This window comes from Pseudopodoces humilis, chromosome 14 (assembly GCF_049639895.1).
Source record: "Pseudopodoces humilis isolate 2021_Gansu_Grassland_sample_001 chromosome 14, ASM4963989v1, whole genome shotgun sequence".
Classification (NCBI taxonomy): Eukaryota; Metazoa; Chordata; class Aves; order Passeriformes; family Paridae; genus Pseudopodoces; species Pseudopodoces humilis.
This window is the reverse complement of record NC_142213.1, coordinates 4,291,848-4,434,984: the sequence shown is the minus strand read 5'-3', so window position 1 is coordinate 4,434,984 and position 143,137 is coordinate 4,291,848. Positions and strand designations below refer to the sequence as shown.

The 143,137-nt window shown below is 41.8% G+C and overlaps 3 protein-coding genes across 7 annotated transcripts; 2 read left to right on the top strand and 1 right to left on the bottom strand.

Moving 5' to 3' along the window:
- The first annotated feature begins 26,030 nt into the window (after nt 1-26,030).
- Nucleotides 26,031-82,607, top strand: PLCG2 (phospholipase C gamma 2). 4 transcript variants are annotated; one of them, XM_088062139.1, is made up of 34 exons: nt 26,037-26,111; nt 27,312-27,401; nt 29,686-29,919; nt 42,118-42,258; nt 44,892-44,985; nt 46,129-46,176; nt 48,563-48,647; nt 49,397-49,480; nt 50,831-50,874; nt 51,633-51,705; nt 52,563-52,664; nt 52,822-52,940; nt 53,826-53,911; nt 54,810-54,930; nt 55,983-56,151; nt 57,950-58,054; nt 58,281-58,370; nt 58,890-59,068; nt 59,459-59,659; nt 60,927-61,046; nt 62,134-62,314; nt 63,563-63,631; nt 64,787-64,896; nt 65,690-65,786; nt 66,447-66,513; nt 66,765-66,922; nt 69,568-69,670; nt 70,622-70,831; nt 71,418-71,563; nt 72,581-72,695; nt 73,889-74,056; nt 74,272-74,360; nt 77,746-77,930; nt 78,710-82,607. In XM_088062139.1, exons 3-34 carry the CDS (start codon nt 29,724-29,726, stop codon nt 78,750-78,752), a joined length of 3,798 nt encoding a protein of 1,265 aa, XP_087918265.1. In that variant the 5' UTR covers nt 26,037-26,111; nt 27,312-27,401; nt 29,686-29,723; the 3' UTR covers nt 78,753-82,607. The 4 variants fall into 4 exon arrangements, with proteins under 4 accessions (XP_014112619.1, XP_087918265.1, XP_087918264.1 ...); XM_088062138.1 differs by having other exon boundaries at nt 26,059-26,159; XM_014257144.2 differs by lacking the exon at nt 27,312-27,401 and having other exon boundaries at nt 26,031-26,111.
- An 11-nt stretch (nt 82,608-82,618) lies between these two features.
- On the bottom strand, nt 82,619-88,282 carry SDR42E1 (short chain dehydrogenase/reductase family 42E, member 1). 2 transcript variants are annotated; one of them, XM_005528178.3, is made up of 3 exons: nt 88,171-88,282; nt 87,976-88,077; nt 82,619-86,725 (listed from the first exon to the last, which is right to left on the bottom strand). In XM_005528178.3, exons 2-3 carry the CDS (start codon nt 88,041-88,043, stop codon nt 85,618-85,620), a joined length of 1,176 nt encoding a protein of 391 aa, XP_005528235.1. In that variant the 5' UTR covers nt 88,044-88,077; nt 88,171-88,282; the 3' UTR covers nt 82,619-85,617. The 2 variants fall into 2 exon arrangements, with proteins under 2 accessions (XP_005528235.1, XP_087918267.1); XM_088062141.1 differs by having other exon boundaries at nt 88,158-88,219.
- An 18,566-nt stretch (nt 88,283-106,848) lies between these two features.
- Nucleotides 106,849-118,390, top strand: HSD17B2 (hydroxysteroid 17-beta dehydrogenase 2). The gene is made up of 5 exons (XM_005528177.3): nt 106,849-107,148; nt 111,533-111,745; nt 112,043-112,228; nt 114,806-114,943; nt 116,384-118,390. The coding sequence occupies exons 1-5, from the start codon at nt 106,878-106,880 to the stop codon at nt 116,740-116,742; spliced, it is 1,167 nt and encodes a 388-aa protein (XP_005528234.2). The 5' UTR covers nt 106,849-106,877; the 3' UTR covers nt 116,743-118,390.
- Nucleotides 118,391-143,137: the final 24,747 nt, after the last annotated feature.

The following is a 143,137-nucleotide window of genomic DNA, read 5'->3' as shown; positions in this document are numbered from 1 at the left end:
TTTTAAAAAGAGAAGTTTGCTTTGAATATGAGGTCAGAAACCCACTGACTGTCTTACTTTAGAAGAAGTGTTGCTGCTGTCTTTGGTATGCACCTTCTTATATTGAAATACTGAAACCTTAGCTTAGGGACACTTTTCTTTCTATATTTTACCTATTATGATGACATCAAGGCTCATTAATGTTAGTGACTCATTTACCAGGTGCTTTATGATCTTGGGGCTAGGTTTGGTTATTTACTGCTGCAGAGGGGCAGAGTGTGATCCCTGAAGGTTGCAAAAACACATTCATCAGGAACACTTCAAATTTCAGTTTGGGCCATAATGTTAGAAACACACAATCTGTGGTTGATTGTTGTTTATGAAAGAGGAAAGGTATTGTAAACCTGTCTATTGACTAGAGTTCTATGTTGTTCTGATTCTGTTTTACCAGCTGTCTCCCTTCCTTGTGGTTCTCTCCAGTCCTGACAGAGGGGATGAGCAGTGGCAGGGCTGGGGGAGCATCCCTGTGCCCCCATGCCGGGGCGGGCCCATCAAGATCCCCTTCACGGTAAGGAAAAGAGATTCTTCTCTGCCTGATGTAGGAGCAGGATTTGTCCATTGTAGCAAAAAAAACCAACAACTCAGACCTTTACAAAAACCACAGTTACAGCTGAAACAAATCTCCCTGTGGCTCGGGGGAAGGGCTGTGTGAGGGGCAGCAGGGACAGCTAAGCTCAGACACAGCATTGCCCTCACTGAGGTGAAATTCTTGTTTTAACATTGCAGTGAACTCGGTAGAGTATTTTTGGATGGAACAGTCTGACCCAGACTTCTGCAACAGTCCACTATTAACTGATAAGTTAAAGGAGGCTCTGGGGGAATCGTGGATGCGGCTAACGGGATGAAATCCTTCCCTGGAACTGAGGCTGGCAGAGGGCTGAGTCTCCTTGCTCAAGCCTGGTAAAGATGCCAGGTCCTCCTCCTTCACAACTCTTCAGAAAATGTACTGGTTGTCATTGTCAGAGGGATTTTTGATTTAGGGCTTGGGGGAACCTCCCCTGAGCACTGAGGGGAAAGCTCCACTGCACAGCCAGAGACATGCTGTGTCCATTGGATGCTCACTCAGGATGACATCCTTCATGGAGATGTGGAATTCCCTCTTTGGGGGTCTGTCTGCCTCCTCCTGACAGGAGAGTGAGTGCTGGTGGCTCTGCCATAGTGCCTGTGACAGAGAGCTTGTGTTCCTGCACAGTGAGAGCTGCAGGACCCCAGAGTGCCAAGCCTCTGCCCAGGTCACCTTCTTCATATTTTGGGAGCTTCCAAACCACCTTTCTTGGAAATGCAGTTGATTTATGAGGGCAGGGAAAACAGGTCAGTGCACAGAGGGCAGAGCACGGTCCTGATGGGTGTTTCCAAAATGCAGCCCCATCCCACTGCTCCCCAGTACCCCCAGTGACATGAGGAGGGTCTGGGCTGGTGAACATCCCTGGATGTTTTGGCAGGCCCAGCCCCAGGGTCATCTTCTGAGAAACTCTCAAATAAATAAATAAAAACCCCAAACCAGGGGGGGAAGAAAAAGAGAAAAAAGTTGCAGTTGAGGTTGAGGCTGCTGCAGAGCCGATGACATCAATGTTTCCATGGTGACAAAATCTTCACTTAGGTATGGTGAGTGCCCTGAGCTTGCGGCTGCCAAGGAAACCCGCCTGAGCTCCAGCACCAGCCACTGCGGGCCTGGGCCTTCCTCCTCCTCCTCCACCACCTCCTCCTCCTCCTCCTCCTCCCTCCTCCTCCTCCCTCCTCCTCCTCCTCCCTCCTCCACCACCTCCTCCTCCTCCTCCTCCTCCCCCTCCTCCCTCCTCCACCACCTCCTCCTCCTCCTCCTCCTCCTCCCCCCTCCTCCCTCCTCCACCACCTCCTCCTCCTCCTCCTCCCTCCTCCTCCCTCCTCCTCCTTCTCCTTCTCCTCCTTCTCCTCCTCCTCCTTCTCCTCCTCCTCCCTCCTCCTCCCTCCTTCTCCTCCCCCTCTTCCTGCCCTGCTGCCCAGGGGCTCTGAGCTGCACCCTGCTCCCTGTCCCATGTAGAAGTTAGTTGGTGAAATTGTCCTTTTTTTGTCCCCACTGCCATGCCAGCTCATCCTGGGAATGATGAGGGAGAACTGCCATCAGCAGGGACATGGGGACATGGTGGCTCTGTGACTGTTCATTGCCACACCATGAGTCACCTGCTGTCCATTGATGGGCTCCAACATCTTCATGGAGGCCAAACAGAGCTCTTGGCTTCCTTCAGCTCATGAGTGAAGTTGCTTTGGGTTTTGGGGTCTGATTTGGGCTGACACCGTGCTCAGGGAGCCCAGCCTGGTGTGGGGACCCTTCCTTTCCTGGGATGTGGTGTGGCCTCAAGGCAGCAAGTGGCTGAGGGGGTGACTGTGGAGGAGCAGGTGGGCGGGATATTTTCCATTCCTCCGTGTCTTAAAATGCAACACGAAACAACCCCATCTGTGGCCACTCCTTTGCTGGGAGGTTGTACCAGCGCAGCATGGGTTGGCTCTGCGTAATTTTTTTTCTCCTATGATTCAGGTTAAAATCCTTTGAGTACCCACAGCGTCAGAGACCACCCCCAAGGAGAATTAGGAAAATTCATGAGATGACAACAGTGTTTATCCTCCCCCACCATCACGTTTTCCCTCCTCTTCATTAGTACAAATGGGAAGCTTCTCCTGAAGTTTGGTTATTCTCTAGAAATGCACTGAATTCAGACAAGAGCAGTCATTAGTCACCAGGGTGAACCCAGGGCTAACGAGCAGTGAGTGAAGTGATGAAAAATAATTGGCAAGAGGTTTGGGTTGAATAAAGTCCTGATTTCAATGCTGTGCTCAGCTGAAGCTATGCCATAGCTGGCCAAGCGTGAGCACCCTGACCAGTGCTCCCACAGCAGTCCTGACAGCCCAGAAGGACCCCACAGGCCGCTCCACGTGGTGGCTGGTGGCCAAGGGCTCTGTCCTGCCATGAATTCATCTCCAGTGAAAAAGTACAATCCAAATCCCACGGAAGTTGATGGAAAATGTTATTTTCTAGCTCATTTTAAGGCAGACCCCAGTGATTAAACAGCAGTCTGGTAATCTTTGTTTGGTTTTGTAAGTGGATATTGAGTACAGACTAAAAGGCTCCAGTGATGGATTGTGTCACATGATGCCACTGCATCGCTCTAGCTTTGATTATAGAAGTTGGGGGTTTGGGGCTTGGTCAAGCTGTGTTGTTATTTCAGAAAAGGAAAAAGAAAAGCAAAAAAGCAGCACTGTGTCTAAAAGAGAAACATCTGGCATGTGAGGCACTGCTGGCGCTCAGGCTCCGGGGTCTGTGATCCATCAGGCTCCGAGTCGCGGCGTGGCTGAGCCGAGCCAGTTGCTGGGAAGGAAAGGGAGGGAAAAGCTCAGCAGTGGCACAGCAGAGCTGCCAAATCCCAATGGCACGAGGGAGCCAGCCTGCTGCTTCCTCCCACAGCAGTAGAACAGGTGACCAGGGCTAACAATCACCTCATGCCACTTTTATTTTGGGGGGAAAAGACACAAATTACCAGGAGGCAGAACTATGGTACAAGGAAGGCCCAACCTGCTGCTTGGGGCTTTAAAGGAAGTCCAACAGTTTTTCAGTAAAATGGCTTAATTTTATCCCACAGCTGTGGTAGGAGCAAAGGCGATTAACTAACAGCAAATCTCTTGAGAAAATGAAGGATTTTTTTAGGCCTGGATTTTTGAGAATAATTATCAATTTATTGACATCCCTTCAAAATAATTATGAATTTTACACAGTACCAGACCTCCACTACCCGATTTCTGGTCACAAGAGAAGAGTGTAGTCAAAGGGAAATGACTCACAGCTGCCTGTGGTTGAAATTAATGAGATATTTATCTGGAAATATTCTTGTCAGTGGCTTTTCCTTGTGTTTTGAGTCAGGACAGCAGCATGGAAAACATCGACAGGACGGTGTCCTCACTGTGGTGGCTGCAGGGACAGGAGGATCAGCTCAGGTAAGTGGACAGTCAGAGGAGTGATGGGGTTTAAGGCCAAGAAACCCCTGTCTGAGTGTTCCAGCTGACTTGCTGCAGGAAGCAGCCCGGGATAACCTCACAGGGTATGTCATGAGGACAGAAGGGAGAAAGGATATGATGGGGAAAACCAGAAATTAGCTGTGAGACCTTGGGATGGGACTTGTTCTTTTTTAAGATTTTTCTTTGCCCATCCCTAGAAAGCCCTTTCACATCCTGCATTTTCATTCCTGTAAGCAGCAGCTCTTCCAGCAGATTTAAATAGATGTGGAAGAGAAATCCTTCCCCTGCCTGCGCCCGGGGTTACCCCGCACGTCATTTTCCCGGAGAGAAGCAGCAGTGGCCGTGCGAGCAGAGAGCTGAGATTTCTGGATTGCTTCAAAGCCCTGCTCTGCCAACCAGATTATTGATCAAGAGGAAACGTCGGCGTTTCAGAAGCTTCCCCAAAAAGGCACGGAGCCTACTCGGCTCCTGTGCGTCACTGGGGATTTTTTTATCCGCGGATTTTCCGGCGTGTTTAACACAGCCGGGTCGTCCAGGAGGGACCCTGGCAGAATCTCCCTGCCGAGTGACTCACACTCGCACATCATGGGAATATGGGTTGACTTCAACATACTGCACTTTTCAACTCTGATTCATGCCACCCCAGGAGAGTAAATAAGGCAACTCCACACACATCTCGGCCCTGACGAGCTGCCTTCCCACTGAAAAGGTGTCAGGACGAATGACACTGCCAGGGAATGGGGTCACCTATAGCTTAGCCAGCAATTTCCCAAATGGGACAAAGGGTCTCCTTGCATGTGCAGCACAGGTCCCCTTGCAGCCCGGAGTAGCTGCCCTCTTGCATTTTGCAGGAGGTCTTTACTAAATCAAAGATGCTGCACTAAGTCCAGCGAGTTTTTGGCAGGTTTGCTAAAGCCTGGGGACATTTATTAGCAATCTGGGGTTGTCACTTTTCAGGCAGATTGTTTCTCTGCAGATCACTTCAGAAGGGTGACTCAAAAAAGTGGAGAGCCTCACTCTTCTGGATGGTTCCCAAATTCAGGGTAAGCCAGGTCACTGCTACAGAAGGCGTTACGTGATGTGTTTAGCACCATAGAGACAAAAATCAGGAGCATATTTTTTTAACACGATCTAAATGAATTATGTATTTGAAATGAGTTGTTTGGGGAAAAACTCCAACTGTCATTACTGGTACCTGAATGGTGGTGAGTCACCAAATTACATCCTTGGGTTGGGGAAACAGGGAGCTGAATAAGTGGATGTCTAGTTGCCTGTTAAGCCAGTGAAACAATCCAGCTAAAGCATCTCCTATACCAGTCAGATGATTTCTTCAGTACAATTTCACAATTTCACTCCAATCCCGGCTTGCAGCTTTGCCAGGAAAGCCCAAGGAAAGTGCCCAAGTGCTCCTTACAGCTCCTGTTCAGCCTCTGCAGGCAGCAGCAGCCCCTGCCCTGGGCCAGCTCTGGCAGCTCCCTCCAGCACATGGCTCTACAAACCCAGTGACTCAGCAGGAATATCTTGGCAGAAGTCATCAAAGGAAGGAAGCCTTAGACATCTCCTGATAGCAAATTGTGGGTCTGTGCTTTTTATTTAGCCTGATCTGTCACTGAAACCGTGTAGCTATCTGTCTGTGCCTGGAGGGAGTGGGATTACAGGTGATTTTTCTGATTGCAGGTTGCTGATGTGAAGAAGTGAATGTGTTCTTAGCCAGGTTAGCCAAATGGAGGGGCAGAAGCTATTGAATAAGCATTAAGTGAATTGGGGACTTAATTCGTGGTGAATGCCAGCTCCTCCAGTTCTTTTCTCCCTTAGGCTTTAATAAAAATCTCAGTCTTATCCTGAAACCTGCAAGAGAGAGAAATATCCCCAGCAGCACAATTAGGGCATGCTATGCCACCTCTTACAGTGCTGTAATATTGTCTTTCTTTCAAAGCAAATAAAGAAAGAAAGAACCCCCCTCAACTGATTACATGTTCTGTTCTTTCCTCCAGCCTTGTCAACGTGAAGCACAGAGATTGCCTAATCTGCTCTCGTTATTTAATTACGTGACTGTGCTGGCTTCTGGCCGTAACCCATCACGACTGGCTCCACACTCCTGCCCAGCCTCCAGGCACCTCCAGCCCCGGTGGGTATGGGAAGTGTGTCCTCACATTCTCTGCCTGTTGGGTGTGTGAGTGGGCAGCAGCTCCGGAGTAAGGACATGGCTTGGATTCAGCTGAGGACAGAAGCTCTGGGTCCCCAGCATTGGGGCCTGTGGTCCCCAGGGGACACCAGCCAAGCCCTTGAGGAGGAGGCAAGTGGAGGCATTGGGTGTCCACACCCTTCCTGGCATGCCCACTCCCTGGGAGTGCCAGTGGGATTTGTGTGCTGGTGTCCTCCCTGCGGTCCCAGGGTGTGCCAAGGCTCGGTCCAGCTGCGGGGCGCTGGCAGCTCCTGGTGGGAGCTGAGCCCCAGCCCTGGCACAAGCCCTCCTCTGGCCAGCCAATCTCTCCTGCCCTCAGGGGACAGCTGCAGCCTGCTTGTGTCTGGGGATGGTGTCGTAATCCAGCTACTTAAAAAACCCAATAACAGAGTCCTTCTGCTAAAATGCTGCTCTAGGGAGAGCAGAGGAGCCCAGCTGCATGGCTCAACAGCACAGATGAGAGTTGAGCTTCAGTGATGTTATATGAGATTAATTTATCCTCTCAGCCTTAGTCAAACTGTCTGCATACCTGTTCCCTAAATCACTGTTTTCATTGTCTTATTATTTATCTCTCTCCCTCACAGAGCTATTAAAATCCTGGGATTATGAACATAAAATGTGTCTCCAAGACAGAGTCCATGCCCTCTGCTGTTGGCAGTTTCCCCACGTGAGGCCCTCAGCAGTGTAGCTGTGTAGGCCAGAGAAGGAAATAGGGAGAACTTGGTCCCCCCAGCTTGATCCTTGAGGCACATGGTGCTTCTCTTCCTCTGCCACTCGCAGGGAAATCTGTCACCATTAGGATGGCATCTTCTGTGTGAGGTTGGCATAGCTCTGGGAGATGGACCCTGGCAGAGTGATGGAGGTTTGATGGCACTGAGAAAGAGCCACTTCCATCAATAGCTTTGCACAAGCACTTTGGTTCTTTACAGTTTTCATTAGGTGAGCAGCTGCAGAGGCATGGGGTGACGGATTTTTCCACCAAGTCAGTCCCCTTTGCCTGTGTCTGAGCAGCTTTGCCTTGGGGGATGGACCTCATGGGGCTCCTGCACCAAGGCCAAATTCTTCCAGCACCAGGATGGTATGTGGGAGACCTATGGAAAAAAAAGGATTTCAACTGAAATTTGGTGCTGGTGTTTCTTAGGCTTTGAGCATCCTCACCTAAATTCACAGGGTGCTGAAGGACGAGGTGCCTGTTTTCCTCTGTTCTCATTTTGTTTCCTTTGTTTGGTCCCCATCATAGCAGCTCTTGGGCCCAGGCCCAGCACTTAGCAGCAGTAGCACAGGAATTGATTTCAGCAGAAGCAGACAATTTCCTAAATTATTAATGTTAATAGTGGACAAACCACAGGACACAAGCAAAAATATACAGAACAAAGAGCTGAAGAAAAGCAAGAGGATGGCAGCCGGAATCATCAGGGTGATGAGAAACAGAGCAGGGATAGGCAGAGATATGTCCTGCATAACTGGGACCAAGATGCCGCACACACAGAGAAGGTTTTGGGAAAATCCAAAAGCAAAGCAGTGCACCCCTTGGAGAGATTCCCAATTGCTATGGATACATGCACTGTTATTATCAGGGTTTTATAACAAGCAGCTCACACGCAGAAATTTCTGCATGATGAAAGATCTGTGCCCCATGCCTGTATTAGGAACCTGCTGGGGGGCAGGGGACACTCCTGCATCCCCAGCCTGTGCCCTACCTCAGGGGTGGTCCCTGAGGTTGCCCAGTCCCTGTGACACAGGGTAGCTCGTTGCCAGCCTGCCTGGCGCGTCCTAGTTGTGTTTCTCAGAACCCCTCCGTGTTTTCAGCTGATTTGCTTTGACATCAGCAGCCGGCAAGAAGTTCTCTGTGTCAGGGTGCGTGGGAGTGCTATGTGACACCTTAATCATGCTAAACAGGAACACACATTCAGATTTCCTCGGCATTTCAAAGAAATGTGATTTCCTTTGTGCTGCAAAGAAAGAGTTGACTTGATTGCGACTCTCTGTGGAGATCAGCTCTGGTGCCTGTGAATTAGGGTGCCAGGATCTCATTCTGGGAGAAAAGGGAGATAAAATACACCAGACTTTTGAGCTGCAACTGTTAGGGTTAAGGCTCTTGCTGGTAACTGGGATTCATTTTGAGGAGACCTATTTAATTTGACAATGTATCAAGAAATCAGATTTTGTTAGAAAATTAAAATTTGTATACAGTCAAAGTACCATATCATGCTGAAATATATATACTGAAATATCATACTGAATCCCAACTTTGGAAACAGTTATTAGTCATTTAGCACAGGCATGGGAAACTAATGCGAAGTCTAAATGAGTGATTAGCTTGTTAACTTCTTTCTCCTCCCCATATGGGTGACAAATATTGAAAATCTCAGTGAAGACCCAGCTAGGGATGAATACAAATGATTACAGATATAAGTGAGCATTTCCTGACACAGATGAAATGAAACAATGGTAGGGAGGAATCATGAGACACCTGCTAGCACAGGGCCCAGTGAAGAGTGATGGTGACGTAGGGTGGGATTTTCTAGCTGGTGTTATTTGTGCTGTGTGGCAAGGCCATTGGGAAAGCTGGACGTTCATCCTGCTGACAGCCTCACTTGCTCAGCTTTCCTCATCCAGATGCACTGGACTGCTTGGATGCTCAACATGAACATGCTTTTGATTTTTTGTGATTTAAGAGACAACCTTAAAAACAGTACGTTTGGTAAGCTACCACTCATGGTAATAAGCAAAACTCCTATTGGATCTGATAAATGAATTTGAATGATTATGCTCAATTTAGCAAAGGACTGTGTTTCTGCTTGATATGTTCCCAAAGCACAGGACTGAAATGTGGTACTGCCCAGGAACCCCTGTCAGGGGCGCTGAGGTTTGCCGAGGCAGCCACCAGACATGTAATTGTTGCTGCCCAACTGTTTCAGTTTTCAGCACCAAATTAACTGTTGCCTAACCCTATTCACATAGCGTGCAGAAAAAGTAGGTCACTCAAGGCAGCAGGTATTGCTCGGCTTGGAAATCCACTTCTGCACGTTCACAGTTCAGCAGCTCCTCTAGAGGAAGGATCACATCTGCTGTCACCAGGCTCCTACCTGAGCTGCTGCCTCAAAAGTGCAGTGACATGTATTCCTCTCCCTAGTGTAATGTGAGGGTGATTTTCCTTCCCCAGGTGGGCTGCTCCAAGATAGGGAATGTCCCCTTCCATCTTCAGTGGCAATGATCTTCCTGTTTTAGTTGAGAGCTAATAATAATCTTACCTTGCTCTCTGAATCGGGGTCTGGATTTTCAGTCTCAGACTGGGAAATGACATCTCTGCTCAAGGGGAAGCTGGAAGGAGGATGAATTTCTCTTCCTGTGCCTTGGTCTCCTGTTCCTCTGTGATGTTGCAAAAGCCAGGTGCTGTCCAGGATCAGGACAAGCCCTGCTCCCTGTGGCTGCCAAGGGCTGCTGGGCTGCACGGTGGTGTCCAGGGACAGCAGGGGAGTCCCCATGGAGGCAGCCCAGGAGCTGGCTGCTGGTGGAGCAGCACTGCCCCAGAAAGCAGGACAGAACAGAGTGGCAGAAGCAGGGTGGGCTTGTCCTGTGAGTCTCTAGAGAGGAGTTCAGCATTGGATTGACAACACTGGATGTTTGTCCACAATGAGCTGCTCTTTCCCACGGTGCTCAGGCATTTTCCTCAGGGGCTTAAGGCAGTTTGCATGATCAGTTCTTGGCACCCAACCCCTAATACTTTGTGTTCTGAATCCTGCCTGCTGGGCTGGGGTTACCTGCCCTGGTCATCTGCAGGAAAGCAGACCCAGGCAGAACCTTTCTGCAGCTCACTCACTGCATTGCCACACAGTCCCACACCCCAACAGGTTTCTCTCACCTCGTGCTCTTGCTGTATTAGGTCTCCACATTTTGTGCCTGGCTGCTGGCCTGGATGGCTGGGGCAGACCTGTGATGGCACTTGCAAACAGCAAAGATTTCTCAGTCTCTCAGTTAAAACACATCCACTTGCAACGTGGTACGGGTTGGAAGGCAGCCACTGCTCCTTCTCCCTGGGTGGAGCAAGGGGCTCTCCCCCATCCATTTGTCAAGTCAGTGTTTAGAGCTGGGGTTAAACAGTCACATAGAATTACCTGTGTAAAATACAGTGCAGGGAATGCTAGCTAAGCTTCACTTAGATCACTGCAGATGTGTTATTTTGGGACACATTCATACTATGCAGTCCTTATTCAGACGAAACTGCAACTGACGTAATTTTTTCCATAATGTTGCTTTTATTTGAAATCATATCTATACATCTTGTACAAATCAAGCTAATAATAAGCATTTCCATGTCAGACTCTACTTATGGATTAATTTTGGAATTTAGTTTATGGACACAATTTGACTTCAGTGGGATTTATGTCCCTAAAAGGCCTGCAGCAACAGGGGACAAATGCTAGAAAGTAGCTTTTTGTCTATAATTCAACGTATTTGTTTGTGGAACCCTGAACAGTGTTCTAATCTTCCATCTGAAAACTGCCTTGTCACCTCTTGATTTACAGCATTTTCCTTTGCCTTGCCTCTCTACGACTTGGTATTTCTTACAAGGCAGGTATTGTCAAATCTCTTTCTTGAAACATATAATAACCACCTTTTGTATTGAACAGGCATATAAATTACTCAGCTTATATGACAGAACAGAAAATAAAGAGTTGAATATCTGGCAGAGATGCTGAAGACTGATGTTTTTATAACTTTACTGTGAAAGATTTGCCAGCAGAAAGTTACATATCAGTGAGGTAATCAATGACAATATTCCCTTTATTACACCAAATACCAGAACAGATTATTGTAGGATATATATTTCCAGCCAAATCTCTTATTGGGATGTTCAGTAGCCATCCTTGTGCATCACAGATGGGATTCAGAGCTTAAATAGACCCCAGGCAATGAAAGACACATGATCACAGGGGTTGCCTGTCAGTGTTACAGATGTATTATTCAGATCTTCTTGGGAATTTTCCCAAGATATTTGTTTTTAAGTGGGAAATAACGCTCCTGCAAAATCAATATCTAACAGATTTTCAAATTTTCCTTCATGAAAATTACACCAGGAATGGAGCAGCTATTTCAATGCAGAATGGTCCAGAGGCAACCAAATCACAGTGCTTGGCTTGGAGCAGTTTCAAACAGCCACCCATCCTTGCCTGAGCTGCTGACAGATGTATGGGATTTATGTTTGGATGCTCTGTCCCTCCGGTTCCTGCAAACAGCCTTGGCTCATCTTCTGGCTGCAGAAGGGCATCCACCCTGGCAGCCAGCAAACACCACGTCCCTGGGCAAAGAGGTGCAAGGAAGCAGAATGTACCCTTGTAAGAAGAGGTGAAGATTTCCAGGAAGGTGAAGATTTTGACAGTGGAAAAGATTATGGGATCGAGAGGCAGCTTAGAGAAAAGCATCTGTATCAGCCTCTCCAAGCCCTGTGTCTGACTCAGACTGCGCGGCCCTCTTGAAGCCTCCGAACCAAGTGGCCTGTGCAAGGGTAATCAGGGCAGCCCTACACAGACACGGAACAGAATCCCAAAGCATTGTCTCACCAGCTCCGTCCTTGGTGCCTGACTGTATTCCGAAGCAACCCTTTTCCCCAGGGGATGGTGGGGAAACATCACCTGCAGCACCCGATCAATAGCGAGCAGCATTACTGTCAGCACTTTCTGCTTGATTTATCGCTGCTTGTAAACATCAGCTGACTTTGGATGGAGCCTGAGGATGAGCCTGGCTGAAGTGGAAGAATAAAGAGCTGAAAGCCCTTGCTCGCCCTATTCGCGGCTGGGATTTGGTGCACGGCTCCACCTCTTGGCGACTGCACGATAGAGCTGTGGAGGGAATGACAGCGTTTCCTTCGCTGAGTGTCACCAAATCAGACTTAGCTGAGACTCTGGAAATCATTCAGGTGCAGCCGGGATCTCGGAGTTGAGCTTTTTCTGCTCAAGGTGTGAAAGTCGCTCACAGGCTTTGGCTGCTCTGTATCCTTTCCTCTCTCTGCATTGTAGGTGGGTGAGTATCCTGCAATCAGGTTGGAAAAGCCCTCTGAGATCCTCGAGTCCAAACATGAGCCCAGCACTGCCAAGCCCACCACTGAACCACATCCCCAAGGGCGCATCTACACGTCTTGTAAATCCCTCCAGGAACGATGACTCCATCGCAAAAGTTTAAAAATGTTACGACCTCAAGAGAGACTTATTTATCGTCTGATTCCCCGGGCACAGGTTCCTGTCGGGCTCCGCATCCCGCGGGGTGTCCCGCAGCGCTGGCAGGGTCAGGGTGGCCGGGACACCCGGCTGTCCCCGCAGAGCCCGGCTCCCGTTCCGCAATCTCTGCTGCCCTCGCATGGCACGGCCAGGAAAGGAAACGAGCCGGGTTTGGGCACGTTCAGCTTCGGGCAGGACATGTGCCATCAGTGGCCGCCACTGCGGGATCGAGGGCAGTTTGGCAAGTGCTGATGGTCATGACCCTTTCCGCGGTAATAACACTGAAAATTGATCGCCGCTGGACTTTGTCACATTCAGCGCTGTGTTCAATAATAAATCTGAGCTTCTCTAGGAACGGGCTTGCAGTACAGACCTAAGAAGCCAACCTATCAATCTGCATGTGTCCAGGCAGGGAGTCCTTGTCTCTCTTTGGTAAGTGGGTTTTTTTTCTGTAAAATGTCATTTTGTTCCTCACTAATGCTCTCCATCCAAGGTTATCAGGAAGCTAATCAGCTAGACTTCCCAAGAACAAATCATTACCTAGCAAAATATTACTCATCCTGAAGACCAAACACAGCCTCGAGCCCTGCCTTGAATAGGTATTAAAGAAGGCTGTTCCAACCTGATGGTAAAAATAAAAATTCTTTTTGCATTAGGGCCTTCTTACTGCTGTTACTAGTAATCAATGTATTTTATAAAAGTATCAAATTACAGCTCCAGCTGTTATGAAAGTCCGAATAGACTCCGCTTCTCAGCTATGAGAAACTCTGGTGCTCTGAGTTTCTCATACTCAATACCATTTCTAGCTATAAATCTGTAGACCATTGCTTTCATTTTATTTAAACCTAATTTTACTACAAGGCTGTTGTTACTGCTCACTCCCTGTGGGTAATTCCCATGGTGGTGTCTGTGTGTGGTGCACACCTGTGTGCCTGCTCTCGTAGCAGTTACCAAACCCCAAGCAAGCTCGTTGTATGAGGGGCAGTACAGCACTCAAAGGACTAAAGGTGCTGTCCCGTGGGATGTGTGCCACATGCAAATATGGGTCACATGTGTGAGGAGCAGATTTGAGAAGATAAGCTGCTAAACTGGCCTGTCTCTGGGAGAAAGTCAGGCTGGCAGACTGAAACGCCTGAGCTAACAGCTAAACTGATCTTTAATCCATCTTTGCTGTAAACTATCTAAAAAGAGATTACTAGGCAGTAAGTAGCCTGCGTGGATGAGGTAAATTGTAAAACCTGAGACAAATCATTTGGAAACTGGGAAAGTCATAATTCTGAAACGTCAAAACTACTGGAATTGTATGATTGTATCCAGCGCAAGGCATGTATCTGTTGCCATGTGACTTTGCTGATGCAGTTAGGTTAATTGCTCACTTCTGAGTCCCCTTTGAAAGACACCAGCTGAAAAGACCCAGTGGGTGTGTAGCATGAAGAGACGCTTAGGAGCCAAGCCAGAAACTTGTACAATTCCACTGAGCAACATTTCTAAATGAATCCTGAGCAGAAAGTCTGCTAATACTGGATGTAGACAGTGAGTGGCATTGTGGTATCACAGAAGAAGCAGCAGAGCAACAAACTAAGAGGATTAGACACAGCAAAGGGACAAATAAGAGGCTGAGGAGGGAATTCTCAGGATGGGGATCCTACCTGTGTTTAGTGCTCTGTTCATATGCCCACACGTAAGTTTTTTACACTGCAGCTTATGGAAATTAGTACCATTGAGCAGTGAACCTTATGCTGCTCCTTCATGTCTGCCCTGCAGCTCCCAGGGATGAGGAAAGCAGGCATCTCTTCTCTCTCCCTGTGGACTGATGTGCCTCCTGCATGGCTTGTAGAAATGTACTGCACAAGCAACAGATCTTAGTGACAGAAACAACCTGGTATGTTTGGATTCACTGAACCATCACTAGTTTGTCATTAAAAGGGAGGATGACAAAAATGGTCCTAGAAGAATGCACACAAATCCTGGTATGAATAAAAAAGCAAGTGCCAGAGTAGCATGGATGGTATTTTAATGTCCCAGGAAAGGAGAATTTTAGGAATCTGAAACATGCAAAGATGCTTGTTGGTGTTCCTGGGTCACTAGGTTGAAACCACAGCCAGGAGCTCCTGGGAGGTTTGCTGAGGGCTTCAGGCAGGAGGAGTGGAATTGGAACTGCAGCAAGTTTCCTGACTGAGACTCAGAGTCCGCACACCACAGCCTTCCAGCTTCAGGAAGTGTAGTAGAAGGGACATAGAAATGTAATATGACATATATAAATTGGAATATTTCTTTGGCAGTTTCCTCCCTTGTTATATTCTCAGTGGCAGCACCTCTAAGTCATAAATTCTATTATCTGTAAGTACAGGATAGGGCCAGTATTGTTTTAAAATTCAGTTTATCATGCTAATTCCAAACCTCAGTGCTGTAATACAGGCTTTCTTTTTATTACATAATCCTTTGCCTTTGGGAAAAGAGTATGGAAGGTGTTAAAGTTGCCATCAATAACTGCTGCTTTAAAATATATTTCTTTTTTACCAGCATGATTGTATCATATGGTAGCTGAAAACATAGAGGTAAAAATAAATATGGTTATCATATTGGCCTCAGAATTACAAATAGTTTTTTTCAGTGCTACACTCATGCAGATTTAGTTTTTAAGTACAGCAAGATAACTTTTGATAGCACAGATTCCATCTGGAGTAAAACAATAGCAATGTTTGTTGTAATGACAACACTGCATTGGTGGTGGAGCCTTGTTGATAAATAGTGTACCACAAACACTGCCTCCTGTATTCCTGACCCAAAATCTCAGCAAAGTGAATGTCCTCTTCTCCATTTTGCAGCTGGGGAAGGTGAGGCACAGAGTGAGTTGCCTGAAGTCCTCAAGGAGCAGTTGCAGGGTTGGGGAGATCAGAGTGCAGCTGCCACCCCAGCAGGAAGGACGTCCTGCCATGCAAATCCTGGGCCGTGCAGACCAGCTGCTCTCATGCAGGGACTCTGGTGAGGGATTGGGAAGCTCCCATTGCAATGAGGTGTTCTGATCCCTTGAAAAAGGCTCAGTCTTTTGGAGTGCTGCTGCTTTTGGGATGCCTGTGCTTTCTGCAGAAAGTTGTCCCTGTCCCCTTTGCGACATCAGCCTCCACCATATTTGCAGTCCAAACAACCTGAGGGCAAATAAGGAAGGAAAACAAACAGCCAGCTGCTTTCCATTGAGTTCACGGGTTTCTCCTGGATATTTTGCAAGAGTTTTGTTTAGCCCAACTCTGGCTTCCACCCTCAGTGATGTGAAGAAGCGAAGGAGCCATGACTGCTCTCGTGTGAGTGGCCCAGCCGTGGTGACACAGCAGCAGCAGCTCAGGTGCTGGGGTTTGAGATGTGACCTGGTGCTACAAAACCACAGCACAGCCTCACTGATGTCCTTTAGTTTATTATTCTGCTCTTTGTTCTCAAGGACCTGCAACAAACTCCACAGAAGTAAAGAGGATCTGTTTTCTGTGTTTGGGATTTTAGGGTATTTTTTTGAACAAATCATTGCAAATCAGCTGCTAAAAATGTGTATGTAATTTCTTTAAAAATGCATTTCCTGTAAAATCAGCTGGGATTGTCACTCTCCCTGGCCTCTCTTCTCCTCTGCAGTAACCCAGCACTTTGGTACAAGAACCCTATGGCCATTTCTTCCTTGTTTTTTCTCAACTAAAACATATCCAGAAGGACTGCTGGTTTCCTTCAGTCAGAGGGAAGACTAATTAAAAAACATCTTTATTATGCTGGTAGGACCAGCCTATCCCTCAAACATTCATCTTTCCTTTAAACAGTAAGAATGAAAAGAAGGTAGTGTTAAACCAGCATGGTGCAGGGACTCCACACACAGGAGCAACTGCAGCTTTTTTTCTCTTCAGCTGATCCAAATTTTTCTGCAGAGCCTGATTTTTGATAGAGTGATTAAAAAACATTTTTGAACAAGCCTCAGAAGGCAGCAAATTTGTTCTCAGCGCACACATAAATAACACCATGATGTCTGAAGGTCTAAAAAATATCTGTAAAACATATGTCAGCAAGAAATAGCATTTCCAAGGCAGCTCTGCTCTCAACTTTTCTGCTTGAATATTTCAACAGAAATTATTAGTGCGGATTTTATTTTAATCATCATGGAGGTTTTCAAAAAGCTCCTGCTTGGTGATTCTTTTCCTCTTTGCAAAATGCCTTTTTTTCTTTAAGTGAATCATTGACAAATTTCTTACTCAATTTTCTTTTTTTTTTTTTTTTGTCACATCAACTGAGATATATCTTAATGCATTTTAAGTTGTCCGTAGGTGTCTTGGCACAACAGATTTTTCCTTTTCTCTTTGACAACACAAGAATCAGTTGTTTGCTGGCTGGTTGGATTTTCATTAACGAATTTCAAAACACACAGTGCTTGGCTTAATTACAGAGTCTCTATTTTCAGCTTCCTCATCTGAGGTAGATGTAACAGTGTAACATGCAGATTGAATTCCAGGTATTTCAGCCAACTGTGCTGTTCAAGGACTACTCTTGTGAGCTTCTGAGTGGTTCTGTTGCATTAATTTTCCATACCCATTCACAGCAGTAAAGGTTATCAGCTTGTTTACTGCTAAGTAACAACCATGAAAGGCCAAATTAAAATCAATTTTGTAACTTAAAGAGATATATCTCCAGCTGATCTTCTTTTTTCCATTACCTGCAATATTCATGGTGCTAGTTTTGGATTTGCGTTTTCAGATTTCTTTCTTATCTATGTGGGCCGAGCTGAAGCAGAGATAGCAAGAGGCAGACGAGGTCTTTTTCCACAGTAAGTGCTGGATGAAGATGTGTGTGAAACTTCAGCTTGAAACCAATTATGCCTCAGCTCTTCACCTGTGGGAATAGAGTTAATAATCTCTCATTGTCTTCCTGTGCTCCTTCTTCTATTACCTGTGCTGCAATCCAAAGGAGCACTGATTTTAGCTATTTAGCATTTCTGTAATAACTGCAGCCACAGATGCAAAGTATTCTGCTTAAAGTGACATTCTTCAGAGTGAAACATGATGTTGACACCTCAGTACCTCAGCTAGCTCTAGGTGAGCTCGAAGTTTGCATTTTTTAGCAAAAAAAACAGTTTTCTTGTACGCTTTTTCTCTCTGAGAGAACCACAAAAGAAAAATGCCTGTCTTTTAAATTCTCAGCCCCACACTTCCTGACTGACCCAATATGAACCACTGCTGCTCTGCACACATTATTTCCTCTCTTTGAAAAAAATAAAGAAAAAGAAATAGCCACAGTCTGGCAATACCTTGCATTTCCATTGACCTTATCTCTCATCTTTTGGGGGTAGCAAGCTGCTCTTCACAAGAAGGGAGCTAAAAGCAGAGCAGGGCAGAGGCGGACACGGGGCTGGAGACATCACCTTCTCCAGCCCCGTCCTTTCTGATCGTGCTGACTGATCTCCTCCCTGACATCAAAGCACCTCACTGGTGTCCACTGGTAGTCAGAGGCTGGAAACACTTTGTTATATTCTTTCTGTAGTATCAAGGATGTTCTTTTGCTGCCTTTTTTGTCTGGCAATTTTCTTATCAAAACCCCTCCTTGCCGCAGTGCTGTTGCTATTGCACTGCCCGGTGCTAAAGCCTGGCTGTTGTCATGCTACAAAAATCATCAAGAAACAACTTCAGCTCTTGTCTTTGCTGTGTAACTGAGGATTTCCTGCCACAGCAGTGGCCAAGGTCTTCTCAGCCCGCTGAAGATGTCTGTCATCACGTCAGCAGCTCGGTGTGTTCCCTCCATCTGTGCTGCCAGACCAGGGGAAAGCTGCTGACTGGCACTTACTGGGAGCAGGATTTTCTTACTTTTCCCTACAGGTCCTATATGGAGCCTCTTCTCCAGCTGTACTTCTGCGTGGCTTTTAATTTTTAGTTTTCTGTGTTTTCTTTTTCATCAGTGTCACATTTCGTGTTGTTTTCATAAAATATCTCAAAAAATGAACTCTGTTTTGCCATATTCAAACTCTGTTTTGCCATATTCAAGCTCTGTTTTGATACATTTGTATTGCATTTCAATCTGTTAAAATAATATTTATTTCTAAATAGATTTATCCACAGATCTAATTATAAATTCTGATTATTATTTGCATATAATTCAATTGAAAACTGGTGTAATTCAGCTTCAATGTATTCACTATTTTTAAAATAAAAAAATAAAGTGAGTGCCAAGTATCAGTTGTTAACAAAATGAATATTCTCTAATCTATTTCCCTCCAGGGTAACAAACCAGGTGTTCTTTTCTGGTCTAACTTTTAAATTCTAGGTTCCATGCTTAAACCATTTTCTCCTGACAGAACACAAGCTGAATGTTTGCATAGAAATTATAAATGCATGTCACAAAACAGATGTGATTTTTTTTTAATTCTCAGGTTTTGATTTTTTTTATTCCTAAGGATTAAAGATATCTGATGTTTTCCCAGAAGTCCAATGAGCAGAGTTCCTGAGACTCTTAGTGTTTGTAAAAAAAAGTAAATTATAAACCCCCTGGATGCGGAAAAAACTTAGAAAGAAAGGGCGTCTCAAAAGTTTAGAAACCAGAAGGCAAAGAATTTAAAATTTGCCTAAGACAACCAAAAGCTGTTAGAATTGATGATCTCAGGTGGAGCCATCATTAACACATAGCCAGGTTATTAACACATGGTGTGAGTGTGAAAAGGGCTCAGTCTGTGCAGGTGCTACAAGAGGAGAGAGTCCTGCTGGCTGGAAGGGACATATTTCAGAATTTGTGTTTCACTTTTTTCTCAGAACAACTTTTTTTGTTTAAATTTTTTTTTCCCCCTTCCAGCAGCAGCCATAACAAAATCTGTCCTTGTGAAGAAGTGAGTGTCATCAAAGGTGACTTTTTTTTCTTTTAAATTTTAAATTAGCTAAAAGGCCCAGGCTGTTGAAAACTTGATTAGAGATTTTGTATGCTTAAGGGGTCTTAACAGTGTGCTTTTAGCCAGGTGGAGTCAGAGTACAAAGAGGAAGGAACCTCCATTTGACACTGCTTCACTAATCTCAGCAGTGTATCACTCATTATTCTGCACAGGATTAAAGGTAAGCTCTGTATTGCTGCCTTTGAGGCTCAGCAGGGCAGTTATCCTTTGCAAAAATGGGGTTAAATAATTCCCCACGTGAGACAGAAAGGTTCTGGAGAGAACACAGTTGGGTTTAAATTACCTGGCAGAGCATTCAGTGTTCCAGCCTTTGTCTTCTCTCCTGCAACATATTCTGTAGCTTAGCTCCAGGATAAAAGGACTTTCTTAATAATAAAGGAAATTTAAAAAGCATTTTTTTGAAAGAGAGGTGGTATTTGAAAACTACTAGTCCAGTCTAATAAGGAAAGAGGAAACAATTTTTGTGCGTGTGACATTTTTATGATCATTACAAGCACACACAAGTCCTCAGCTGATGCTCAGCTGAAGTTAAGCAAGATATTTTTAATCGGAGATCAGGCCAAATAAGCACTTGTAAATTCACATTTCTGTGTTCTTTATTCTAGACATTGTCTCCTGTTAAATGAGGAGCATGTTAAATTTTCCATGGAAAGAAAGTTGGTTGTTTTTTGTTGTTTTTTTCTCTGTAGAGTTCAAATCTTGTGTTTATTTTTAAATCATCTCATAGAGTGTCTAAGTTCAGATATTCAGTCAAATGTTAGTGATTTAGAGGTGGTGTAGCTAGTGTTTACAAACATATTGTGTAGTTTCTGAATTTTGCACAAATATAATCTGTTTGGAGATGTGAAAGGATTTTTTTAATGTGATAAGTGAAATAATAGGATTCTACCTATATTCATTTTTATACACACACACACACACACACACGTATTTGAGATCAGCAGCCATAAGGGGTTGTTGATACCTGCCTGCATTTCTGAAAAATGGTCCTTTGCTCTTCTAAACCGAGGCTCTTCTGAAGCTACAAAGGTAAGTTTTCTCCTCAGGATGCTCAGAAGTCTCTTACTACAGATCATGGCTGTAGATCACCCCAAACCAGCTCCTACCTCGATCTGTTGGCACACAGGATCTCTAACACTGCATGTTGAAAAGATGCTTATCACAAAAAGTAGAACAGAAGGTTTTGACCCTTTAACATGACTCACTCAGTTATGACTACAGTGCAGAAAGATAACAGCAGTTGCAAGAGCGATTTGCATTCTATTCAAATATGCTGATCCTGGAGATATAACCAGATGGATGCTTTTCCAAGGCACAGGCATCTGGAAGGCGTATCCCTGTTGAGTATCTCTCATTCTTTCTCTATTCAGAAATTATCATTCAAGGATATCATTAATTTTTCAATCATATTTTGATTTTTGTGAGATTTTGACATGTGTTTTTACATGACTACATGCTTATCTGCATTAGGACCAGCGTGCTCTCGCCATCCCCAGAGAATTCTTGTGCTTTGATGAACTAAAGGCTTTTCTAAACTTTTCTGATGTAGCATGTGTCAGATTAAAGCTGATCTATGCATGAGTGAGCACAGATGCAAGGAACTTCTCCTCCCTTCCTGTGTGCCCTGAGGGAAGGCCTTGCACAGTAATAAATCCCTGCAATCAGCCACCTAGAAAGTAGAGAAAGACCTGGGCTATCTCTGTTTTATGATCCCAGAAAAGCTTCCACCAGCAGTAGCAAAATCAGTGTTAAGAAGAGTTCAGTAGAATGGGAGGAAAAGGGAAAACGACCATGGAGAGAAGGCTTGGTGTGTGTTCTTCTCACACTGAGCCCCCTGGGGCTCCATGGGACGAGCTTAGGCTGAAGGCTGAGCTCAGCCCCACTCATTGTGCCCAGGCTGCCTGAAGATCCCTTTCCTAAACCTCTCTGCAGGCTTACAGGGATAATGAGTGAGAGCAGGAGGCTAAAGCAGATGGTAACAGAGCCTTTTCTCTCCTCAGCTCACCCGTGGTGCTACTCTGTAGTGGGAAAGAAATGAAAAGCTGAAAGTTGCCTAGGGGGGAGAGCTGGACTGTTTTTTGCTGAGTTGCAACTCACTTAATTTGAAACTATTGTCAAATGCTGTTTTTTCCAGTCCTTCCCACTCAAAATAACATTATTTTTATGAAAGATTTTTATATACTTGGCTTAAAAAGCATGGGAAAAAATTTTCCGCTGGTTCCCTGCAGAATCTTCTGCATTTTTGCTTTTCTGCTGAGGCCTTGTAACATTGTTATCAATGCACTGTTGATGGTACTGGTAATGATCTGCTGGCATTTTATTACTGTGGATGTAGTGAATGTAATATTTAACTCTTCATCTGAGGGTGGGATTGAAGGCCCTTTAAACACACCGATGTTTTCTGTGGTCAAAGCTGGCTCAAGATGCTGAGTAAATAACTTATTAGTGTGTGTGTAAAAAAATGCACTTTTATACTTATTTCAAGTATTTTCACATGTATTTTTAAAGGGTTTTTATTGAGCATCCCAAACCACATGGCAGAGTTTTCACTCAAGTGAAACTTTTGAAAATACAGTTCTGATAAATGAAAAGGTTTCTTCTGGCACAGTGAGCTTTGCTATAAGGAAATGCCATTCCAAAGTCATGACATTAGGATAAAACCTGGAAGCAATGTTCTGCCCAAGGCATGTAACTGCTGTGAGATCTTTGGCAAACCTCCTCACCTTCTAGGCCTGATGCCTTTGAAAATGTGATATAATGATTGCCATTATTTTGACATCTACAAATGCAAATTATTACAGAAATTGTAAGGATTTTGTGTATGGATTTTGTGTATGAAGCCAGTGGGCAGTAACTCCTCAGAAGATTTTTTAAATACAGATCTTGCAAATACCATGAGAAGGGTGACTGAACTGAGGAGCAGCTCAGTTTGAGGACTCAGACAAACATTTCAGCAGGCAACAGGCCAGCCACTTACAAGTACCACCTCCCTTCCTTCATGTCAGCTTTTCTGCTAGTGACCATAGTAGTTTACTTTAAGTCAATATTTACTTTAAATATTATGATTAAGTGACAATAATTTACCAAGATTAAAATGCAACTCTGATAAGAATGGAGCCACGTACACACTGGAACACTTTCTACAAGAGATTCTCTTCAAGGAGCCTGAGCTTTGTTATGCTGAAAAGATGTGCCGGGGGTGTTGGACATGTCACACTCTGTGATGGTCTTGAAGGTGGATCTCCTGTAAAATTCATTACTTGAATTGTGCTGCAACAGCTGGACATTGCTCTCAAAGGTCAGCTTCATGCTTCAAAGGCCCTTTGAGCACTAAAGATGATCGCTAACATCAGATTGAGGCTTCCCAGAGTAGCTGAAGCTATTGCCATGAGGAGCTGGGGTGGCACAGGACTGCTCTGCCACTGACAACAGTCACTGGGAGGGACATCCTTCCCCTCTTCTCTCCAGACTGCAGCAGCTGTTGCTACCTCAACTCTAAGTATGCCAGTTCTCTTGACAGCTTTAAAATCAGCTTGAGTCCTGCAGATGAAAAGTTCATAAAAGCAAACCTTGAAAATTAAGTTTTCTTTATGAAACATCTGGTTATAAGTTTTGCGTCTCTAACCAGAAAATCTAGCTGAGCTAACATACATCCTGCTAAGGAGTGCAGGTACTGTGGTGGTTAGTAAATCCTTTGGCTAGAAAATGTCTGTGACAGTCTCTAAAATATTTGTTCCTCCTGCCTAATCACTCTTTAACATTTTTTACAATAGATGGGGCAAATATTTTCAACTTCTGTCTTCTACACAGAAGCTGTTTTTTCATTGTAGCTCCTGTGAGGAAGAGGTACCAGTTTTGTGGCCATTATTTATTATATCCACGAGGCTGCCTAGCCAGTCATGTGCTTCTCTTTCATGCCTTGCTTTATTCTCCAGGGGAAGCAATCAACACTTCATTACCAAGTATAAAACAAGGTTGAACTTTTCAATGCTGTAATTAAGAGAGTGTTAGCGTGAGCACTATAAATTCCCTTTCTGAGGGATTTATTACCAAAATGTAAAACTATACTCCTAGCTGAAAAACTCACTTTTCAGATCTTATCATATAAATTGTGATATTTTAACAATTCAAGAAGTCTTTAAAAATTACAAGAAGGATATTAAACTGAAAAGAAAAAAGAAAAAAGGAAGATTTTATTCTAGTGTCTAACCTTCGTTTTAAACACACAGGCTTTGCTGGGGCAGATTCTTCAACTTAGAGAACTAATTTTCCCACACCTCTCCTCAACACATATCTACAGGCTTTCTTTCTACAGAAAAGGACTGGAGATGTCACCTGACAGTGACATCTGTGACTATGAGATCCATAATCCTTACAGGAAATTATGTTGTCTGCCTGGAAGCTCTCACTTTTGAGGTTTGGTTGTTGGATGGCAGGGCTGCTGATTCTGATAATGACTTAAATCTGTTGGGATTGTCAGGAAGTCAGAGTACTCTTATTTCAGGTCTAGTGAATGTGCTGAGTAACAACTGGTATTTCTAAGAGTTACTCTTTCATTGGTTTGGTTTTAAGGATTGCTTACTCCATCTGAGATTTTGTTACATCCAGCAATTTTCAGGATTCATTGTTATGATCCCCACAGCAGCTACAACTCTCTCCAACATACGTATTTTCTCTGGCTATATAATGACTCCTCGGCTTTAAGAGCATTTCATCAGGTAAGTCTAAGGTCATGCAAGAAATGCTCGGAACCGGTAGGTTTAATTTGTCCTTCCAAAGCACCAATGAGGCACAACCACAAGTAGGTCTAGAGCAAAGATTTTCTTTGCAGCAGTGTTTTAACTACTGCAGCACAGCTCCAAATACCATAAAGATGAGCAGCTCTGTGCTTGTGTGGCTTCTGAGTTGTTCAAGTGTGGTTCCTGTGCTGAAGCTGTGCCATATGACTGCTGAGGAGACTGTTGGTACCTGGCCAAGTGAAGCAGAACCAGGAGGAGCTGCTGGGGCTGGTATTTGCTGGAACTTGGATTCACTGTCAACTGACTCGGATGACTTCTGGATCTGACAGCTGACATTAAGTGAATACTGCCATCTCCTGCTTGTAAAATGCCCAGGATCACCTGCACCCTTCAGCTCTCTGTGGCGTGAATGGATGTTTGGGCATTAGCTTCTGCAGCTGGGGAAATTGGCTGCTTGTCTCTTGCTTTTGACACTGTTCACATAATTTCAAAAGCAGTTTCAACATGAAACATTGAAGACCTTAAAGATGAAGAGCTAAAAATAATGTATGGTAGAGATACCATGGTGTGATCAATAAACATTCTACTATTCTCATTCACTTGCTACCATGGCTCCTGTTAGATGTTGTTCTGTGAATTTGTAACTGAGTCACACGTTATAAAGGGAGAAACTTTTCCTAGGTTAGATATCTGGAAAAATGTGAAAAGCCTTCACAAAACAGCAAACTCTGATAAGATTGCAATGATCATCTTTTTGTTTTGCATTTTAAATGAACCACACCTTTCCCAGGTATAGGGATTCAGGCTTTTCTTCCTTTTGTGGTGGTATATTTTGAATGTGTTCTTCAGTTCTTTTCTGATAGGTCATACTGATTTGAAACCCCTTTGATACTTTTGACCCTGATAAAGTCTTGTTAGTTTGCCTTTGGGAAGAGTTTCCCAAATTGCTCCTACAGAATACCTGGACACAATTGACATTTTCGTCTCCTGTGTAGCTAGGGAGTACCTTTGGTGGCATTTGGTGGTGCAGAACCCCATTGCAGGTATAATTTTGTTTCAGTATTTTCTGCACATATAGGGTGAAATTCAATTAATGTTTGTTCAACCATTTATATTGCTGACTGAAATTATGGAAAACGATTTTTCCTCTCAATAGAGTAGATCACTGTTAAAAGACCTCTGCTTTTCATCCCCTTGTGCCAACCACCAGTATTGGAAGGAGAGGAGATAATTCTTTATCTCCATTTGGGAATCAGCATTTGGAATACAGGACCTGCCATTGTAACACGGCACAGCCCTTGCAGAAATGGACAAAATCTTCCCTGCAAATACTGTGGCACCCCTAGCTTTGGTTTCTGGGCATTTGTTTCGGTATCTGCTGAACTGGCATGACTTGTTCCCTGTGATGACCTTGCCATCCTGCCTATGGGTGTAGGAATTTTCCCTAGATTTATCAAATTGGTCTGGGGCAAGACTGATACATCAAGTTGAATGTCTGTACCAGGGCTTGATCTGCAAGCAGGATATCGTCCTACCACAATTCTTCGGAATCCCAATCTGGGAAACACTTTTAGCATTGCCACTCCTAAACCGCGATACAATTGCAGCAGATCATTTGGAGTCAGCTTTAACTTGACAAGGTAACTCCAGCGACACTGAAGTTGTACAGCCCTTTCCTAAGGCTCACCCACCCTCCCCAGACGAGCAGAACATCAGCTCCGAGCGGCGGGACAGCCGGCCCTGGCACAGGGGACACCGCGCCTCAGGGGGCGGCTGTGGGCCCGGGGCCCTGCGGGGACAGCGCCAGCCGGGAGCTCTTCCCGACAGCAGCCCCGGGGCTCGGAATCCCCAGGAGTCCCGGTCCCGCTCCGGCGCTGCGGGGGCGCGGCAGGGCAGGGGCGGTGTCCCGGGGCTGAGGGGTGGCCGCGGGGTCAGCTGGCGCCGCCCCTTCCCGGTGACGGCAGAAGCAGAGCCCCGAGAGGCGCCGCGGGAGCAGCGGCAGCCCCGGCACTGTCCCGCCGCCGCCCGGAGCCGCCGCGCAGGTGAGGGCGGCCCGGCAGCAGCAGCAGCAGCAGCAGCAGCAGCAGCAGGTGCCGCGGGGCTGGGGCGGGGCGGCGAGTCCGGTGTGAGGGAGGCTCTGGGGAGGGCAGGCGGGGGATGCGCGGGGTCGGGGGTCGGGCCGGGGTGCAGCGAAGGGTGAGGGGCCGTCGTGCCAGGGGGCCGCGAGCACTTGGGCTGGAGGGGATGAAGGAGTCCAGGGGTTCCCTGAGGTGGCCCTGCCACACCGCACCTTGTGTCCGGCCGGGCCCAGCCTCAGCCCAGCCTGACGGAGAAGAAGGAAGGAAACCTTGGCAGTGTGGCAGTGCCTGACAGCGCCATGGCCCTGCCCGGGCTGAGGGCCCTGCCTGGCTGGGGCAGGTGGGCACCGTCTTGCCGTGGTTCCGCTCCCCTGCTCGCCCCGCCCGGCCCAGGACTCTGCGGGCAGCAGCTGCATCGCAAGGGCCGTGCATCAGTTGTTATTCATTATTAGTGCTGTGGTACTGCCCTAGTGTCACTGGTGGGTATCCATCTGGTGAGGTGATGTCCTAAATCCAAAGGCACAGCTCAGGGCAGAGGATGCAACAAACCTTTTGCAATGCCCAGAGCACATGGAAAAATTTAGAAATTGGCTGGTGGCAAACTTTGGACTGCACTTCTTGGTTAACTTTCTGTGTCTGGAAAGCACCTGCTGTGTCATATGAGTGAAATTATAACAGACTATGGATTCATCAGTGATTATCTGAGATATTCTTCACTAGCTGATACATTTATAACTTGACTTTTCTAGTTTTTCCTTTCTGTGTTATCACGAAGAGAGTTACAAGCTGTACACTGATCTGCTAAGAAGGGTTTGTTTGTTAAAGTCTGAAGTAGATGAAGTAAAACTGAGTAGACAGTTTTTGGATTTGGTTGTTTTTTTTTATGTCCATGTTCACTTAGTCACTTGCAGGGTGTATTTTAGACTTTTTAGTACATATCAGGCTTTTCAATTAAAACCTATCAAAACAAGTCTTACACAAACATTAACAAGTGATCTAGGTTTTTCATATGGTACAGGACGCCTTCAAAATTTAGCTCCTGTAATTCCTACAGTCAAAGGGAAAGAGTCATGTCTGTGTCTGAGCTAGATCTTGTGGCATGTTTTGATGATTATTAACTCTCTTTCTGAGTCCTGTAAGTGATGCTGGATCTTTCCAATGCAGGCTTAAGTAACTTCTCAGCAGAAGAGCGGTGATGCTTCTGTTACACACAGCATCTTGTATTTCACACTCTGCTGGGCTAGAGGCATCCAGGTAATGGGGTGGTGAAGGTCATCACAGAATTCTGCTGCATGAATGGGTAGAAAGATTGTTAATTCAAACAGTTGTGCAGTGATGGGTGCAAGGAAGGCTGAGGGGCACCTGTGGGTAAGACAGCTCCTGATGTTTGAAGTTCTAATGCCAAGGGCTTCTGTTAGTTCTTTTACTATTAGGCAGCTCTCTGTGATGCTACTCTTAAACTGGAGCAGGTAGCCAAAACAGTGGTCAGTTAGGTTGATCAAATATTGCAATATTCTTTCCACCTTAAGTCAAAAACTTGGCTTAAAACTTAACTTGAAGTTAGATTAAATCCACTGTTTTCTCTAGTTTCAGGAGAAAGAGCTCCTTTAAAAGGGGAAGTCCAGTATATTATATTCAACAGAAACTGTTTAAGAAGCCACCTCTGAGAGGCAGTTCCTTTGTACTAAAGGAGTTATCTCTCAAAAAACCTGCTGCATTGCCCTTCATTAAATAGCTGAATTTAGAAACTTCTTCTCTTGTTTTTCTAAATCACATTTCCTGTAACAGCTATACCTTGTACTGTAAAAGGCGGAGTTGATGTATATTTTTTTATCATCTCTTGAAAAACTATACTCGTTTAAAAGTTCAGTTTTTTATTATTCAGTGTAATGTTGCACAAATGCTTAAACGTTGTCCCAGATCACAGCATATATGTTTTATTATGATTTTTAATGAAAAGAGCAAAGTGAGAAGACAGGGTTCCTTTTTTTTTTTGTCAGAAAACAGACACTGTTTGAAGATTTTAATTTAATTTTTTATTTTTTCCTCCTTTGATTTCATATTTTAACAAATCATTGTAGCAAGATGACTGTCTTTTTGGTTCAGGCCTGTCATAATTTAAATGATTATCTGATTATTTTCAGGTAGTCTAAAAGGATCATCAAGGATTATGGCCAAAAAATAATAAATCTGCTGTTGCTTACAATACTTCAAAGTTGTTCACTCCCTCCCAGTTGTAGGATTGGGGAACATAATTTTTTTCAGTAGTATAAGGAAAGAACACTCCATTTTCTTTATTACTGTAACAAGCCAATATAGAACACTAAATAATGTATATAATATTTTGCAAACCACGGAGTTGTTCCTGCTGCAGGGCACTTCAAACTCATGGTTGGCAGTGTAGAGGTAAGAAGGGACTCTTGTGGCTTCTCTGTTAACTTTCGAAAAAAACAAAAAGTGTTTATTGAAGTGGTAGAATTCAAAAAGAGATTTGAAGGATTGCACCGGACAGCTTCAGAGTCAGAGAGATCGCTCCTAAAGCAGCTGGTGACATGATGTTCAAAGGCAATTGAGTGCTGTTAATGAGAGGGAGCAGCGAAGAGCAGTCAGGAGACAGTGACACGGGCTGAGGGGGTGAGGGCTGGCAGAAGTTAGGAAAGGGAAGCGAGAAGTGCCACGGTCAAATTAGCCATGAACACAGAAACTGAAACTGCTTGTGATGGAGAGCAGTGGTCTGAGGAGAGAGGAAGAGAAGCAGAGGAGACGCCTTGGCTGGTGGCTGCATGCACAGAGCTTCTTTAAACCTGTCCTGCTCAGGGATGGGGTTAAGGGGGATGGCTGGGAGCTGTGTCACAGCAGCCCCTGCGACTTGTGTGATGATGATACTCATCCATGGGTGAAAGAGCTGGTTTCAGGCCATTGTCTTTGTAAATAATCTCACTGAGGAGTAGGCAAGCTTGTAATTAGCTGTTTGATGCTAATGTGGGATGTGGGAGACCGGAGAGCACAGAAACTTGCTATCATTTGTGAGATATGTTCTGTACACATCCCTCCTTTGGCTGTTTTGTGCCAAGATGTGTCCCAAGTGCATGCACACAAATACCTGTCACCCAACATGTGGGTAAGGAAAGGCAGACTGTGTAGGAGAAACAGAACCATGAAGTTTTAAAAGTGCAAAATTGATGTTTAGATGTTGCCAGCGCCTCAGTGTTTGTATTACTCATGTTTTCCCTTCAATACAGTTCTCAAAATTTACCTGCTTTACAGTCTCATGTAGGTCTCATCCAGGTTTAAATTCTAATACAGTGCAAGAGTTTACACAAGCTGGTGTTGCTGGAACTGCCCTCAGTGAAGGCTGTTTGTGCCTCCTTTCAGGATAAACCAGCAAGGGTTAATGTTGGCCATGTACCTGCCTTGCATTTGCATGGGCAGGAGTCTCTGTTAGGCATCTAGCTACATAAATGTGTTCTTTAAAGAAATGAAAATGCTCTTTTAAATATTGATTTTTCTCCCTTCCTTATATTTTTTTTCTCTTTAGGACATTGAAGACCATAAAAGTTTGATTAAGAAGAAAAAATGCCCAGAAAGAACGTAGACTATGGAGTGCTGCCTGAGTATGAGAAGAGCCAGATTAAAAGGACCTTGGAACTGGGAACTGTTATGACAATATTCAGTCTTAAGAAGGGTAGCCCAGAAAGGAGGACTATTCAAGTCATAATGGAAACCAGGCAGGTAGCATGGAGCAAGACAGCTGACAAGATTGAAGGTTTCTGTGAGTATTTATAATGTGTACCTGAACTTGGAGTTACTAATAAATTGATGTACTTGTCAAATAGTAACTTAACAAGCCTTTTTTTAACATGATGAAGATTTTGGCTGAAAGAGTTTGGAAATTTGCTGAGATACTTTGAATTGTTGTAATGTAGATGAAGAAACTACTTAAATATGATTAACATGCTTTTATCCTTAGTCTTGTTCTCAAAGTTTCATCTTTGAATATGACAGACTGTTTTCCATCATTATGTCTTACAAATTCAAATGAGTAATTATTCTTTACTACTTCTCTCCAAAAAAAAAAAGAACTAACCAAACACCTTCAAATACAAGGAAACTGAATTCACACTTTGGTTTTTTTGGGGCAATTTGCTGTCTCAGGATGGAAGTCATTATTTAGGACCATTACTGTAAAGTACCAATGACTTAGGAGGATGAAGCTGTGAGATATGAAGTGGTTTCAAGGCCCTGAGTTGGTATTGTCTCTTGAGTTGATATGGAAACTGACTAAACCCACTATTTATAACAAGGTTGGGGAATAGAAGGGGAATGTAAGGCTAGATAGGGCTGCAAAAACTAGAATAGAAGAATAAAGTCAGACTAGTCCTCAGTTCTTATGAACACAACTGATGCCAGGAAAGCTCAGCCTGGGCTTTCTGTGATTTGTCTTGCTCAATGCAATTGCAGTGCTTGCATATGATTATATAGTAACTTTTAAAAAAATATTGTGAGCATGATTTTACTCTACAGCTGCTAAGTAGTGTTTGTCCTCAATAAAGGAATTGAATAGTATGTCTGAAATCCCAGAATCAGTTATTGGTCTGTTGAGGTGTGGATTTTTAGAAGATTTTGATTTTTTTTGGTAAATGCATTAATCTTATATTAGTCTGTAAGATTGCAAAGAGAGGCACGGAGAATTTGCATGATTTTGGGATTGTCTGAGCAGTTTTTCATCATGCTCCTGACATAAAAGTGTTAAATCTCTGCTACTGTTTCTATTGATTCCTGTCTCATTCCTTGTGGAGACTGGACCTGCAACTGGATATGTGGAAATATTTCTACTGGATAGTGGAAATAAAGTCTGGTTGTCTGGGAGGATTTTTTTTATCACTAGTGGTGAAAATATGGTTTTATTCAATATTCTGGGGAAAAGCAAACAGATCTGGACACTCAGTTAACAGGCACTCTGGATCACAATCTTTCATTGTCCCAGTTTCTTACATGACAGATGAGGGTAATTATCTTTTCCTATAATGATGTGTATGAATGCAAGTACAAGTGTATTGCTGGTACTGTGCCAAAAAAGTAGTCCTGAGAGGGCATGTAGAATTCAGTTATGAGAGCAGTGCTTGAATATTGTTTAGCAAATAAAGCCTTGGGTTTGCACACAGAGCAATAAGATTAAAACATAGCAGCAAATAACCACTTCAGTGAGGGAAGGAGACCTCAGAGTCTTCCGGCCAATCTCTGACTGTGTGTTGAAGTCTTGTTGTAGCCATTTGCCCAGAGGGGACAAATTTAAAGCTGAACGGACTGTGCATTGCAGATGTTGGGGTCAGCTTTTTCAGTCCTGTCTTGTAATCACCTTTTATCCAAGCTTTCTGGGGGTGGTGTGTGTTTGTGGTAATAAATTAACTCATTTGCTTTATGGAAGGATTTTGATGCTTTTAAAAGAAGGTGAATATTGTAATTTGACTCTTAAACCTGGGTGATCCAGCAGGGTAATGACTTGGCTTCCAGATCCCCAGGTAGCCATTGCTAGAATAGGGAATGTTGCTCCAGGCCTGTGACTTAGCCAAAGGCCATCTGCATCTCCACAAAAATTGTAGTGCTGTAGTAGTTTTTTTAATTGAGCAACGCTTCAGTGATGTGTATAACAATGGGAACTTTAGGTCTGAAAATATGTCCCTAGTCTAAAGCACAAATAAGCAAAATATTGTTTTATTGTCTTAAAAAGCAATGAATCTGCCCCAACAAGCTGTATTTTGCAGGTATTGTTCCAGAATATGATACGAACAGTTGTTCCAACCCACCATGAACCGTATCTGGTGTACTAGAAGTGAAAGTCACTGCAGTTTTAGCTTGCTGACAGTGTTTTTGCTGAAGAGGAAGGAACTATTTTATTTATTTAGTTAGTTATTTGTATGTTGCTTCTTTTGACTGAGACTCAGGCTTTATTTTTGCTTGAAAATTGGAAAAATGATGGAGCTTTCCTATTCGATAATTGAATAGAGCAGCCTCTTGAATATACATGGATATATGAATGACCCCAAATATATGCTGGTGGATTGTGTTGGCTTTGTGACAAATAAAACCCACATATTTTGGTTTTTTTGTTTTTTTTTAAGCAGTTGAGGGTAGAGAATCTCAAATATTATATTAACTTATGCTGTACAAAACCTCATATTCATGAGGTGATCTTAATGGTTGCTATTTGTGTGTGTGTCAGTCCAAAAAGAATTAATATTCAGTACTAGTGCCAAAGTTAAGATGGTTTCCTGTTCCGTGTGTGCTATTTTAACTCAAGTTTGGCAACTGCTTTTTACAGAAGGCAGAAAACTCAATGTTTGCATCTGCTGTGGGTTTGTGTTTCTAAATCAGATAGTGAGGAGAGTTCTTTAACTTTGGGACACAAAAATAGGCTGCTAATAGTGAAGATGGAGTCCAACTTTTGTACTTTATTTTAATAGTCTCCCTTTGGAGAGCAGGCAAAAACTATTTTTTTTCTCTCCTGAACTGCCCTGTGTAGTGTTGGGAATTTTGGATGTCATAGTGCTGGTTTTCTTGCTGATGGACTGTAAATGTTTGAAGAACACTCAAATTCCTTTAAACCAGAGTTGGTTATAATTACTACAATAATCTTTATCAAATTTGGTTGATATTATTTTGGGAGTGATTTAAGTTAAGTCTCACAATAACAAAAAGGTAGCTATTCTTATTCTGGAATAAATTGACCAGGGCAAGGGAGAGATGTAGGATTAGCTATACTTCAATAAATATTTACACAACCCCATGGGCCCAAAAGTGGCACTGCTGTGTATTTTAAATTGGATCTCTCATGAAAAGGCCCCTTTTGTTGGAAACCTGCCAGCATATCTGTTTAGAATAGAGTGAAAGAGTTGCTAAAATTAAGGCTCGTTCCTGCTCAGTGCAGATGTGTTTCTTTGGATGAGAAACTTCAGAAAACTCTTACTACATCCAGGTCTTTGGTGTGGTAAGAAGTGAGGATTTACAAAGAGTAGGAAATCCAGTTTAAACAATCTTTGTCTTTATTGTGTGGACCAGATCACACAGTGTCCAAGTACTGGAGATTTTACATTGACCTTTTGAGAGACTGGAGTTGCCATATACAAAAGGAATTTCTAACAGAAAGGACCTGGACAGAAACCTCTGTATTTCCCCCTAAATGAAAGAACACAGGTTGGTTGCATCCTTTAGAGAAGGATATGCTATTTCAACAGTAGATCAAGAGGCACTGTATTTCTGATTGTGCATGACATAAGTTTGAGGTGATGTCTTCACTGCCCAGTGTTAAGCAGTTAAATTCCAAGGTTAGTCTCACCTGTCTACCCAGACAGGCATTTGAGAGAATGAACTTATTTTTGCTAGACAGAGGGAAAGTTTGGTTTCCTTGTACAGAGGAATTTCTTGTTTTATCTGTAATGAACCCTTTTCTTGCAGAAATGAATCCCTGATTGGGTGGGTAACTGAAGCTGTGACTTACCAGCATGGTCTGTTGCAGTGTGTTGCCTCCTTTTGGTTCTGCTGGGTATTTTTGTTGTGGGTTTAACCTTTACAACTGTGTTTGTGCCTGGATGGGTGCCCTTGGGTCACACACACCGGGAGCTGGTTCTCCCCACCTCAGACTGTCCCAGGCTGGCCACACTGGAGGGGTGTTGTGCACACTGGGACAACAGTGACAGGCAGAGGGGAAGGGAGAGGTGGCCAAGGGAGGGCAGGATTTGCCAGGACTCTGCTAAGACATGGCTGTGTCACCTGGGGTTTGCTGTCTGAGAGGACATTCCAGAACTCCCAAATGAGGCCTCCCAAATTGTGGTACAGCATTTATATGCACATGAATAAATTAGGGCCCAAAGTTATGATATTTAAGCTTGTAGAGCAAGCAGGTGGTGAGGTGTAAATATCCAGGAAGCTGATCCGTTATGGATATTCCATTCTTTGTCAGATGCAAAGTGCTTTCAGGACAGTTATTAAGGGAAAGCTCACAGTCACTAGAGTTGGATTAGTCACTGGAAAATGTGTGAGTTTCTGCATATTCTTCCAAGAATCCCTTGAGTGAAGGGATGAGTCACAGCCAGGAGAATTTATACTGTCAGAAATCTGTAGTGCCATCCTTGAATGTGCAAGTGTGTGATTCTCTGTAATACAAGCATGCTCATTTCAAGGAAGATTCTATTTGAGGACAGAAGATGATTTTTCTGTTTTTGAATACCTAGGATTTTTTTTTTTTTTGCGTGAAGAGGTGACCTGCTTTTGTAAAATGATATAAATCATATTTTAATCCCTTAATTTTTGGACAAGAAAGATCCCCTTTATTTTTCATGTTCTTTATTTATTGCAAAAGACTCCATAATAAAAATATCTAATGACAATTTAATTGTGCAAGCTCATAACAAGGAATAGTTTTAAAGTGTCAGAGAGCCATATTTAGAAAAAGTTATATATCAGCTGTGAAACTGCTCCTTCTGTATGCAGGGTGAGAGGTCAGGGTGTAGGTAAGGGTGAAAGAGAAAAGGGAAGAGAAATGTTAGTATTAATTTATTCTGAAAACTTTCTCAGAGGATGAAGTGCCTGGATTGGGGAATGGCAGAGATGCAGACATCATGTCGATGTAATTGCAAAATTGTGAAGCAGAGGAATAAAGGCTGTACTTAAACTGAAGCTTTTGATGCTCATGACACACCACAGTACAATAGTAGCCATTTCTATTTTTTGCAGCCCAGACCTTTATTAGTGCAATAGGACTATCTTGTATCTTTTTTTTCATTTATAACAGAAGCCTATGTTTGACAGTGCATAACATGTTATTTGAGAATTAATGTGCACTGCTCATTTCACATTGTCTCACTGCTCTAGTTTTATGTGTAATATTTTCCCAGAATTTATTGGAAAAAATGACCACTTCTAAAATAAATTTGCCATCTAAAAGTAATTTAGCATTACTGATTTTTCATTTAACCTACAGAAAACATCAAGTGTTAAGTTCACCTGAGATTTTCTTCCCTGCTGAAAAGGGGAGATTTTACAGAATTTGTTCTCTAGAACATGATTAAAAAAACTCAAGCATAAAATGAAATTGAATTTTCATGTTTCACAGGTAAAGGGAGTATGGAAACTAAAAACAGGCTTAGTAAATTCATGTTACAAATAGAATTAGAACCTGTGGGAGCTGCTCTGTTTTTTCTCAATCTGTAAGATTATACTGTGCTTTGTTACACTGCGAAGCAGGAATCACTAGTTTTGACCAAATGTTGCACCTGGATATTTATTGGTCAAAGCTCATTATAGAAGCAGTGCATCTGTAATAGGGCTGCACAGATAACAGCACCAGGTCAGGCCACATTCAATTGACAGGGTGAGGGGAAATGCAGGGATCTCTAGTTTAATTTAGTGGCAACCTACTGTGTGTTGCCACAAGCAGTGCTGTTCTACCTAACAAGGACTAGGATTTCTTGTCTTCATTGTTTGATTTTGTGAATTTTATCTAGCGGCGTCTTTGCCTTTAAATTAAATTTTGATAATGTGGCTTTTAAGATCTTTGCTAAAATGACTGCCAAAGAGAACAAATTTTGATGCTGTGTATCCTTTTGGATGTCAGTTGAAGTTGGGGAACTTCAAAAACTAACACCTAAGAGAGTGTTCATGCATGTGGCTCACATTCTTAAGCATTGATTTTTTTTCTACATGTTAAACAGCTGAGTCATTTATTTAGTAGAATTGTTAATATCAATATAAATTCTATGTGGTGGAAAACTTTTCTATTTTTTTTCCTCATTGGAGAAGGTGATATAAACATTTACAGATCTAAATGATGATATAAGCATATACAGATCCACTGCTCTGGGAGAAGTGATGAGCATCTCTGTATTCTGGTGAGGGGTGTAAAATAAATGCTTAATTTGGCTTGAATACTGGACTTGATCTTGCTGATTTCTAGTAGGGACCTTTGTTTTCCTTACTGTTAGAAGAATTTTTGTCTGAATTTCCTTACTGTTTCAGACTTAAAGTAATAAATAAACTTAACTCAGGTTTAAAACCCTGTGTCTCTGCTCTGTCATTTGCTTTCTGTATACTGACTCCTATTAAAGAACAATATGTCATTGTAAAGTGAATCCACTTCTTGATCTTTATGGAGTAAAGGAACATTAAAATTCACCTTTTTTTGGTGTGTTTTGAAATGGCTGTATTTCAGTTATTAGCCGGGGGATCTTTATGTAAGTCTTCAGCTGAGTACATGAAGCTTGGTTTCTGTGGTCAAATGAAAAAATGAACGTGTGTAGCCTCTAGCTCTTTTCAAATTATGTCTTCCCTTTAGCAGCTCAGTTCTGCAATGTCTGATGCTTACAACGACCAGACTTCCTGTCATGGCCAGGCAGCAAAACAGGGATGGAAGGAAGTACACAACCCCAGCACCCCTGAATTGGTTGATGAAAGTGAGTGTGAGATGTAGGTGCTCCATCTTTTTCCCAAAGTCAGGTTTATATGCCAACATTTTTGTTTTGTTTTGTTGCATGGAGCAGAATGTAAACTTTTACGAGCACATACATACATTTTACCCTATTCTTATGCCATTTTGTGGAGGTGTCCTTTAATTTTTAATATGAAAACAGTAGCCGGGTGTACAGCCCCTTGAATTCAGAGCTCAAACTGGGAAGCACTTTAACAGTGCTGTACTGAGCAATCCAGTGAGAAGTTATGAATTTAGTAGTAATTTGTTGTTACTGTACATGCCTGTGTGATCTGATTATGTAAAACCTTGTGGGTTTAAAAAGGTGCACTTCTCTAAACCTTATGTCAGTCACTCAGCTAAATCCCCAGAGGACCCCTTGGAAAAGTACTCACGGGTACTTTCTCAAGGTGCACCACACTGTCTCTCATGTTTCATCCTTGCAACTGTGTTTTCAGAAGTTTTGTGGCTTATCTGTAATGACTTCCTTGGGCTGCTGAATGTCTCAGTAAACATCTCTGTTTATATGAGCTGAATTTCTTTCCCTGCCAAATCTGGACTGCCATGCTGCAGGACATTTCTGCTTTCTGGGAGGAGCCTCACCTGTTCCCTCTAGAGTCACATACGATTTGTATTTCCTTGCTGCTCAGAAAAAAAGAGGCTGTTAAAACACACCTTGGGTAGTTAATATTTAATTCTGCAGAAGTGAGAGCAGAGCTGTGAATGTACACCATGAAGTACATTTGCAAAAGGATACTAAAGGCTTTCTTCATTCACTGGCCACTCATTTGCACACAGCCTCTGTTGCAGTGGGCAGTTTCTGCCTTTCTAAAATGAAACCTACTTTGGAATATTTTGTAATGCAAATTTTTGGAAAAAAAATCTATTTCTGAGTGCAGAATGTTGCTATACATGTATACATATGAAAATGCAATTATATTCATAGAGAGAATGGCCCATGTCTTGGTGCACACTGCTTGGGTGGTCAGAGTCCCTTATTTTCTTCAAAACATTGCCAGTAGTTTCCCTTAAGCCATCTTGAAACTTACTAAAATAATGCTCACAGCATGATTTCTCACTCTGTAAGCTTCCTCTGAATCTCTCTGTAGGCTTTTTCTTTTCCTTCATTAAGTACATGACTGAGCTCTGATCCGAGCACCATTTGTGGCCACAGATACTGAAAGACTCCTGGGGAATCTGGGCTTTGAATCAGGAATGTTATCTTACAGAACTCTGTAGTCCATAGTGGCAGATTTAGGTAAACTTTTACTGTTAATGTAGACTTTTCTATCAAGGGTACCTTGATGGGTTGGCAGCCCATGCATTTATATACAATCAGCCTGATGTTCCAACCTAACATTACCTGACTTGACCAAAGGTGTTGCAAACTTGCCTTCCTCCAGTGAATTTAGATGGACACTTCTAGCTCACAGAAGCTGCTCTGCTGGCAGCACTGTCTGGTTTTCAGCAGGGTCTGTTCCCTAACCCACCTGTCTGTTCAGGTGCTGGATGGTTGTGTTCCCACCCAGAGGTGGCTGGTGGGTCACCATCGTGGCAGACAGAGCCAGAACTTCTCTCTCTTTGAACAGCCCTGCTGGTTCCCTCCTGCAATGAGGAGCACTGTGTTGTGCATAACAATGTAATGTTTTTTTGTAGTTCTCCTCTTGACACAGTTTTCTACCTTTGGCTATCTTGTATCATGTCTTCCCCTTAGCCTGCACAGCACCTGCTGTATTGAAATTCAGGGTCTGTTTTACCATTTACCTCCGAGTGTGACTGAAGGAAATGTAATAGGAATTTGGACCTGCAAGCGTGTGACTGAACATGATCACTGCTGCACAGTTATTTGAAAGGAGATCAGTGGAGATGTTGAGGATCAAAAGTTAATTGTTAAGTTCATGGCAGTAAAGAGCTCTGTCAGGTGCCCTGGAAGGCACTGAGCAATTAATCTGTGCAGTATTAGGAAAGAATGTATGTAGTAGTGTAATGATCCATTGAATTCACTGATTTGCTAAACAATAACACAGCAGCAGGGGCTGAAGTTTGGCAGCTTCAGGCTCTGAACTGCCTTGAATACATGTCCAGATCAGAGCCTGAGTCAGTTTGGTAATTGAAGGTGCCTTGGAGTCTGGTCTCCTTCAAGAGCCACTTGAGGGAGTTGTCAGAATCAATCTGTGACTTATGAGGCTGCTAAGGAGATCCTTTCAACCTGGGGAAATAGTCACCTAAAGGAATGGATGAAATGTAAACTAATTGTGGGTTTTAGAGTGGCAGTAGACTTGTATAAACTCATTGGCTGGGGACTGGCTGTGCTGGAGGTGTGCTATCCTTGTCTTGCTCAGTGTGAGTCAATTTCTCTACAGAGCATACTTTGACTCATGTTTTCTTAGGGAATGTTTTAATCTTCTTTCACCTTTCTTGTGGAAATTACACCTGCAAGTGTATTGGATTTGATTTGACTCTGCAAGATGTATCTGTCCAGGTCTGTTTTTTGGGTGTATCAGGCCCCAGGAATATGTGTCTGTGAAGCCAGGGCAGGATATGGCTCTGCAATTTCCATGTGGGATTGAGAAGGAGGAAAGCTCCAGTACTTCAAGGCAGTACAAAGATAGCGTGTCTGAAGTGCTGTGTCTGCAGATCTGGCATGGGTATGAAATTACATTTTAATTGTTCAGCGACAGATTGTGCTGCAAAAAGTTCACAGTAACTGCGTAACAACTAAGTTGGTACAGTTGATTTACTAATTTGAGTCTGAAACATGTTGCAGTTTTTTCTGGTCTGCTCCTTTCTTGATATAGTTGACATAGTTGAATGGTAACAGCCATTCTGGAGTTACTGGGCTTCATGTGGAGGTGACTCCAGACCACCTGTGGAGAAGGCAGAGCTTAGTGCAAGACCAGAATTAATGCTTGGTGTTCATATTTCTCTTTTCTCCCTTAGATTCTCTACATTGGCTTTTCTTTCAGTAATGTAGAGTAATACATCCTAACCAACACTTTGAGATGTAATTAAAATACATACAGGTAGTTTATATTCATTTTCTGACACTATAATGTGTATTATGTCTTTATTTCTGTAAAAAGCTAAAGAATGTTTAATAAAACTTGTGTTTTGTACCTGTTTCATTTATTTTCTAAGGAAACATAATGATATATTGCCCAGATTTTGTAGGATGTATAGAATATGTTGCCTGAAAATAATAGGGATGTTAAATTTTGAATTTGAGTTTTTTAATATAAATATTTCTTTCTCCTCCATTTCACCCAATTTTCTTCTCTTGCTGAACCATTCCTCTATTTACTGAATGTTTAGCAATTAGGGTACACGCTAAACTCTTTCTGAAAAACCAGTTGGAGAAGCAATAACATGTCTGTGCATACAAAAATTGTTGTGCCACTATGTATATAGATAGGTTGGTGCAGAAGGGGATGGTGGTGTTGAAAGGCTGTAATGCAAGGAGAAGGACTGTAGTGAGTGTGTGTAACTGAGAGGAGACATTGAGTAAATTTGTGTGCTTATTTCAGAGGTCAGTGTGAGGTAAGAGCCCTGGAAATGACAACAGCAATGCAGGTTGTGAAATCTCTTTTATCACTGCTTCTAATTTGTACTTTGAGAGGGCCTTTTGTTGTGTTGTTTGTGTGTGTGGATTTAAAGGAGTCTGAAAGGAAAGGTGTGATTCACTTCCAAGTTAAAACTGTGTTTTTCAGCAGGGATTTGTTGAGTGAAGGGAAAGCAGAAGAGGTGACTGGGGTTGCAATGGTTAGAATAAGCCAGCCTGGTGTGCAGTCCCATGCCATTTACTGCAGCCATGTAACCTCCTCCCCTCTCCATTTGGGTACTTTCTGTGTCTGTGTTCTGATTCCTCTCTGTTGTTATTAATGTAAATTTGTGGCTTAAAATCTACTTTTTTAGATGGTGACATTTAGGATGGTAATTTGGATGCATCTTAAGGGATCTGAGTGAGACTCTGAATGGTAAGGGGATCAGAGTCATTAGGAGCTTTTGGTTCCTGGTCATTCACTTATAGGCATAATGCGAATTTATTTTAGAAGTTTGCATCTAAATTTAGGGGTCTTGGCCAATCAGATATGCAGATCTTAGGAGATGTTTTTGTGGTTTGAGAGGGAGGCTGAGGCATTAAAACCTCTACCTTGAGAATAATGATGCTTGGAAAAATTCATTTAAGAAAGATGCTTATATCCTATGATTAGTTCAGGTTAACCTTTGAGGTCTCATTTTTACAATGTAAGTTGTTTAATGACTGTGAGGAGTGTCTGGTAGAAGTTTGGCCTGGGATACTTTGCAGAAAATAAGAAGTTCCAAGATGAATTAATGTTTCATTCTCAGGATTTTTTTTATTAACTTCTTTGCTTGTCTGTCCATGTTGGCATCATAGAAATGAGCATTACACAGGTGGAAGCTTTACCATTGTTCAGCTCACCCTCATCTGGCAATAGAGCTGCTGTTTCATTATGTTGTTAATGGTGTTCTTTTATTGATGAGTGAGGTGCTCATTTGAAATAGGAGGTTTATATTGTGGTATTCTTAAATGCATGGACAAAAACCCTCAGCTGTTTTCCTTGGATCTTGCTAGGTCTGATAAACACATTTCAAGAGCAGCCATGAAATGTTTTTCTTCACTCTTTGTCCTGTAGCTCATAAGTCAAGACTGTCCAGAAGTGGAAAGAGCTGTTTATTTCTCTGGTCCACAGGCAGAGCAAAACCACTTCCTCAGTTTTCTAATAAGTATCTTATCTTGAGAGCACACATATTTCTATTTCAGTGCTGTCTCACTCCTGTTCTGCAGGCCCTTTATCAAGGGTTTGAAAAAAGGGAGCTGGCTTAGGAAAGTGTGTGCTTGTGCAGGGTTCCCATTCTGCCATGCTCCAGTGCTTCTCTGGAGAGCTGCGAGGTGAAAGTGATACAACAGGTTATGTTAAATAACACAGATCTCTCTGGAGCTGGTCATGAGGAAACTCACAAACATTTTAATTATTAAGCTTGATTTTCTCTTTATATTCCTACTTCAGATATTTTTCTTGAAAGTAGCAGTTACTGTACTAGCTGGCAAGGTTAGCTGGCTAAGATATATGTGGGTGGTTTAGGTGGGTAAGGTAGAATTGTATATTTTCTTTTTAGTTTCTGATGAACAGTTGTCATGGCAATTGGAAAATTACTTGCTTAGAGTTAATGCCATTTGTGAAATCACATTTTCTATGACCCAAAGGGCCAAGTGTCTGCATCTTGTCCATGGAAAATCAGTGATAGTGAAATAATAAAAATAAGACAGGTTTTTTTTCTTTTTCTGGTCCTGTTCTACTATCATCTGTTACTATTTATTTGTGGATTTATGGTTTGCAAACTGGCAGAATTTGCATTTCTTCTCCAATACATATCTGCGTTTTTATATATATGACTTTTATTTTATATATGTATAGATACTTTGAGTTATCCATCCTACCATTTCAAGCTCTGCAGTTGTACTGATTGAATGTTGTTTCCTTTCAGTGGATCTGATGGAAATAAAAGAAATTCGCCCAGGAAAGAATTCAAAGGACTTTGAACGTTGCAAAGCAAGGCACAGAGAAGAACACTGCTTTACTGTTTTTTATGGTACCCAGTTTGTCCTCAACACCTTAAGTTTAGCAGGTACTTTTATCTTCTTTCCTTCTTCTTTAAAGCTACCGATTGAACAAGTCAAAGATATTGATGGAACAGGAATGCACAGAATACTGTGGTTTTAACTTCTGCAGTTCAGGAGTGCACCAGATGCTTAAAATCTGGAGCCAGACCTTTTACTCAGCCCTTCTTTTCTGTGACCTGCTGCATTTGGAATGTTTCACTTTCAAGTGGTGTGTTGTGTGAGTGTCATTTCTGCTTTTTTCTAGCAAGGTAGACTTTGCTGGTTAAATAACTCTAGTAAGGTTTTCAGCACTGAATAGCAGAGGTAACATTGCCCTCTTTAAAGACAGCTTTTCAGCATGGCCAGAATATTGTCCTAATATTTTCAGTTTGGCCAAAATGATTTTGGATATAAAAGCCATAAAAAGTTACACTGCAGCTGTATCACAGAAATTTTCCTATTGTCTATGAGCAATTGCAGATTAATTTGGAAAAATTAAGTTTTAGTTTGGGTTGTGTTTTGTTATTTGTTATTTTCTTTTTTTTTTTTTAGTTTCGTTATTTGTGTGCATGTCACCTGATAATACTAAACCCCTTCTAAATAAGTATTAGGGAACCATAAATAAAATTGGAAAGTGATAAATTTAAAATTAAGAGATTTGTGTGAAACAAAATGAATTTTTACCCTATATCTATAGAAAGAGTTGGAGCACTTTTTATTACAGGCAAGATTATCCAGGGTCACAAACCCAAAGATTTGGAAATGAAAAGAGGTATAAATTTTTACAGTACAGACTGAATAAAATTTCTAAGTAGTGGAATTTACAAAGAGATTTCTAAAAAGTTTATAATGGGTCATTGGTTTAGAACCATACAGATAATTCATTTGGAGTCATAGTTCTCTCTGTCCTGAGCAGGAACGTGCTTTACCCATTTAAATTTAACTTAATTGGAAAATCTTAATGTGAGAAAAGGGGAATGCTTTGTAAGTGTTTAAATACTGACAGCTTTTATTTTATTATTAGTTATGGGATTAATTTCTTATAGATTGCAGTATTAGAAGACAAATTTTTTACAGTCAGATGCTTTTGAAATGAAAGACTGCTTGTGATCCATTCTTAGAGGTTTTTAACTTTAAACAACTTTACCCATTACCGTTAATAACTTTAAATAAGTTTTACCATTGTTGACTGAAGTTTGTGAAAATTTTGAGTAAGTGGCTGTGCTTACGTGCAGCTGTGCCAGGGACTTCAGCTTGATTTCCTCTGACAGTCCTTCCCCCATGGCAGTTCTCAAAACAGGACTCTGCCAATACTTTGAAAACACTTGGTACCATGAGCTGTTGCTGTAATGCAGAACAACATGATATAACTTTCAGTTAAGGGGGAAATCCTTTTCCTTGTTGAAGGGCTTTGTCGTGGTTTCTTAAAACAATATAAAAGAATTGTTCCTTGAAGGGAATGGTAGTTATCATAAAGGGCAGAATTGTCTTGGGAGAAGAATTGGTTTGGCAGTGGTAGTGGATGTTCTTTCCAAATTTGTAACTAATTGAAAAACATTCCCATGGGGAGCTGAGGCTGGGCTCCAGCTTCATCCTCAGGGGATAAAACATTGTTTGAAAGTATGTTTAAATAAAATGTAATCTTCACCTTTTGAGAAACTGGTTTGCTTTGAAGGCTGATAAAAGATTTCAGCTCCTGTGTGAAAATAATTTTTCAGAGCTGGTTTAATTGAAGCATGCCTTCATGCAATTTGAGAGGCAGCTAAATCAAATGGACTTCTCCCAGCTGAGGGCTGTAAAGATTGCATCTCATGCAAGGTTCTTTCAGCTTAGCTGGTGTTTCCTAGGGAAACCTGTGCCCAGCACAGTTCCTCATCTTGCTTCTGCTGGGTTGAAGAATTACCAAATGCAATCATGATAAATGATGGGAAGGACTCTTCAGGTTTGGGAAATGGAAAGGCAAACTCAATTTTAAACAAAACAAAGCAGTGATATACTAATTTGCAGGGTTGGTAGGAAGATGTACCTGGCTTCTAGCTAGGACACGTAAGGAATTTTAGACCTTCTTTTGACTTGTATTAAAATGTTTTATATACACTACACCAGTTCTGTACATTGCTCACTTTCTGTTTGTCTTGCTAAAATTTAGGCTGGAACAATCTGTGTTGAGAGGCATGGTTAAGATAAATAGAAGGTGATTATGTCAAAAGGCAGTGTATTGCAATTTTGTTGTAGGCTGCTGGGAATATAATGAACCAGCTTTATGCTACAACAGTACTGAGTTCTTTTGCCTATGCCCTTCAAGTTGCTCTTGAAGGTCCTGGGCTTTTGCCACTTTGGAGACAGAAGATAAGAAAATTAATTTAGATTGTGTTACCACAGGAGCTCATCAGTAGTTTTATAGTGTTTTTTCTGAAATATTGAAACTATTCTACTCTAAGAAACAGTCTTCTAAAAGCAGATAGTTTCTGTCAGAACTTACCTACCCCTAAATTTATGCTGTTTTTTATTAGTTTTATTAGTAGCAACATGAAGCTATGTAATGAGATTTATCGAAGAGAAAGGTTAGTCAGCATATTAGGGTTTATTTAAACAAGTTATGTCTTGGTTATGTGTTGATTTTGTTTTGATGTTTACCATAGCATACTATTTTTTTCAGCTGACTCTAAAGATGATACTGATAAATGGTTGTGTGGCTTGAATATCTTGTATCAAGAGGTCATGAGTGCTCCCACACCTGCTATCACAGAGAGGTACGTGGACATATTTTCACTTTGTGAGACTGGGAATTGAAAGAGGAAAATCCGAATGAAATTTTTAAGGTGCAGCAAGTGGTGCTTGCCAATTACACTAAGAACACTTTCAAATTAGTGCATGACACTGAAACCTCATATGGAAATTCTCAATGTCTATTTTGCTACATAGGTGCTGCAGGTGCTCTGGAGTCACACTCTGATTCTTACACTAATGTGAACTTGCAATTCACCTTGTTCTGTGCACCCAAAACAAAATCTCTTCATGAGATCACAAGAGCAGCTGGTGTTTGTGTGTTGGCTTCTTGGAAAATTCAAAAGTCAGCCATTTGAAACTGCACCTTTATCCTTCAGAGGATGTTGTGTGTGAAGCTGCTCAGGCTCAGATTGCCAGTTCTGTGGACAAGGTTTCAGTAATGTTTCCATACCCCATTGCTTTGCATTACTGCTAGCATTTTTGTTTGTGGCCACTGCTGTTAGTGAGAATATGCCCTGCCCTCGCTTGCTCCCTGACCAAATTGTAGCTTTGACACTAGTCTTGTTAAAAAAGAGTAATTCCTGTTAAGGCTGGAGATTAGCTTTGGGGTGCATTCATTTTTTAGATCAAAATTGTGTATGTATTTATTTACTATTGGTGCAACTAAAAGTATTTTACTGTGCATCTAAAACTGACATGCAGTGTAATGAGGATTTTCTTTAACATTCTCTAAACCCTTTCCCTTCTCTCTAGTTTTTAATTTTTATGCATCTAGCAAATATTTGAGCCAGGAGCTCAAAGATAAATCTGTCAAATCATTGACTTTATGGAGTTACTCAGTTTAGATTAGCAGAAGTTTTGGCTCACTTTATTCTTTAACTTTTTCACAGCTTCTGGTTACTCATTCTTTTCTGTTCTGCCCACCCTTCCCCTTCCTGTGTTGTTTATATGACTTTAAAATGCAGAAGAAAAGTACATATTTACAAATGTGGTTAAAAAAACTGGCTGGATCCTTGAATGCTGCACTGGTTTTTTGCTTTGCTAAAAGAGATGAATCTTAAGACTTTTAAGTATTTCTGTTGAGTTTTGTCTATGGATTTTGAAATTTCTTTGGCTGTATATTCTTTATAATTCTTAGATTTATTTTTTTCTCCCTCTTCTACAAGCTGGCTGAGAAAGCAGATCTATTCTGTTGATCAAACTAGAAAAAATAGGTAAGAAGCTCTGTCTTTTTTCAGATGTTTCTAGTGAATTTTTGTTGCAGATGCTAACATGGAATGAAAAGAAATAAAGAATTAATTGTTCCAAATGTGGAGCATTAGGTGCCTGAAAATGGCATTTGCCCTTGCTTTAGCAACTTGAGTTTTGCCTTTTGCTGAATGTGTTCATAGCATTTCCTCAGGTTTATTTACATGGTATAATGAGGAAACAAATTATGACAATAAGTATTTTAAATTTTAACCTAGAATTACTTTCACAGAATGAGCAATGCATTATTGTAGAGATTGAGCTCGCCTGGCAATTGGCCAGGCCACGGGTTTGTCTCTGCCTTGTATTTGAACAGACCAAAGCCAAAGAATCACCTCTGACCTGGTGCTTCTCATGTGAAAGAAGTCCCAGGGGTTCTAGCTCCCAGTGTGATGTGTGGCTTCATGTGTTTGAGTGTCAGTAGGTCCTTTCAGGTCCATCTGTAATGTGGCTTTGTGGCTTTTACACGCAAAGGAGACTTTTTAAAAAAATGAATTCAACTGCACACCTCTCCTTAGGGTTTCCAAAAATTGTGCTACACTGAGAAGAATATTAGCTTTTCCTCCCTTTTGTGGTATTATTTCACCATGATTTTTATCTTTGCCTGGAACATGCATTTTATTCTAAAGTACAAATCAGTGTAGAAAAGCTCATGCTTTTCCTTTCGTGTACACCTTTTCCCAAAAGCAAACTGCAGTGAGGTGTTTAATTGTGTGACTGAGGCTGTGGAGGAAATCACACCCTTGTGCAGACAGCCTATGGCACCATGCAGGGTGAGCTGAGACCCCATTTCAGAGCTCTGTTTCCTCAACTGGCCACAGTCCCATCCTTTACTGGATATTGATTTGTGCCCCCTGATGCATTTTGAGAGCTAACCCTGCAATGGGGTGTGTTGTTGGGGTTCACAAAGCAAAAGTGAATGTTAGGATGGAGCAGCTGTGGCTGACAGTAGGTATCTGCTGAAGAGGTTTCATTTATTGCTATAGGATTGTTTCATTGCAACAAGGCAGCTTGGATGGGACCAAGGAGACTTGCATTGTGAAGAGGGCAGTTTTTCCTTCTCTTCCTAGATGATTCATACTTTTAGAAAAATTCAGGAAAGGAGTTTGGGCTGAGGTCTGTTGTGTTCAGAGCTGTGTTTTTTATGGAGGTTAATTGTAAAGGTTAGGCTACCATGCAAGTCCTGTTCCACAGGTTGAATTTTTTTCCATTGGTAATGAAGTCCCAACTCTTTGTTTTCTCTTGCACTTGTCTGGCCAGAGGAAATTCCGTGTGCTTGGTGTTTAGTGTACAAATGGAGCACTCGTTCTTGCTTCTAATAGTGTTTTTCTCCAGAGGTCTGGCGACGAGGCGGAAAGCCAGGAATTTCCTGAGGTCTAATCTGGCTTGGCCATGGACTTTGGCATAGTTCCTTCTTGCTTTGCCTTTTTCCCTCTTGCACAATAGAGATGAGAATGTCTCACGGGGTAGCTGCTTGCAATGGAGGTGTTACTTTCATCAGCATGCTAATTGGTTTTGTTGTTTTCAAGCAATTCTGTTCTGACTGTGTTTGCAGGGGTTTAATGCCTTCTGAATTGTCGTGTAAGTCAAGGCAGAGTCCCCTCAGTCTTGTTTTGTTAGGTACTGTTGTTATTGCTTTAATACTTTGTGGGCTTTAGCAATAGGACGCACAGGTCTTGTACCTGTGCTCTCTTGACGTGCTGCCTTGCTGTTATCTAGAAAACTTTGGTTTTTGAAGTGTTGCTGGGTTATCACTGGGAATTCTGAAACTGTGAAAAGAATCAGCAGGTCTGTGTAAACAGAACTGGAAGGGAAGACTTGGTTGAGAGAGAGAACTGAGATCATGTTCAGATGTTGCAGAAGGGAAGAGTCTTGCTGCTGCAAATCAGCATTACCAGACTCAATAACAACTGGAGAAAAAGGTTAAAATGGTACAGAAAATTGAGGCTTTTTATTTTCTGTTTGTGCTCATGTTTGGTACAGCCTTTGCATGGTGTTTTCGGTGTCTGTAATTCAGTTTCAGTGGAAGAAAGGCTTCAGTTCATCTGACCGTGTATAAAATCTACATTTGAGCTGATCATCTAGATCTGATTACTTGCTCAGAGAGAAATACATATTTATGCAACATGGTTCTTTTAATTCCAAATTAATTGAAATGCCTGTTTCTCCATGTCTAGCTTGCTTCCCTGTAGGTGTTAAGTTTATATAAGTTTATAGGTATGTGAGATGAGCCCTACCAAAAATGTTTCCATAGTCACATTTTTGTGTTGATAGAAAATATGAGTAGCTGACTAGACACAAAACAACTGTGGTGATTTTGCTATCTTTTTCTTTCTCCTTTTTTCCCCCCAGTATCAGTCTTAGAGAGCTGAAAACTGTCCTTCCCCAAGTAAACTTCAAAGTGAGCAGCATGAAGTACTTAAAGGACAAATTTGCGGTAATTACCTGATTACTTAAATGTGTTTGGTATTATCTGATAAGTGTTGATGTTTCTTTTTAGGACACTTAATTGGTTTTGATTCATATAATCTACAGTTAAATAAATTATATTGATTAATTTGTCAGCTTGGTTTTGCCTATATCTGAGGGTATAAGAAAATGCACACATAAATGTTCTTTCTTTTCATTGTGTGCTTGACCAAAGCCAACATTGGGTTTTGAACTCCAGTACTGAGCAATTAGATAGAAAAGTATTTTATCTTTTTTTTCTTCTACATAAATTTCATATTAATTTTTTTTTCAATATGATCAAATAATAACCTCTTCTCTCTGACTAATGCCAATATTAATAACTTTTGAAGGTCATTCTATTCCTACAGGAACCTTGAATATCCCCACCCTTTCCTGCTTTCCAACTCTCCACCCTTAAAGCATACATTCTTGTTTCTGCTGCCCCAGCTAACAATGAGTAAATGAGGCTCTGCTTCTCTCTGTCATGGAAATGAAGTGCAAAATGCAAGGCCAAAGATGGGGTCTCAGAGCACTATGTCATAAACCAACATCTGTTTTCTTGTTTGTATTCTTAAAAACATAAATAAATTTAAAAATCCAAGTGGTTAGAGACAAATAAAGTTGGAGTAGAACAGAATGCATGAGAGAATGCCAACCAGAGTAAGAGTAACTTGTTCACTGTGCAAGTGCAGTTCAGGGAATTCTAAATTCACTGCATGCTACTTTCTGTTGTAGGAAATAGGCGCTCACAAGGAAGAGCTTACTTTTGAACAATTTCATTTGTTCTACAAGAAAATCATGTTTGAACAACAGAAATTGGTAAGCTTGTCATAGATAGTCTTCATGCTGTTCAACTGCTGCATCAGGGTAGTGAGAGCTGGTTATCTTTTTGTTACTGATTTTCTTTTTTCCTCATTCTTGTACCAGGAAAAGGCTGCAGTGCTGTACTCAATGTGTAGATAACAGTCAGTATCAGCAATTGGCCTAAGGAGATGAACAAGTCATTCATGTTGCTTCTTGTGTGTTGGCAGTAGATATAGGCACAGATACTCATAGGTCTTTAGGAGGAATTATTTTTGTGAGTCTGTTCAGGATGCAGAATGTCTTTTCATTAGATTTGGCTGGTATTTTTTACTGGTAGAAGCAACTCCATATTCCAGATTGCCAGTCCTTTACAGGACATGCATCAGACAGTCCTTGGGAGGCATAAATGCAATGGAATTCCATTTTAGCTAATTTAAGTGAACAACTGCCTGACTACTGTTTCCTTGTATTTGCTGTGCAGATTCATGAAGCTGCTAGAAACTGCATACTTCTAGTGCCTCTGAAAGTTAGGAACCCTTTAAAACTGTGTGAAAACACGTGATTTGAAATTACTTGAATGAATGTCTTTGTTGATGATGAGCTTATTGTGGATTTGACTTTAATTTTGCAGATGCTGACTAGAAGCTTCGATAGTCAAAGTCAATGCTGACTTTCTGGCAATAGGGCTTGTGCTGTTTAAAAGTGATGCTGAAATCATGGTGAAGCGATAAAAAACCTAGATTAACTGAGGATTTTAGTTTTGGCCATGAAAGTCCTGTTAATTAGCTTGAGCAGAAAGCTGAAGAGTAAAACACACAGTAAGGAGCCTATCTGACTTCCTTAAGCTCCTGTTATTGCCCTGTGTGAATCATTGCAAAGAACTTTCTCAATTTGCTTACAAGTCCTTTGGGTCACTTGATAAGTTTCCTGCAATTTCTAATGATGCTGTGCCAAGCTAGAAACAATTTAGGTTTTATATTCACTTGAATAAATGTGATGGATGATACTTAATTCCAGTTTTTCAGGGATATCAAGCACAAAAAGCTCCCCAGAAATCTGACTGTTTGTATAAGACGCTTTATCAAAGCAAGTATTTTGTCTGAGAATTGTGTTCACATTGAAAGGCCTGAAGTGCAGTTGCCAGCCTTGGCAGTATGTTTTTTCTTATTCATTTAATTAAAAATGTGTCTTGCCAACTTGTATGCAACTCTTCTAGAACAGACAGGTGTTTATTTCCCCTTTCCAAAACAATGGACATTATTAGATGGACTTAGATAGAAAATTGGATATTCTGTTATTATTTGTCTTTTTTCCCTTTTTTATGTTTGTTCTTTTTTTGTTTGTTTATTTTTTCTTTGTTTTAAGATTCTTGATGAATTCAAAAAGGATTCCTCTGTTTTCATTCTTGGGTGAGACTCTTCATTTGTATTATTTTACTGCATTTTCATATGGATGTAATGTTGCAGGATTGTTTTTTAATTACCTCACTGTTCTTTTTGTTTTGTTTTATTTTTTTGTTGTTGTTCTTATGTTTTAGTAAGTGAAAAGAAATCATTAATATTTTTGCATTCAGAAAGGTAAACTTACATTGGAAATAAGTCCTGGTGATTTTTACTTTCTGATTACAAAAATGGTATAGACTGAAGTTGCCTGTCCTCTGATTTTATAAAGAGCTGAACAGAGCTATAGAAGGATAATTTGATGCAGAAAGTTTTGTTTCAGTCTGGAGGGTGGTGTGGTGCCTAGGCCTGAGCTGAATGCTGATAGTAATTGTTTCTGCATCTTCCACTTGATGGACTTGAAAGTTTAAGTAAGATGTGTACAGCAGGAAAGTCCCAGGCATTGCTAACCCATTGATTGTGGATTAAACTGCTTTATCTTAGTTTTGAATATGACACTAACAGATTAAAGAAATAACTTTAAAAGTGTTCTCTGAGTACTGAGTATTATCTTAGCTCTGGGTCATGTAATGAGTTAAACTGTGAGGCTGTTTAAAAGCATAGATTTATAAGCACCTTTCTGGTACCATGCTGGTACCTTGTCTCTTGCTGGTGGCAGCACCACCAGCACTGTAAATCCAAGATACAAACCCATGTCATCTTCTGCTTTAACATCTGATTAACCTCTCTTATTTCTTTAGCTTCACTTTCCCTTTCTTTTTTTAAAGAAATACTGACCGTCCAGATGCTTCAGCAGTTCACCTCCATGACTTCCAGAGATTCTTGCTACACGAGCAGCAGGTGGGAAGGTTACAGAAATACTGAACTCTTTTTCTTGGGGTTGTATCACAGAATTCTGTGCTCATTAAAAGAAATGTGAAGACTCATAGAATATGATTGATGCCACTGTAATACTGGGCCTTGGAAAGATTTTTCCTTTGTTTCCATTGACATCCACAAGAACTATTATTTTTCATCTTTATAAAGCCTCTGAAGGTACACCAGAGGACAAGAGGGAGGACAAAGTAAATAAGGTTTTAATAAGCTTCCACTTAGTCATGTAGATAAACAGACAAGGTTAGAAGTAAATGTTGTGTGCAGTCAGAGATGAATGCCTGGCCTGGTCACTGCAGTCACCAGAGGGCCATTGGGGTAATGCCTTGGCCATGGCAGCCAATTTTTGCAGCTCTCACATTGCTGCCTGCCTGCATTCCAGTCAAAGGTAATTTCCTAATGAATGGAGCCAGCTAGATGTCCTGTGCCAGCAAGCAGATAAGGATGAAGGCAGGGATTGGAACTGTGTCTTCATGGATTTCATATAATCCTATTTAGCACAGATTTCATGTGAAAAACTGGTGCAATATTTGCTAGGCACTTTGCAAATGTGATTGAAAAGTGAGACCTACACTTCCTGTGTAAGCTTGCTTTCTTTTTCTCCCGATTTCACTGTTTTCAAAGGATGTTCAGCTTGCACTTAGAAATGAAAGAGATTAGAGTTAAGGCATGTCCAAGGAGGCCAGCTTTTTTCTCCCTGTCAATGCGCATATGTACTTACGTAGCGTGTATCTCTCTGTAGAACTCTCTGTTCCTTGTTTGATTTTTGTACTGAATAACACCACTTCTAAAATTTTTTTTTACTGTATTGCAATTATCTGAAGGAATCTTGGGCACAGGATCTCAGTAAAGTCCGAGAACGAATGACGAAGTTTATTGACGACACTATGAGAGAAACTGCTGAACCTTTCCTCTTTGTTGATGAGGTGAGATAATGGTACTTTGCAGTAATTCTCATAGACTTCTTTCACAGAATTTTCACTGGGTGGCAGGGCCTCTAGGCCCCTCTTGCTGCATTGCTGTGTTTCTTTTATTCTTATCGGGTAAAACTGTTTAAATTCAGTCTCTCTCTTTGTGTTGTAGTTCCTTGCTTACCTATTTGCAAAAGAAAACAGTATTTGGGATGAGAAATATGATTCAATAGATGTGCAGAACATGAATAATCCTTTGTCCCACTACTGGATTTCTTCCTCTCATAACACGTAAGTTACCAAAAGTCCCGTTGTCTATCCCAGTTCAAACAAATGTAGCAATAAATTATGCCAGAAATGTACTGTGTGGATGTGTGAAACCTTCCTACAGTGTGGTATAAATGTGGTAAATAAAGTTTCTGAGACTCTTTTTTCCCTTTCTCATAAGAAAATACAGGTTTTGAGTTATAATTCAGCTCAGCTGCCAGAAAACTCAAGTCCTGTTAAAAAATAAAATGTATTGAGTTGAAACTGTTCTGAAAGCCTCTCTCCTTTCAAAAATTTAAGTTACTGAAGTGGCTTCTTTTTTTTTCAAGCACCGATAGCCTCATTGAGCTCATGTCAGAATTCATTAGTTGTACAAAGTATGTGATGATGAGTTTGAACCGTCTTCAAATGAAGGAGATTTGCTTGTCTAGCATTACAGTGGAATAAAAGGTGTAAAGAGAGGGAGGAGAGATGAACAAATAAAATAAGGCAGGGAATGTAATAAAGTGGATATGGATATAGCATACAGGTGTATTTTGAAGTATAAGGTGTGATATTACTCTAAATACCTTCCACATCCCTCCCACATGCTCATGCCTGAGTATGATGAGGTTTAGGTAGGTTTCAAAGCTCAGGATTTGCTCTCTAGAAGGATGTCAGAGTAGATTGCAGTTTAGATTGAGCCTTTAACCTCCTATAATTTGGTCCATCCAAAAACCTGATAGCATCAGGTTCAGCAAAGTCTTGTTCTTCCATCAGAATTAGAAAAAAACAAAAACCAAAACAAACCACCACCACCACCAAATAAAAAATCATCATTGTCCATGTCAGGAGGAAAAATGTCACCCAGTGAGTGAGTGAGAACTGGTTGAAATTGACTATCTGTAACCATTTCTTTTTACTCCTTAGATACCTGACAGGAGACCAGCTTCGCAGTGAATCCTCCACAGAAGCTTACATCAGGTGCCTCAGGATGGGATGTCGATGTATTGAGTGTGAGTAAAGAGCTTGTGGAGTGGTTTCTGTACAAACAGTTTCCCCTGTTTACCAAAAAGGAAAAAAGAACTGAAATCAAGAACTGTTTGTTTTCTGAATTTGAAGTTAGTCATATAAAAATCACTGATTCCTTAAATTGTTTTTCCTTATGTCTCACCAATGCCTCATTCACTTCCTCTGATTAATGTTCCCAGGCAGTTTTAAGAGAGTCTTCCTAAATTTCCTCTCACATTACACCAAAAATCCAATCCTGCATCTATATGAAAGCTTAGGATTTAAGCTGGAGTACTTGTGTAGCATAGATAGTTTATTTACCTTCATTGTAATACAGACAAGCTTAAGGCACAGAGATTTTTGTGATGTGGTGCCTTTTGTCATCCTGTTTAACTTGCTTGTAAATCAGTTAATGTCTTTGTTCTCCAGCAATTGTGTATGTGTCTTCAGCTCTGTGCTTGTGTTCCTTATTGAGAGTTTTCACTTTAATTTCATGTTGTTTATTTGACTAATGTAAACTGTATCTCAAATTAGAGTTTCAGGGTTGAAATTAACAAAAGACAGAAGCTCTCAGCTTGTCACTTGTTGGAGTGTATTTATCCCTGGAAAATTACTGTAAACTAGTTGATTTACACTGTAGTTGCCTGAATCTCTTATTTCCAGATTCCTACATAATAATGCTTTGTGAACATTTTATAATGTAGTTTATTTGTCTTGCTCTTAGTTAAGTAAACTCAGTTTCTTCTGTGAGAGATATAAATTAATCTGATAGAATGTTTTATTAGAACATTAAGGTCTATGAATCAGTATATAGAACACTGAAGTTTTGGATGTATTCTTCATACCAGATTCATTTAAGGAGCTACCTGGTCTCTCACTTTTTCCATTGTTTGTGTTTCTTAGTGGATTGCTGGGATGGTCCTGACGGGAAACCCATCATTTACCATGGGTGGACACGGACAACAAAGATCAAATTCGATGATGTAGTTCAGGCAATCAAAGACCATGCCTTTGTTACATCTGAGTAAGCTTTGTTTTCCTTCAGCCTGTTTTCATATACTTAGACCTTCCTGAACTTAATTTCTCTGTAATCTAGAGCAAAAAGTAATCAGAGAATAATGGATTCCAGTAGCTTTCACTATTGCCACATGTGGGTCTTTAATTGATGCTGTTTTGAGGAAGAGTCCCAGTGCATAACCATTTGTTGCTAAGGAAGATAGTGACCACCCTAAAGTGGTTCCCGGCTCCTTTTTTGGATCTTCTTTTATTAAGTTGAAAGTGAAACTTCAAGGGCTTAATAGTATGTCTTAAATCTTTAAAAAATTTAACAAAATATTACAATTGACAAATAATATGTCTGTCATGTGGTTTTCCTGTTGTAGGGAAGGTCTTAGCTGAGAAGATACAGAACTCATAGCATGTCTCTTGAACTGGTAACATCAGTTTAGATCTGCATCTCTGCCCTTCTTTAACTTAACTTTAACTTGTCCTTAACATGAAAAATATTACCCAATAACTGGAGAAGAAATCAAGCTGTCAGTGTCCTGTTTTTCCATGTTACCACTTGGACACAGAGAGGCAGTATTTTCCCATGTGGATCAGTGCCTGCAAAGGAACTTTGTGTTAGTGGCAACCATAATATGGGATGCATTATGCTTTCAGACTCTTCTCAGAGTACATGTGATGGAAAACAGACATGATTTTGAGGAGAGGAGAAACAAATTTTAACATAATGGTACCTTAGCAGTGAAACTGTGCCCAAAGAGCTTGGAGGGAATCTTTGTCCTTGCAGATATTCAGATCTTGGCTGGATAAAGTTCTGAACAACATGATCTAATCTAGGAATTGGGCCTTCCCAAAGAAGAGGTTTGGATTAGATCAGCCTTCACAGGTCCCTTCTGACCCTGGCAATTCTGATTGCACATCTGCTATTTATTGTGTCTATATCTTCCTTTTGTCTTGCTTCCTTTAAATATTTTCTCTCTTCTGGGGGCTGAGGGAGGGTATTGTCTTCTTTGCCTTGCCAGCTGTAGCAAAAAGAAATTGTCTTCATTCACCTGGTTTTGTCCCCCAAAGATATCCAGTCATTCTGTCAATTGAAGAGCACTGCAGTGTGGAGCAGCAGCGACACATGGCCAGAGTGTTCAAGGAGGTGTTTGGGGATCAGCTTTTGATGAAGCCTGTTGAAGCCAGTGCAGATCAGCTCCCATCACCAACCCAGCTGAAAGAAAAAATCATCATCAAGGTAAGCTTGCTTTGAGAACAAGAGCAGGAGCCTGAAATACTGTTCCTGACTTCACACATAAGTTTCAAGAAACCCCTTGAATGAAGGGTTTACTGGTTACATTTGGCAGTAATGAACAGTGTTCTGTAAAACTCTGTATTAAAGTGCTTGCTCTTGGTTTCCTTTGCAGTAAGTCTTGGCAGTTCAAGCCAGATCAAAAGTAATTTCTTTTCTAAAGGTCTTCCAGCTCCTGAAATGTCACTGCTAAATTTCAACAAGGGTTCACTGCTGCAGATGTTCATCCCAGATGTTTTACACCATGTGGCCTGCTTAAAAATGATAGAAGTATGTTCTTGAATAGGAAGATAGATCAGTATTAATATTTTTTTTTTCAAAAACTGCCTTTCATTCAAGTGAAACCCAAACTCTTGTGGCTGCACACTGAAGTTGTGAGGATTTCACAAATTGATGAATGTTTGCTAACTCAGTGTGATTTAAATATGCAGTTTAGTGAGCCACTTGTGAAACAGAGGCAGTACTATGAGAAGGCAGTCTCTGTGTTAAACCTTGTGGGCAGTGCACGTGTTTTATGAGCTCTGTTTTGCAGCAACAGCACAACCAAAAGAAGATTTCTCAGATTGAAACTGTGGTAGAACTTTTCAAATGGCAAAATTTGGTGAAGAATCTCAGGGCTGCTCATGATCTCTGTAGTAAAATGATAATTACTTTCATTCATGCTTCTGTTTTCTTGCTCTTGTAGCAGTATTGCATCCTATGTATTAGATATCTGAATGGAGGAAATAAGGGTAGGTAGGTATAAGAATATGCTCTTCAATGTAAGATTGGAAATAACAGAATCCCGCTATAAGGTGGAAAAATTCCGTGCTTAAGTTTTTGGAGATTTTTTTTGTTCTCTCCAGACTGTTTTTTCCATGCAGAGCAGAGAGGGGACTTGCATAGGCACATCATTAGTAACATGACAGATCTGATTTAAAGGGAATTACAAACTATTAAGAGTGTGCACAAGAGAACATCCATATCACTCTGTGCTGTCTAAAAGAGCATTGACGAGTCTTTAAATAGATCAGCACCTGCCAGTGAGCTGGTTGTGTTGTTTGGCTTTTGTTTGGAAAATGTTGTCAGTAAACAGTCAGAGGCAACACCTACTCCACTGGCCTGTGAGATTTTTCAGATAGGCCTCTCAAACTGAAATCAGCCAAGAGTGGGCTGTGCCAAACTGAGTGTGGTTGAGGTCTGATATGAGGCAATCCCATCATTAAGTGCAGTTAAGTAATTGTTATTGCCTGTGGCCCCTTGAGACACTTTTGTGAACACTCTAAAGAAAGTAGAACTTGACACCTTTTTTCATAAAGGATTTTCCTTCTACTCCTTTTTCTCATAAAAGGGTGAACTCCTCATTCATTTTCATTCCTTATCTTTTCCTTTGGTTTTGATTTTTGTTCCTTATGTGCTACTTTCTGCAGAAGGATTCCTGTTTATCCTTGTTTTTTGGTATGTGTCACTTCATGTTTTCTGTTCTCTAAAGAATGGTGAGATCTTATCAAACTATTTGTTTCTTCACTGCTTCAATGATACCTCTACTAGTTTTTTTAACCTTTATTACAGGATCTAATTTTAAAGAAAGAAGTTCCAGCCCTGTTGTTCCTTGTGGAACAGCTGCTGTTATGATAATGAAAGAAGGTGGCTGTGCAATGGAGGGAGATACTTCCAGTAACACTGAATGTGCTGAAACATTATGACCAATTTTGTGTGGGATTCTCTCTAAGTGTATGAATGTTGATTTTTTCTGTTTTTTAAGCACAAAAAACTGGGGCCAAAAGGAGACATTGATGTGAACTTGGAAGAAAAGAAAGAAGAAAAGAAGCAACAAGGAGAACTTTACATGTGGGACACAATAGAACAGGTATTATTTCTATGTCATCTGCTACAGGTTGTTAATCAGTTCTGTAATACTGAAAGCTGACATGAATTTTCTTAATATTTCTAGTATAAGTAATACTATCAGTTGAACAGTTGTGGATGAGGGGAAGAAATTATTTTTTTTTTGTTGCACCCTGTTTTGAGATTGTGGTTGAGAGTGGTTAGTGAGTTTCCCTCTGTTAATGGTTTTAATATCTCCCAACTTTCAGAAATGGACTCGGCACTACTGTGCTATTGCTGATGAAAAACTTTCCTTCAGTGATGATATAGAACAAAGTGCTGATGAAGATTCATCAAAGGTGATGGCTGTGTTTTATTATTTAAGCATTCTCTTTTTGTTATTTCAGATTATTTAAATGTCTACAGATGTATATTTTTTATGCTGATGAAGTTGTAGAGGTTTTGTTTCAGATAACAAGTGTGGGGATAAAAAAAACTATAAAAATGTCTTTGTCAAGGTCAACTTCTGGTAATCTTATTTTTAATAAAATAACTTTTTCCCCTTGGTTAGTGGAGGAGTACAAGGACAATGAAATGTAATTTCAGTACTTCTATGCTAATGCTGGTGTGTGCACTAAGTCTTTTAAGTATTACTGCTATTCTCAAACTAAGTAGAATAAACTAATGTATACTTGGCTATTGTGGATGGTAAAGCAGTGTAATTGCTGCTTGGCAAAGTGATTGGCTGGAGAGCTCAGGCCTAGGAAGAGCTGAAATCCTGAAATAGTAGATTGTTACATATCACCAATAACAAGTACTTAGTTTCAAAGTGATATAATTAGAAATGCACTTAAAAAAATTCTTATTTTCTGGTCTAGGAGGTGAAACGAACTGAACTGCACTTGAAAGAGAGATGGTTCCATGGTAAAATGAAAGGGGGGAGAACAACTGCTGAGAAACTGCTCCAGGAATATTGTGCTGAAATGGGTGGCAAGGATGGGACATTCCTGGTCAGGGAAAGTGAAGCTTTCCCAGACGATTACACCTTGTCATTCTGGTATGGTCATTGTCAAGCAAATTTAATGTGAGATTTGTTTGTCTGGGTTTGGTGTTTTCTTTTTTTTTTTTTTTTTCTGGTTGGAACATTACAAGGAATAGTGTCAGATGGATTTCTGACCCAGAGAGCTGTCAAAGCAAATTTTGCAGAATAAGTTTTTGCCATATTTTAAACTACTGTCAGATGAAAAATACTGGTTTTGGTCCTGTAACCTCCCTTGTCAGGACGTTTGTTGCTTGCTACTTTGGCTGTTTTATGAGATGACACAGATTTCTTGCCTCTTCACAAGCTCACTAAGTAGCTGACCAGGAGTGGGTGGGGAAATACTTAAAAAAGAATAAAATCTGCTACAAACTCTGTATTTCCCTTATGCCCTCTCTACTCCTTCAGGAGGTCAGGCAGAGTCCAGCACTGCCGGATCCGTTCCACCAGTGATGGGGACACTGTGAAATATTACCTGACAGACAACCTCACCTTTGACAGCATCTATGATCTCATCCAACACTACAAGGAGGCCCACCTGCGATGTGCTGAGTTTGAGCTGCGCCTCACCGACGCTGTGCCCAACCCCAGCCCTCATGAGACCAAAGAGTACGTACAGAAGCCAAGCACTGCTCTCATGTCAGTGTCCTTGCCTTACTTTAGGTGGGATTTTTGCATAGAAAATTCCCTGGATTCAGGAGCACACTTCAGTGTTGCTTGTCTGTGGAAGTTTGAGGAATAGGCTTCCTGAAAGATGCTGAGGGAAAACACTGACTTTGTGAGAACTTAGTACAAGAGAGTGGTCACTGGGAAAGCAATTTCCTAGCAGCAACTGAAAGATCAGTGAGAACTGTAATGCTGTGGAAATGTGCCAATTCTTCCTTTGTCTGTGCAGTGTTTTACAACCCCCAGAGGGTCGGGTTGGATGTTTAGTAGTTGGCTGTGGTTTGGCAGCTAAGTGGTTATGGTCTGTGCCATCTGGAAGCTCTCTTACTGGGGCAGTGAGCCCAACAGCTACATTTGCCTAACCCCACCCTCCACCTCACCCTGTCAGAGCTGGTTAGGCTGACTTCAACCCGTGTAACAGGAATTAAGCATGGTGCTTATTTGCAGCTGGTATTTGTCTGCCATAGAGCCTGGGCAGAGCTTGCTCTTGTTTTTTGGCAGAATCCTGTTATCATTGCCCTTTGTTCTGTTTTCTTTGCAGTGGGCAAAAGTAAATCTTTGCATGTAAAATACTAATTTGTGACTTTAAAATTCTTTATTTTTTTGCCCCCCTGGAATCTGGGATTCACTGACTACCCATAGATAACTTTGGAAGCCAGTGAGAGGGGAAGGAGAATTTAAGGGTTAGACTTTCCTGCCTTTCTGCATAAACTGGAATTACACTGCCAGTATAAGTGGCCACAGCTTCACTGAAGGCACATTGGATCCAAGACAAACCCATCGCTATGGTGAAAGATAAAATCAAGCTTTGAATAAAAATTAAAATTGCTGGTGTCTTTCTTTTGTCTGTGTTTAGGCTTTATCTTAAATCTACTGTGTCAGAATGGAATAAATGTTGAAAACCGAATGGCAGGCTAAAAGCAGGATGCAGTGCCTTTGTTTTAGGAATAAATGCAGATTTATGTTTTATGATTTCAGACAGACAAGGTGTTCTGATATATTCTTGATGCTTTCATCCAAAATAAACTGCTGTCTTACAATGTTTTGTAATAAATAGCTGTCATAGGTGCCAAGGTAGGGAAAATCTAATGCATAATATTTCTTAGAATGTTTGAAACTCTGCTGTTAATAACGCTGTCTGTTATTCTCCAAAAATGACATTTGACAAGCCATGTAACGCTTTGCCCATTCTGGCTTTTCACTGTTGCAGTTGGTACTATAACAACTTGAGTCGCGGTGAGGCAGAAGACATGCTCATGCGAATTCCTCGGGATGGAGCCTTTCTCATTAGAAAAAGAGATGAGCCTGATTCTTTTGCCATGACTTTCAGGTAAGAAAATAAGGTTAGGACTACCTTACCTAGCAGCCCAACAATATTCTGGTTTTTCTTTTAAAAAAATAATGGTCTCTTTAGAGTCATGCTATTTTTGCTTTCAAACTTTGAATAATTAGCGTGGTTGATTTGTGCAGCAGGTCCATGTATAAGAGTGTGTGCAAGAGTTAATTTGTGGCTGGCCTGAACCTTTATGCTTTTATAAAGATTGTTTGAGCACCAGCTGTCCCATTCTTCCCATACAGAACTATGAATGGCCCTTCTTTCATTCCCTGACACTCCTTGCTAAAGAGTGTTATTTTGAAGTTTCCTTCAAAACTGCAGTGCACAGGTGCAGGTTCATCAATGATTCTATGTCCTTACCCTCTAGAAATCCTGACCTGTCATAGAACTTTCTTTAAAGAAAGAAGAAAAAGAAACTTTCTTTCATAAAACTGAAATGTCAAAGTGAAATTGTTGGCTCCTCTCACCAGGGGAAATAGTTTTGAACAGTTTTGTGCTTCTTGTAAAAATATTAATGAAATATATAGAATTGTAGTGTTCTGCATCACACCTTCAGATCAAATTGTGTTTCTCTAAAAATGCATAGTTTAGCAACGTATAAAGTTGCTTACTTACATGACATACTGTGTATTGAAGATATCAAAAATTCCCAGTCTCCTGTGTACTTTGGGGTGAAGTTTTCTGCTGTTACCAAGGTGGACATTGAAGTGGCTGGAGCTGCAGCATCTCAATAAAGCCATTTCACACCAGGGAAAAAAGAAGTACCAAAACTTCAGCAGCTTGAAAAGGGTGTAGGGGTCTTTTTGGATGGGATGGTTGTCAATGGATGGTTTTTCTGCATTTATCAATGCAAACACAAACCTTTTGTTCAAGCCCAAGAGATTTTTTTTTTTCTTTAAAAACTGATTTCTGTAGCTATCTAAAAGATTATAATAATCATAATTGAATAAAAGAGGCTTTGTTAGAGAGAGAAGTCATTTCACACGACGAAGGTGCACAAAGCAGTTCTGGTGCAGTTCAGAGCCCTGGTGCTCTCCCTGTGAGCACTGACACCTTTCCCCACTGTGCCCTTGTTCCGCAGAGCGGAGGGGAAGGTGAAGCACTTCCGAATCCAGCAGGAGGGGCGGCACTTTGTGCTGGGAACCTCAGCCTACTTTGAGAGCTTGGTGGAGCTGGTGACCTACTACGAGAAGCACCCGCTGTACAGGAAGATGAAGCTGCGCTACCCTGTGACGGAGGAGCTGCTGGAGCGCTACAGCACGGTACTGGGGTGGACTGGGATGGACTGGGAGGCTGGGCTGAGCTCTGGCTCTGGTATGGGATCTCTGGGAGAGGTTAAGCGGGTCACTTTCTATGAAATTGAGGTGGCTATACTGACTTCTCTCATAAAGGTGTGAAGAACAGCTTCATCTTTGATTAAAAGCCGACTCTTGCATTCCCCATGATTTCATTAGAGAAGCCCCACTGTGTACTGCGGGTCGTTACCCTACTAAAATGAGTTTTTGATAATAACCTTGCCCACAGTTGGCCATGTCTTCTATTGCTGAAGTGGGCATTGATCTTAAATGATCATGCAGATGCCAATTGCTAAGTGCTTCAGAAAAAATGAAATATTCTGCTGTGCCTCTCATTCTGGACATTTCAGGGACAATGTCTCACTGCCTTCTGTGGTAAAAGATACCACAGAAGGATCACTCTGAGATAAGCATGAGGAAATCTCCCCAGGAATATTGTCTCTAGCCATTGACTAAACTAGGAGCCTGGATAATTAGCTGAGGATAAAGGGCTACTTTCTGGATGGATGTGTTTCATTCTGAGGGAGCTTTGCTTTGGAAAGCCCGAGGTGCTGTCTTTACTTTTCAAGTATATGTCTTTTAGAAGCTGTAGGAAAACACATCTGGCAGGTGTGAGGAAATCAAAACTGGGGATTTTGTTTTTTCTGGGAAGTCTAAAAGGGACTAAAAAGATTTTAGACCTCAGGATTTTTTATAATGTTGCCTATAGCAAAGGTTCTGTATCTTAGAACTGGGTTCAAATGGAATCACAAGGAGAGGATAAAATGAAAAATATGACTCTGTATATTGTTGCAGAGTTATCTAGTAGTGAAACCTGTACTGGTACTAAAGTACTGAAACACAGAAATCGTAAGTGTGGGTATTTCTTTTTTGGTTGCACACAGAAGAGTACTCACAATCAAAAAGCTTTTGACTGATTAGGAGATCAGTCAAATACTTTAATGATTCAAATACTTTAATACTTTATATGGTATTGCTGTTTCATTGGGTTTTACTGTTCATTAAACTGAGGCATAGATTGATTAAATAACACACTCATCTTCTGTTATGTTCAGCTATGGAAGTGAGCAAAACAGAGGTGTCTGTTCCTATCTCTTCTGTTGGCCTATGTGCTGTCAAAAAGTTCATTTCAGAAATAAATGTTCTATAATCATAAAGAACTTTTACAACTTTTTGATTCCTGGAACTTGATTATTTTTTCTTTCTTGTTTTTAGGAAAAAGATATTAATTCCCTCTATGAAGTCAAGATGTATGTGGAGCCCAGTGAAATCACCCCCACAGTGGTATGTGTAAAGAAAGATACTCACACTTACTGTAGACTTCTAAAAATTAGACTTCTTGATTTCCTGTTGGCAGTAATAAGAAGAATTGAAAGCATCAATTCACAACAGCCAAGGCTGTTTGGTCTAGGGGGAACTAGACAGTAGAAGTTTAAAGGGTGTGACTTTTTACTAGCCTTTCTTTAAAATTTGTACCCACACATTTTCTCGTGTGCAAATCCTGTAGCGATTCATTCAGACTGGCAATATGGGCATGTTTTGCTCTTGGGTCTGTGGAAGTTTTTTGATTTGGTGGGCCTCCAAAATAAAATGCCTGTGAGAGGATTCTATTTGAGAAGGGCACATCTTCATGGAAAGAAAGTACAACATGAAAATTTCTGAGTCTGTGGGTGTCTGTGCACTCTTGTTCCATTAGCAAACATGTTCTGCATGTACAAGTAAGTGCAGAGTTTATTCACATGCTTTCTATAAAAATTTGGTGCCTTTGGTCTATTAATGAGTTATTAGAGTTTTTATCCTTTATATACTGTTTTAAAAACAAGTGTCCCAGCACACATTACTTACCTGTAATTCTTCCTAGTGCCTGTCTACTTGTAAATTCTCATGAAAATCACCTACTTGTAAATTTTGTGACCATAATTCTTTTTAGTCTTTTTGTCCAGTGAATTTGTGTTGCTTCTGAAGCATTTGAGTAGTAGTAAATTCAAGATAAAGGTTTAGCTTTATCCTGCTAAAACTGTATGTCTTCCTAAAGGAAATGTGACCAGCAGAATAGATGATGTGGTTTTGAAGTGGAGGTTTTGTACATATCTAAGCCTGAAAACTCCAAATGCTTATGCATATGTGTTATAAAAATAGAGGATTTAAATTTCACTTTGGTTTTTTAAATTTTTTTTTAAATTTTTAAATTTTTGGTTTTATGTTTTCTACCTTAATTTTTTTCTTTTTTTTTCCAAGCTTGAATACCAAAGTAGCATCACTTACTTCCACCAATAGATGTCACTCTGGAACTTCAGTATTTTGTTTTCTAAGCTTCATAACAAAAACAACAACAAAAAAATCCAATCCTCCCTATTTTTTTTTGTTTTAAGATTGCATTATTGATTATTTTATGACCTGTCCCCCCCAGATGACCCATATGCTCTGTTTATCTTAAAGCCTCAGAGAACAGTGAAAGCCTTGTATGACTACAGAGCCAAAAGGAGTGATGAACTGAGCTTCTCTCGAGGAGCTTTAATTCATAATGTCACAAAGGAAACTGGAGGCTGGTAAGGGCAAAGATTTCTCCTGAGAGAACTTCTGGTGACTTACTAGATGGAGGAAAAATGAGCTTTGAGTAGTGAGTTTTTAAAACTGCCTGTTTGATTTCTGCTTATTAACTGTGCCCTTATAAATCTTTATGTCAGTGTGTTTAAAAAAACCCACATCCCAAACCCAAAATCCAGTCATCTTCAATTCTCCTTTCATGTTTTTTCTACTTTTCTATCCCACAGCAACAACCTCAGCCTGCAGAACCTCCGTAGCCTGGTATATCCCGTATTTTTCCCATACTGCATCCATCCTTCCTGAACATCTGTGTGTTCTGGGAAGTCATTGCAGTCATTGCTCTACTTCTGTCCTTGCTCTGCTAAGCATTTCTCAGGAATCATACCCACCTCTGTACAGTCTTCTTTCATAACAGGTTTTCTTTTTTAGCTGGCTTGTAAATTGCTTGGAAAGCTTGGGAATCTAATGTTTCCCTATGGTTTCTACAGGGTAATCAACCACATAATAGTATTTTTAGTACTGGAGGGGGAAAAAGCCTCTTAAGTCATTAATTGCAGTTTACAGTAACTGTAATCCCTCTGAAATCATCTGTTACTACAGTTAATGATCACTTTGTTAGAGCTCTTAGCTACTTCATCATTTATATTTTTGGTGATATCCAGCTAGACAATCTATTATGGGGTATTAGTGACCATTTTCTTGGGGATATACCCAAGAAAATTATTGTTTCATGAATGGCCTTTTGAAGATCTTTAACTTTTTTTTCATTCTCTCTACTTTTCTGTTTGAATTCAGGTGGAAGGGGGATTATGGAGAAAAAGTCCAACATTATTTTCCATCTAATTATGTTGAAGATCTGTCATCTGATAACTCTGCTGAGCTTGAAAATCAGGTGAGGGTTACTGTTTGTCTCCTCCATTTCCTTGGCTACCTACTGGAAGTCTGGTTTATACACTCACAATTCCACATGCTATAATCACTGTCTTAAAATTTGCAAATAAGAAAATTGTATGTCCAAACACACCTTACTAGTCATTTTACTCTCCATTATCAAGATTTTATGTATAAGCCAATCCTGTTTGTCAAAATAGTCAAAAAAATCTGGTCCTGTATCTTGGACAAAGAGCTCTTGAACAAAAGAAAACAACTGAACAGTAATACATTTTAACATTTTTGAATTTCAAAATTAAAACATTGAATTCTTTTGTTCTTCTGAAGCACTTCCAATGATTTTCCAGAAGTCTTTGGAAAGAACCACAAGTATTACAATTTCTCCCCCCTGGTTATTGTAACCTTAACAAGACTTGAAAAATGAACAGTTGTGTCAGGAAAGAAGCTACTACAAAGTAGTCTTGTTTTGACTGCTCTCACTGAAGACATTCTTGTGTGGTTTTTTGATATGAAAACAGACTTTCAAACATTATAGTGAGCATGCTTTCAGGAAAGCTGAGATTAGAGAGCTGAGGTTTAATGGTGCACATTTATTATTTGTTAATGTCCTGTGCATGTTCACTCAGGAGACTTAGGGTCAGATTTAACTCATGTTTTTCAGATCATTGAGGACAACCCACTGGGCTCTCTGTGTCGTGGCATCCTGGTGCTCAATACATACAACGTTGGTGTGTATTCTCTAATGCTTGTGTATGGATTTCTGACCTTTCTCTATTGAATAGATTCTTTTATGTTTAGCAGGAGAGATTTAAAAAAAAATAAATCAAACCTCTCAAACACCTACTTGTATTAATATAGACAGCAGAATTAATATGTTGAAACTTCATAATACTAAATGCTGCAATAAATCAACAATGACATCTTAGAAAAAGAGCTGTTGGATTTTAGTATAAATTCTTGCTATGGTATTACCTAACAGTGAAAATGCCACAAGGAAAACACAAAAAGCCTTTTGTCTTCATTCTGGAACCTAAGAATCCAGAAGATCCATGTGTTGAGTTTGCAACTGATAAAGTAGAAGAACTCTTTGAATGGTACCAAAGTATCCGTGAGATCACTTGGAAAACAGCAGAAGAGGTATTGCTGCAAATTTATCTGTTGTTTTAATAATGTACTGCTATAAATTTACAATAGCTTTTGTCTTTAGCTGCCCTATACTGCTAAATGTTGCTCTCACATGGTCCTTCACCCTCTTGCATATTGCTGTTGTCTTTTCATTTTATTGATGCTGTGCTTCTTGTTCCATAATCTCTCTGGGGAATGGTAAATGAATTAGCATTTTATGTAAATTGATGTTAACAGGAGTTTTCCAGCAGAGTACTGTCTGTGTTGTACCCTGTCCCTCAGTGAAGCGTGCTTGGTAGGCCAGAGTGGATACCACTACAATTTTCCATCTGGTCACACTGCTTCATCCCAGTGTTAAGCAGCAGAAGCCCTGACATCAGACTGTTCTTTTCAGATCTGTGAATCCACCAGAGAGGATGTGTGAAATCTGAGCTGCCATTCCCTAAACTCTTCTTATCCTTTTTGCTAACTCTGTTTTCCAGTGAATGCAGTGGTACTGATAGAGGATTGTTTGGCTAATGCTTTATTTGTAACTAATAACCACATTCCGGATTTCCCAGTTCTTCAATGATACTATTTCCAAATACTTACCTGAACATTCAAGGATTCTGCCTAAGATTAGCTTCTATGTCCCTCTATTGCCACTTAAAAGACATTTTTCAGGACTTGCTTTTCCTGTTCTGATCTAGTAATTTACCTCCCTGTAATCTTTTCTAGTATTTAAGAAGTCTCTGAATTGACCAAAAAGTCCTTACTTTGGCTGTGCTTAAGGATACTCTTTTTTTTGTTGCTTTTATTCACCTTTTATTGTTAAGTGGGTGATATGGTTGATGGAAAATGTATCAGTATCATGTTGGCTCATGCTGTCACACAGAGTGGAAGTGCTCTGAGGGTTGTCCTGATCCTATTTCTACCAGACAAGTTGATGTCTCAAGCAGAGGACTGTAAATACAGCAAGGGGAGAAGCACAGGAGCTGTTGACCTATTGTTGGGGGAAGAGAGATAAGAGAGATACAGTTCTTGTGCCAGGCTTTCATTTAGAAGTAAAAATGAGAAAAAGAGAAACATGACCTAAAAGAAGTGTCCCCAAATTGAATGTTTTTTATGCTACAACAATGGCTCTTCAGGAGCCTGGCAGCTTTTTCTCTTTTCGTACAGTTGGAGAAGTATTAAACAGTCTGTGTTCAAAGATGCTTTAAAACTCATTTCTGTCAGCTGGGAGGCTTTTCTCACAGTGTGGCCTCTACAAAGTTCACATGATAGACTGACTGCTGCATGGGGAGGGGATGAAGATGAGGAAAGGCCCTTGTTGCCAGTACAGTTAAGAGGCTGAATTTTGGGGAAGGAAAAAAGCACCGTGAATTAAGACTGTGCTGCAATGTGATACATGGGGATTTTTAAAATGAGTTTGGTTTTGGGCAATGTCTGTTATGCAAAAAAATTAAAACTAAGCTTCATATCTCTTGTAATCTCTGCTCAGTATTGACATTTTCCCTGCTCCATGGGGTGGCTGTTCCTTGCTCTCCTGCTTGGTTATGTCTAGAGGGTTCTGGTTAGAAGTGAGTCCATACCACCAAAAAGTGATCTGCTGCTGCTCAGAGCTCTGGTTACTGTTGAGCAGTGTCTGGGAACTGTGGTTGATCACTAAGTACAATGAGGTTTGTACATATTTTTCCCAAGGTTATTTCCAAGTCTAAACATCATATTCCTCTTTGTTTTTCTTAGACTTCAATGTATAATCTCTGGTTCAATGAGATATTCTGGAAACCATGGCTCCCTAGTTCTGATTTTCATTCCCTTTATGTTTGTCTTGTTGAGGGAATTCATTTGGAAGACTTCCTGATTGCTGCTTCATGATCTTTTGTGCCAAAGCTAATCAGTGTTCGGTATGGGACTCTTCTAACATGTTTTATCCTGTAGCTGCTTCTTATGCCTGAAAATCCTCCAGCCCAAATGTCTCCACTCAGGACACGTCTTGCTGCTTTCAGCAGCTCCCAGTCTCTGCTGGCAGGGAACACTGTTCAGCTTCCACAGAGCAGGTGCTTGCAAACGTGGAAGTAGAGAGAGTGGGTTTGGTACTGGGGATTTCAACAAGATTTTTAGCATGATTTTCCATGCAGAACATGATGGGTTTGATGCACAAATAGAAAACGACATAGGAATGATGCTCAGAGGGTTTGAATTTCACTGTTTGGGAGTTACTAACAAGACTTAAGTTCTGCCAAGGATTATAAATAGATACAGAAACACTTTACTACCCTCTGCATTTTTTTTGCATACATTTGCATTTATATGAGGTATAGGGTTAAGAATGTAACTAAAATTGAGTAGAGCCATATTAAAAGAAAAAAAAAAATGTTGCCAAGATTCTGAGCATGACTGATCAGGGAAGAACTGAAACCCTTGCTTACAAAACAACACCTTTCTCTCTACCAAAAAGACTCCTAAAAGTACATCCCCAACTAAACCTTACCATTTTGTTATTACCTGTTCTCTGAGCTAGGTCTGAAAGTGCATTACATCTGTGCAAGTGTATAAGGTATCAGATAGGAATCTGAACACCAAAGAAGGCATTCAAATAAGGCTCCAGCACCCTGGAGCTCCTGTGCCATAATACTCACTGTTCCTATAATCTAAAACTTTGTTATGTTTTCCAGGAGAACAGGAGGAAATACTGGGAAAAGAATCAGTTAATTGCTATTGAATTATCTGATCTAGTAATCTACTGCAAGCCAACAAGCAAAACCAAGGACAATTTAGGTATTGCCTTTAATCTGATTTTTACCCTTTCTACTTTCTTTACAGATATTAGTTGGGATTTTAGGTCTGAAGATAAAATCTGTCCTGCTGGAAAACAAAGTTCTGCTTCACCCAGGCAGTTTTCAATAGCACTTTGAAATTGTACACCAGGGAACTTGGTGCTATTCATCTATCACAAAAGAACTGTCACAAATTTTAATTAGTTAACTAGAGACACCCTCTCAGATGTATGTTCCATGGGGAAACTTACTAGTTATGTGTCAATTGACTTCTTTGAGATTAAAAACTCTGGCTTAACACTTGTGATTTGCTTGTAAGAAACCTTCATAAATAGGTTTACTGTTCATTTTTTAATTTTTACTGTAAGAACATGTTTGCCAGGACTAAACTGTTGGAATGATGTATGGCTTCATAATATAACTGGGCCTGTGTATGTGCAGCTGTGGATTCTGACACTGAAATATGTACTTTTTACTCCAGTTTTTTGTCATTGGTGCTGGAGAAGCTAGCAAATGTGCCCTTTTTCTTTAAGTTTCTTTGCAAATGTTTTTAATAAGCTGTCACTGCATTTAAGACATTATAATTATAGTTATTTTTTGAGGCATTGGCTAACCCTGGCTCACCCTTTCTTCTCCCCATTTAGACCCAGGAAAAGATGTCTCATTTAAATATGTGTTATAGTGATCAGAAGTACATTATTAGCAATGATGAGATGAGAACATGACTGCAGGCTCTTATCTGCCCTTCTGTAAAGCATGTGGCAGGAAGGCAATTTTAACTTTCAGGCTTGATTTTCAACCTCTTTGCTGTGTCTGCCTGAAAACTGTGCCAATTATTGCATTAAAAGACAAGGCAAAACAAAGCAAAACAAAGTGTTGGTGAAAATATGGTATAAATGTCAACTTCTTTCTTCCTTTGGTACTCACTCTTCTTCCTCCTATCCCTGTGTAGACAATCCTGATTTCAGAGAAATCCGTTCTTTTGTGGAAACCAAGGCAGAGAGCATCGTTAAGCAAAAGCCACTGGAGTTGTTGAAGTACAACCTGAAGGGCCTGACCCGTGTCTATCCCAAAGGACAGAGGGTTGACTCATCCAACTATGACCCATTTCGCCTCTGGTTTTGTGGCTCCCAGATGGTGGCTCTCAACTTCCAAACTCCAGGTAATTTTCCTTTTGGAAAATAATCTAATCCACCTTCTGTTTTACTGTAAATGAGCCCCTTTATGGCCCTTTGGCCCTTCTAATCACCATCCTGATTATTTGAACTCTTCTGCAAGAAGCAGTGTTTGAAGTTTGCTTTTTAATGTGTGGGTTGCCATCCAGAACTGGGCCCCAGAAATCAGTATCCAAAAGCCCTGTCTCTGACCCTAACTGCCCCAAGCCCTAGAAGATTTATTTCATCTTGATCTCTTTGTGGTAAGCAGAGATATTTACAGTGAGTTTCAGATGGATGAATGGTTGTGCAGCCACAGGGAAGGCTGTATTCCACTTCCTGGTGAGGGCCAGCTAGTTTGTGATACACTGCTAGGAAGCTAACTGAGGATGGAGATGGGTTTTTTTGGGATTAGAGTTGATGAAAAATGGCCTGTCAGATTCAGTTACTGAAGGAACCATGTCTCCCACCTTTCCAGCTCTTTCTGATGAAGTGGTGACCAGAAAGAATTACAGGGAAGAGCCCTGTAATCTGGTATTTCCTTAGCTTTATTTCAGAGGATCTTGTGTTGTGACTGTTCAACTCTCTCCCCAGACAAATACATGCAATTGAACCATGCCTTATTTTCCTTGAATGGACGTACTGGCTACGTGCTGCAGCCAGAGAGCATGAGAAATGAGGAGTATGACCCAATGCCAAATGACTCCAAGAGGAAATTGCAGATGATTATGACAGTGAGGGTAAATCTCTTTTGTAAATTATGGTTTTTTACAAGTCATAAATATCTATAAAACTAAAAATAAAACTATTATGTTTCAGAGCAAGTTCTGACAGATTGTCAAAATACTCTTTTCAAATGTCAGTGTGTGTGAGAATAAAACTAACTTCACTGGTTCCTGAAAAGAAATACATGTCTTTATCATGCTAATGAGGAACATGCTATAGGACTGAAAACACAATCCTGGGATGATTTTTTGTAATTGCTAATAAATACATGAAATGAACTAACTTGAATTTCCAATCAAATAAGTTCTTTGTAGAAGGGTCCTATTGGAAATTGATTAGCATCAGACTAACTAGTTGAGTTTTTGATTAGATTTTGAGTGTGAAAGATATTTATAATGAAATACAGAAGCTAAACAGGAAACTTAATAAGCTGATTCCCCCACTTCATATTTAATATACTATAACTTAATCTGAATGTCATTCTCATTTTTCTTCAAGAGATGAGTTTGTCATTGGAAAATGTTGCCATCTTGACTGGGTGCCAAACAGGGTTGAACTTGTTTCTGCTCTCAGTTGCTATGCAGTAAGACAGGTTCTTTAAAACTATGTTTTCTGAGAAAGAAGGAACACGTTAATTACTCTTCACTACAGTTTAAAGGTGAGGTAAACAAGGCTTGTGAATGCAAAGCAGAAATGTCTTGAAATGGGTACGTAATAAACACAGAAGAGATATAACAGAACTTGTGCTACAGGCTGGCCTGGAGCTGCACACTGTGTGTAATGAATGTCAGCTACAATGGCTTTTTTGTTTTGTGTTTTTTCACAGTGAAAATCACTGAATTACCCAGACTATGGGAGGTATTGTTATTGGTGACACAGATAATACATGCAAACATATTCAAGGGATAGAATATGTGCTTTTCCATGTTCTGGATTTTTCCCCCCTCTAGTTCTGTAAGCTACCTTCTGTTCAGCAACAGTGATGCCAAGTTTCCTTTGGAGGTGGTTATAATTTACAGTTGCTTTTGCAGGTTTTAGGTGCTCGTCATCTCCCTAAACCTGGTAGAAGCATCGCCTGTCCCTTTGTAGAGGTTGAAATTTGTGGGGCTGAATATGATAACAACAAATTCAAGACAACAGTTGTGAGTGAGTATCTAAGTTGCAGAGATACCGTTCTACTTCCAGGGTATTAAATAAAGCGAGCAGAGGATGAACATTATGGGGGGGAAGTAAGGTAAATGCAGCTCTGGACTGATGAGTCACAAAGGCTTGTTCTCTTGCTCATCTCGGGGCTCTTTAATTTGAGAAACTTCAATGTATATCAAATTTAGAAAAAATAGTGCTGTTGCCTTTTGGGGAAGAAAAAAGTCCCATTCTGTTGTTATTGCCCATGCATAAGTTTGGGTATTTGTATATTTAAAAAAATTACTGTCTTGAGAGTGCCTCCAACATTGCTAGTCAGTTCCCAAAAGTCTGGCCCAAATGGGGAGCTACTACTGTGAGCTCCAGACTGTGTTTATTTAAACTGAGGTTCTGAGACTGGCACCCCCTTGGAGGCAGCTTGGGTGTATAGGGCTGTATAATAGAATACTTGAAATGCATCAGAAGTTTGATCAAAGCTCAGTGCTGGGGAGTTCTGGCTAAGGAATGTGTTTGTGTGTGCATGAACTGAAGTGTTCTGAAATAGGGCAGTACTTCAGCCACTTCATATTTCACCATTTAGTATTTCTGGATGCAACAGTGCTCCTTTGGTAAAAAGCAGGCTTTGGTTCCAATTATCCAAACTAGTGATACCAATGGAAAATAAACACAGCATCAGGAGCAAAATGTGCATTGTGCCTCCTTGGTACTTCAGAGAAGATGATTATGATTTAAACTTTCTGTGGGAAGAGACCAAGACTTTAGACAGCAAACTTCCTGGCTATGGCACATATACCAAATCTTGGTGTTCTGTACATAACTACAAAAACTGGGCCGAAGTACATGAGTCTCCCTAGTGCTTTTCCTGCTTTCTCTTGGATATGGAGCATGAGGTTTATGAATATGAGAAATTAATTAGCTTTTTCTTTTCTTTACAAATACATGTCCAAGGAGGTTTGATATGTTTGAATATAAATAATAGCTTTTCTTCATGGATTTTCATCTCTGCCAAGTTTCCTCCCACCCCCACCACCAAGTAAACAAATACAAACTTTCTGAAGCAAGGTTACAACATGAGACAGATGGTAAATAGAATTTTTGGGCTTCTGTATCCCTAGAAAATGTACTGGGATACATACCCATATGTGAATGAAGTGAAATTATTGCTTCATACTGCAAATGTTTCCTTTTCATTACAGATGACAATGGCCTTAATCCAATTTGGGCACCTTATGCAGAGCAAGTGAAATTTGAAATTTACGACCCTAATCTGGCATTCCTGCGCTTTGTTGTTTATGAGGAGGATATGTTCAGTGATCCCAACTTCTTAGCACACGCCACTTTTCCCATCAAAGGAATCAAATCAGGTGAGATCAATGGTTATAATGAGGTGCTGTTGAGCATTGTTGTATTGTGCCTTCCTCTGCCATGCCAGATTCCCTCCTGCCTCAGTGAAGCTCCTTCCTCTGGCTTTAGTTTTCAAGAGCATTCAAGGCGTTTCTCAGTTTTGCCAGTCTTGTTTTGCAAATTCCTCCTTGATGGACTCTATAATTGCCCTTTGTTTTCCTTCCCTCTGCCCTAGGTTTTAGGTCAGTTCCTCTCAAGAATGGCTACAGTGAAGATATAGAGCTGGCCTCGCTTCTGGTGCACTGTGAGATGCAGCAAGTTCTGGTGAGAAGCACTGGGGTTTGTTGTGTGCTCTTAGTGTGTCTGTTATCAGTTCTTTGTGGAAACCAGGAACTGAGGATTCAGTTTTCTGTTCTGTGTCTGATGTGCTGTTGTCAGGCATTTCTTCTGCAGGTACTGGGGAAGACAAACAGTGCAAATTGAGTTACTCTCCCTCTGGGTGGACAGATTACATGGTTGTTAAAAGAAATAATGCACAAACAAAGCCTCATTACCTCCAATAGTTTTTGCTGTAACAGCTTGGTCGTTGTCTTTCCTTGTTAACTGACTGATGCCATGCAAAGCTAGCTAAAATCAGCTTTGGCTTCATAGATTAATCTTTTTTTTAAAGGTCCTACATAAAAAGAAATTGCTTCAGCAGTAGAAGATAGTAATTTCTCCCAGTATATCATTAAAATAAACAACCCATCAAGTAGAAGACATATCTGGTTCTTAAAGAACTGCTAATCTGCTCCTTTTAAGTCTCTCTAAACACCTGCTTGAAATAGTAGTATTTTAAAACACATAGGGGAAAAATAATGATGCTCGTGAATCCAGGCATTAAAGCAGCTGATCTGTGAACAGTGTTTGTTGGTGTTCCAAGGGTGCTGCTGTATATGTTGGTTTGTAGGATATTTCTCAGACTCTTTCTCAATAATACATTGTGTGATTTAAATTCACTTGTGATATGATGAAAGTTTAAAGATGCTTCTGGGAAGTGGCTGTTTCAGGGTGATTCCCAGCACCCTTCTGATTCAGAGAAAAAAAAAAAAAGTTCAACTTCTTATTTGTAGTTTATCAACCCTTTCAGGCCCATGCTGTGCTTCACACCAGTTACATTATTACTCTGATTGAAACATCAATTTCTGTGAACTCTAAGTCATTATGTCTCTGGAGGTGTTTGTACCTGCAGTTGCATACACTGAACTGGAAATTTCTGAATTCAGTCACACTGTTCTTCCCAAAGGAGTGGAGGCCTTTTTTAGACATTCTTAATGGAGGTTTTTACGAAGCCACCTTATAACACCTGATGTAAAATGACAGTGTGTGCAATGAAAATGTTTGAAAGCTGTGGTAGGTTCCTGTAAGATCCTTCTGTGGGCCAGCCAAGGGTTCTGAGAGCAGGAGAGGATTAGAAGCTGAGACTAGGGATGTGTGTATGAAGAGAGACCTAAATCCTTTCAAGATAATATTTAAATTGTTCATGTATCATGGACTCTAGTCTCATAGGGGAGGCCTGGTAAACCTCTGGGTTTGGGCTTGCTGCCTTTGAGAAAACTGACAAAGTCACCATTGCCTAATGCTGAACATGGACATCGCTTGTGGATACATTTCAAATCCCTCCTGCCATGGTTTCTCTTCAGGATTCCAGATCATTATTTGCCTGGGGCAGGAGCAGATCTCAAAGTGTTGTTCATAGCAGCAGTCTGTCCTCCAATCTGTCACCACTACTCCTTTGACAGTAGCACATTTCACACTCTAGAATCCCCTTCTGCTTGTTAAGCCAAATGAAGATGCAGCTCAGCTCAGTGTTTTTACACTGCCTGGTGGTAATGCAGTGGCAGGAGAACTTCCCAAACTTCCTTTTGCTTGGTAGCCAGTAACAAACCCAGACTCACCATGGTTGTCAGCTCTAGAATTTTTGCCAGATCATTCAAGAAGCATCAAAAATTATCAAGGCTACCTCTGTTCCTCTGCTTTTTTTTAAAAAAAGTAATGGCCTTCCATAAAATAATGCCATTTAATAACAGGCCTGTTTATGTACAGAACCCATCTGCGTGTGCTTGGAGATGAAATACAAAATTATAATAAGGAATTACAGATGGCTGTGGAGTTTATCAGGAATAGTAAAACAAATATATTGTAGACATAAGCATGCACTTTTGTGAATGATTATGTGGGGCCTTACATAGTTCCTGTAGAACGTAATCAGGTTTTTTGATATCGTAGGAATCGTGCTATACTGAGGTGATTGTTGCATTTATAAGCATGTCTTACTTGCTTGAGAATTGATTTACTTCCTTCAGAAAGTGCATTTTATTTCAGAAAGTGCAAAGTATTTCTTCAGCTTTTTCTGACTACAGTCAGCCCCGGTGGTGTCTGTGTTCTTGACTTAAAGATTGAAGCAGACATCTTAAAATGCAGTTTAAGCTGTACCTTTGTGGATACATTTCTTTACAAGAACTAACAGTGGTACCATATGCATCTTGATGATTACACCTGCAAATTGGTAATTAGTAATCTGCATTTCCTTTGTGATTTGGGAATACAAAATTTCCTACCCCTTTACAAACAAAAATTAAATAAATTGCTCTTTAAATCTTGATCAGTAGCATAACACTGAGGGTGTTTCAGTTGCTTCAACCCATGCCTGCATAGGAATGTGTTTCAGGAGGAAAAAGGATTTAGGAAAGGATATTGTTGCTGTAACTGAAACCCCTTAGGTATTTCGCTAAGCTATCAGTTTTTCTAGATCTGGACTGAATGCAGAAAGAGGCATTCTTATTAGTATGCTGACTCTGAAAATGTTTGGATTTATTACATTTATTGATTGCATGTCATTTCTTGTAGAAGGAGTATCTTGTTTTGCTGCTGATGTGAAAATTAAGACTTCACTCCTGCCAGTCCTATTCCCCACTAGTAACTCTATGAAGAGGCAGCTTTTGCATCCAAAGTTTTGAAGTATTAAAATAATTTGAAGTCGTAAATGGAATCATGATGATTGTTTATGGTTGTGGAATATTTTGAGACCTCCCAGTGTGGACCACAATAGAAATTCAAACCTACTTTGCAAGTACCGAATTGCCTTAGTCACATAGAAATACAGAATCTGTCCTGCTTTCTTGACCATCTGAGTACTTGCTGCTGTAAGGGGTCTTATTTACCAGTCACTATTTTCACTGGTAGTCTACATTTCAATAGAAAATCCCCAGAATTGTCACTTTGTCACATGATAAACAAATATGATGGAAAAGCCAAAACCTAAACATTTAAAATGTATCTTTAATATTATTATAATCTGATACGCCATCATGATATACTATTTTCTGTTCTTTCCTCAACAGACTGACATGCTTTATTAGGGAAAAATAATCCAACAGAAGTGTTTAGTCACACTCATTTTGTGACATGTGGTAGAATGTCCCTGATGCCCCTGATGATGATTCAGAGGGTGTGGCTGGTCATACTGTGGGGCTGAGGGGGTTTCTTTAGTACTTTCAAAGTTAGTTTGTTTCTAGAAACGTCCTATCAAACTAATTTTATAAAAAATTCTATGCAGTTATTAAAATGTGGTTGAGAAAACAAACTAATTCCCCAAACTCTGCTGATTCTGTATCATTTTGGGAGCATGTTTTACAAAATTATCTTGATTTCCAATATTCCTTTGAAGGAAAGCGAAGAGGAGCTTTATTCCTCGTGTCGGCAACTTCGGAAGCGCCAGGAGGAGCTGAATACCCAGCTGTTCCTCTATGACACCCACATGAACCTGAGGAATCCCAACAGGGATGCTATACTGAAAGAATTCAGCGTCAATGAACACAAACTACAGATTTATCAAGAGACTTGCAACCGCAGGTGAGTTGATGATCATTCTCCCTACCAAGGTTGCTCTGTCTAGACAAGATTTATGATAAGGAAACCTCAGACATAGCAGAAGGAGCATCTAAAGAGTGGTGAGGGTAGAATGAGCTCATCTGGAAGGAGGAAGGGCTATAGAGAAGCCAGGCTGGGCCTTAAGCCACTAGAGGCCAGCAGAAGCTGAGGAATGTGTGCTCTGTGAAATCTCAGTTGCAGTGATCACAATGATACTTGTAATCCTGTCAGGTTTTGTATCCCTCTCTGCCGCTTTCCAGGAGGAAAGCCTGAGAGTATATACAGACAAATAAACCTCTTCACTCCTGCTACACTATCAGAGTTATGTCCCTGGAAATGTCATGCACATATGAGATATGTGGGAACAGATATACAAACCACAAAAGATAAAACCAGTATTAAGTTGTAACAGCACAGCATTGTCAGTTCAGTGTCAGTGCATTATCCAGAGCTTAGGGGAAGGTTCCTTCTCCTTTGCTGCCACCTTTGGGCCAAGTGTGAGGGAGATAGAGGGAGGCTTCATGTACCAAGAAGAAATTTTGAGCAGATCTCAAGACTTTAAATAGTCTTGCCCTTTTCTGTGTGTGCTGAACAGCTGCATGAATCACTTGTTTACTCCCATTTATTGGGGGAAAAAAATTGCTGTGCTCGTTGCTGATACATTACTTGCCATTGTTATCCAAGTACATTGAATTTGGTAGGCTGTTTTCCTCTGAGAAATTCCTATTAGGCTTGACTTTTTCCTTTTCTTTTCCCTTAAGATTAAAGGAGAAGAAAGTCAGTAACAGCAAATTCTACTCTTAGAGCCCATCATTCTTTGATGTGTGCTTTATGGTGCAGTTCAGGAAGACATGAATTTACCCTGGTCATCCTACTCAGTGACGGTCTCATCAGATGGAATGACTGGAAGAAGAGCAGGAAGAGGAAATATAGATTTCCTTTATAATTTCTTCTTCAAAGAAAAACTGTTTTAATACCTAATAATTTATATTCTGTACAAAGCAAATCCTCTGTTGCAGGCCAGAACTTCTGTGTATTCAAGATTTTTAAAACTTGAGTATGTGTAGCTGGATGGACCTCACTTCTCATTATCAATACCTGAAGTGCAAATCATCTCCTGTGTGTACACAGGCTGTAGATAAGACAGTCACAACAATTTGCATGCATGGAATCACACCACTTTAACAACCTGGCTCCTCAAGATTAACTAGTAGTGCGTTTTTAATTTATTAAATGCTGTAAAAGCACTTCCACGCCAGCATTGTCACGTCATGTATGTTACAGTCCTCGAGACAGCAGATTGTGCTGCTGATGCTGTATAAAATATTTTGGGCAGCTATTGTCTCTTATTAAAAATTTTCTGTTACATTTTCGAGAACAAGATATGTTAATTTTGTTGAAAGCAAATACCCTCTGGGACTGTAGTTATGTTTTTATTGTTGAACTCTCTTTAAAGGTTTAAGAAAGGAGAGATGTGTGAACCTCTATTCATAGCCCCTGTGAACTTCTGTTCACAGCCTCGAGGCACTGGAAGGAAAAGATATGCAGTAGGAGATATCTGTTTGTTTGCAGAAATGGAAGGTATTTAAAATTCTGAGAAGCACTTACTTTTGTACAGTATCATTTCTGCAAATCCTTTCAGCTGCTAATGTGCTTAGAAATGAATTTTTAAATGAACTGTCAAATTTTAATCTTGCAATCCTGTGTAGACGATAGTCAAATGATAGTGTTCAGTAAATGTAGACCGTTTTCCCAAAATGTAACTAATCCAAGAATGATAGTGTGCACAAATATGGAGGTACATCCTTCTGGTGCCTTTAATCAAATCAAGAACATGAAGCTGCAGATGAGAATACTTGTTAGATTAGCAAGTGTATTTTCCTGCCAGAGCAAAGCTAAAGGCCTTTGATGGAATATTTAACGGCTCTTGTCATAATTTGTGTATGTGTTGGTCCTTTGTGCTAGCTCTGTATTGATACCATCAAATTCCAGGTTGTCTTACCTCTACATGAGATGAGTTTTGCTATCTATATTCCCAACTTTAATGTTCAAATGTGTGCAGAGGAGTTTAGTTTTCAGAGTGACTGCCTGAGGCACAAAACGCTGCTTCCACAGAGCTGTACTTCTGATCACAGAGGACTTGCACGGATTTGGGATTCGTGGCCTGCTGCAGCTGCCTCAGCATTTTCAATTTCTCTTGCTCCCCACGCTGTGACTTCTGTTGTTTCAAGAAGCGCTTAATTGATGCCATTGTGCATTCACAGATGATGGTTTGAGGAACCCCCTTGAGGTTTTAGCTATTCTGCAAAGACAGTCTTGTCTCAGAGATGAAAGTGTTATAATAGTGTATCCCACAATGGGGTGGCTCTGTAAATTTTTTATTATAAAAGAATTAATTACTAATCACCCAACTGAAAATGAGAGAAGTTAATGTCAATTCTCTGCTTTTCATCCTCCTTCCTGAAAACTGTTCAGTACCCAGCTGTGATTGACCTGTTCAAGGATTAGATGGGTGTAAACCCTGCTCAAACAAAGAAAAAAAAAGAAAATCACATCAGCTGTGGATTTGGGAGGTGGAGCTGTAACTTAGCCTGCTGTGTAGAGCTGGTTTTAAATTCATTATCCAGGTCTGGATTGTTCTGCCTGTCAGAATTCTTTTTAAGCTCAGTTCCAGAGCAGATGCAACCAAATTGTCCACTTGTCATGGATTCCTCCACTGGTGTGTGTATTCCTGACACAGCAGAGCCACAGTGAGTCCCTCATGCTGCTCTTGTGCAAATATTTAAGAAATAGTTCATTTTGTAGTCCTTTGAAAGGTCCTGTGCACATTCTTCCTTCATGCAAAATGTCAGGAGTTGTAAGAGGCACTCCATCAGTATTTATGCAAATGCATTTTGTTTTACAGTAAGACTTTTCCCCAGACTATGATGTTAGTGTGCAGAATGAAAATATTGCCCTGAAGTGACTCTTCTGCTGACTTGCACATGGTGGGCAAGGCTATGTTCTAACTCTTCTCTTGTTCCTTGCCTTCTGTGTTTTATCTCCAAGACCTCACCTCCCAGTTCTTCCCTGGGGCAGACTGTGTAGCGACTTTATCACAGTTGCAACTGTTTGAGTATGAAAGTAGGTTTGAATGTGTGTGCTAATTTTGTTAATCCAGGAGGGAAAACATTTATAAATTTTTGAAGTTAACAATTGTTAAATTGTTATATTCTTATAGAAAGTGTTTAAAATCATTGCAATAACTTATTTTAATAAATAATTTTTGATATCTCAAATTGATGTGAATGATGCCAGGTTTGTTTAAGCATCGCTCATTGAATTTTATTACTTTTGCCAGTCATTTGAGGCAGTGAGTTCTTATTGAAAAGTGATCTGCTAGTGTGGTATGGTGTGCTCTGCTAGAGGTTGGAAGAAGGGCATTTCTGTGTTTCTAAGATGAACTGACTTAATGATTGTTTATTTCAGTAGACATGGTTATCACGGCACTTCCTCTGGCTCCAAAACCGAGGCAGAAGGAAAAGGTCAAAGATCGAGTTTAACTTGTGACTCCAAACCAACCTTTTTCAGTAAGAGGCAGATACAAACTCCAGCTCTAGTGAGAATCAGATTTGTATGAGTTTGAACAATAAAATCTGAGCAAGGCAAAGATTAAATTTGTGGTAATTTGAAAGAAGAGTAATATTGACGTTTACAAAAAAATTCTATCAGAACACTTTCTGCCTGTGAGGTTGCATGGGGAGAACTGCTGCTTGGTGAATGCACTCTGTCTTTTTGTGGTGATTTTTTTAATTGTTGGGAGTCTTGGGAACAAAATTTTTCTCATTTTTTGATCAAAATTACATGCTTATTGAACATGAATCCGTATGAGGTGTCTGCAGCCTAATTCTTCTAGAAGGTCATTAATCAGCTAGAGTCTTCATCACCTTAGCGAGAATTGGTATTCATGAGTTCTGAGTCCAAAAAAATGCTACATTTATGTGTTTTGTTTCCTGTTCTCGCTTTTTTTCCACCCCAGCATATCTCTGTATTTCTCTGTTGAAAGCATTTTGTTTTGCAGTTTTTTAACCTTGGAGATGGTGAGATGGTGTGAGCTGTGCATTATCTTTGAATTCTCCAAACCAGTTGGAAAAATATGAAATGTGGTGTGGAAGCTGAAGTACAGTGGTTGAGTTCTGCTACAATCATGTGTCAGCATTTTTAACTGCAGTCCAACTAGCTGGCTTTGTTCCAGACTGAAATTCCCTTTATATCATGAGAAATAGAAGTTAAATATAATGAAAATTAACCTTCAGAATCAGTTCAGAGATGAATTTGTCTTCTGATCGATAACAGGGTTTATAAAGAGTATTTATAAACATGCTATTAGTCTTAAAGGAATTTAAATTAATTAATTATTAATATAATGTTAATTAATTTACTGCTAGTCTACATTTTTAGCTGTTACTCCAGCAAAACTGGGAATTGTGAGCCTGACTAAAGTAAAGCAGTAGTTCCCCCAACACTTGTGTACTCCTGAATTGCAGTTTAATCCCCAGATTCTTTACAATATGTGTAAATTATCAATGTTCAGGACCCTTTTCTCTGAAGAACTCACAGTGAATTATTAAATATGCCACTGTACTTTGGAAAGTATGTGGAAATCAATAATAAATAGAAACAAAGGGGCATTTTGGTTGGGTCCCTTAGGAGAAGGGCCTAGAAAAATCTGGTTTGCTTAAGCATCTATAATAAATATATTTAAATACAAGTTTTCATGTATTTCTGGCAAATTTGTACCTTGAAATACTGTGTCTGAGATTAAGTAGCTGACAAAATATTCTTAAACTATTCACTTTAAACATCAGCATCATTCTTTATAATGAGGCACCTAGCAATTGTTCAGTAATTTTGAGGACTAGGAAAAATTGAATCTGAGCTATATTTTCATTTTGCTCTTTCAGTTTTTAGGTGCATTTCTGGCAATTCAGTTTCTGGAAAACAGGTAATAAATTAAAATCTGAAAAGAGACACAACACTTGAATTAATTACCCTAATTTACCCAGCTATTCATGCACAAGGAGTAATGACAAAAACCAGGAAAAAGGAGAGAGACTTCTCAATTCAAATAAAGCAGCTGTGACAGTCTTTACAGGGATGGAATTTTCAAGCAAATTTAGAGTATCTCAAGCCACAGGCTGCCTGTTTTACTTTTGGAACGAGTAAGTGTAACCTTCACTTCTGCTCTGGTCAGGACTTCGGTTTTTTAACAGATGGAGCTAATTGATGGGGATTAATGAATTTGCAGTGCACTGATGATGGCTCTGGGGTGTGTCCCCACATTAATCCCCTGTGCTGGATCACACCCTTGGGCCATTAGGACAAAACAGTGCCTCCTGCTCTGTTATCAGAGAGTTCTGTCCTTGACTCCAGGCAGATGTAAAGCTTCACGTGTTGAGCCCAGCTTCTGCAGGACTTCTGGTATTTGGGGTTTTGTTGGGCTTTTTTTGTCTTGCCAGGAGCTGCTGCCCTACCTCAAAAGCTGCCCAGGACCTGAACCTCAGCTGGTATTGACAGTGTGGATTTAGGATTCATGCCTTAAGGACCCTTCCTGGATGTTTTTCACTAACCCCACCAGTGAGATAATTATAAATAGCAGTAGCTGAGTTTTGCTAAAAGATTACAAATAGCAGAGAAAATTCCTCTGGGGCACAGAAGTTCAGTTCCGGATGATAAAAACCATTTTTTTACAAGACTTGGCATGAAATACCGATGCTGTTTCTGTGCAACAGGCTTGTGCAATTTCTTCTACATTTTGGTTTTGTCTTCTGCTGGCATTAGAATTTTTAATCTCTTTCTGATAACATTGTGTCAAAGCCAGAGAACTTAAAGGGGAAAAGAACAAAGTGGTTTCTACTTGAAAAAACAGAGCTGTTGGAAAGGAGCATCGGCCCAGCACTTTCATGAGGTCATGAATGTCTTTTTCTGTTTTATTAAAGAGATTTCTTTCTGCAGATGATGTTGTATATTAATGACTCCTGGAGAGTGGCCCTCGTGCCATCAGTGCTCAGTTGGAGGCACATAAGCTCTTTATAACTCCTGCTACACAAACAGCTTATTTGCTGTTAGAGAGGGGGAAAAAAAAAAAAGTGAGTTCTCTCTTGAGCTGTCCCTCAAACTAAGTATTAAATTTAGTTTCTTTCATTCTGTGCTTACTGGTAGGGAAATGAGGGAGAAAATCAGATTTAAAACATAAAAACACAAAAAGTTATCTATAGTGTGGGCTGGGTTTTTTTTAAGGTAAACCTACCAGGAAGAGAGCTCAACAGTCAAAAAATAATGCTGTCTTCAGTCACCATGAGCAATAAAAATCTGCATCTATAATAAAAATCTTCTATGCAGGGGTGGACGAGGATTTCTAGCTTGGTTCCTCTATTTAGGCCCTCTTGTTTTCTGAGAATCCTTTAACAGTTCAATGGAACTGCTCTGCTTCTTATTCATCACTTCTCCATTTCAGTTGCAGCAGAGTTCAACAGAAGTATATGGAAGTTACTATTAATTTGAGATCAGTGTAACTTCAGCAATTAAAAAAGAAATACTAAAGTTTAAAGAGAAGTTTTAAATTCTTGAAGGATTCTGCTTTTATCAAGGGGTACAGGAGCTGCACTGCTGATGAGTTAAGGGAAAACAACTTTGTGTTTAACATTTGAGGTGAAGTTTCTCAGTTTCTATATTAAATTGACAGAGGGAATTGCATGGGACAATGGTGACCTGTACTCATAGTCTTCTAACCTTAAAATTCCACAAAATTATGAGTTTCCTCATAGCAAGTGTTTATCTTCCTATTACAAAGCTGAAATTCTATTCAGATGGTGTCAGGTGTTAAACAAATATTATTAAAGGCTAAAAGTGTTTTATAAATAGTGGAATGTGAATGCAATCACTCACCAAATGTCTTTGATGAATTATTTGTTTAACCATTCAATAATGCTGGGAAAAATCATAGGTTTTATTTATGAATGCACTTTCAGCTGGCTCATTCATTTTAAACAGGCATATTTTACTGTTAGAAAAATCTACAAATCTGTGGTGCTTCAAGCAGTTTGCTGTAATTTAGATTAAGCATGGTGCATTTTCCAGAAATGTCATTAGATATCAGAGTTAGCTCAGGAAAGCATACCAGAATGTACTTATGTAAAAGCCCCATTTGTTTATTGTCTAGCAGTTTATCAGTTAATCTTGGTTAGGCATATATACATCCAAGCTGGGAGGCAGAACTGAGGTTTGGAATGTGATCAAAGAATAAGTTTATTCTCCTCTGGATCATGTAACACAAACTCTTTGGGAATAAAGGGCAGGGATCAGGAGTATAATCCCATCAGGGAGGAAAGTCAGCCTAAGGACATTTGTTCCATTCTCTGTATTGTGTTGTTGTACCCGAGAATAAAATGCCTTTTGCAGTAATACCGAGCTTCATCTTGTTAGTGATCTGATCCATTTTACTTTGAAGAGAAAGTATATATAAAAAATTACACCTTTTTACTCAGCAGTTCCGTTCCTTGGGCATAAAGCTGTTATTTACCTCAATCACATGAATAGGTATTTTTTTTTAAAATCTTTTATTACCTGTCTGTCAAAGTCAAGAGTAAACGGAGAACATAACTAAATTCTGTTCTCAGCATTTAATCTTTCACAGTGAAAATGTCGCTGCAGATGGAAACCAGGAGACCAGCATGGCAATCAGCACCACGAGCAGTCCTCCATCCCTAACCAGGTGCATCATGGTGTAATTTCTTGGCTTTGGTCCACATCCCTGGGATCTAAACCACTCCACCACTTCATCCAGGCTGTACTGCTGGGGCTTATAGCCCAGCTCCTTCCTGGCCTTCTCCATGCTGAAATAATGCGTGACACCAGTTTTGTAAACCTCCGTGCGAGTGAGGAGGGGCTGGAAGTTATAAACGCGCCCTACAAGAAAATGAACTATTTCAGTAAGGAATGCAAAAAAATAGACAAGGGAGAGGGGAAGGCGCCAGGTTGGGAACTTGTAACCCAAACCTTCCACTAGCGGTCGGAAAAATTCAAAGTTATTGACAGGCCTGCCATCAGAAATAAAATAGGCCTGGCCTGCAGCAATGTGCTGCTTGCTGGCTCTGAGGGCCTCAGAGGCAAGGACATGAGCCTGGACCAGGTTGTCCACGTGTACAAACTCTACCAGACTCAGAGGGTCTCCATACACAAATTTAAACAGTCCCTTTTCAATGTAGCTGACTATTCTTGGGAGGTGTCTCTGCTCCCCAGGCCCGTAGATCCCCGCTGGGCGGAGGGCACAGGTCCTTAGGACACCTCTCCCATTTCCCAGCTCAGCACCGTTTGCCTCCAGCACCTTCATTTCAGCTAAAGATTTCGTTCGGGAGTAGTGATCGGGGTGAAGGTGCAGAGGTAGATAAGGCAGAGACTCATCCCCATTTTCTATAATCTGGCCTCCAAATATCACGTTGTAGGTACTTGTATAAACCAGACTCGACACTCCCCTGCTCTTGCAGGCCTGGATGACATTTTCTGTTCCTTTCACGTTAACATCTTCTATAAGTTTTCGGTTCAGCTGCTCCCTGCCAGACATTCCATAGGAGGCGATATGGAATACGCAGATTACATCTCTGAGAGCTTCTTCCACTTCAGACAGGCAACAGATATCCCCCTGCATGAACTTTATTCCCTCTGGCATGGTTTGAAGTGGCTTCACGACATCAAAGAGGATCACATCGACTCCCTTTTGATATATGGCACAACCTAAACTGAAACATGACAGAAACCCTGTGTTAGGATACAGCACCATGGTGTATGAAACATCTCAGCTGGAAGGGAGAGAAAATTATTAACTGTTTTCATGCTGATTATTTTTCTGATGGGAGTCTGTTAAATACTCAGCCCCCTACTACAGGGGAGATTCAGCTGTGATAGTTTAGGTACTGAGCTGATTTCTCACACTCCATCAATACTTGGAGAAAAAAAAGAAAAAAGAGGCAGAACTGCTGTAAATTAAAATTCTGAAGAGAAATAACTGAAGTTCTGTCCCCTTCAGATCAGCAACAGCAACTTTCAGATGTGCAGCTATTGCCAAATAGTAAAAAAAAAAACCAAAACCCCTTTACTTGTTTTATCTTACTGCTGTTGTGCCATCCCAGTTCTGTCAAAACAACAGGTTGGTCTGCGCCGTTGTGTTTGAAATTTATGGAGAAGAGGAGTGGAAGAGATGCTTCTAGGCTGCTATGAATATTTTGCAACATGTCTACGTTTTACTCCAAGTCACAGGTATTGACACAAAGCGTAACTCTTGTGTTTCTCTTCTCCTCTCCTACATTTTTGTGTGTCTTTTGTGCTTTAAGGGCATGAGAGTGAAGGGGAAAGCCAAGCAGAAGTTAGATAGGCATCTGAGATTTTTTTTTCCTTCCCCAAAATTGAAATTTATTTTATTTTATGGTCCTGACTGTGATCTCTCTCCCCTCTGTGAGCAGTTAGTCTTGTGCTCAAAACAGGATTTTTTCTTTACATGGCCTGTAGAGCCAGCGACAGCAAGGGAAAATGGATTTCACTGAAATGTGCACCTTATTAACAACTCTAATTCTAAACCATCACGGTTCATGGAAAAAATATATTCTTGAGCGTTCAGCTGGAGTTGTTAATCTGCAAAGCTAAGCACTCGTGTAACTATTTGCAGGTCAAAAGAAAAATATGTGTACCAGTGAATGCTTGTCCTTCAGAGCAGGCTGACGATGGTGACCATACCCCTCTAGAGAGGTGAGCACACAGGTAAAATTCTGCGAGGCAGCTGATGCCGGACATTTGGAAACGGGACACTAGTGTTACTTACAGCCTCTGGAAACAGAGTGTGTTTAAAACAGAATCCGGATGAACCAGAACACGGGATCACCTGGATCAGGTATCTCAGGCCCACGGTTTCTCCTTTACAGATGGATTTTGCTGCCTCCCCAGCAGCAATCTCTTACATTTATTCCTGTATGTAGTAACTGTTTAAAGCACTAACCGGAAGCCAAAATAACCCCCTCCTCCAGTAATGAGGACTCTTTCCTTGGCAGCGTTTCCTTCTTCCATCCTCTTTCCTTTCGCACTGTGTGCTGGAACTGACCTACAAAACACACGGCAAACACACACACATCAAAACCCATCGGCCTTTCAGCATCCGCGCACATTCCCGGCGTTATTCACCGCTCTCGCTCACGCTTTGATCGCGGCCCTTCGCTTCCCCAGCCGCCGGCGAGCAGGAGGCGATTCAGCGCCGGGATGGCTCCGAAGGGAAGCTGTTCCCGGAGGAAGGAGCTGCGGAGGGGCCGTGTCACCCCCGTGTTCCCCCGAAGCGGCGGTGCCGGCCGTGCCCGCTCCTGCCGAGCTGCCGGGGCGGTGCCGAGCGCGGGGAGCGGAGCGGGCCGGGGCGGGGCGGCCCGAGATGGCGGCGGGGCGGCTGGGCCGTGCTGCCCGTGCTGCCGCCGGCCTGCCGTGCTCATGGGGCTTGCGGGCACGGAGGGGATCCTGCTGCCCTCCCCTCGCAGCCTGGGCGCTCTGAAATGGGGGCAAAGCGGAGCCTTTGCCGGGGTTCGTGCCGCAGGCCTGGGTCGGGGCAGCGCCCGGGATGGATCCCGGCTGGAGCAGCCGTGGGAGGAGAGCTCGGGGTGTTGGGTGAGAGCTGGAGCTGCCCCAGCCCTGAACCCCCGTGCCCTGGGCTGATCCCCCTGGGTGGCAGCAGGGGACGGGCGATCCTGCTCCTCTGCCCCCGTGCTCAGGTGAGACCCCACCTGCAGAGCTGCATCGGCTGACACAGCTGGCATTGTTCATCCTGGAAGACAGAAGGCTCCAGGGTGACCTGTGGCCTTCCAGTACCCGAAAGGAGCTCAAAGGAAGGATGGGGCAAGATTATTTGCAATATACGTCGTGACAGGACAAGGGGGAATGGCTTCAGAAGGAATGAGTAGCGTTAGATCAGATATTAGGAAGTTCTTCCCTCTGAGACTGGTGAGGCCCTAGCACAGGTTGCCCTGAGAAGCTGTGGCTGCCCTGTCCCTGGTCTTGGAGCAACCTGGTCCAGTGGAAGGTGTCCCTGTCCATGGCAGAGGGGTGAAACTACCTGATCCTCAAGGTCCCTTCCAACCCAAACCATCCTGTGATTCCCTCGGGGTGCCTGCAAGTGTCATCCCAGGGTATGAGGCTCTGCAGAGCTCTGAGACACTTGAGAGGGGCTGAGGAGCACTTGACTCTGGGTAATTTGGGTGGACAAGGGAGTTTCTGGGCTTGCTGCTGAACAATTCATCACGGGCAGGGGAGCCCATGCAGTCAAGCATTGGAATGGGCTGTGCAGGGAAGTGCTGGAGTCAGTAACCCTGGAGGTGTTCCAGAAATCACTGGGCATGGCTGTGCTGAGGTTTAGTTCAGGTGGTGTTGGGTCAAAGGTTGGACTTGATGATCCTGAAGGTCTTTTCCAGCTTTAATGAGCCTGTGATTCCCTGGTGCTGTGAAGGTCCCTTTGAGTGTCCCACCATGTCTGGCAGAGCTGTGCCCTCAGCATCTCCCTGGATGCAGGTGGCTGTCCCACATCCTGCTGCATTTGTCGTGAGCCTGAACCGTGGAACACACTCAGGGGGATCTGCTCTGTGCCCCACACAGAGGTTGAGATGTTTTTGGCAGTGGGAAGACCCTGCAGAGCACTGCCTGGCTGCAGCAGAACTGCTCCTGAGTTCAGCATCAGCAGTCAGTGAGAGAGAGCCATGAAAAGGGAAAACAATGAAGAATTACATGATCAAAGTCTGGCCTGTGGTGTATTCCATTTTTCATTTGTAGAACCGAGCCACTTGGGGAATGGCAGAGAGTGGATTCAGTGTCAAAACTACTTAAAACCCCACAAGTTTCTGTTTTGCAGAACCTTGACAGAAGTAGGCACAGTAGGCTCTGTTGTATTTTTGATGGATGGCTGGCAAGAATTGGAACTAAACAGATCCTAAGAATTCTGCAAGTACTAAATATTTATTATTTTTAGCAATGATTTCTTGCTGGTGAACCTCTGGGGCTCTTAAATAGAAATTTCAAGATGGAGCTGGTGCTGTACCTGATTATACAGAGCTGCTGCACCTGTGGGGATGTGTGGAATGTCTGGTGTGGAGGGCATCCCTCAGTCATAGCTGATTTCCCTGTCTCCTATCTGTTTAGCAGGAGAGCGGGTTTGAAACAGCCTTGAGACATTCCCTAAGATACCATCCAAACATATAATCAATGGTGTGTTCACAGAGGTATAAGAATTCTGGCTCGCAAGCAGAAAAAAAACCCTTACATATTCCTAAATACAAAATATAAGGATTCTGTATGGATGCATATGCCTTCAGGATTTATGCATAATCTTGATGAAGGTTTTGAGAATACTTTCCCAAGTGTTTTAGAGTCCTTTGCAAAGTCCAAAAGAGTCCTGAACTTTCCCTGGGATCTGTGGACATAAAGATTTTTTTACCTTTGTGGAGTCTTACTGAGATTAGGGCACTTGGTGGCTCTCTTCTGATCAAAGAAATTGTGTTTGAATGGAATATTGAAGGATCACAGAATATCTGAGGCTGGAAGGATCTCACCCTGTTGAACCCCTGCACAAAGCAATTTCAGCCAGAGGGGTTCAATGGGTTTATGTTGGCATTGAATATTTCCAGGGATGAAAGCTCCATGTTCAGCCACTTTCTGCTCATAACTCACAGCGCTTTGTGCTCTCTGAACAGTGACCTCACACTCCGTGTGGTGTGAGTAAATCCCTCTGTTTGCACAGGCAGCTGTTAACCTCAGGATGACGTTTGTCCCCTGGACTTTGTGATGTGTCTGTGCAGGACAATTTGCAGGACTGAAGGCCCTCTCTGTACTTTCTGCTTATCCTGCTCTCTTCCTGGTATGCCATCTGCAGAGAGTGAATTGTGTCAGGTATCCATCCTAATTATGGATATTGTGACTATAGTGAGGCTGTGGTTTAGATACTGCAAAGATGTTGCTCTTAAGCCACTATCAGTTTTATTTCTCATTATAGTGAGCTGTCCTTTTTGGCTTCAGAGAATAGTGAAGAAACATTCATTCCTTCAAAATGGTGACATCTGTGAAAGCTGTGGGTAAATATCATCCTCATTTTACATTGACAGGCCTGGTGTTAAGACTTGACGCTCTCAGATCTCAGTTTTGCACAACCCATTTATTACTGGTTTTTCATTTCCTATAAGACTCTGCTTTTCCTAAGGTTTTATGGACTTTCTGAATATATCATAAGTTCTGTTTTTCTATCAAATGAATATCCTTCCAGTTTTATTCAATACATAATAGAATGTTAGGCCTGAGATTGTGTCTTTAAAAAAACCCATTTGAACCCTACTTTTCCCTTTAAAGATCCAGGCTTTTTGGAGCATGCCTTGCATGTATCTCAGCATGCAGGGAATGAGATGATGCTACAGCCATTTGAAGAGATTGCTTGAATTGCACATTAGGGCAAGATGTGTCAGGATAGAAGGATTTGCAGTGTAACTGGGAGTTATCTGCAATGAACCTGAAATGGGCTGCAAAAGAATCCTTAAATCAGCTAAATAAGCAGCTGCTGTAAATAGTGCAAGCTAGAAAGAATAAGCAATTAAATAATTAATTATTCTTTCATAGTATGTTAGTTCATCTGGTTCCCTTTGCAATTTAAAATACTTAGCTGTTAAAATTCTTTTTGTCATCAAAATACAAAGTGTGCCAGCAGAACTATTTCAGGAAACAGGGTAATATTTCAACTGGAGAAATAAACCTTAGCTTACTGTTTTCTTACTATTTGATTGATTTCTTTTAGGTATTATTTAATTGTGGTTTTTTTTTTTTTTTCATTGAACAATGCAATGAGAGAAGAGAACAAGATTTAAAACTAAGTAGAACCAATCATGTTTATGGCCTTATTAAAACATATGAAACCAATTGGTTAAAACAGTACTAAAGAGGTGAAAACAGTACATACATTGTGAGGGAAATTAGAATTGTAATGTTCAAAATTAGAAGCAAACATTCAGTCTTGACGAGACTGGAGTGTATTTCAAGAAGGAAGGTGTTATGGATAAAAATGCTAGTTTTAGTTACCAGCCAGGTATCTCACACAACACATGTGCACTGTGTGCCTGGCACAGGGCAGCTTTCCTTCACAGAGCACACAGTTTAGGCTCAGTAGTCATGCCTTAACTAACTTGGATTGCCTGGGTGGGTTGCACTGTGGTCATCCTCAGTACATTAGTTATGAAAAAATCATTACTATGAAAGACACTGAAAATGCTTTGAATTCTGTTGGCAAAGATTCTTAAGGAACAAGCTTGATTCTGAGGTGTCTATTCAGCAGTAGGAAGTGATGCATACATTCTGTGGAGCCATCAGAAATTAACTTCTTTTCCATTCTGCAATGCTTCAAAAAATGTAGATTATCCCATTTCCAAAAGTGGCTCTTATTTATCCTAAAGGGAAGGGAAGAAAGTTTGTGTATTTTGGCATAAGTGAATGGTTGAGCATAGGACTGAGAAAAACCTGTGTTCTCCCTTTTCACTTTGATGACAAGTTGCTGTTTGTGGTCTCTGCTTCTCTCTGTGTACCCTGCAGGGCACATCAATAACCCAGTTTTTAGAATGAGTACATATTAATCTTCATAACCTCCATGGAGCTGAACAGAATCTGCAGGGACTCACCCACTCCTGAGCATTTCAGTCCAAGTGTCTGAAGTCAGTGTTTGCTCCTGTGATATTGATCTTAAGCTCCCTTAAGCCTCATGTGTTTTTTTTAAGTGGTAATTTGACCTGATGTGTTACCTGATGTTCCCAGGTGTTGATATCTGTTTGTTGCACTGATATTAGTCCTAAGCAGTACAAGGTGATGCTATCCAATGTAATTGCAGCACCTTGGAAATAAAAGCCAAATTTTAGCTCATCCTGTCACCTCACTAATAATTTCAGTATTGCACACAGAACTGCAAGGGCTCAATGGTTGACCCTCCTTGTACCTGAAAGGATAATATACTTTAAAAGTTAGTATGTTAAGAAATGTCTTATTGCAAATACTCTCACAGATGTTTTTGCTCTCAGAGTAGGGGAGGACAGCTTTTGGAAGACAGTGCTGAATGTCTTTGATTCTGCTACTTAAAGCAAATCTTCTAAATTCTCAGTAGGAAGCTATTTCAGAAGGTGATTATACACTTACATTTCAGTAATTATCTGATTCAGTTTCAAGTGTGATTGATGTGCATCCAGATGCCCTTATTTACCACACTAATAACAAGGAGAGGCTTCATGTTGAAGTAATTTATAATTTAATTCAGCTATCCATGGGTTTACAGAAATCTTACCCTCCAGCAAAAGCAAGATGAGGTTGGTCTGTTGTGAATTGCTGACACTAATAATTGAACACCCAGTTGATGGTGCTACTTTGATCTTTTGGAAGGATCTAAGGGATCTTTCAGTTTCACAGGCAGCTAATCATATGCTGTAGATACCATATGTAGAACAAACTCAAGGCAAAATGTGTTCATTAATCCATATCTTGTACTGTGCTAATTTTCTCTGTGTGTGTGTAACTGTGTCACTGGTGGTGAGGATATGTGTCAGCAAGAACACCAAGGTCTGAACCTGTTGTAGCATTTCTTTGGGTTTCTCTGTTGAAAATGTACTTGATGAGGGGGAAAGGAAGTGTATTTGCTGAGGAAATGTTTCCTGTCTTCACACTCCTGGTGCTTTCCTATTCTTGGTTCTGTGTTCAAGGTCTAGGCAGTGGTTTCCCATTTCCAGGCACTTCGAACTGCAGGGAAACAGGACACTGGCTTAAAAAATGTTACTACCATTTAGTTCTGTAATGACCTTGAAAACATTCCAAAAATTACATAACTTTGCAGAGGAGAGATTAGGTAAGAGTTTGAAGTAGGGGAAATCAAACTAAAAGAGAGACAAAATCTTGCTTCAGCTGTGCCTGAGTGAGATAACCTCCATAAGGTTTCCTTTATGGCATCTTGGTGTTTGCAAGAGCACCACACTCTTGTGTATCTTTGGTACTGATTTATTCTGTTCCACAAAACTAATGATTGCAGAATTCAGAATTCATAAGCATTTTATCATGGCCTGATGTGTGACTCTATTCTGAGCTATTTCAACACAAGTCTGAGTTTTCCTTTTAAAGGGATTTGTTCAGAACCAAAAATTTTGTAGCTTCAAAGCACTTAGTCAAAACTAAATAAATCAAGTAACTCTAAAATGGGGAAAAATTACTGATGTTACAAAGATGAGACAGTTATAACATGCATTTTTCTTCTGTTCAAAAGCCTTTTTTGGACATGTTTTGTCCTGGAATGATAACATTAAGAAGCTGTTCAAAGTGGGATCTATTCAACTGGAGGTGTGCTATAAGTTACAGTAGTTTATTACAAGTTATTGTTGCTCCTAATTTTTACTCCTTGTGGAAGGAATTGTGGGTGCAGCATCTGGTTATAACAAATTTTGATTTTTTGCATTTTTTGAAGGAGAAGCAAGATCTAAATAACAAGGGAATGGAATATCTGATTTTTTCTTTGATTCTTACTGTAAAACAGTTCTGAAGGAGCTTTGCATTTGAAGTGCTGCTTCAATGTCTTTCAGAGAGTATCTAGCCCATAGAAACAGAATTTTGTGCCAGTAGAAAACACTGGATTAATTCCAGTCATGCATCAGCTTAATTCTTCATTCATCATAGGAACATGGAAGAATCAAACATCAAACACATTATGGACAAACTGCATAAGCTGAAATGTTCTTCTAGATGACTTAGAGGAACAACATGTTCTAGTAATTGGCTTTCTTGTATAATGAAGGTTTCTCAAGTCTGCGTAATCTTCAAGTTACAAAAAGGAAAAAAAAAAAAGAAAAAAAATTGTGCCAAAGAAGGCCTGGTTTAGCAGTTGTTGTTTTAACACTTTCCAAGAGAAAACATTATCTGGTGCAGTTCTTTCTCCAAGTCTTCGACTTTACATTGCCCGAGCTTCTTTCCCCTTATAAAAATTGCTCTGGGAAAGCCTGTGAAAGCAGTTTGTGTGGCCAGTGAGATATTCAGTGCCATATTGTTAAATGGCAAAGCCAGAAGTTTTCACCATTTTTTCCTTATGTGGTTTTGGTCCTGGCTCCTTTCCCTTGTGCCATAAATAAAGGTAGTCTGTGCTAGGAACAGGCATCATCTTAAGCAGGCAGCTAATCACACTTCAACAGCATCAGCATGCACACTTATCAGGCAGAACCATCCCACCTCCCATCATGTTTTATCTGCTTATGAAGAAAATGCCTTTCATAATTGTGATTGAGAAGCCAAAATGACTCAGAGTTTGGAGGTGTCAATAAGAACATATTATGCAGCCAAACTCCCCGTGTCTCGTGTGCAAATGGATCACTCTGCTTTTGCCTTAGAGGCAAAACCCTTGGAGGGTTTTGTTCATGATGGGCTTCTCCTGGTGTCCTGAAGTTTATTAACTTGAAGAGAATTGCAGAGTTGGGATGTCCCTTGTGAGAATAGGCTACAGTCATTCCTCCCATTTTGGTTGGAAACTCCCTCCTTATCTCTGGTACAAAAAGAAGCAGTCCAAGCAGGGCTGAACAAGGAGGCAGGGCTCCATCTCCTCTAGATTACACTTTAATAAGGGGTATCAGTTACCCTCTGCTGCCACCAAATCCAGATTTCCTAGGTAATCTTGGTGCAATATTGCATCATTAATGAGTTCCATAATTCAAACTTCTTCAAATTAGAATTATTTATTATTATTTGGGTTACTGAATTTCTTGAACAAGTTGACTGCTTGGTGCTTCCAGCCATAATAGTTGAAGTGATTATCATCACTGATATTTTGGGGTGAAGGTGTTATATATTACAAACTATTAATTTACTTTCTTCCTTTATGGAATTTATGGAGAAATATTTAGTGTATAAACTAAAGCTAAATTAAGCATATGTATGTGACTACTACAGAGCATTGTTCACATGTAGTAGCTGGAGCTTGTTTTGTGCCTCATGCTGAAGGCTTCACAACAGCACTCTAACAAAGGTTGTCAGAGTCATTTTTTCCCCTCTGGTACCCATGTTCTGTGGCTGCATCTGCAGCCTTTGAGTTATGACTGTTGTATTTCAGCTGCACTCTCTGAACTCTCTGGGTGATGGAGCTGTCCAATTTTGACTCTTTTAGTAGTTGAACTGTTCTCTTGCAGGTGAGGTACCAAATGTAAACCTTTAACACCATTCACCTAAGTCTTCAAGATCCTTTACTGTAAATACTGATTTTATAAAAGCTTTCTGTGTTCTCTGGAATTTTAGAGATTTTAGAGATTACTAAAGGACATATTTATAGCAGCACAAACCCAAGTATGTGACAGCATTCAGAGGAATGGATGAAAATAATTGTTTCCACTTCTCCCCTTTTCATTAGAAGTCTTTGTATTTCTGACTTTATTTTTTGTCTTGCATTATTGTAAACTTGAACTTTTTCTTTCATGGATAATTTGTTGAATGCTTTCCTGTTTGTGCAGGTGTGCACAAAGCTGGATTGTGCTTTACCCTCATGAGGTTGCAGTAGCTGTTTAACACTCTCACAAAATTTCAGAGTATAAAGTTCCAGTTTTAAAGTCTCCAGTGCTACCAATTCCTGTCATGAATCTGATGATCCTAGGGGGTCTTTTCCAACCTAAGTGATTCCATGATTCTTAGCCTTTAAAAATACTCATCTGAGACTCAGGTTTGTACTTTTCCATCTGTGAGGTATCTCCTCTCTGACCTCCATTGGTTAAATCCAGAGCTTTTCATGGAACTTCTGTTCTCTGAAAGGACACAATGGGTGGCAGGGTCCCCCTCAGCTCCTTCCAGCTGGAGTTGGAGTCAAGGAAAATGTGTGAAAGGTGATAGGAGAGGTAAGAGTGGGGTGCAAAGAATCCTCCCACAATTGTGAAACTGAGGCAGTGCTCAGGACTGAACCTGTAGCAATTCTGCAAAACAGCACTCTGGAGGAACCTCACCTGGATTAGCATCTCACTGCTGCTTTGTCCGTAAATTCTAGCTCGATGTGCCTCTGCTGCAATGCAGGTACAGTTCGTGCCTCACTGAAGATCTTGGATTTGAGACTTGTTTTGATGGCAAGTTGGTTCAAGTTTGAACAATCTGTGCCTTCCACAGAAGAGTAGGAAGAGCCTCACCTTCAGAATTTTAAAACTCTTGTCATTTTTAAGATTTAGTTTATTTATCTTCAGTAATTGTGCTTGGATTTATCAATGCTGATATTTTGTTTCTGATAACAGACATGAACCAAGTGAGGATGATAACATCAGATAAAGTAGATAGAAGAGGATTATCTTGTGTGTAGGAAACACTTTGTGAATCACAACACTGAGGCCAGGTGTGTCACAGTTACAATTGGCCATGGGCAAAATCTTCATATAATAACATTTTTATTCATGCTTTTGGCATGATTCCCATGGATTAGTAATATCTTCTTTCCTTGTCTTTCTGTGTGAAAGCAGTTTTTCCCCTACCTGTATCTGCCCATTGACATATGTACATATGTAAACATTTCTTACACTCCTCTCTGATTCAGAGGAATGCTGACACCTTTCTGATGAGCCCTTCCTGTCTCCACTGCCCACTTTGGATTTTCTCAGCTGGGCATCTTCGGGGAGAAAACCTTTTTCTCATTCTCCAGAGAAATCCTGTATCAGCCTCTACAACACAGTTGTCAGCTGTCCTTTGTTGTGATGCCTGTAAAGTGGTATTTGATGGGGTGTAGCCTACGTGTGCTCCAAGAGCACTTCCCATCAGGATGATCCCTGTGTATTTGAGCACAGGACTGAGAGCCACCATCCAGGAGTTCTCAGCTGGGATTTTTCACTAAATAGAGGATGATCTGTCTGCTTCAGTTCACTGATGTGTTCTGTGGCAATGGTATTTACATCTTGGAGCATTTATGACAGATAAATATTCTGGTGGAAAGAAGTGCCATTGAAAGAGAGATTGTGCCAGCAGAATTTTTCTTCAAAATACCTTTCTTCTCTATTTTCTGCTGTAGAGTCTGGTATCTAGAGATACTTAATTCTTTCCCACTTTTCCAAATGTAGTTGGGTGCCTCATTTGCCATTTCCAATGTAACTGTGGGGACAGAAGACTAAGGATGAATCAGTTGCCAGCAGTTAAACATATGAAGGGAAAATTGTACTCCTAAGGATACAAACATATTCCACATAGATTTTCTGATTTCGTTTGAATTTTACTAGTAAAGTTTGATTAGTATCTACTGATTTGCCTCAGTACTTCCCGTGGTCCAGTTCTAATGGCTGCTTGGAAAACCTCCTACCTGTCTCTCTGCTACAGTCACTGAGTGACTTTCTCTGGAACCATCTCTCATTTTTTGGCACATCTCATTTTTGAGTTGCATTATTTTATCAAATGTAATGGTAAGTGACTCTTCTTTGTTTATAATGGTGAGAACTTTTAAACTTTGAACTTTTAAATGACATTGAAATTCTTATTTTACCAGCATGAAGATGTGTTTGATGTGATCTTTTACTTTCTTTAAAAATAAAAACCCAGTTTGAAGGAAGCAAAAATTACTCCTAGGGTCTTTTAAATCCTAGCTTCAGTCCATAAATTTGACTGTAGGCTTAAATTGAAAAAATGTAATATTTAACAGGTAACATAAAATCCTTAGGAATTGGATATGCTCTCTGCTTTAAAATGTTAGAACTCAGAAAAAGGGAATCAAACCCACATATGAGCTCATCGTTAAAAGTAACTGAGAACTAAAAGCCTCCTTGGATACTTGCGTGTATCCTTTTAAAGTTGATAGAAACTGTCTGAGAACTTTCCTGAAAGCATGTGCCTGGAATAGCTCTTAGGCACGAGCTATTTAATGACATTCCAGCCTGTTAGAATAGAACTCCTGTAACCTGGAACACCTTTATGCTGTTTCAGAACACTGTCAATGTGTTTACAGAATTTTTTTGCCCCTCAGTGTGGTTCAGTGGTGAGCAAAATCAGCTCCCTTTGCAGCCCATATTTCAGCTCACTTCCTGGAGACTTTTGTTCACTGCTGAGGTCCTGTCCTGGATTCCATCCCTAACACATAGAGGAAAACTCTACCATGTTGTAGGGAATGGGTTAAGAATTATAAATGGTTATTAATTTTAATAACTGCGTTTGAATCTGCCCATTTATGTAGATATAAATATAAAAATCCCAGAAATCCCAGGGACAAGACACAGAACCTGTCTGCCATCTGACATTTTTGACAAGCTCTCCGGAATTAATATGTCTAGGATCTACAATGCTCAGCTTAATTATGGAAAGGCTGCATCTGTGTTCAAAGCTGTTGAGAGAGAAAGAAGAAAGTAAAAATGTCCACTAGGTTTGATTAACTGCTTTCAGCCTGATGAATAAAGACAGATGGTTACTAGTTATTTTTCCTTAATGGATTTTGGAGCTCCATTTGGTGGATGAATTAATGTTATAGGTCCCAAATCTGCCTTTGAAGCTACGCCTGCCTACCCCTTAGCGATTTCAGCAAAGTTTGCGTGCCTCCAAGAGAGACGTTTGCCCTGAGGCTGTCGTATATATTGTTAAAAACAGTTTTGAAATTAAAAAATAAAAGTGAAGTGATAATTTACAGTATTAATAACAAGTTACGAGCTCTGCAGAGCTCAGGAAGGGATCCCTTACCAGGGGTGATTATTTTGAAGTCCCTCTGCAGAATTATCCCCATCGTATTTGTACCTGTTTGGGAATGAATGACCTCCAGCTGGAGCCTGACAATATTTTAATACTGACTTTAAAACTTGGAGAAGTTAATTTTAAAGCTGCACTTGCTAGTCACCTGGAAAGTAGAAATAAATGGTTTTATGATGTAGGTTCATTTGCATGAATCGATTATCATATCTCAAATCCAGGTGGGGAAAGTCTTTAAGGCAGGCTCTAATTCTGCGGGTGCGCATGTTTAAAAACATGGTTGTGAGTATTTCTTTCTTTACTTGCATGTGAATATCTGTGTTTATTTTTAGCAATGTGCATAAGTGTCTGTGAGTTTGGGCTCTTGGGGAACATTTTGGCCTAATGGGTCTCAGGACTGTCATTCAGCAACCTATTAAATCGTCTGTATAGTTTTATGAGTGGATAGTCATGGTGATTTTAATGGGATTAAATTTGCTTACATCCAAGCAGTTTTTGAGTCAGGGTAAAGGTTACTGCATGATAAAAAGTATTTAAGATGGACAATATAATAAAGGGAAGCAAACCAACAAAAAATTACCTCAAATACACAGATTTTCCACAGCCAGTGGATTGCCCAGAGAAAAAACACCATTTAACTAAAATGCTGCCTGCCACAGAACCATCAAAGGCCCACCAGCTCCTGAAAGGGACCTTGAGATGTCATTTGTCCCCCTGCTCCATGGCAGGATCATCTGTCACCAAGGCATTCCTGACAATTGTAACCATTTACAAGCAGCTCAAAAATGGCTGAAAAACGCCAGGAATGGGAACGTCCTTCAGATCTCAGCACCGAAGGGGAAATCGGGGACATCCGGGACGTATCATTCAATCACAACCAGAATGTAAGTTGTTGATTACACACAGAGTGAGGTCACAATTCCTCAACAGGAAAAATACACGGCTTCAGCCTTTGGAAACGAGGGGCTTGTCCTTCAAGTGACAGCAAACAGAGTGTGCTGAGGGCAGGTGTCACTTTGTCATGGCTGATTGCTTAATGCTTTTTGAATCATGGCTCATTTTTCATCTCATTTTGCTTTGGCTTCCATTTCAAAGGCTGGCTGATGTAACTCTGAGGAAAATCTAAAAATAAGCAAATTCCACTGATGAGAGGCGGAGATGTTTCTAAGAGTTTGCAGGTGGAGGGAAGGCACGTGGCACATGTGCGTAGTTAATAACCAAAATCACAACAGGGAGATGCTACCACCCATTTTCTTTCATCCCCTTTGCAGAGTCCATTCTCAAAGCTCAGACATGTTCTGGGGCTCTAAGCTGTGTGTGATTCATTTTTAATGTTGTCACTCTCTGCAGTGAATGGCAAGTTATGTTGGTGATGTTGTAAATCCTCCCACTTCAAAGGGACTCTTTGAGACAGTTTCTGTTTGTCCACACATGCTTTAATCAGACTTTTGATTACTGTGCTTTCCTAATTTTCTGGGTTTACCTCTATATTTACATTGCTGTTTATGAATTTAACTGCACCAGAATTATGTGACTTTTGCAGAGATAACACCTAAATGTTTGAAAGCATTTTGTGGTCTAATATTAAGATGTAATGGAAAAGGCTGGATGTAAACCAGATGTGTCTCCAACCTGCCAATGTTTGAAGATGTGCAGGAGGAACAGTCACAGAGAGATGATGTAAAGTGTGGTTTTTATCTGATGTAGATGTGGTTGGTATGACTTGTGGTTAGGGCACAGCATCAGAAGTAAGGCAGGCAAAGCTGCATTTGCTTTTCAGGAAGCACCTGCAAAGAAATGATCAGGCTGTGGGCTATGAAAATGTGTCAGTCCTTTGTGTTCTAAGCACAGAGCTGCTGCCATCAACTTCAGAGAGGCAAAGCTGCAGAGAAGGGAAGGGAATAGGGAGATATAATAAAAATCTAGTTGGAAAAACAAACTAAACTTCCCATTGAGAGTACAACTTATATCTTTAATTCTCATTTATTGAGGCAGCACTATGCTGTGCTCTGTCCTAGGCAGGGCTGGGATGATACTCTGAATATACCAGAGGAAATTTTAGGGAACAGTCTGTGCTGTCAGAGAAGTGCACTAAGATAAAGTGGTATCTTTTCTTCTCTCACACTGATGGTTCTCTGAAAACTGTTTCATGTTACTGGATGACAGAAAAAAAGGCAAGCAAGAGTAATTTCTCATGAGGATAACCTGGAGACGATTCTTGGCTAACTTCCTAAAGAGTGCCTAATTGCCTTTAGTATTTCTCATTCTATCCTCTTCTGGAAAAATAATCACAATTGGGTTGATAAAAATTACTTATTTTGGAAAGAGTGCAATCCCCCTTTAGCTCTTCCTGAAAGCCCAGAGATACATGGATGTGTGGAGAGTTCAGGGAGAAAACCTCCCTTGCAAATACAAAGGAGTGCTCATAATTTTAAGGATTTCTCTGATGTTTTGTCTATTGCAGAAAATTTACAAAGGGTGATTAGAGTTCTTGTGAAAACTGAGGCAGAAATTACAGTCCTTGGCTTCATTTACAGGTCCAAATTTGCCATCAGTACAGACATTCTTCACTCTGAGTCTCTTCCTTACATTTGAGAAAATAACAGGAGATTTAGCTGAGGAAATTGTTGTTGTTGCTGTTATAATATTATTATTATTAGTGTTAGTATTATTGTGTTTGGTTAGTATTGAATTTTTAGAAATGATGGGCTACAGTTTTTTGTTCACTGCCAAGGAATGATCTTCAGGATCTATCTCTGAATTTACAATATTTACCATTATTATATTTCTAAAAACAAAATCTCCAGCAGCTTAGAGGTAAAAGATATTTCTTACTTTTCTTTAATAGATATACACTTTATTTTACAGGAATTATTTTCCCTAAGGGTCTATTAGATAAACAGTTTGACGACAAAGGAGAGGTTGCACAGCTTTCTTTTCACTTGTGCATGATCCTTTTTTGCTTTAATTCAGTTCATGCCTGTGAGCTCAGATATCTGAATTCACAAAGGTACTTGGCTGCATTTCTAGCTTTAGGCAGAGTAATGGTTTTGTTGTCTTTACTGGGACAATTCACGTGCTCCAAGCTGAGAGCATGAAGAGAAAACAGGGATTGTCTCAACCTTTGTACAGGAGCTCTGCAGAATTTTGTTTATGGAAGTTCAAAAATTTCTGCATCCAGGACTGACAGCCTGACAAGTGTTCATGTAGTCATTAAGTCCACCAAAATCCAGATGTTTATGTTCTCTCAGAAGCTGCAGCAATAAAAGTAGCTTTGTTTTTTGTTTGTTTTTTTTTTGCCTGCTCCTATATGTACTTACTCACTAGAATAATGTTTCTGTCCTGCTTAATGACTCATTTGTTGAAACAGATTCCAACCTGTTTTGTGCTGAAGTTATTTTCCAGGAAAAACCTCCCTACAGAACCTGAAAATGCAGAGCCCTGACCCAAGGCACAAAAGAACAGGAAGCACCAGAGCTCTCAGAAGCCACAGTTGAAAAAAGCCTGAATCAGCAGGCAAAACAGATAAAATAGTAAATTGACATGTTCTGTGGGAAATTATAACCTGAAATGAAAAACAAATCTGTGACTAGCAGAGAAAGCTGAAACAGAGATTGGATGTGTAGGAAAAGAGGTTCATGCTTCTAGACGGTGTAATTGATGTTCCACTTGGGACAGAATATCAGTGGTATCCAGTGGGGACAGCAGCTGTTGGATATGACATGTGATTCTTCTGGCTGAAGGGAAAATGCTGAAAGGAAAAAATACTGACTATTAAATTGTTGGAAATAACGAGCAAAGAAAGCTCATGGGAAAAGTGGCCAAAGAATTGAAAATCAATGCAGGATGAGGTAACAGAGACATGCCTGAAAACCTCATGGTTGAACTGGAAGTTTTTATTATGCTGGAAAGTCACAAAGGCTTAAAAAAATTATATACATCAGGAAAATCTCTGAACTCAAAAGGGAGCCATGAAAAACAAAGACAGAAGAGACCTCATTACCAAGGCAGAACCAAGGAAGAGCTTGGTGGTGTATTTCAAAGAAGTTGTGACCAGGCTCGGCTTCACCACATTTCAAAGGAACCGGGGAACCTGCACCTTTCCTCTGCTCTTTTTTTTTTTTTGTGTGTGTTAAGAACAGCAACCAAAAGCACAGGCTGCATCCATCATGCTGAAAAACACAGAGCCAGCACAGTATGACTGGACAAGAGCTTCAAGAAATGGGGAGGAACTAAGTGAATGTCTTTCAAGAAGCGATTTAGCCTCCAGAATGGGAGAAGCAACAATTTGGGGTCTGTGATAGAGGTCCTGCACACTGGAGGGGTGTCCTTGCTTTGTCCTGGGGACAGTGTTCTTCAGGGATAGTACAGCAGGTGAAAGGTGCTGTGACTGGAGGATTTGAAGGGAGGCAAGCTGAATTTTTAGAGACTGGCTGTTCATGTTGCTGATTACCATGGAGTGATTGTTCTCCAGGAAAGCCATCTTCTTTTGCCATTGAAGAACTGACTTTCCAGAGTCACCACGTATCATGAAGAGATTTAGGTGGTAGGGCACATGTGAGATCTGCAAAGTCCCCAGGAGAAACATCAGGAACAGGCACAGAGATCAGAGTGCTCAGTGAGGGTGAGCAATGGCACAGCTGCCAGGAGGATGCTCAGGATCATTTCTCTGCTGCTGTTTGCCACTGGCATGGACTGGCTCTGGAATCAGGGTCCAGACTTTAGTACAGGCTCTGCAGTTTGCCACGGTATCAAGGGACAGTTGTTGTGAGATGGCTTTGCAAAGCCGTCCTCTTCTCATGGAAGAAAGAACTGTCCTGGCAAGGGTAGGGTGAGCTTAGCCCCAAATCAATTAACTAAAATCCATTCTTGTTGTAACACAGATGTCATGGTGATGCAAAATCCTGACAATTTCGAGGAGCCTTCCTTTTTCCAGGAAACTATAAGAAGAAGGTGAGGAATGCAAACTCAATTGCAATCCTGGGTTAATATACAGCTTTTAGAGCTGGAGACATCTCAAAGGGGTAAAGAGAAAAGTAGGAGTTTTTTCGAGAAGAGAAGTTAGCATGGGATGATAAAACTTATCTTGTGGCAAAATTATGCTGAAAAATCCTCAAGCAGCAATCTGTCATTGCTGGTGTCAGAGAAAGTGCAGAGGCTTTGTGAAGTGGGTATACTCCACACTAGCATTTTTCAGCCAGTTTTAGATCATAACCTTTCTGACGTGTATGATCTACACATTACCATGGAATTTTATTCACCCAGCAGACAAACACATGGTCAGCTTCTCACTAAAAGAAGCCTTCAGTGGTTGTATTTTCTATTAAAATGGTAAACTGAGCATTGATTCAGACAGGCAGTCCCCTCAGCTGTTCTGCTGGGTGTGGGTGCAGACAGGTGGTGTGTCTGTGCACCAGAGTGGGTGGGTGTATGAGGAAGGTGTGTTGCACCCCAGCTTTCCAAACATCTCCACTCTGCCAGCTCTGTCTGAGGGAGGGAAAAAACACATTTCTGTGGGGGACGTGGTAGGGGAGACTGGAGTAGAGGGGGACTCATGGAGCTTGCTCTGCAGGCATGGCATTGCAGCAGGCATGGTGGCCACCCCAGCATGGCCCCTTGCCCACCTCTGCCTCATCCCCACAGGCTGGAGGTGACCACTTCTGCCCCTCATCCCACTATGGAAAAACTCCATCTCACTGTAACCTCAAATGTGAGAGCTCATGCTCTAAATGCCAGCACATTTGTGATCATCTAACTCGTGTGCCAAAGACTAGTGATGGAAAGAGCAAAATTCCCCAGGAAAATGTTTAAGAAGACGCTTTAATGGACAGCAAGGTATAGCTGACCTCAAGAGCAGCATGCTAATAAAAGCAGAAGCAGCAAATGTCAAAGAGAAGTGAAAATGTTTTTCCTTTTGTGCTCTGGTAGGAGGATGGGTGAATGACTGTTCACAAGAGTAATGAATGATGAGCGGACCTTGAGGGTGATGTTCCTTTAAGAAAGTCACTTCATCTCTGATGTAAACTACCTACAGAGGTATGTAAACATTTTCACTGGCTGGTAAAGTGTATATTCAACAGATTTGTAATCTCTTAAAACCCCAAAGGCATAATGGAATGGGAATGTGCTCTGTTTCATGTCAGGTTTGCACCACATGCTTCAATTTTTCACGTCTGAAATCAGATAGATCAGCACCGTGTTGCCTTGGAAAACCAGCTACCGCACGTTAGCCTGCTCTGTGGCAACGTAGGCTTGTTCTCAAATCAGTCACTGGGGATTTTTAAACTGGGTTAAATATGCATGGCTCATTTATATCTCAATCCCTTTGGCTGGCTGGCTTTTAACTTTCTTTTATTGTTTAAATAACTTTCAGAAAAATACAGTGAGTATTAAATCTCTTTAATATATTTGATAACTTTTCCCCCCTACACAACTTGCTATGGCTCTCAAGGCAGTGATTCCTGTCAAAACCAAGGTGAATGTCATCACTGGAGGTTAGCTGAAGACTTGATCTTGTGTGCCCCTCATGGCAAACCAGCAATCACCTCTTCCCAGCCTCCCAGCACCCTCTGAATGTCAATTTGCTGCAGGTATTTGCTGAATGTGGAGTAGGCAAATAGGCAAAGGTGGACATTAAAGCAGAGAAGGTAATTTGGGGCTTTTTGTTGAAAGAGGAGGGTTATCCACATGTGATAAAGCCCAAGATAGTTTGTGTTCCAGAGATTGAATAATCCTGGCCTGACTCATTTTTTTGTTACTGCCCATCAAAAACCAGTTCCACTGAAGCTACACCCTAAGTTTTTTAAGCAGGAAAGCCCAACTATTTCTCATAAAGGAAACTGTTCCTTTTCTCACTGTCTAGGAAAGTGTACTTTAAAGACATAAAAAGAATATAGCAGTTAATCTTTTCCTGGAGCCAGCGCTTGCTACATCATGTCCATTCCCGGTGCTGTCAATCATTATCCAGCCAGCACATTGTTCAGAAGGTGGAGCTGTCAGGCAGAAGCAATGAAAGGTAAGCAAAGGAAGACTCCTGCTCCTTGCTGATGCCAAGGGTAAGTGAGACTATGTCAAACCTTTAAACAGAGTCCCCTTCCTCTGCCCCACCCCCTGCTCCTATATAACACACACTGCATTTAGCAATACCTGCTCTCACCCGGCCGGCGCTGGGGTGCGAGTGCCGGCTGCTCCCCGCTGCCGATGGATGCTGCGGCCAGCAGCGCCCTTGGGTGGCTCTGCGCTGGTGTCACCGCGCTCCTCGGGGTCACCGTGCTCCGCAGGGCCCACAGGAGCCCTCTGGGCAAGGCGAAGGTGCTGCTCTGGAGCCTGCTGGCCGCCCTGCTGTGTGTGGCCCCGCTGGGGGCTGCCGGGGGGCTGCTGGGGGTGCTGGTGGCCGTGTGCCTCGCCCGCTCCGTGTGCCCGGGGGACAGCGACCTGCTGCCCGTGGCTGACAGAGCCGTGCTCATCACAGGTAAGGTGTGCTGCCGGGGCACAGAAGCAAATAAAGCCTGCTTTTTCTCACAAGTGCGCTGGAAAACTTCTTGTCCTCGGGTTAGTGCATGCTTTTGAGAGTTCCTTTTATCCTTTCTTTTTCTGCTTGTTTTATTTGCCTCGGCAGAGATGGGTTTTTCCAGGTAAGTAAGTGCTCTGAAATTAAGCAGAAAAGCATCCTAATAGATGCTATTATTTTTTAGTGTCTCATTTAATCTTTACAAGTAGCTTTTTAGACATACTTGTGAAATTAACTGGTGCAAGAAGCATAAGAATACTTATGATGGTCTGATTTTTTTTTTTAGGAGAAACAGTAATTCCCGGGAGCCCTCAGAACACTACATTCATACATTACTTTTGTTTACCTGATATAATTGCGCTGGTTATGGATGTACGGTTGTCTTTTGGGGGTGTGTGTACATAGTGCACGCTGTGTCTATCATGCACATGATGTTTGGTGCCATCTCTTTGAAACCCTCTGAGAAATCATTTAGGAGGGAGTAATTCCCTTTACTAGCAGGGAAAGTTCAGAGCTAATTAATTCAGTCTCTATTACCACCCTGATCTACTCAAAACCCACTTCTATTTTGCAGGGATGGCATTTTTGTAGTTTTATGGCTTTTCTCCTGTTTTCTCTAAAACTTTAGGTGTTGTTTATTTAGGTATTACTTATTTGTGTTAATCAAACCTTTAAACTGGAGTGCCTGCCTACTGCTTCTTGCATTCTTAATTTGCTGCGTTTTGTTTCATTATCTGTGGTTTTTCCCCTCTGGAATGCTGAATTAAGTTGCTTTGGTTTATATAGCAATTTCTAGCAGAATTTCATTTTGTTTTATAGGGACACCTGGAAATAATTTAGATTTGCTTAGCAAGCTTTAATACAGGGATTAAGTATAAAAGTTGAGAGAGGACCAGATGAGCAGCAAGTTCTCCCCTTGCAGTTTGTCTGCCAGCTGTTTTTCTCCCTGCAAGTGTGTCAGATGAAGATGGATATTTGTACTGGGAATAGGGAGCAATCCTTTCTACCCCTGCAGACTCTGGGGATGTGCTTGCACTTGGGCATCTCCTTGCTATTTTTAAGACTGCAGATCTTCAGGAAAAAGTACTCTCTGGGAGCTTATCTGCTCTGGAGTCTGAATTAGAACAATGTAAGGGAGTTAGGAATGTTTGGTATAACTCAGTAAGGATAACTGTGTGTGAGCGGGGTCAAAGGCATTGCTGAAACTCTGCTCTGGATCCTCTTGCTGGGAGCAAGAGTTCCAATATCCTTAAACAGGAGCTCCTGGCATGCAAACACTTTAGTGGGAAATGCAATAGCCACCTTCCCTAAAAATTAAATTACTACCAAGATCTGAAGAGACAGGAGTTGTAAAATTCTGTCCCTGGTTAGTCTGTGTGCAGTGGGATGAATTTCTCCAGTTAATTTGGTCTTTCCATTCTTGGGGGAGTGATTTGGTGCATGTTCAGCATGAGTTAATTGTAAATTCTCAGTAATGGGTCAGTCACAGCCAGAAGTGACTGCTTTCCGTAAAATAAGTCTTCTCATAACCCACAAATTATTTTTGGCATAGAAGAAAGAGTGTGATTGGGAGGGAAGTATCTGTTGTTTTTTTTTTCCCCTGTTGAGACTCTTTGAATTCTAAGAGTTGGAAGAGTAAAGCTTCTCTGGACTTCAATAACAGGTCTGAAACTCAAATCATACTTGTTTTGGAATAAAAAAATACAGGGACAAACCAGCATCAGGCAACGATAAAAACAACTTTTATTGCTTTCTTGGAATTGCTATGCCCATCCCAAATTCAAGTTGTGTTGTATTCTGCCCATTTTCAAGTTAAAGCTGCATCATAAAACTTAGGTAATATGTAGCTGTGGCTGTGTACTTGCTGGGAATCATGAAAGAGGAAAGATTTGATCTAAAAGATTTGAAAAATCTAAAAGATCTGAAAGATTTGATCTTTTTCACTAAAAGAAAAAGAAGGAAAGTCACTCCACCCCCAAACTTAGAAATCTGTTGTGTCTGGGATATTTACAGGCTTCTTCATGTCTCTTTAGGGAATTCAAAGAATGCAGGTTTATTCTGACAGGTCAGGACTGGAGAAGCTTAATGAGACATTCGTAGTGCTCTGGTGCATCTTCAGCAAATTGCAGACTTCAAAAATGCTAAAAAGATGATTTTTTTTCTTCTTAGGAATTAAATAGAGCATAAGTAATTATTTTCTACTTTTTCAAGATGCACTGATTGTTCCAGACATTTAGTATGTGTGTTTTTCAAGCTACCTGGAATTAATATTTTTCACCTTTCAAGACTAAAGCCGCAGTTAAAAGAGAGATTCCAGAAAAGAGTATTTAACATGACTATGATGAGTCCTTTTGGCAGTCAAATTCTATTGACTACATATTTTGAATGTAGGAGCAGACCAGTGGATAGTTCTGATATCTTTCTTGGTGTGCCAAAATCACAGACTAACACTCAGAAGTTTATAGTAGGGTTAAGTAAGGGGATATTGCAGCTCTTTCACAAACAAGAAAATAGTAAAATATCTGGCAAGAGTTCCAGTCCTTTGCCTCACATTCAGATTTCCAGAGCCAGAGTTTGGAAACTGAACATTGATGTAGTAAATTGTTATTGCAGGAGATCCTGGATCCCAGGGCAGAGCAGCATCCAGAAGCTTTCTCTGCTGTAGTGGAGGATGTGGTACAGTATTGTGGAACAGGCTGATGCTTTACTAAAACCTTTATTAATGTATTAAATTCCTAATTTTCCTCTTAACCTTGTCCTCTGTAAAGCTCCTGAAGCACAGGCCCTATAAACTCCTTCCCTGTCAATACCTGTGTCACTTCACTGGGAGGCTTGGTGGGGACATGGCTGATGAGTTTCTTTCCTTATGGAGTAAGTTTCACTGTAGATGGGAAGAATGGAAACCAGAATTTAAAAAACATTTAAAGTTGACTTATGATACCTGGGGGTGTTGGCTGATGAGAAGCTGAATGTGACCCAGCACCGTGTGCTGGCAGCCCAGACATCCAACTGTGTCCTGGTCTCCTTCCAAAACTGTGGGCAGCAGGGGAGGGGGGTTTCTGACATGGACCTGCTGAAGTGAGTCTAGAGAAGGCTACAAAAATGATCAGAGGACTTGGAACACCTCTCCTGTGAATACAGATGTAGAGAGCTGGGATGGCTCTGGGGAGACCTTACAGAGCCCCTTCCAGTGCCTGAAGAGGCTCCAAGAGAGCTGGAGAAGGACTTTTGACAAGGGCATGAAGTGACAGGACAAGGGGGAATGGCTTCAAACTAAAAGACAGCAGGTTTGGATCAGATATTAGGAAGAAATTTTTCCCTGTGAGGGTGGGGAGCCCCTGGCACAGGGTGCCCAGAGCAGCTGTGGCTGCCCCTGGATCCCTGGAAGTGTCCAAAGCCAGCATGGATGGGGCTTGGAGCAACCTGGGACAGTGGAAGGTTTCCTTACCCATGGCAGGGGGTTGGAATGGGATGATCTTCCAGGTTCTTTCCAACCCAAAGCATTCTGTCTTTTATTCTGTAGCAGCAGCAAAAATACTCTGTCACAGGGAGAGACTCGTGAATCAAATTATTTGTTAAATATCCTTCATTTTGTTTGCTCTAATAGTGCTTCCTGCAGCTGCTAGATCAGTGCTTTATATAGGCAAAGTTTGGGAATAAGTTTGGAAGAGGATAGAAAGGTTAAGAGAAATTCTGATGCAAATTTGCATGAATTCAATAGCTGACTTAGCACAAAAAAGTAATTTGGAAGCTTTCTTAGGTTCTGAAAGCATTGGGATGCTTTGCAGGTAGGGCAACAGTTGCTTTGTTTTGGCTTGGTTACAGTCTGTAATAAGTGCTTATCTGAGGGATCTGTGTGGTAGATGTGTGAATTAAATAATGCTACTTCTTAGAATGAAGGAATAGAATCCAAGAATTTGAATTTGAAAGCCCTGTAATTGCTTTGTCTGTTGGCTATTTCAAAGTAAAACATTAGTGTGTTTTGGGTTTTTTTCTTAGATACATTTGTTATCAGGTTTCAGTCTGAATATTTGTATAAAACCAAAGTAGGGCTGTATTTCTTCTCTATGTGCAAAGTCAGAGCATCTGTCAATGGCAGAGGGTGAGCTGATTCCACCAGCTCTGAGACAAAACACAGCCTGTCTTTGAGGAGCATTTAAAGGTCCAGCTCCTCAAACTTCAGATCTGAACCTTTCTTTCTACTGACATATGTATTTCATGGACTTTGTCATCATATTTTTGTTTAGATTTCCATGGCTTTCCAATGTGTGTATTTATTTACTTGATATTTTTTTAATGGTGGTGTAGGACAGACCTGCTTTCCTTGTTTTTTTGATGCTTTCAGGAAGCGACACTGGGATTGGACATGCACTGGCTAAATACCTGGACAGCTTGGGTTTTGTTGTGTTTGCTGGGGTTCTGAACAAGGATGGCCCTGGGGCGGAGGAGCTGCGGCGCTCCTGTTCCCAGAGACTCTCTGTCCTGCAGCTGGATATCACCAACACCACTCAGGTCAAGGAGGCCTATCTGAGAGTCTCAGAGAAGGTGCAAAATGCAGGTACAGCTTTTTTCTTCCCCCCTTTACAATGGAAGTCTTGATGTAGCAGGTTAGCAGGTACATCTCTCCACCGCTGGCTTAGGTGTGTAGGGCATTTCTGGGGTAAAGTCTTGGGGAGTCAGGGTATTTCCTTAAATGATTTCTGTTTTCTGGGATATGTGAAGATGGTAGTGACTGGTCAAGGAGTGGGGAATGTGCATGTACAGATGCAGATCATCTCTTTCGGTCTCACTGGTGCAATCCTTATGGAGTTGTTTCCCTGGTGTGTCGCAGCCTTATGCTTTCTCCTCTTGCCAGGACTCTGGGGTGTCGTGAACAACGCAGGAATCCTGGGCTTCCCTGCTGATGGGGAGCTGCTCCCCATGAGCACCTACAGGCACTGCATGGAGGTGAATTTCTTTGGGGCTGTGGAGGTGTCCAAGACCTTCTTGCCATTGCTCCGGAAATCGCGGGGGAGGCTGGTGAACATGTCCAGCATGGCAGGTGAGCTGAGCTAAAGCACCAAGTAAAGTCCTGGAGCAAATGCCAAGGAAGGTGTTGGTTTGTCTGGGTTGTCAATACACCCAGGGAATAAATGTTAAGGTAATAAACCCAGGTTTTTCTTTAGTTTGGGACATTACTCCCAGGAAACAGCCTTTATAGAAGAGTTTAATGTGGCTAAAAATATGCTGTGACAAAAAACCCAGTGAAATTCAGATTTGTGTTCTAGATACCATGAGTGATAACTTTGTGAGCTTCCATAAATATGTGTGGTACATCACAGGTATTTCTATAACATGTTCAGGCAGAAGTCTGTGACCACCTCAGTTTGTGATATCTGCTGATAACTTGGGAGCTGTGTGTCTATATTTCTTTAAAAATATTTTGGATGTCTTAGAAATATTTAGGCCTAACTTATTAGCAAAGTGGTATTTTTCCATGAAAAAAAAAATCCAAAACCTTTTAAAAAATTAATGTATGCTTTCCATTTATTTCCCCATGAATTTTGCTTAATATACATATACATATATATGCATGTCTTTATTACATGACCTTTTATTCTAGGAGGACAGCTGAGATGCTAAGATGTAGGAATTCACGTAATTCAGTAATGCAGTATCTGGTAGCCAACAGCTGAGGGGCAAGAATGCTCCTTTGAAAATGAGACCTGCTAGAAGCAGGAGGTCATGCTACTGGAAAGTATTTTGGAGTAAGATCTCTTAGGGATTTACTAGGTCATGTGCTCCCCACATTTTTCTGTGCCCTTCTGCACAGCTGGAGTCCCCCCAAATCCTGCTGCATTGCTGGGGTGACTTGTGAAGGTGTTTCCCAGTGTTCCCCTTATGCTGAGGATGTGGCTGCAGCTCTGGCACTGTTTTCTCTTTATAATCCCACATATGACCTGTATTTGCATGTCTGTGTTCATGGTTTATTGCTGACACTCTGAGAAATTGGGACTGAATTGTCAGAAGAACTTTGCTGCTGCTGCTCTGAGGCCAGATCCCTGTTTCTGTGCACCCAAGTGAAGCTCTCACCGTGGGTGTTTTGGGGCAGATGTCTTAATTCCTGGTGAGAATCCCTGAACTGCCTTGAAGGGATAGATGCATTTATCCCTGTGCTGAGTAGTTTGCCCTTACAGGAGCTGATGTTTAAATTCTAGCTGCCTGCTGAGATGTTGTTGCACACGGGCTGGTTTGGGTGAAGAGTTTTCTCTTAACACAGGGTCTGGGGGTCCTTTGGTAAAACATTAGCAGAGAAGTCAGTGAGGTCTCGTTGTGCTGAATCTATTCCTGTCTGTGTAGGGCTCATTTAACTGGGCTCAGGTTAGCCTGACCTCAGAGGGAAAAGTATGTGATTCAATTGGCTCAAACCAATCCAGCTTATTCAGATGCATACAGAAGAATAATTAACATATAATTGGCCTGACTTCTTCAAGGGAATGGCTCTGTGTAAACAGCTCCTGTCATACCTTGGTCACCCCAGTACAATACCCAATAGCACCAGTGACTTACCTGAAAATCCCCTTGTATCTGAGCTATTTTCCTTTGAAATACTCAAGCACAAGGAGATGAGTGTGTAGCATGTGAAAGAGAGGCAGGATGTGCCAACTGCCCATGCAGGCAGGAGGAGGAGGGATGTGCTCAAGGAAAGGATTGTCCATTGTGTTCCCTGCTCCCAGCACAGCCTGTGGTGGCTGTGATGATCTTAAACCTGGTGGTGATAACACCAACCTTGTAGGGGAAGTGGGAGGGCTCAAGAAGAAGATGCTCAAATCTAAGCATGTTTGTATTTTTCTAGAGCTGAAGAAATGAAAATCTGCCCATTTTGTGGACAGAGGAAATCTGTGCATTTGGAAGATACTGTTTTCTGGAAGAAACTTTGTTTTTGTAAATGTACCGGGTGTTCTCTTAGCTTTCCCGTCTGAACAAATGTTTCTGGGATTGAAAAAGATGGGATATAACTGTAGGCAGGGGTTCATTTTGTTTCTATGCTGGGTTCATTCATGTTTCTATGCTGGGTGTCAGGGAGTTCAGTCACTCATGGAGTGTGATTCCAGCTTTGGTTTGTCCCCAGAGGTTTTCCCCACTCTTACATTATTTTCTTTGGCCTTTCTGGAAAGAACAGGAAAGAAAGTTGACTTTATAAAGCTAGAATTGAGATTACTTACCCTGTTTTAACTGTGGTTTATTGTAGGGGCTTGAAATTTGTGTTACAGTGACAAGAACTGGAGTATAAAACCATTGCTTCACTGTTTATATGAACTAAAACATTCTGTGTTTCTCAAATCAACAGTCATAACTTTCAACAGTTTTTACCCTTAAATGCAGTCCAGTTTATTTTTTCTGCCCTACAAGGTCTCTTTCCAGGTGTTACTGAGTGTAACTGCTGTAGGCAACTGCTAATTTACAACTTTCACTCTTTTTTAACTTCTAGCAAGAAATGATTCCCTCACTGACTTGTCTTTAACCTCAGTGAGAAAGGCATAATTTTGGTTGTGCTATAATCTCCCTTCTAAATCATGAAAATAAAGGCAGGGAAGAGCCACTGTTGAGGTTTATCAGGTTTCTATTGCTCCTGCAGGAGGCATTCCACTACCGAGGTATGCTGCGTACGGGGCATCCAAAGCAGCTCTGTCCATGTTTTCTGGAGTAATGAGGCAAGAGCTTTCCAAATGGGGCATTAAAGTCACGGCAATTCATCCATCAGGCTTCAGAACAGGTTGGTGTTTGACATTTTGGGTTGTTCTTTCTGCCTCTTTCCCTGTAGTTCATCAGCCTCAAACAGAGCCCTGAGTGATTCTCAGGGGTTGGACTTTTTTTCCGCATTCTTTTTGTGGGTTATGGAAATGAAGCTCAGTGTCTTTTGTGAGAGATGTTCTCTCCAGCTCTGCACACTGCCTGCCTCTCCTCTCCTGGGCAGAGCTGTCTCTGCTTTGGGACAGGGCAGCATTCAGGCAGTTGGTGCCTTCTCTTTGCTCCAGCTTTGTTGGAGCTGGCAAGGGAGCAGCACTGTGTGGCCAGTTTGAGTGTTATGGCTTACTTGTCCTGCCTGGGAGCTTCAGGTGCCCCGTCACTCCTTCCTTCCTCAGTATCAGAGCTCTCCTTATTGAGCTGCTCTGTCTGGCATGGCAGTGTCTGCAGCAATACCTGTCATCCTGCTTGCTTGCTTGCTGTCAATATCCTCTGACCTCTCCTCTCCACTCCTTCCCCATGTGCTCCTGCTGCTTTCTATTCCAAATTCTCCTCCTCCTTCAACTGAGCACTTTTTGCAGGGCCTGTCCAGGTTCCAGACTCATCTCCTGCTGGACAGGCCCTCACTGCACCCCGTGCCTGTCCAGAGCATTTTTTCATGTCAGTGTTAATCAAATTAGTCTTTTTCATAAAATGCTACTTTTCTGAATGCTTCCCTCCTGGGTAGGGGCCCTGTGAGGCTCTGGGCTCTGACAGCTTTGTGTGGTCAGTGGAACCTGCCTGAGGCTTCACCTTCAGGGCCCTGCTTAGCTGTTCTCAGGTTTGTGGGCAAAATTGAGTCCTGGGATTTGAGATTTAAATATTTATTTAAAGATTTTTCTTTATTTGCAATGCTTGATTTTTGGTAGTTAGGCAATAATTCCATTGGAGAAGCCTCTACTTTCATTCCTACATTATGCAGATGGGGTGGGCTAATAGATTAAATTACACTTCTAAATCTGTCCTAATAGAAAGCTAATCCTTCAGGAAACTATTATTGAAATACTAATGTCTCTTGTGAAAGGGCAGCTTAGCACTTGGCCAACCCAAGTGAATCTTAGTTTGTCTGTCTTCAGTTGTTTATAATAAATACTGATTGGAAACATCCACAAAATGAGTCAGGACAGAATGGCAAAGTGGAAAGGGGGCAGAAAGAAATGGCAGGGGGAAAGAAAAATGCTGATTTGGCTGTGAGAGAGCATTTTTAGGTAGAGCAGGGAGCCAAATGGGGCATGAACTTTGTGCTTTTTGTGTAGCACAAAGTACTCGTGCTTTTCCTCCTCTTCCAGTGAAAAGCACTGGCTGCTGACCAGCTGTGGTGTTTGTTCCTCACTGACCCAGTTTAGGTCAACTCTGACTATTAATTACAGATTATTTTTTTTAAAACCCAGCCCAAACCCTGTGCTATCCTGTGATGTTGCTGCTGCAGGTATCGAAGGCACGGCTGAGCAGTGGGATAAACAAGAGAAGGAGCTGATGGAGAACCTCCCTGCAGACACCAGGCAGGCCTATGGAGAGGAGTATCTCCTGGGGCTGAGGAATTACCTCCTCCACCTGCCCTCCCACTGTGCCCCCGACCTGTCCCCCGTGCTGGGCGCTGTCCTGCAGGCCCTGCTGGCCAGGAGACCCCAGGGCCTTTACACCCCTGGCAAGGGAGCTTACATCCCCCTCTGCATCTTCTGCTGCTTCCCCCTCTGGTTCTACGACTTCTTCATTAGCAGGATGCTGAGTGCTGGCTCTGTTCCACGGGAGCTGAGAGCATCAGGAGATGAAGGCAAGAACCTCTGAGGTGTCCACTGGTGTTTATCTCCCTGGATGAGGTAGCTGGGAAGAACTCTGTACGGACATTGCTACTTAATGTGCTTTGTTAAGTTGCATTGACACTGCCCTGCAAAGAGGGAAATCTTTGTGTTAAGGATAATGTTTGTGGAACAAGCAGTGGATAAACATAAACAGAAGGCTATTCCAAGATGGGGCATTTTTTGAGGAATTTCAGTGTTTTCCTGTTGTCTTTGTGTCCTGCTTTTTGTGTAAGGTACCTCATGAAATTATATAGCTCCTGTCTGCTTCTAAAGGCATCTCCAACACAGAGAGATGCAGAACATGTTTTGTTAAAGCAAAACAAAAACCCCTAGAGAGTCACCAACCTTAAATCTTGTAAGAAGTTAAATATATTCCTATTGTTGAAGAGACTTAGAACTGTGTAATGCAAGTCTTTTTCTCTACAGCTTCAGCCTAATATATTTGGGTCTGGTGTTTTCATTCTGTTGCTGTTGAACCTGAGAAATGATTGTCCTTTCCCCCCTAAGTTTTGTAATGTATTGTTTTAAAGTTTGTAATTTATTCTCTTTGCTAGAATAAGCAACAGAAATTATTTGGCATGGGGGGGTGGGGAAATGAATGCAAACAGATCATGATCTTTATGAAGAGAGGAACAATTTCCTTCCTACAGTAATAAAAATAGTCCTAGTGGGTGTATCAGCTGCTAATTTGGTCTGTCTGAGTCATTCTGTGCATTGCCTGTATATGCTTGTGCTTATCTAATTGTTAGTAAACTCTGATGTCACTTCTTTTTGTACAATTTTCAAGTCTGGGTTTACAAAGAATTCATGTTTTTTCCCACTTCTCCTGATACCTTCTTGTGTCTCCCTCTGCTTTGGGGGGAGATTATGCTCACTTGTCTAAAATCAGTCAATCTTCATCTGGCTTTGCTGGAGGCCAGTGCCCAACTTCTGATAGACTGGGGTTGCTCCCCTTCCCTAATTTCATTCCAGGAGCACCAGGTGCCCTCCCTGGTGCCCCTTACCATAAACCCCTCGCCAGTGGCAAGTGGTTGGGCAACTCACCTGTATTTTTCCTACCTTATTCCCTTTTTGCATTGTCTTTCACATCCTTGGGCTTTGAAAGGCAGTGATATTTTGGAAAGAAACCCTCATCCCTGCAAGTCCCATGGTTTGGCCATGTGTCCTGTCTTTGATAAGATGCATTTCTTTTCCAGTGATGAAAAACTAAAAGTGATTCCATTCTGAGCTTTAAATGTAGACACTTTTTCCTTTCCTTTCTGAGCAACTTCTAACCTTTTGTCGTAATCCTACTCATGTGATGTGCTCTTGCACCCAACTGGACAAAATCACTAGTTAATTTGCAACGATGGTGTTTGTTCCATCACTGTCCTGTGTCTGTTACATCAGTGTGAGACTCCTGTAAATGCACAGAGGATGCTCAGGGGGCTTGGGCCACTGTTTGAATCTGTGCTCCAGTGGGGGAACCCTCCTGTCCTGCACACTTTGTCACAATAGCTGCTTTTTCTAGAGGTTTATTACCTCTGGGTTTATATCTGTACTCTGGTTGCAGGCTTGTGCTTTCCTTGGAGGAGGTGTGCTTGATGTTTCGAACTCAGGAAATCTGAGACTGTCTTTCTCTCTCTCTCTCTCTCTCCCAATTTCTTCCTTTATCTATTTCCCTAATTTTTTTATGTGTCAGCAAAAATGTGTAATAAAAAAATATAATATTTAGTTACCAGAAGCTTGTGACTCTTTGTCTCATCTCACCCTTTGTGGTTTTTGGGGATCAGTGCTCCATCCCCTCCCTTGTTCCCACAGCAGGAGAGCACTGAGGGGGAAGGGGCTGGGGATCTTTTCCAGGACAGAAGAACAAATGGGTGTTGCTGTCCTGTGTTGGGCAGGATGTGACCCCAGCTGGCTCAAAGGCAGCTTGTGAGCTGGAAGGAAAGGTGAGTGTGGAGCTGGGGGTGAGCTGGGGGTGAGTTTTGGCTGCCTTCAGGGCGAGGGAGCTTGCTGCCAGGGAGCCTTTCTCCATCCCATCCTGGATGGAGGTGGCTGTTTTTCCCTTCACACCCAATTTGGGTGTAAATTCTGTAGGCTGGAATTTTGCCCTTAGGCACACCGTGCAACGAAATTTGTCTTAGCAGTCAGTCAGCTGCTTTGCCTAGCAATCTCCATAACAATCTTTAATTGTTGTTTTGTTATTTGGCTGTGGTTATAAAATGTAATTTTTTTTTCTCCCCTTGACTTTCCTAATAGGAATATTATCTTGCACATTGCAGACATATTAAATTAGGCATTAACTTGAAAGTTTTGACTTCTTTTTATTTTTTTAAACTTTTATTTCCCAGGAAATTTCTGTTCTAAATAGTCATTTTATGTTTCTTCACCTAACTACAAAGATATTTTAGCAGGTCTCTAATAATTGCGATATCAAAAATTGTTATTGTTTTGTTCCTACAGGGATCTTACTTTGTGTTTTAAAGATAATTCTGTTGTAACACATTATTGAATTATGTGTCACTTAATGGGCTGTAGTATTAGAAATAAATTTATTTTGCTAATGGCTTGCAATGCAAATAATCCCATCTGTGAGAGTGGCAGAACTGCAGAATAAATTGTAGGTGTTTGTGCCCACGTGGATGTTAGTGCTGACACTGGCTCATGCTCTCGAGGACAAATGTCTGAGTGTTATGGTCCTTTGTTTACCATAAGGGCTGATCTGATACAAAGATATCTGGGGGGTGGGAAGAGAGGATGTTGAGTTCTAGCAGAGGAAACTCTAGTATTAAAAACCCCAACTTAATTACTGTGATTTGGGCCAATTTTCAAAGATAATGTTTTTAAAAAAATGCATATGGTGTGAGGAAAAGCGTCTGAGAAACAGAAGAAATCGGCTGTGGCCCTAAAAAGGGATGATGAATAATAGTCTAAAACAACACTTAATGCCCCACAGTAATCAAGTGTGTATAAATTACAAACACATATATAGAGTAAAAAGGGGTTATAAACTGTGGAAATCATGATTAAAGAACAGGTTTTATACACATCCCTCTGATCCAGCCTCTGGAATGAAGTTTGTGATGAAGAAGTAAATGCTGTTGGATGCTTTTTACAAAGGAATTCCCTGCCTGGTGTCGTGAGGGGGTCCCATTTTCCTGCTCTGCATTCACTGCTCTGGCTGGCTCACGTTCCTCCTTCACGTGAGGAACTGATTTGAAGATATGCAGCTTTGGGGAGACAGAAGGTGAGTTACAAAGCAATTTGTTTCTATAGGTTTTTTATTATTCTGGCTCCATTTCCCCTCTTTATGGGGCCCCTGATGACAACCCTGCCTGATGTTGGGCAAGATGGGTAAAATATTGTATATTTTTGTGGCTGTGTCACTGATGGGCCGAGGTGGGGAAGTTTCGGTGGCCACTTGCCAAAGGACCAACCCTGCACCTCATGGAGCGTTAATGTGTGGGACTGCCCATGTGGCTGGAGGGAAGGAAAAGGGCTGGGAAAGTTTAAACTGTGCTCAGATGAGAGCTCTGACAGGGGGTTTGTGTTGGATAGAAGAGGTGGTGTAGGAGAATGGGGAGCTCCAGGTCACTGAGTGTTATGGACTCATGCAGGGACATGGATTAATCCTAAAACTGCTTCCAAGCTCTGTAGGAGGTTGGTCAGACCCATCTTTAACAGGAGGGACCAAAACCAGCAATAGGGAGAAAGGTAATAATGACCTAGTCCAATTTAATGAGCATGAACAGAAATGTAATTATCTCTAAAGTATTTCAGATTTTGCCAGTTTGAGTCCCTTTTATCTTCAGAAAAGGGGGAATAATTTCCATCTTCCTCTGTCGTGTGTGAGGGATTTTTTTGTTTATAGCTGCATATGAAAAGTTTTTAGAATTTTTGTTTGTGTTTGTTTCAAGAGGATGCTTCCAGGGAGCTTTCAGGTCTCAGTGATGTCAAAACACTCTGGTATTGCTGTAAATTTGCTTGCCTGGGCACAGCATTGCAGAGGTACAACCAAAATGGGTCACATTTCATTTGCTTGAAGCCAAGAGCCCACATGTAGCCATCAGAACCCATCTGGGCACCAATCGTATTTGCAGCATGTTTGGGACAAATGTGTGAATTTTGATATTTTTCCTAAAGAGACTGATTCTGGGATCTTTTCTGGGTCACAGTGTTGTTTGTTTTACCCTGTTTACGTCTTTGTTTTGAAAGTCAGCTGGATTCCTGATGCAAACCCCAAGGGCATTGTGCATCACAGAGCCATCATATTTCTAGGAACTCTCAGAGAAATTAATTTGAAATCCAGTTCATGCAGGCTTCAAAGGAAAAGGGTTCAAACAAAAAATCTGGTCACTTGTGAGGAAATTGGGTAGGGATTTTATTATTTTTTTTCCTCGCAAAAGCCTGAGGATACATAAATGGAAAGTATTGCCACTGCCAGGAAACACCCTGCACAAATGGGTTTGGGGTGCAATTGTTCCTGACAGAATTTGTCCCTGGAATGCAGACACCATCGAGGTAGGATCTTGATAGCCAATGCTTTTGTCAGTCAAGCTGAACATCAGAGCTGTTGCTGTTCAATTATAGATGAATTCTGGCAACCTTGAGGCAGTGAGCTTTTACCATAGCAAGAGAGGTAATTGCTTTTACTTTTAAAGCATGACCAAACCATAAATCAAGAATCACTGACATCTCATGAAAGGAGGCGAGTTTTAAATCCCTTTAATAGGATAAATGGGTTTTAAGCATGTTGTATAGGTCATTGTAACCTAAGCTAATTAATCTGACTTTAACAACCTGTATGAAAGTAATTATGGTGATATAAACAGTCTCCACAGGTTTCATGCCTGGAATACGTAGGTTAAATGATCCAAGTTTATATCCCTGTTCATGTTGCTGCCTGTAGCTCTGGAAAGAGCATTGAACAAGCTGGAAACTAATCCTAGGAGCTAAGAATTTGGATCTCAGCATCTGCCATGAGTGAGAAAAGGGGGGACAGCTCAGTGGTCAAAGGATGGCTCTCAAATCCTGCTGGAGCCTTCGCTACCAGTCTGCTGATTTCTCAGGAGAGGTCTGGAAGTGCAGAGTGTGTTGCTCTTTCCACAGAGCCTTTCAGAAATGGCCTGTTATTAGACTGTTTTTCTTCTATGAGTTGTACATTCTGGCCATGTTTCCCTGATCTGGGATTTTCCCTTGTGGTATTGAAGAACACATTTCAAAATAAGAGCCAGAATGTGGAGCAAAGATCAAGGGGTGTGAGGATGAAAGATACCAAGAAAACAAAATGATAGCAAAAGAAGGAAGAAAGGAGGATGATTCTCAGGAAATGGGTTTGGACAGATTCAGCTCCAGTGACATGTCACACTCTGGGTCAGGCTGACCTACCCACTGTGTTCCACCACTCCTTCAACACCTGACTTGTTAAAGTGTCATTTAAGAGTCTGTGACCTGTGTTAAATTTACTTACTTTGAAGTCTTACATCTCTTGGTCTTGTATCATCCCATCCCATGAAGAAAGAGGACATGGTGTGTTGGTTATGGGGAGCTGAGGACAGGGATGGATGCTCCAAGCTTGACCTGCTTTGGGTGGAAATGGGAGACACAAGTCTTGTATTTCTACATCCCCATGAAAGGGGAGATGCTGATGAAGCATTGCACTCCCACACTCAGCCCACACAAGCCTGGCAGTGCTGACTTCTTTGCTCTCTTTCTTTGGGGGAAAGAATACCACGGTGTACTTGGTTTCATGATGAAAAAAGAGACACTTCTGGCCTTTAGCCATAGTAATTTACCTATCAGCGATCTGTGAGAGAAGGCACTTCTGTCTGTCTGGGCTTCCTGTGGGCTTGCACTGTCAGCAGCCAGCACCAACACCAATCCACTTGTGTGGAAATCTCTGGTGCATGCATGACACAGCCAACAAAGCCCTCACTATGAAGGTGATGTGTCAGAGAATGGCCTGAGGGTGATTTACTGCTGTGTGGACAAGTCCTGTTTTTCAGACAAAGGGTTAGGAATCAGTGTCATGGCTTTCTGCTCAGAAAACATCTTTTTGCCTTTAGTTTCTCAGAAAAACTCAATTCATGGAATCACAGGTTTAGGTCAGAAAGGACCTTTAAAGCTCATCTCCTTCTTCCCCTTGCCACGAGCAGGAACAGCTTCCACTAAACCGTGTTTCTCAGAGCCCCATCCAACCTGGCTTCCAGGAATGGACATCCACAACTTCTCTGGACAACCTGCTCCATTTTTTTTTTACCTGAAAAGCACAATCCTAAAGGACAAATTTAATTAAAAGGATGAACTGGGGAAAGCAGAGCAAACAGTCTTAATTAACAGTATAATGTATATTAACAGTTTAATGTATAGACAGCAATGTAATCATGTTGCATGCTTGGCATAGATGAATTAAGGGAGTGATAGGCTTTAAAAACTTAGTATTTTTGAAAATGTTTTATCACGTGGAAATGTGTTAGAAGTTGATGTTGGGAGCTGGCTGTTTCATAGTGTGATTTGAATTGCATGTTCATGCAATAGTATAGTGAGGTTTACATCCCTTTTTCCCAGATGTTGCCATTATGGTTGCCAGTGTGTTGCCTTAGAGCAGGAAGCACTGCTCTCAAAGGTTAAGAAACCCCAACCAACCAAAAACCCCACAAAAACATCCCCAAAACAGCATCCACTCACCAGCAGAGACCCAAACCCATGACTGTGGGCCATGCCATTGCTCCCTCTGCATTTTGCAAGTGTCCTTAAGGGTAGGAAAAGGCTAACTGCAATATTAAAAAAGGACTGATGTTAAAAACAAGAAGATGAATGATTCCACTCAGCCTACGGGTTTAACATATGGTGTGGAGAAGCAAATGGGACGTGGTGACAGACCCACGTGCACTGTAATGGATGATGGTGTTCCAGGGGAGCAGCACAACAGCCCAGCTCCACTGGAGTCGGCTGAATTTGGGCACCAGGGAGGAAAGGGTGCCTCAGCTTGAATGAGGGCAATGTGATGGATGTGCCATGTACCAGTGAGAGCTTAAAGCTGAAATCTATCAAGATAGTTTTGTGCAGAGGAGATACAGGCACTCCTCGTCTGGGAGAGGTTATGTCCTTGCTGGTGCTGAGGTGCACAGGTAGGGGCTGAGTGAAGTGGGTTTTTTGATTTTGTTTGTGTTGTTAGTTGGTTTAAAGCCTCTTGAAAGCATTTTTAAGCATCACAGACTTACTCTGTGAGGAAGGAAGGAATTATGGGCTTTCACCCTAATGCTATCTGAGACTTTTAACTGTAGGATGTGATGCTTGCACCCCACTGTCTGTCTTTTACAGGATTAATGACTGAATTTGTGGATCTTTGTGGCTGGAAGGAAAAGCTTAGGGTTTCCTGACTGTGGAGAGCTGAGAGGCAGCTCTTGACACCTTTTACATACCTTACTGTAAAAAAATATCCAGTGCCCACAGAAAATAATCCCAACCATTTTGAGGGAATTGGCTTAGAAAAACACAGTTCCTCTGAAAGGGTTAATCTTCCCCATGAAGTTTGCACAACCTCCTGGTATCTGCTGAGTGTAGGCCCTGCTTTTGGTTACTCCTGTTACTTCACAGTGCTTGCTCAGCCTGGAGGACAGTTCTGGCAGCCGTGTACCTGGGTGAGGAGGGGAATCAGGGCTGATGGAAAGGGGTTTTGGTTGCCCATCTCTTAAGGTCTGATGGTCTCACGTTACTGCTTGCCACCATGGAAACTGGTTCCCCAAAGCTGCTGCTTGGTCTTGATTTGGGCTGGTCTTGAAGCATCCTTGCTCCTGTGCTGTTCAGCCTGCAGCTGTACATCTTGTTGAAGCAGAATTACTGTGGAGAATATGGAGGGACAGCAACTGTGAGGCTGACCCTGGCTCCATCCCAGCCTGTGGCAGCACTGAGGGGCCTGGCAGGATCCTACCTGGGTGTGTGAAACACCTTCACAGCCCTCTCTTTCCAGAGTGACGAGCTTGTTTGCACAAGCAGGACAGCATTTGCCCATCAGAGCTGTGTTAGAGCTGCTTTCTTCTGGGTGTATTTATTGCTGGAGTGGAGTCACTGGGAATGGAGACAGATGCTGGGTGTCCTTTGGGGAATGGGCAGTTATTTTACATCCATTTGTGTTCCTGCCACACAAACAGCCTGGCTGCCAGAGCACCAGTGATGCCTGCAGGATGGCCAGGGCAGCCCCCCACGCATGCTGCTATTGCAGGAGGCCCTGGAGAGAAGGCAAATGCTTCCACAGAGAAATGGAAGCTCTTCAGGCTTGGTTTCCTTAACCTTTTGAAGCCCTGTCGTAGCTTGGGTTGCTCCTGGTTCTTAATGGTTGTTTCTACAAGTGCGGTAATTAGTTTTTCAATCCTGAAGCATTTAAGTGTCTTAATTTTTACACTAATGAGCTGGGATTCCCCACGGGTTGTCTCACAAGCTGTTTCAGCATCACAGAATTTCTCTGTGCCAAATATCACTGGTATCTTCTGGGAAGGAGGAGTTTCTGTGACCCCTCCATGCCATTAAGCTGGTTGTTCTCTGCCTGTGTCAAGGGTGACTTTGACCATCCAATTTATTCCAGGCAGAAGAGCTGCTCACTGATCTTTCCTGTAAGCAGCTTTCTACTCACTCCCAACCTCAAGCAGCTGAAGCTCCTCTTTCCCCTTGGTCTGATTTATTCAGCAGCTTCAGTGTGACTTGGGACCAACAATAAAAGTAGGTGTTGCTGGGGCACAACCCATCTCTTGAGTGCAATATTTGGAGGAATGTTGCTGGCACCTCTGTGCCAGTGCTCACAGGGCCCTGGGGGTGGCATTCATTGGTAAAATCTTCCTTTCCCTAAAATCCAGACAGCAGAACATGCTGCTGCCTGCTCGGCTGCAACCGCTCTGAAAACTGCTCAGACAGCAATCAGAGGCTGTGTCTCTCTGCCAGCATATTAACGAGACAATTTACTACACTTTGCTAAATATTTACAGCATATTTACAGCATATTTACACCTGAATTTGAGCAACAAATCCTCTCACCTACAGAGATGCTTTGGGATGGGAGGAATGATGCAATGCACTGGAAAAAAAAGTAATCCCAAGAATCCCTAAAAGTCATGCCAGTTTTACCCAACAAACACACCTCCTCTGCTGTTGAGCTGTGGTGTCCTTAACTCCAATAATGTAACTGCTGTAAGATTTAACAGGGAGACAAGCTGATGATTTATCTGTTTTTCTGTGGCAGATGAAGAGGAAAATCAGGCTGGAGTGAAGTGGAGGTACCACCTGGAGGATTTGAAGGGAAGCAGGGATTTCCATGGCTGAGCAGCATCTGCTGAGACGGGTGTTTTGAGGATGTGTCATTTTGATGTGTGCTGCCAGGAGGGACAGGTGGAACGGCACCCATCTCTCAATGACAGAGGTGAAAATGACAAGAAGCAAGGCAATGGTGTGTTGTGAGGTGCCATCAGGAGCAGGTAATGAGGCATCCTGAGTACCAGGCGCAGGAAATTTGGAGTTGGCTGCGGGACATCTCCCTTCAAAGCCAACGCTGCTTTCCCGAGGTGTCAGGTCTGCTGAGCACAACCCAGGGAGGCAGGGGGTACCAAAGGCTTGTCTTGGCAATACTGCACTGCACCCAGCCCAGACTGGTTCTTACTGGTGCAGTAACCTTACAGCTCTGGAAAACAGAGGAAGGACTCTGGATCTGGCAGCTTTGAGGTTGTGTATTTTTTAGAAAGTTTTTGCTGCTTTTATAAAAACATCGTTGCCTTCGCGTGTGTTTTTGCTCTGAACACGTGGCCAGTCGCTGTTGTTACACTGATGGACCTGCAGCAGCTCTCACTGTTTGCAATGGACAAGTCTGGGCTGCATTTTCTTGTTAAAAAAATGATGATTGTGCACTTTATAAATGTAAACCTAGTGATAAAAACAGTGGGAGCCAATCAGAATGTACTAAGGAGGTGGTTTGCAATAAAGAGCACAGGACACTCTATCCCAGCCTAGAGCCTTAATTACTTTGAACAGCAACTAGCTGCAGATTTTCTTCCCAGGTTAAGGAAAGAGAAGTGCCAGCCATTTAACCTCCTTGCAGACACACAGTGTCCCCTTCTTTAGTTAAATGCACTGAACTGAGGAATCTGATAATCTCATCCTGAGTAAATGCTTACTGCCAGGAATATGCGGAGTGAGATTCACAGGATGTTCTCATTTCTAGATCCTTGTAAACAGCAAAAGCCAAGGGGAAAAAAAAATCCAGGGCTTGAATTTACAAATGAAATCATATTTCATGCATCATTAAGAAGAAATTGTGAAATCTTCCCAGGCATGGGAAGTGCTGCAGTTTGATGCAGATGCAGCTGGCTGTCCAGGGCCCTGCCAGGGCTCCCTGCTTGTTTTTCCTAAGCAAAAAGCATTTCAAGGGGAGGAAGCCAAGCCCCAACACCAGCAGTCTTTTCTTGTGGTCATCTATGTTGAATTGGAAAGTGTGAAAGGTTTGAAGCCCATCAGTCCCTTACCAGGACTTAAGTCTTTTTTTTATAACGTCTGGATAAGTAACACAGGCAGGAATTAAACAAAACCAAAATGAAACATGAAGTAATGAGAGAAATTGTCTCTGCTTACTGCACTAAAACTAAACTGGAGAGAACTCTCTCCTTCTCACCTCTCCTTACCTCACAGTGGGCTCTGTTTCTTTCTTTGATACAGCTCAGGCTGTATCTGATAGAGGTTCCCACCAGACAGCATTAATTAAAGTGCACCTCTCCCTCCAGAGCCCTTACACTCCTCTCTTGGGTCCATCTAGGCAGATTCAATTTTTCACCTTGAAACTTCTTTTTCTTCTTCTTAATCTATGTGACTGCCTGGCTGTATTTCTTAATTAGATGAGTTTTATTCTTTTAAATCTTATCCAGAAATACAATTTTATCAAATCTGCAGAGGTTCAGAGAAATATGAATTACAGCCTCTTACTATTCCATGATTTCACAGAAGCTGCCACCAAGGGCTTGTGCAATGATGGAGTTTATGAAGCCAGGAGGGAAAGTTGCTCTGCAGTTGAGCAGGAGACGCTGTAGTTGTGTCACAATCTGCCATCTGTCATGAAGATGCAGCTGAAAAAGCAGAAAGGGGTGGAACTTGGCTGCACCCTTGCAGCACCTGGTGTCCTGTTTGTCCTGCAGAAATACTCCTTGGCCTCGGGGAGGTTGTGGTTGGCCAGCAGTGGTGGCAGTGTCCATGGGGTGGTCAGCGAGGGGTGTGCTAAGGAATCCTCTGGGCTCCTCCTGAGGTTACTGCCCATGGCAGCAGGAGAGGCTCAGCCTTCCTGTATCCAGCTGTGCACGATCCTGCCATGGATCAGATGGGCTGGGTGTGAAGGGAAAGCTGGAAGAGAGCACTGAGATAATCCTGTCAGAGTAACTCCTGCTTAGCCACTGGTGTGAGGAAGTGTCTTGGATTTCAGAGCAAAGTCATCTTTGCTTTGTCTCATGCAGAGACTCTCAGCTGGATCAGGGGTGTAAATTTTGGGTGTCAACAGACACTCCAGAAACACCTGTTTAGAAAAACCAGACACAGGAAAGCTCCTAGGAGTGCTGGCAGAGCCAAGCTGTGTCCTATCCTGGATGTGAGATTTGGAAAAGTGAACATCAGCTCCGGTGTTTCCTTTGCAAGGTGTCAGGTGTGGGATTTGTTTCCTTTCTGAGACTTGCCAGGAGCTGCCACAGACACTGACATGCCCTGTTTGCACTGGGCCACACTGGGTTCTTCGTACCTGACCTTCTGAAGTGGTCCTCTAATTAAATTTAAGATCCAATTATTTAAAAGGTCTGTGCTTCCTGAAAGTTTGATATTAATGTGACTTGAGAGCCTGCAATTCAGCACTTGAGCACAGCAAATGCCCCAGGAGTTCCTGCCCACGAGTCCTGTGGCTGCTGATCTGCATCAGCAGGCAAGTGGCTGCCTCTAAAAATTTGTCTGTACGTGACATCCCTGAGCTCACTCAACACACCTGTCGTGGAAGATGGAACTGGGTCTCTCTCCAAATCCCGTGTATGTCCCTACCACCAGACTGTTCTCACCTCCAGCACAGCAATAATGTTGGTTTTTAGCAGTCAGATTTGCTGTTTTCAAGCATGGAGCCAGAAGGAAGCTGGATAATGCAGTTAATTTAAATGGACTAGCTCACTTAGAAAATCCTCTGCTAATTCCTGCTGTTTTCCAAGCTGCTAAAAAATTTAAGAAGACAATAATGTATGTCACTGTAGACGAGTAAAATAGCACAATTAATTGCACTTTAATTTTTTTAACCTCTTTTGTCTCGCAAACTTGCTAGAAGGTTGAAAACTAGGATGATAAAGAGAAAAATTAAGAATAATAAGAGGTAGGATTTGTATCAGAATAGTTTTACAGTGGGATAAATCAAATACCTGCCTGTAGGAACATGCAGACCATTTACTTTTTGCTTGCCTGGGACCAGCCTGAGCCTGTGTTGTCTCCCTGAGCCTTCATCTCCAGGTACAACACTGTGGCAATACCTGTCTTTTGTACAAGCCAGCTCCAGCTGGGATGTGCAGGCAAAAGGAAAATATTGTTTCACCTGGCTTCTCCAGTAAATCTGTCTCCTCGATGTGAAATCTGATGATGCACTTCAATTATTCAGCTAATTGGGGGATGAGTTAATTTTTGTGTCAAGCTGTGCAAATAAGTCAATGGGTTTAGAATCCTCCCTGCCCAATACTTTTTGACATGCCTCTGAAAGCCTTTTCCTTTTTATGCTTTCCTCTACACTAAAAGAGAGGTTAATATTATTTATTCTTTCCAGAAAGAAAAAAAAACCAATATCAAGTGTTTTGAAAGCTGTGACCTGGAGGCTTTCATTGTGCTGTGCAGTCAAGGGCAAGGCTCATATTCAGAATTGCAGAGAAACAGACAACAACGTGGATCAACATAATGAAAGTTATTCAGCTGAAAGAGAAAAAAAAACCCTACACTAAAACCCCAGAGGTCAAATATTTACTGGTAAGTGCAGTGAAACAGGTATAAAGGGGTGGTTGTGTTCAGAGTTTTAAAGACCAAATTACCTTCCCAGCAAAAGGGCTGCTAAGTGAGGTTTCCATCCCACCAGCAGCTGCTTCCTGCTGACATCGGTGGCTTTTCTGTGAAATAATGGGGCAATCATGCCTCGTTGACCTCAGGAGCATTTGTAGGGAGCAAGAGGAGAAGCACGAGTTGGTCAGGGCACACTGGCACAGAAGGAGAGCATCAGCAGGAGCTCCAGACTATCTCTGGGACAGGACAGACGAATTACAGTTTGTTTTCTTTTTCCTTGCAAATAATGCCCCAGGCTGCTTTGACTCTGGCTGTTGAGACATGTCCAGTCCCACACAACAGCTTTGACTCATGCCCAGAGGGTGAGAGGGTGCTCAGGCTGAGCAGGGCAGAGGGAGGCAGCTGATGTCCCTGTGCTGAGGAGCTGGGTGCTGCCAAATCTCCCTTTCCCAGCTGCAAAGGGCAGCCTAATGTGGGAGCACTGCAGCAGTGCAGATGGGCTGAGCTGCAGAAGGTAACAGAGCACTTCCCCAAATTTTCCCTCCAGTGCCTGAGCTTCTGAGGCTAATGAAGCTTTAAGGGATAATGTGAATTGCTGCATAAATTGATATCCTTTGCTAATTGCATCAGCATTTTGCTTTGATGAAATTCTAGTGTAAGGTGCCAAGAAACTAACAACATACAACATCAATAGCTATTTTACAAAAAGCAAAAGTCGGTGATTGATTGATTGAACATCTGGTGATTCACGGAGCCTTGAGTCAGGTCACCAGGAAAGGTTTTTAAAAGTTCAGTGGAAAAGTATTTCAACATGGTAAAGGATCATCCCTTTAAAAAAATCAGCCCCCAAACATTGTCAGAACATGATTCAGGCTACTAAGAGGAAGGTCACCTTGTTTTACTTGCTGAGAAGAGGCTTATCACCACCCACAAGTTGCTTCAATCCTCTCTTGCTTTTCCCCCTCTTTGACCTCCAGCCAGTCTATTCCCAGTTGCAGGAAATCAGGTGGCCAGAAACACTGCTGAAGGTCCTCTGAGCCAAACTGCTCTCAGGCCAGGGCTGCTGTGATACCTCACCAGCATTTTCATGGCCAAATTGGATAGAGGCACACTGACTCTTTTTAGCTGGGGGTCTGACAGAAGGAGAAGCCCTGGGATTCTTGCACGGTGCTGTCTCTGCATCAGATGGTTGATAGCAAACAAATTGTTATTACCTGGCAGTTGGTTGGAAAGAGAGACTCAGTCACTCAAGCTCTTTAAAAGAGCTCATTGAAGTGGTGCCATTCCCAGAGAGCCAGGGGCTGCATCCTGCATGACTGTGACCTCCTTTGCTGCTCCCTGCCAGCTTGTTTATCCTGATTTTGGACACTTCTCCCTCGACCTTGTGGCAACCTCCTCTTATTGCTGTGGTGTTGACAAATGCATTTCATATCTCCAACTTCTGTGCTCCAGTGAGGCCCCTCCCCATCTCCATGTGCGAGCCAGAGGTGTTTGCAGGGGCAGCAGGGTCACACAGGGTCACAAGGGTGACACCAGAGCCAAGAGCTGGCTCTGCTGTCCCGCTGAAGGCACAGATTCGATGCCCTTGGGTGGAATTTGTGATGGAAACTGTTTATGATGGCTGTGAGGAAGTGGCTGGCTGTCCACTGGCGTGGGAGGTGGGTGCTCAGCCAGCAGTGCAGGAACAAACCCAAACATCCTGACAGATCCTGGGAACACATAACTCCTGTAAACCATGGACAAAAGCACTGCTGCCTGTATAAAAGTGTAAAGTTTGAATGAGAAGAGAGCAGAGAGAGCCCAAAGGTGCAGGGCCATGGGATGGTGTTTTGGGGGTGTGCACATACCCACCTCCTTGTGAGGGGTTAAAACACGTCTCAGTGGTCGACAAAAATCATCCAAGTTGCATAAAAGCATTGCTAATTTCCAAATGAAAGAAGAACTGAGGAATTCCATTGAAACCACCTGGGTTATCCACCAGGATTTCCCCACCCTTCAGCTCCTGGCCCCTCTGCTTCACCTGCATGACTTTTATTCCCATGTGTTCCTTTTTTCATTGGCACCAAGCATGTCACTGGAAGGTCTTACTGAATAATATTTAAATGTCTACAGGAAAATACATTGCTAAAGAGATTTCTGTGAGCAAATAATTTCAACCCAATCTAATTTATTTTTGAGATGGAGCTACAGTATACATTGATCTGTCTTTATCCTCACAGGACTTGTTGTGCCATTCCTTTAAACCAGTGGGGGCAATACAGGCTAAAAATTTTGCAACCAAGTTGATGTATTAAAATGGGAAGGATGAGAAGAACTATCATGATCTCAGCTCTGCATCCCTGAAAACTATCCAGGGAAAACTTATGGATGTTTTGTCCAGGTGCTCAGCCTGATAGTACTGGAAAAAGTCAGTCCTCACTTGCATAAAGGATAAGATGATTAAACGTAGGATATAAAATGATTAAGTGTATTTGAAGTTTCTTTGGTCATGGGCAGCAGTGTCTAAATCACACCAACAATTGCTATTAAGTCCTGCCAACATGAAGAATTTTCTCTTGTTTAATCTGATTCCACTTTTCACATTAATTTAGTTAAATGAATGCAAGTCACCATGTATTGAGAGAGTGGCTTATTTTAATTAATCTTAAACCAGTTCCAGGTCAAATAACTAGGAAGAAGTCACTAAAACTGATATAAGTGTGTCTGTATAGGTATTTCCCTGTTTAATTAAATGGGGTTTAAGTCATTCTTTTCTATAAAAAGATACAACTTTCATGTGAAAGGTTTGGATCAGTTAAGTGACATTAAAAATCTAACTCTAAAAAGTTACAAAATAATAGAATAATCAAGGATGCCAGCAGGAAAAACATGAGAGAGGTCCAGGACATAATTTTCATTTTTCTGTTGGTTTAGTCATTGGATTTCCCTGTCCCTGTTGGCCCTGCAAGCCGTGGCACTGTGCAGCTGCACGAGGTAGGTGGGAAGCAGCTGAAATCTGGTCTTCAGCTTCTCCTTTCCTCCACTTTCCTGAAACATAACGAATTTCCCCTGCTTTTTAAACAGAGTGATGAAAGCAGTGGCATTGCAGGCACTTGGATTTGGTCCAGCTGGGGGGGATGAGACTGAGGCGAGTGTGGACCAGTGATGGACCATTTGCTGATTCAGGGTGGGTGCTTTGTGCCACAAGGGTGCAATTCCCAAATGAGTGGATCCCAGACCTTGTTCCCCCACAGCCAATTATACAGCTCTTATCAATTTTATGCTTTGTTGGGTTTTTTAAACCAGCCCAAAGGAACTGTGTGCGTATGGAAAATAATTGCTAACGGCACCATTCATAACTCTTCCTCTGCTTCCAGTTTATGCCTCAACACTTGATGTTACCCATTATGCAGAGATCAATGTGTCAAAATGAGGTAGATTTACAGTGAAGATAATTCTGCTTCTGAGTTTGAAAAAAAGAGTGTGATATTTTCAGTGAGTTAATCAAAGGAATTCAAAGGGGGTTTAAATCTTTCAATTTTCCATGGCTCATGGAAGAGATGAAAAGCGTTTGACCTCTAGTAAACTAGCTGAATTCATATGGTGGCTCTGTAGATAAATAAAATGTCCACCCAGACAGAATATTGATTACTTAGGTGCTATTTGCTGAATCACAAATAGGACCATCAAACGCAACAGCAAGAAAGTATCATAAAATACATCAGGGCATCCAAAGTGTTGGGCTTAATGCAAAAAGACAAGTTAAATAAGTGTTATTAAACTAACAAGGCTGAGAAGTGGCAGGATGCATTGTTCCAGTGCATTATTCATGTCAGTGGCAGGTCCTCTACACCAGCCACCACTCACACTGGCACTTGCTTTAGGGGGAAACTTGTTAAAGGCACTGAGATTGTCATGGAAAATTTGGCCTCCAAATGCTCTCATCATGCACCTGGCTCTGAGACAGGAAGCCTTGGGCTGGGTGATTTCCCAGAGAAAGAATTGCCCATCTGTGCCATTTGCAGCTTTATTTTTTTTAAGTGTTGGTTGTGAATCAGAGCTCAGAGACTGCTGAGGTGACCAGCTTCCTCCTGGGGCTTCTGGTGGCACTGGAAGTGTCATTGTTTGGGACAGTGGCCACTCTCACACAACAGTGGGATCAACACACAGGGAGGAGCCCTCACCTCTTGTTAGACATTAGGAATAAAAGAGCATTTTTTATTCATTTAAGAGAATTAAGAGACCATAGCCCTGGGTGGATATACCCACCTGCTTTAAACAAAAAAACCACAACCTAAAGAAAAAAGGAAAATCTGGGGAGTTTGAGTAGTGTCTGATTTCTGAGCAGAGACCTCGTGGCTCTGATCCTGTGAGGGATTATCAGAGGTGGGACCTGTGTCTCTGGTGGGCAGAAGGCACAGAATCACCTTCCCCACCTGTCAGGGGATCTTTACTGTGCTGGGCAGGGTGGTGTGGGAAGCGAGAGGAGAGGATTATGGAAAATGTGGCATGAAAGATGGAGATACACTTCTTTTTGCCTTCCTTATGGAAGTGAGCTCTGGTCAATCCCTCTGGGGATTACATAGGTTTTACTATCAGAAAAAACTGAACCAGCAGCAGGGTACAAAGAGACAAAGCTACAGACATTCCAATAAATTAAAATAAGTAACTTCTGCTCTTTTATATTTGTGCAAGAATTCACCCTGAAATGCATATCCTGTTTCACCTTCTTTCTACGGAAAATACAAAAACTTCAGTTAATTCCAAGCGTAGCAGCACTGCTGGAAGAAGTGATCACAAGCCAAACCTGACACTAACACTCTGGTTAGTAATATTTCTAAGTTGAGATAATTTTGGACTTGTCATCTTTGGCTGAAGTTCCAAGCCAGGCATATTTTCATTTGTATTAAATATTTTATGTGTCATGAGGCAAACATGAAAATATCCCTGGACTTATCTTACAAAGCTGTCTTCAGACAGAGCTGTAAAGACTGTTTTGTTTGACTTTTCTTGGATGACAGCGGACTTCAGATTGAAAGAATATGTGCTGTAGGAGGCCCAGAATAATCCTTTCAGCAGATGTGGCTATCTCCAGTAATTCTTCTGGATCTGAGCAGGGATGGATCTGGGTCTGATTGGGGTATGGACATTTTCACCCTGCTATGGAAATCTTGAAGGGAATGAATTAAGGAAGAGACCCCTATTTAGAGCAATTTATGCCTTTCAGGGCTTCACCAAAGCCGGTCTCCCAGGGATCTGCTGAATTACTGCATGAGCTGAGGTCAATACCTCTGCTCCTTCTCAAGGGCTTTTATGTTGCTGGGTTTTGGTGTATGTGAGGGGGATGGACTTGCACAAACATCTTCTTGGGCCCAAGGAAGCAGAACAACAAGACAAGGATGAGCTGGACTGAGAATCTAAAAGCCAAAGAGGAGCCTGCAGGCATTATGGTTTGTGCCAGTATTTGGCCATGGGGGGAGGACAGTGAAAATATCTGTGTTAAAAAGCCCCAACAGCTGAAGACCAGGGTTTTTAAGAAAAAAAACCAAAAGAATTCTGTTGAATTCAGTATCTAAATATCTTAGAAGTCAGACTGTAGGTTCTGTGTCTAATGGGCAGACACCTGAACTAGCACCAGCTCCTTGGTGTTAACGAGGGAGAGAATCAGCAAGAGCAAAGAGGGGTTTTTATGCTTTGGCATGAGCTGTGCTGCCACCGTGGGAGACTCCAGGAGGGACCTGGCAGGACTGGCACACACCCCTTGCTCTGTGCATCATGTGTTTGATTTCTGGGGAGGTTTCCTGCATTTTACACCAGCACAGGTTTGGAAGTTGGGACACTGGGATAGGCTCCAGTGCTCTCTGAGCTGGTGGTGAATTGCCAAAATCCCACCCCTGCCTGGGGCTGACTTGATATGATTTTATGTCTGTGAGGTGAGAGACAAAGTGGATCTTCCTGGGGTTACCTGAGCACAATATCTAATCTTTATCCCCTGGATTATGAATGATGAGATTCCAGGTTAATAATTAACAGTGCAGGTTAATGGAAATAAATATGTCAGCTGCACTGATCACTGGGGCCCTTTGTTTTCTTATGGCTTCACACATTTTGGAGATGGAGGAATTCCCAGAAGTGGCTTTGCTGATTTATTTGTAAGCGGAGCCATTTGGTCCATCTCCTCCCCAAATCTTCCCTTGTCCACTTTAATGCCCAGGTGGTGCTGCTTTCCCTTAGCTGCTTCTTTCCAGGCAGGAATACCAAACAGGGGGGATAATTTTACAGATAAAAAGGTTGGATAATTAAACAGAGTGCATTAAGGTTTAGCCTGATGCCTGGCTGGAGAAACTCGATTTTTAAGGTATCAAACTATCCTCCTGCCATAAAAAGACAAAAGTCATACCCATGCATACAGGTGCTCTTTGTAAATGCTCCCAGAGATGGGAGACACAAAAGCAGGATTCTGGGTCACTTTCCCCTTCTCTGAGCTCTGTGTTTATTGTAACAGGTGGATAAGTTTTTATTATTAATGATTGCTAATTTTCCTTTTATTTTCTTATGGTCCCAGCTGGGCACAGACTACCAAGGAAGTAAAATCCTGGTGACATCTAGTGGCTGCTGGGGCTTCTCTGAGGCATTGGAGGTGAGAGTGTCTCTGCTCCGGGCATTTCAGCAGGCTGTGCACAGAACACTTATGGAAATGAACCTTTCAAGACCAACAGACCCACAGCCTGAATTTAGAGACCTTCCCATCTTGATCAAGGATAATATTGCTGGAATTGCTCTGATTTGTGCAGCAGTCTAAGCAGTCCTGTCCCACCTTCCTGGTCATACCCAGCACCTGCGATGCTTTAGAGACACCAGAAATGGGTGATGCCACCAAAGTGGCTTTTTGTACCACAAATCCTGCTTTCCTTTAGAGCAGTCCCCAGTATCCCACTGCCTGGCTGTGTGGTCAAACATATCATAGGAAGATTGGTTTGCAGATGCCTGGTGAGAGAAATTTGGGCCAATTACAGAAATATTTTGAAAAGCAAATTTGCAAGGAACATAATGTGGCACTATGTGTTAATTAGCAAATCCAAAACGGAATACTGAGTGAAGCTGGAAGATTTTGGGTGGGTGCTAGGACACAGGCTGGTTTCAGGCCAAGTAAAACTGGTACTTAGACAAGGAACACTGATGTGATTTGAGTTTGGACACGCAGTTTGGGCAGCCTGCAAGAACAGGCTGCTGCCAGTGTGCATCAGCAATTGTAGATAAGTGTTGCTGAGGAAAGGTTGAAAGAAACAACTGCAGAAAGGAAGCAACACCTGTGTGCTGGAGGGCTCGTGGCAGCTGTTTCCCCCAGGGCAGGCTCAGGGAAGGGTAACCCTCATTAAGGCTGAGCACAGATGCCAGCTTGGTCTTTTCCCATTGCTCTGTGCCTGGAATGGGGAAACAGGCTTTGATTCAGTGATGAATGAGTGAAATTGTATTTGGGTTCTGCTCGAACAAATCAGCAGTAATTTCAGAGTGCCTGAGCCAGGGACAAGGCTGGCACATGTGGCAGTGCTGTGTTTCTGCTGGTGTGCTCTCCATGCCTCAGCAGGCAGCCACAGCCTGGCACGAGCTGGGCACTGCCTGCCCCAGCCAGGACTCCTCACAGTCAAACTCTGAAGCAGCACACATGCACAGACCCAGCTTCAAGGAAATGAAAAATACCAGAGGTGTATGGCCAGGCAGCTCATTCCTTCCCACACACCATCTGCCCCCACAGTGCCACATCTCCACGTGGTCATCCTGCTGGCCTGGCTCTGGGCAGCTGGGCAGAAGCTTGCACGTGTCCTGCACTCATGGGCTGCTGGGACAGTTTGAAAGAGAGAAATTTTAAGGGAAACTGAGTCTTGTGATGGTGCAGTTGGCAGGTTTCAGTATGGCCAGTCAACACAACACGTGTCCAGCTAGGAATGGGTGGCCAGTCATGTATAATTCATCAGGAAATGAGAGCTGCAATTATTATGTGTTTGCACAGCAATATGACTGTAATTACTGGATATATTTACATCCATTACAGCTCAGTACAGAGAGAAATGAACCCCTTCCCCTTTTGTGCTGCAGTGCTTCCAACCACAGCACGAATCCTCAGGGCTCAGACCACCAGAACCCTTCTAGGAGGAAAGAGAAAGCAGTCTTCTTTTTAACAGGAACCCAGGTCAAAAATGATGATTGGGTACCACTCAGACAGCAGATAAGCTATGTGGGAATACAAAAACCCTACAAATAAAGAGGCAGAAAGAAAATCCCTGAAGGGAGCAGGCTGCAGAGGTGGGAATGAAGCACATCCAAGGCTCCAGATGTGGCTGGAGAAGGCTCTTGCCTGCTTTTCCCTGGCTTTGCACACCTGGCAGGAGCGTCACCTCCCCATGGGAATTTGTCTCCTTCCTCTGCTGCAAACCAAGTGAGAACTGAACCCTCTGCAGGAGAGCAGTGCTGTGTCCTGCAGCCCACACCTGGGCTGCACAAAACCCTTCAGTAAGTCAGATCTGCTGATGGGGACTTTCACTTCACTCAAGGCCACCTGCATAAAGTGCCAGTCAGAGTGAGTTATGGAGGCAAGGGCTGACCATTAAATGTTTCAAGACTGGGGATTCACTTTTCTTTTATAAACACCTAATGCTATTTTTGCAGTCAAGTCCAATTTTCAAAATGGAGTTGAGAGCAAGAAGCCCTAACCTCAGGGCTTGTCTGCAGGAAGAACTCTACCCGCATTTCTCCTGTAGTCAAAATGTAAGTGAATTAAAATAAATCCAATTATGGCCACGTTTTCTCTGATGGAGCACATCCTCACAGGCTCACCATCTGCTTTAACTAATCTCTGCTATGAATTCATAGCACTGTATTGTTCAAGTGAGTCTTCTGGGGTATTTTTGGGTAAACAAAGATTAAATCTGTTCAAAAATATGATTTACAGCAATGTTTATGTAAGGGTGTTCTACATAACTTCAGTCTTGTTTTGAACCATTTTCCATGCAATATTAATCTGTTTTCCAACTGATGAAATGAAATGTGTGCTAATTCTTAATATGCAATCCCTCACTTTGGACTGACAGTGGTTTATGCTGGCTTTTGTTGAAAGGGTTCCTGATTGAGCTGAATTTGTTGAAGTAAGTCAATGACCTGGAGAGACATTCTATATTTAGGGAGTTGTCTGTATTTAAATGGGGCTTAAAGTTGTCACACCTGTAATTGAACTGTTTCAACGCATTTTATGTCTGCACAATCAGGTTCCACGTAATCTATGGTCCTTCAAAACAAGTAAGAAAGTGCATGCAATTCCTTAAGAGGAGCTTGCTATATATATGAAAGCAGATTCAGGATGTTATTTCCATTACTTAATTGCTTTAGACCTTTGTTTTCTCTGTCCCTCCTTAAATTTTTACAAGTTATCTCGAGGAAAGACTTTCCAGTGCTGTTCCTGGCAGAGGGATACAATGAGAGCTGGCATGATTTCATGTGCCCACCACAGACATCGACCCTCAGCACCCTGAGCATGACAAGAGATACCTGCAAAGCCCAGGAGCTCCATCCAACCTACCCCAAACCCACTCCTCCTGCCCCAGGTAAGCCACCAGTGGCTCTACATCAGCTTTTTCCCAGGGCTAACGAGTTTCCAGTTAACGAGTCTCCTGCCTGCTGGGCACTAATCTAACAGAGATGTGGTTGTAATGATGTAACAAGGTTCCAAGTCATGCTGATAAGCGAGATCTGTTTATGGGCACTATAATTTCATTCTAGGCCTCTTGCTTAAAGAGTCAGAGTGAATTAAGCAGCACAATCCTCATGTTTGCCTAAATTCTGTGGCAAAACTTTTAATAGTCTCTTTACCTTTGAATTTGTCTATTGCTGTTACTCATCAGACGAAATGTGGTTTGTGCTGTTGAGTGAGACGTGGAGGAGAGTTTCTAAAGAGGGAACTGTGTCACTTCAGCTAATTAACAGAATCCAAAGGGAATTTAGAACATTTTAGGCTGTGGCTGACACAGAAGACAAAAGGTGTTTGACGTCATCACCAACAAATCTCCTCTTGTGGCTTCAGAGAAAAAGAAACACTTGTCCAGAAGCATTATTGCTTATTTAGGATTTCTTTAATGAGTCCTGAATGGCTCATCAAAACCCAGATGGTGTTGATACCAGGTGTGTCAGAGCAGCCAGGATGTTGCAATTACTAGAGGTGAACAGGCCATGTAATTTGGGTGAAAGTAGCAAGCCAGAAGGTGCCTTTATTTGTGGCATTTCCCCCTGCCCAGGCAGCCCACCCCTGCTTGTAGAAGTGGCTGCACCCAGGAGCCTTTAAAATCCTGTGGTCACCCTGGCAAAAGGTGACAAAGTCAAGGTGGATGAGTTCAAAGGGCAAGAAGCTGTTACAAAAATCTCAGCTGGCTTCTACCCAGCGCACATCCCCCCAGCAGCTCTCACACCACCCTGACTCCCTGTAACTGCTTCACAGAAAATCCATTTTCCTGGCTCTGAAGCTCTCCTGGATGTGTCCAGGCTCTGCCCCTCTGTCCCATGTCACTGCAGGGACATGGACACTGCCGTGGCCCTTGGTCCTTTCTCCCTGCTCACCAAAAGATGCCAGCAAAGAGCTTTGGTTCCTCGGGCTCAGCTGCCAGTGCTGCACACCCGGGAACTGATTCTTCTTGAAAGGCCTGATTTTGGCATATTCCCCAGTGGGACTGGAGTGCAGAGAGAAGTCTTATTCTGCTGATCTGGATAATGTCGTAAGATGGAGACAAATGATTTTTAAGCAGGCGTTTCTGCCAATTTTAGCAGTGGATTTTTTCAAATAAAAAAAAAAAATTAAAAAAAGACTAAATCCCATGTGTGCCCATGTAGGAGTGTGGTCTGTAATATTTAAATTGCCAGTCCCAAAGGCTAAGTACAACGGAGAAATCAACAATTCAGGAAATAGGGAGTGTGGATTTGCATTGGCCTTGAAGAAATGTATTCTGTTACATCTTTTAAGATAAGGGAAAGAGGCAAGACGCTTCTATAGAGTTTTCTGAGTTCTAAAACCTGTGGTTTTAACTGAAGTTACAGTAGGAATGGGATGGTTGGATGGAAGGAAAGGAGATGGGAGTGCTTAGGTGATGGTGAGAGAAACTGAGTTCTGTGTTTGAGAGAGAAGTGAGGTGATTAGGAAGGGAAAACAATGAAATTTTAAGGGCATTTGGTCCTTAAAGCTACAGGGAAATCTGCAGAAGAGCCCTACAGATGTCCCAGCCCTGGTGACCCACACACAGCCAGAGCTCTGCAGGGCTGCACACACCAGAGGGATTCAATAACTCACACAGAGTTAACAGGACTTTCATGTGTTGAGCAGAAACTGTGTGTGCAGCCACGCGTGACACGTGTACACACACGTGTGTTTGGCCCCAAAGTTGCCTGGTTTTGTATTATTCACACACCAAAGCCAAAAACTGCCCCAAAAAACTCAGCCAAGGCTGGCTCTCCCCTCCCAGCCCAGGAAAGCCTCTGTAGGGACAGCAGCTGGGTAGTTTTCTGGTCTCTAAAAAATTCTTCAGAAGGATTTTAAAGCAAGCTCTCTAGAGCCCAGGGATCACAAAGGTTCAGTAGGGCTAGAGACAGAATAAAATCACAGTGACATCTAGTGATCATTAATGTTTCACAAAGGTGCTACCAGTGGAAACAGTAAACATATATATAAAAAAGAAATCAGCATTTTAAGCACTTAGCACAAAAAATCAGAAGCCAGGGAAAGAGGTGGGTTACAAGTGAGGGTAGATCAGGTGAATGAAAGTGCTGCAGGGCTGACAGAGAGCAAAGTGCCGCAGCTGTGGAAGGGCTGGGGGATGATTTCTGCAGGGATCTTTCCTGGGTCTGCGTTTCTCCCTGCTTCAGCAGAGTTTGCTGATGGTACTAAATTGCAGCACATTCATATAAAAGAAACTTGACGTTTTGGAGACTGGGAATAGAACTAATAAAATGATGTGCAGTGTTGAAAGCATGAGCTAGTCTCCAGGGAGGGGAAAGCAAAATGAACCCTATTCCATGGCTGGAATTTGTGGTGTGGCAGCAGCTCTGCCTCAGTGCCAGACAGACACGAGGGAAAAGGCAAATAAAGAGGGAGTGCCAGCTGGGCAGCAGAGCTACAATCCAGGTTTGCATCTTGAACCAAAGTGGGATTTGGGTTTGTGCTTGGCAGCAGTAGGAACTAACTGGTTTTGTGAGGTGGATTGAGTGTTTTCCACTCCAGGTTACTGATTGACTGATGGCAGTTAAAAAAAAGGGTTTTTCTTTTGGTTGTATCAGCCAGGCAATCTGGCCACTGTCATGTCACAGATCCTTCACACCTGGCCAGGCTGGAGTTCAGTTCTGCTGTCCTGCCCAAGCACCCTGCTGGGGCTGAACCCCATTAATGGTACATTAATTAGCAAAGGATCAAAAGAAAACCTTTCTCCAGGAGGATGGGCCAGGACATTACCTATTTGTGTTTTCATTGTGCAGAGTGATGAAAACCCAATCAGACAGGTCAGCTGGAGTTGCAATGGGGATGGAGAACTGATGCAGTGGGTGAATTGATTTTGCAGCTTTAACCCAGGAATCTTTGTGGCCACTTAAATATGCAGACAAATGTTCATATGATGAAACATTCAGAAGCTGCTTTGACAAAAGTTGAGAAAGAAGCTCTCAGCCAATTTCCAAGCCCTTCCCTTGAGTCCCCAGCAGCCAGGCAGGTTTAGTCTCTCAATTATTAGCTGAAAGCAGAGTATGTGTTCTCACTGTCTGATTTTGGATGCCACTGGAGAATACCCCTCAGAGAGATGTGTAAGGGGAGAGACAGATTCAGGCACACCAGATGCTATGGCTGCCTCTGACTGTTGTGAGCAATAACCACAGAATGGGACTTTATAAAAAATGGTAGCACAAATTAACTACTGGGTTTCTATGATTAGGTATGAGATTTTCTAGGAGGAAGAAATGTGCAGTGGGACTTCAGGCAGTGCATTTCAGTAAAGATTCTGATACAGTACTGTCTGGAAAGTCATTATCTATGCTGACATAGACAGGAATTGGAGGAATAATTGCAAACTGGGTAAGGACCTGGCAAAAGATGTGATTTGGTGAGGTTGCTTAGTGCGTTCACAAAGGATGAAAGGGAAGGGTTTCACCCTCTGAAGGATTTACAGATCTGCTCACCCCATCTTCCCTGCAAAGCTGGGGAGCACCTGATGCCACCCAGGAAAATGAGGAAAAAGGACATTGCAGCTGCTTTGCTGGCCTGGCTGGCTGCTGAGCCCTGCTGCATCTTGGAAATTTCCCCAAGGGTTTGCACAGCTCGGATATTTTAGCAGAAAGCTATCCTGAGCTGAAGGCACTTT

Coding starts and splice junctions, on each gene's coding strand:
- HSD17B2 (XM_005528177.3), top strand. CDS start 106,878: ATGGATGCTGCGGCCAGCAGCGCCCTTGGGTGGCTCTGCGCTGGTGTC. Junction 112,229..114,805: donor GAACATGTCCAGCATGGCAG/GTGAGCTGAGCT, acceptor TTGCTCCTGCAG/GAGGCATTCCACTACCGAGG. Junction 114,944..116,383: donor TCCATCAGGCTTCAGAACAG/GTTGGTGTTTGA, acceptor TTGCTGCTGCAG/GTATCGAAGGCACGGCTGAG.
- SDR42E1 (XM_005528178.3), bottom strand. CDS start 88,043: ATGGAAGAAGGAAACGCTGCCAAGGAAAGAGTCCTCATTACTGGAGGA. Junction 86,726..87,975: donor GGGGGTTATTTTGGCTTCCG/GTTAGTGCTTTA, acceptor GTCATGTTTCAG/TTTAGGTTGTGCCATATATC.
- PLCG2 (XM_014257144.2), top strand. CDS start 29,724: ATGCCCAGAAAGAACGTAGACTATGGAGTGCTGCCTGAGTATGAGAAG. Junction 44,986..46,128: donor ACACCTGCTATCACAGAGAG/GTACGTGGACAT, acceptor CTCTTCTACAAG/CTGGCTGAGAAAGCAGATCT. Junction 59,660..60,926: donor AGCCCTCATGAGACCAAAGA/GTACGTACAGAA, acceptor TCACTGTTGCAG/TTGGTACTATAACAACTTGA.